Source organism: Hyalella azteca, unplaced genomic scaffold, assembly GCF_000764305.2.
Source record: "Hyalella azteca isolate HAZT.00-mixed unplaced genomic scaffold, Hazt_2.0.2 contig5386, whole genome shotgun sequence".
Lineage (NCBI taxonomy): Eukaryota > Metazoa > Arthropoda > Malacostraca > Amphipoda > Hyalellidae > Hyalella > Hyalella azteca.
This window is the reverse complement of record NW_025935579.1, coordinates 1,389,183-1,533,361: the sequence shown is the minus strand read 5'-3', so window position 1 is coordinate 1,533,361 and position 144,179 is coordinate 1,389,183. Positions and strand designations below refer to the sequence as shown.

Here is a 144,179-nt window from a genome sequence, read left to right as displayed (position 1 = left end):
CAGTCATGATCAGCTAGCACTCGTCCCTCACTCACGACACCGGAGCCGTGGCTCTACAAGAGAATCTCATTGAGTTAATGAGCTGGACGCGTTTTTGGGACAGTTTGTCGTCCATCAGTACCCGCCAGCCGCTGCTAATTATGACGCGCTTAATGCAATATAGATGTAATCCAAGCTTCAGAAACTCTAGAGCTTCCACGTGCTCGTCGTTATTCTTGTTCAGCGTCCATTCGCCTACCATCCAACAACGATAAAGTGACAACAGCAAAATTTTCCATCGTGATAATAGACTGACTATTAATGAAACTAGAAACAAACCGTAACGAATGAGTTTCAATTGAATGTAACTCGAACAATAAACATCAATTACGTCAATAGCACCCAAGAAACAGGTGTGAAAATTTAAATCTTCGTAGGAGAGAGAGAGAGGAAACCAACTAATAATGACTTTTAAAAGTAAAATGACTTTCGAAAAACTTTTGAGCTCACTTTTCGTGTCTAAGAATGATTTCTTCGGAAACAATGCTCGTTGCCAATCTTCAGAAGCCACTTGATAAACTGAATTCGTCACATGACACCAGCTGACTAACCCATGATAACATGAACACCGTCCAAGCACGGATGTAAGTCTATAATAATAATTGTATTTTCCAAATCTTGCTCAAATGTTTGGTCCCAATCTTGAGGGAAGCACAAGAGATGCTCATGGAAGTAGCAAATCAGTCGCGCTCACTGAAGCGCTGCATGTACCACAGATGTCAGAGGGCCGGATTAGCGAGAGTTTCCCTCAGTTTCATTTTAATGGTCCATTGTTAAGCAATCAACGCCGGACGGTGAGCTGCTTCCGGACCCTGCCAGTCAACAAGGGTGGTCCTGTCAACAATACCTCAAACCATCCATCTATGTGTGTGCCCATTTACTTGCAATGATTATCTTAAATTCCTTGCCCTACAAGTTGAATAATATTTCATATGATAATCACTCTAACAAAATTTTTTAGAAGGATTTTTACTCAGCACAGCAGGATCTAGATTGAGCTGATGCTATGCGCATCATCAGTTAGTACTTGAGCACAGTATCAGCTGAGATTTAGTACTAGTTTTCACTTCAATTACTGGACGGAACGTCCATTTAATATCATAACATTAAAAGATTAATAAAACTTTATTATAAAACTCATTTTAAGCTCTAGTACAAAATGAAATGAAACATTTATCATACGCAGGTTGAGGGACGTGCGTATACGTGGGAGAGAGCGTTAACTTGTATTAGGTGACCTCGCTTATTAGAGCTGCTGTTAGTTGACCGGTGCATGGGACACCAAGAGTGTCAGAAAGACGGCTAAATTACGAGCTCTCGGGACATGCCATTTCACAGTCATGGTGGCGTTACAAGCCGCGACGCTTCAATTGCCCTGGGCAGTTTATGAGACCCTAAATATTGCTGAAAATTAGAATTAGACTAATTCTTCATAGATTCACTTCAATTATCTTACTGATGTTTGTGTATTGTGCGTATAAGTACAATTTGATATATTTCTCCAAGAACACGGTGATATGGGTCTTAAAGAATATTATAGGCATATGATGAGAAAAAGAAAATTTCTAACAGCAAACAGACAAAGAAATTCCCGAGAATTATGAATGACTTTTAAATTCGGGCAAAATTTTACTCCCCTTTTCTTAAAGCAAGAACTTCAAAGTTATCACTGCATATTAAAAAATAACTTAAAATTAGAAGATTTGCGATCAAGTAAACCGGCTCAGTAGCTTCCGTTATTTAATAGGCCGGCAAAGTAATTAACCTCCTGGGCGGATTTCGGTGATTTCAGACGCTAGCATCCGAGACAAGTTTACCCTCACAGCATCACTTTACTGGCTAAAAAATTGGTGCTTCATTAGAAGGATCAAATTTACTCTTTTCTGTGGAGTAATGCATTACAAATTGTTGAAATAGACGGTTCCCTTGGACATGTACTGTTAAAACAAGTGTACAAGTGTTGTAATGATATATTTTTACAGTCATTAGGAATTTACTTCAATACATATCGAATTACTTTTTGTTTTGCTGATGCGTTCAACGAAAAAAGAAATTCATGTGCACATTGAAGAAAAAATAAACAGCATTTGCTTATAAAAGGTACGCGCGAGTATAACAAAATTGCCTTAATGTGACTCTTCGTCAGTGATCAAAGAATCATCAGCCTTCTTGCTTTGAGTCCATCAAAGGCGGAGTATTCTAGCTTAGCGCACCAATAATTCAGACAGCAATGATTCAATAAACAGAAGTTTTTACTTGTCAAACAGATGATGCTGCGGAGTTGCGTGATCAATGGTAGTTTGAGGACTCAGCGCCTGCGGCAAGAAGTGCTTGTTTGGATGTGAGCAGTTCGTCCTCGACACTTGAAAGCAGCGGCGCCCGCAGCAGCTTCTGATGCGCTGTATGCAAACGAGGTAGTGAACGCGCCGTATACAGTCATTCATTCAGTCTTGTTTACGTAAACTGTCATCAGTGAGACCATCAACAGAACGTCCTTATTTCAAAGGCAGAAAATTTCCTACGAGAATTTCGTTATAAGAAAATGACTAAGGATAACTTTAATGGGAACACACATTACATACACACTCGTTTCTTCTACACGATTTGAACATTACCGCAGGAAGCAACTGGAAGCTCGCGCTGAATATCAGACAGACACTTGGTCCCTCTCGTATGTGTTGTCAATGACCACAAGTCGACGCTTTTGTGTCTGCTCGACCAAAGGGAAACTCAAATAACTTGTTAACACGCAAGGCTCTCGCCGCTAACCCGAGAACAAATGTTTCTGGTCTTTAGAGAAATTTAGGCAGGAGTTGCGGCAGCTCTCTTCATTAGCGAGTATTGTTGGCGCAGACGTTAGAAGTGGCGTCTTTCGCAGGCAAATGCTACGACTTAGGTTGAAGTTCACATCAAAGAGTTAGCTCCTAACAATTCATATAACATTTTGATTCTGAACAACCATCGGAAATCTTCTTCGAAATTATGGATGGAAATGAGTATCATTGCATTCACAAAAATAAAAATTCATCAACGACGTTTTTTTTATGTTATACGTATGGTCCAAGACGTATTTGTTACGCATCGAAAAGCTTGATTTCGACTTTGGCCCCCTTAGAGCAAAGATTTATTCTATGACATATTAGGCATGGCAGGTGCGGTTGCTTCGCTCACCAATAGCTGCGGTTTCGTCAGAAGAAAAACTGAAAAATGTACGATTGTGACAGACATGGCTGCCGAGGATGACTCATGAACCGAGCAGAAAAAATCAACATAGAGGCTGCATCTTTGTGCAGCGCGTGCTCACAATAAAACTTGCCATTGAAAATTCATTGTTTGATATTGCGCCCACCCACGGCCGTGACAGAATCTTACTTCCCAAGTGATTGTCAAATACTTCCGGCAATTTTATAGAGGCACCAACAAGGCTGTTTTATTGCTCTGAAGTTTCATGAAGTGAAATGAGATGCGATAACTTCAGGCGGATGTCGCTGCATGCATAGCAAGAACTGCATTCGCTATTAGAAAAATATAAGAAAAAAATCATAAATTTCTATAAAAAGTGCTAGCAAGGTGTTTAGAGAACGCATTAACCATTTTTTTTATATGATATAACACATTAAGATGATTTAATTTGGAACATTTTCCGTATTGCCAGAAACATGACAAAACTTAACAATTCATCATGACAGCATCGAACAAGTTTACGTCAGTGGGGGTGTGGAAACATCTTGTTTGAAGCTGCTACAAATTCCGAGAAATTAGTTATTGAAACGATCTGAAGGACCAAAGCTATACTCCGCAGAAACAAACAAAATATTCCCGCTCATGTTACCAGAGAAATCTTGTTCGTAAAGTTGTGGCAGATCAAGTTATGGCAGATGGCGAGGTTCTGACCTGTGGAGGTTGTCATGCTGTTGATACGGTCACTTGCAGCCCTAGAATGACAGGAATGAAGGCCGCCGAGGGGAAGGATGGGTCTATAGAATCCCACAGGAACATCCCATGGTGCCGTTTAAATAATGTTATCTTGGTATAATAGATTTTGATCAAGTGCACGGCACTACATTCTCATGCAAATCTGCAGTTCTCAACCATGTTAATCATTCACTTAAGATGCAAAACTGCATCGATCTGACATATTAAAGCTTATACATTGTGAGTTCCACTGTTGATGAACGTTACAATGTACACTGTACATTGTTTGTGAGTTTCACTGCCGCGATTGAATCTTATATTTTGTAGAAGTTATTGGGTTTGCATGAGTGATTCAAATATATACAAATATTAAATAGTGATTCAAGTCAAATAAATAGGCGCTGTTTGGGCACGTCATATTCACGATACTTATCGTGTCGGGATGCTATCTGAAGCGGAAAATTTAGAATTAGTTAAAAAATATTAGGGCATTGAAAAACTGCGAAGAAAAGATTGGACCAATTCCCATTTGTATTATTTTATTTTTAAAATTGGCATTACTAAATCCAAATTGAAGGACTTAAAATTAATATTTCACATTTTGAAATGAGGATCAAATGAGAGTTCCGTGTTTAATGCAGGTTTGAACTGGTCTCTCTCGAATATTCAAACAATTTTTTCTTATTACTGAATTTCCGGAAAACGGGATTCTGAAATTGCAGTGCGTAATGGTAAATCTGCTAGCAATATTTAAAATGTTTGAAAAGAACACTTAAAAATGTCCGACGAAAGGTTTTCATCTAAATATATGACTCACAGGTTAATTGTAAAATATGTGAAAGCAAATATACTGGAATGTGACAGATCTGGCAGCTCAATTTCATCAGTCATCGAGAAAAGCAGTCAAGTTCGACGGAGGGACGGTAAGTTGAGATCGCGTGAAGTAGTTCACGATGTGCTGCTCCAGCGCGCGCTCGGTATCCAGGCTGCAGGATCGAGGGTGAACTCTTCAAGGCGTCTGATAAAAAATGATGGGATGTTTGGGCCATTAATTTTTTGTAAGACAATACCAAACTGAAAGATGGGGTCAAATATATATAGTTCTCGGGAACGAGTCAACAATGAGGATGAACTTGCATACCGCAATGATGTCAAAGAACTCGCTTGCGTGTTGATTTATCGACATGCCACATAATATGCGATCTTTTATTTAAACATGCAATTAAACTAGCTGTCGCGAAAAAAAATTTAAATGAGGACAATGATCGAAAAATAATATCTGACATTGATTTTTGAGACAATAAAAAATTTGATACGATTTTATTTGCCATCAAATTGTAAATGTTCACAAAATTTATTACACCAAAACATTAATTTGATTTATTAATTTGTAAAATTAGCATTCGTTGTCTAACCTCCGTTGCCACTGTTGGCTAACAGTTCATTTAATCAACCAGATTCACTCGGAAATTTCTGATTACAATATTTTAGACAAAGTCTTTATTCGATTTACGCAGACAAAACCAAACTTTAGCTTTTCAATGTCAAGCATACAAAAAATTTAGTCCAGTATCTTTCCGGCGTGGCCTGGGACTACTACGTCCAAAACACACTCTAAAGACACTATATAGAACATCAGGCGATTAGTTGTAAGACGAACAAATAACTGAGAAGTTGTGGCGTTTGCCGTGGTGTGAGAGGGCAGGGCTCGATGACCTCTGACCCTCGCCGTACACAAACAAGAAAAAGGGTCGCATCACTCGACCCGACGCATCGCTTGTTCCACTCCCTCAACATTACCAGTTTTTGGTAAAACATAACTCCATGGGAAGCCTCTTACTAACAATTGTTTGAAAATTTTTAATTACTACATAACGGGCACGTGAGAAGATTGTTGGTGTATTTAAGCAAATTTTGTTTTTTATTGCCGGTTTGTTGAAAACCAGAGAGTAGTTATTGGAAAATTTATTATCATTAAAAACTGAATTTTTCAATTAAATTTTCAATTAAATTTTCAATTAAATTTATTAATTTCAACCATGGTGATGGTGCAGAATCGATACAATAAATTTACACATTTTACATTTTTTGTTTATGAAGTAGCTTTTTTAGAAACTTTCCTCATAGGTTTTAAATTGAAGTCGTTCTGTGAGCCTGGGTTTGAAATGTCAATGCCCTATAGACCTAAATTATGATATTTGAAATCGTGAAAACATTACTATGGGAATCCTGATAAAGCTTCAATCAATTTTTTTTGTTCTGTGAGGAAGATTCGTTCACTAAAAGAGCAAACAAAAACGAAAGAAAAACATATATTATTATTTTTTAAATTTTAAACATTCTTTTCCGGTATTGGATTTTGTATATTGATCCAAATTAAGGCCTCGGAAATCAAAAACAATAACTCATGAGCTCATGTGCCCAGGACCATAAAATCAGAAGATGTACAGAGCATAAATTAATCTATAAAGAAGAAAGCAAAATATTACACAGAAAAAAACGGGCGGTAGGTCTCGTATTCTAATTTGCGTGTAGAGTTGTAAACCAAACGACGGTCTGTTTACATGCAGACACAGCCGTGAAGCAGTGACCCATGACCTGGGGGTGAGGTCACGCCTTTTATGCAGACCTTAAAAGAATAATACACTGAAGCTGGTGCCGGCGGGCCTACCGGACTTCCTGTGACTCGGAAATAGGATGCGAGGAATCTGCTGTGGCTGATAACGCGACACTCGTCCTCCAATTGCCCGCTCGTAAGAAAAATGTTGTCATTTGACCTAGCACAAAAACTGCCTCCTTCTGATATTTTATAATGAGTGCAACGTCAATGAAGCAACTTCACTTTCCGTACACTGCTTGCCAGCCGCTAAATTTTCTTACATATTAAGACAAAAATGTTGAAGGAACTATTCTTTTTGGGAGGAAATTGGTCGCTGCACTCGCAGAGAAAAATCGCATTGCAATGCAGAAATTATCTGAATAGAATGTTGTAAATCGACAATTAAGTTCTATCTGAAATGAAAATTGATCACGGACAAATTTTAGAACATGGTAACTCCAGTTTTGAGTCCGTTGCCTTTTTATTTGAATTGCTAAGGAGATGATTTTATCCATGGAAATGATGCTACGAAACAGGCTATAAAAAATTTAGACCAACGGAGCAGTTGACCAGACTAATATTACCCTTCACATGACGCTTGAAGCTAACCATGTGGTTTGAATAAGGACTAGCGTTAGTGAAGCTTTACTAGAAGAGTTCAGTTCAGCAGGAATATTGGCCAGTACGTGTTAGGCCAGCAACCTGTAGCATAGCTAGCATAGCAGCGACCACCTGGTTTGTTTCAGAGCTGACGCTCTTTGGCTCTATCTATAGACTTCTATGCATTCCGGGGATATGCTTCTCAACCTGTTTAAAAAGTTAATGAAACTAAGTTATTCGGCCAAACACTCATGTAAATTCTGAATTCTACATAGTGAATAATACAAATTAATTACACTCTTTCGTGAGCATAGCCTAATTTATTTGGTTATATCCAAACAGTATTTAAAATTGCTTGAACAACAATGGCTATTACCATATAGCAATATAAACCATGTAATTCCAAGTAAGTTGGCAAAACAATTATTAAATACGGAAAATAAAGAAATAAAGACATGCAAATCACTTTTTAAAATCAAAACCGCATATGAACGCACAATCTGAGGAACCAAATACATAAATAATATCTTTGAAGAAAACGCGACCCCGAGGATTTGAAAGCTCGACAGCACCACGACCACAACTAAAAGAACGAGAATTTAATTAATTTATTGCCGTTAAAAAATTAGGTCCAGCAGAGCACAAAATGGTTCCGGTTCCACTGTGCAGTCGAGAGACAAGCTCGAGTACAGAATTGTCTGGCAAATTATTTAACATTTAATTTAATAATTACTGAGTCTGCAGTGGACATTTGGATTACAAAAACGTGCTCGGAAAAGTCATTCAGATATTGTGATCGTTCTGATGCATTAACAGCTTATGCAGATGTTATTTATTCATTTTAATGTTGTTTGCGGAAATAAATATCGTTTGTGTACATTCGTATGCTATAACTTCAATGGAATCAATACTCACTGCAGAAGCTTCATGAAGTTTTCCTGTGGAGAGAGACGATGTTAAAAATGTTCACAAGGAAATATCTTGAATGAACTTATAATGCATATTTTCTAGTTCAAGAATCGTCCCGGTGTCAGAGAAATAATTCACTTCCATACTGATAATTATGACGAATACAATAGTAAGATAGGACAATAATTTCATTTCAAAAAATACTTCAATTCGGCGATGGAGAATGAATGTGATTGACTATACGTTTTAAATATTGCGCAATAAGATGTCAGTGGAACATTATCATTACGTAGAAATTTGCGCTATCATTCAAAACAAATGAATCTTATTCATTATCAAATCTAGACGCGGTTGCAATGAATAATCACAAACACACGAAAAAATTAAAGCGCAGCGCGTAGTGAAATGTAATGCGTATTTTTAAAGTTGTCGGCGTATTTTATCACCCAATGCTTTACTAAGGTGCAAATACTCGTTATTGCTGCGGCTCTAGCAATTTCTCCTTTTAGATTGTGCAATCATTGACCAAAAGTACTAATCCTATTCGTTTGAATGTATTACTACCAGTTTAGCTGGCGTTGCTCGGAAAGCATCCTGTTATTCCTTACCCCGTCATCCCGAACCCATCACCCCGATGTGATTTAATACTTCTGAAAATATAGAACCGCAATAAAAGAAATGACAGTTCTTACTCGATCATGCTTAGCGCTGGACTCTCATTGAAGTCCTGTTTGGAAATTGAAAGGAAACTTAAACTTTAAATTTTTGAATAAAAATTTCCTTTACCGTTGTAAAAAATCTCATTTTGATTACTAAATGTTGCTCTCCCTTCATTTATCAATGTGACGATTTATATCTCTTAATAAAGGGTTGATGGGCCCCTATGAATTTCCAACGTTGACTTTAAACACACACAAGCAAATAAAAACACTCGCACAAACTTTAACAGATATACAGAATATATGATCCGAGTATCGTGCCTATGCAATATCCTCCAATCAGATCATAATTAATGGAAATTCGATTTATCAGCATGCCAATTGATTTGATATGAAGCAAAAATAAATTAGTCAGTTAGCTAAGAAATGCAAATGTATGTTCTGTATGATAGCCCCGGAGATTATTTCTGAGTTTTATATACTGTATATGTCATATAAGATCAGCATGTAAGGCTGCTTCAAGCATTTTCATCTTCACGCATTGGGGCTTGAATTTTAGTTCGTATCTCGTAACAGCAGAGAAACTATTCTGTACTTGATGAAAAACAATAATATGAATATTTCGTATCTCGCATTTAGGTATTTTATGCGGACCTACGAGCAATAGTAATAAATATAATGACAATACCTTTATATTACAGGTATAATAATATTTATAATGAATAAAACATAATAATGAATAGTGCATAAATAGAATAAACTTCCTTAATAATTGAAAAATAATGCTAGATACTCACTACCGGCAGTGTTCGTAAAAATGGGAAGTCACTGGATCGCAGAATATCTCATTAGCAAATCCTGGGGATTTAAACAAGGAAAACGCAGCCCAAGATCAGCCAGTGACCATCGGAAGTGGACAACAAAAGCGCACACGCTAAAGAAGGAAGTTCGGTTCTATTTTCTTTCTAGAAGCCCACAAATAAATTTGGCTAAGGGATGTTTCATTTTTTACCGTAGCTAGTATAACTAATTTGTGAAGCGCTAGGACAACTAGTTTTTGAATACATTATGTATAAAACTTATTCTATTTACTGTGAATACTGCTTATCATGATGAGGAAAACTGTGAAATAAATGCAATCTAAGTATAAATGAAATATCGTGCATGAAAGGCTTTATTTATAATAATTTAAAATTAATCGCTTCCTCCCATATTGCTTAAATCACGTGGAAGTTATTTGCATGTAAACTAATTTTAATATATAATAGATTTCAAGATTTAACGATAAATTAAATATAGCCTAAAATAGTGAAATTCGCTTTTTCGTATTAGAATAAAAAGTCACTATTTAAGGGGCAATGTCACAACTACTCGTGACTCACCAGCTCGACAAATGTACGTGAAATTTTACTGTTTCAATTGTATATGAATGGCACTAAAATTTACGAAAGATTTCTCATTTATCCAATTAGCCGAGTTTATCGAGTCTCGGCAGGAGAGTCTATTTCACGCCCGCAGCTTTCAGAGGTGACATGCAACACCTCTTCCTCGCTCTCGCTAATTTGCCCGATAGCTTCTTCCTCTGTAACAGTCTACGTCAGCCCGTTTGGCTCAGTTGTCGCAACTTCTTCCATCTCAAGAGCAACTGGAGCGCAGCGCGAGGTGTCCGATCTCGGAAGCTCATCAAGCGCCTGGCAAATAGCCGAGCATATCCCCTACCAGGAATATCCGTTTAATTGCTAACCAGTGCCGAAGGGTCGGCATGAATTTAAACCACATTTAAAGCGGCACGATAATCTTGTTGCTACCACACTGAGCTTAGCTCCCTCTAAACAGATTTGTAGCACATGTTGCTGTCGGGGAGAGATGGGGCTTGCACTGGGGTTTGGGGACTCCCTGCTGAGCTGAGGTGCGAGGGTAAACTACAGGGAGTCCCTGCCCATCCCCAGGGAGTCTCATGATCAGCTGGGGATGAGTTGAGGAACAAGAAGGGTGTGAAACACAGCGGGGAAGGTGTGAGTTTCACGGTGTGGAGACCACTTCTGAGGGACCGCAGCGCGACCGCTGCTGTCTGCCACCGAGCAGCGGCCTGCAGCTAAACGAGGACGCTGTATAGCGGCACAATTCCTTCCATCACTGCAGGCTTATGAGTTTGATTTAGGGGCTTCATAAATTATGACACAGACAAGGAGATCTCCTAGGAGCCTTGGCCATGGAAATTATCGTTATTTGAAGCATGCATTGACCGAATTTGACGACACCAAGAGATATATAATTATGTTATTGGATTGACTAAATAATATCCCCTAATTGGAGCCAAGTAACATTCATAATACAGCCGATCGCGTTAAAATTTTCTTCCCCTTCTTAAAAGGAAATTAAATCCAGATTATATGTATTAAATTCAAATCTTTAAACATTTCATAACATAACAAACAAACATTTCATAACATTAGTTCATAAACTAATGGATCGCAAACAGTTATGTTAGAGTGTTTTTGCTAACCTGTCATTTTTGTGACAATTGTATTCAAATGAACTTTTTTAGCAGTTGCACCTCTGACTTATGGAGTGGAATAATTCTATTATAATGCTTTTCATCTTGCTTTAGGTTTTCTACATATTGTTAGTTGTGTAAATAGGAAAAATATCAAGGAAATTTGTGTTTTAAATTATAATTTAAAAATGATACGCTGAATAAGACAGCCTGCAGCTGCAAATGAATCTAATGACGCCGCTATATTGAAGTCAATGGAATCTTGCACCTTCTCAAGTGGTCAGGGTAAAAGAATGACATTGATCTCCAGCATCCGACGGTGGGTACTAATTGAAATGTATATGAATTTTACCGTCACCATTCAAAAATTTTCAACAAGCTACAATAACATCATATGAAGTGAATAAAGATTGGCAGATCACGAGCTCAAATAATGATTTGAAACAACATGTGAATCACCGCGGATAGTGCTCCAGTTAGGGATAATATCACATGAATATAAGTATCCGGAAAGTACTGCATATTCTTTATGGCCTTAATGTAATTATGAATGAATGCATGTCAAGATTGTTTTTGAGATATTCACATGAACCCTCTGGATCCATATACCCTATGCGAAATCCCGGGTATATTAAACGAAGTGGATGTTTAACTCAGTCAGACCAGCGTCAGCCATAATGAATTAGAATGAATTTTAAGTGCTCCTATTAGTACGGCCTAGGAAGAGTGATATGTATTTAAAACTGTCATATTAACTGAGCTGTATTATTTAGATTACTTTTGCAGTTCAATTAAAAACACGTTTTTTATGGAAATTCAGCAATTCATCGTTAATCGATTGCGACGATCTTCGAATACCTAATAACAGAAAATGGTCATAATAAACCACGACTTCGTGAAATAGTTTGTGTTAGGGACCAATATAGTTCCGCATACGCTGCGTAGCTGCAGCAACGAACTGAACACACGCTGCTCGTGAAGTGTCGGTTTACCAAACGGGCATCTCTGTGAAGTCCTTGAGTGATAGCGGAGCACGTGAAGCCTTCTATAAAGCCAAGCTCAGAGTCCGATTGTCCTTCACCCAAGAGTGTGTTTAAAGAGGATGCACGGCATCGATTACAGCGATGTTGTTTGTCTCGTCGACCCAAAGCAGAGACCGGATCATGTGCTACGAGAGGCTAGGTCACGTTATTCTTGTCTTCATAGGGCGCTGTAGTCAACATATCTTCGGAGTAAACAACAGATACTCGAGCGCCATCGATGGAGATCATTACGCTTCAACTTGAAAGTTTTATATTTAATAATTAAAAATTGTCAAGGCAGTTTATTTCTTTAAAAAATTTGAAATTTAAGCGAAACATTTATAGTTGAACGAAATGTAACATAAAACTTGAGAAATATTGTGCGAATCAGCTCAAGTGAAGTAGATTTATTATTGAATGTAGGCTTCAAACTGAATAAACGATATTTAGAAATATAAAGAGGGTGATATTTAAGTAAAAAATTATCCGTCCACATTCTTGAGTCAAATGAGATAACAATAAACCCATGGCGACGATACGCGTATACAGCGGATATGGCGCCGACAATCCCCACTCTAAAGCCTTTCTGTGATGCGACAAATTTATTATCAAGGAGAAACGTCAAAATTACCTAAAAGGGAGTCGCGCAGGTGGAAATTTACCGACGTTTGAGCTCAGAGTCTACGGGAACTCTGTGTCAAGTTTAATAACGTCCTTGTAAATATCAATCTTACTCTAGACATCTACAAAAGACTGTGCGCAGGTTTCAGGATACATTAGAAACATTTTTTCAGGAAGCTTAAACCAAGTATTCCAGTTTTCAGTTGACAAGTGTCTTGAGAGGAATATATTCAACATTCCGTATTTGTCATAACGACATTTGATGCGTCGCTTGCAGAAACGTCGACGCAGAAATTAAGCTAACCATTAAATCATTATTGTTGATCTTTCCTAAGGTCATGCACATTTATCTTAAGGACCAGTTAAATTTCGGTTTCAAGCACTGATACAATAATTTATTGATCAAGTAGTTAACTGGAGCAGACAGTCGGAGAGTGTATATGTATCCCATTTCTTTCAAACGAGCGAATATATTGACTGTGATTGAATGTTGACATATAAAAGGTTTCGAATATCTGTAATACACGCTTAATATTTCATGCATTTCTCAGGTAATTTGGTCTTAGTAAATTTAATGTTTTATCTCAGATTTTTTTTGCAACATAGTAAATTTGTTGTGACGTAACCGTTTTCAATTATTCCTCAACTTCACATTTCTAAATGAAAACTCTGCGGATAACATTTGCCATACTCCATTTACAAGCGTTTTGGTATAATCTTTCCATTATTCCATAAATTTTTTACGATTTTTAAAAATTATGTACAATTTTTCAATTGTTATAATAGACAACATAAACTGAGATAAAAATACTACATATGCAATTACTCTTCGAAGCATTAGAGATCAACTATACACAGGCATCAAAGCTAGCTGCTAAATAAATATAATAACATTCTTGAAATTAAAGCCTCATAATCAAGACTGAGAGGATAATTTTCCCATACCTCACATAGACCAAGCAGAAAAAGTAATATATTACGGTCGCAAATCCGAATAGAATATATTCAATTAACTATCTTGAGAAGTTATTCATCGCATTTGCACAATTTAAAATTTTCATATAATAAGTTTCTGTTACAAAGTAAAGAACTTGATAATTGATTAAGACTTCAGAGTGTGCTTGAAAACAAATTACGCACTAAATGCGAGTTTTTTTTATCAATTTATTATGATTCAAGCTATAAACAATGATAAGCATATTGTATCTCCTACGCCCGGACGACTGTAGTGTCTCTATTTATTATTTATATTATCAGTTTGAAGCAAGAGCGGATGGCATAGGCTCGACTACCCACAATATTAGCTAGTGACGTAGCTTATATTGCATCACTGTCGGGCCTAGTAACTTATGTGTTGTACCAAAGCATATATGACATCGGACTCCTCAGAGGCGTGTTTGGCAAAGCCAGTCGCAAGTGTTAGACCAGAAAAGTATGAGCAAGATTCCGTGGAGTTGAGCGTCTCTGCCCGCAGGCATGGCCTGTTATATTGAACAAGTTGCTCTTTGATCAGCCACCCTGATCGCTCCTAATGTTGACAACAGAGTGAGCTAAGGTGGTGACAACTGCAACCTATTGAAATCCTGACAATATTGACTTGCTCGAGGTACATACACGACACCATATATTGGAGATGAGGCGTTGAGATTTTCCGTCAAACGGCGCATGTTAACTTGCACGTATTATTGCTAGAAACTATGAATCATAATGCATCACAAAGAAATGACATTAAGCTAAAGACAAGTCTTTTAGCCAGCTAACGTCTCAAAGTAATCAAATGAAAAAATTTGCACAGCCACTTAGCAGGAATAAAACGTGACGAGTTTTGCGTCCATTGATGATATAGATCGTCTGTAGTATCGAAGTTGTGTAAAATAATTTTAAGCCCAATAAAATTAATTGGTATGAAACAGCGTTGTAAAGGCACAACATATGCACAAGGGCTCATTTAAACTGAACAAGTCAAAAAATTCACGGAACGCAATCTCGTAGTCTTAGAGACCCTGGAAATGTGGAACATTGCACACATCGCTTATTAAATATGTTGTTGCAAACTATTGCGGTCAAACTTTGTACACTTGGCGCGAGAAAGTCGTCGCTAATTGGGGTATTTTTGAGTGGGACGCTCGCAATTAGCAGCTCTTATGAGATAAGTTGCAAGAGCTTCTTAAGAGTTTCGCGAACAAACATAGATGACGGCACGCTATGAAAAACCTGATCATTTTTCGGGCACGAATCTCCCCATACACAGTCTTAGTCTAATAATCCTGTACTTTAAATATATGTATTTGCACATTTTGTATAACCTTATTATAAGATTAATTAATATGGCTGAACTCATGCAGGTCTGAAAAAAATCGTACGAGAAAAAAAAAAACTTGCCACGCTTACTGGAAACTGAAGGTAATTATTGTTATGTGTCCGTCCGTCTGTCTGTCCGTGACTTCACGGACGGACGAGAAAATGCGCTCTCTGCCACTCACTGCAGTGAGTACTGATCTAATTTTTTTCTACTGGCATGCTTCTGGCTATGAACCAAATAAAGGGAGTAAAGAACTGATGAGAGTATCCACAAACTTGTTTGAATGTTTTTATAGTTGGCCGTACGGGTCTCTTCTAGGCTTAGGTCACCATCTTGAACGCTTATTTTTTCATTCAAGAGCCATATGCAAAATGTTTCTAATAAAAATACAATAACTAAGTAGTATAAATGGAATCACTAGCCAAACTTTACTGAATGCACTTGTGACACTTCAAACATCAGGAAAAGTACAAGTCACATCGTCACGACTTATTAGCGCATTTTCTCATTTATGGAAAAAATGCACTATTGTGCTCGCCATGTCCATCTGTCTGTCTGCCTGTCTGTCCGTCTGTCTGTCTTTCTGTCTGTCTGTCCGTCAGTCCGTGACCTCAAGTTTTCGTCGACGAGAAAATGCGCTCTCTGTCACTCGCTGCAGTGAGTACTGAGTTATATTTTTCCTTAAATTTTCCTTGACTTCCTTGACAAATAACGCACATTTTTATGTTGTCTGCACCGCGCGAGTGGACCTGAATTTAATCCCTGTAGCGTTTCCTGTCCCACACCAGCATCTGAGAGCGCTCCATCACGCGCGATTGAGGGCCGCTGTACGTACGTCTCATCTTGAGCACCGTGCTGGTCTGCTCCAATCTGCTCTACACTGCTCCAAACTCCCCCAACCTGCTCCACAACGCTTTGAACTGCTCCAAATTCCTCTAATTTACTCAACATTGCTCTAATCTGCTCCACATTTACTCAAAATCCTGTCTGCTCCACAATCTTCCTGCTCCAATCTACTCAACACAGCTCCACTCTGCTCCACTCTGCTTCACACTGCTGCATGTTGCTAAACAATGCTTAACACTAGACTGGAAAGATTGCTGCTGATCGACAATAATTAATGGTGACAATAATGATGGTGATCGACAATAATTCATAAAAAATCTATCACGATCATTTTAGAATTTATCAATACTGAATGGAGAGATAATATAGATTTCATCACAGGCTCGACACTGAGCATTTTAACCTATTTAAAAAAATTTGTTCTGAAGAATAAAATTTTTTAATTAATTCTAAATGTTTGTTCCTTTTTTGCAGACTTAATTAACTTCATACATTTACAATAACCTCTATACGACAACAAGCACACTTTTGAAAGAAGGATTTTCCCTTTTCACTGTAGTTGTTACTTACGAGGCTGATACCTATATTCATTCCAATTCTGACTATCATCAATATTAAGACGTTTTATCTTTTAACATCGAACGATTTATATTAGGGGCGAGCCTACCAAACTTTTGGCCTACCAAACTTAGGGGCGAGCCTACCAAACCAACATTTTAGTTGAATATAAGTAATGTAGAAGCAAGATAGGTTGCGCAGGCAAGATATCTTATATATTTTAGGTCGGCAGGCCATGTGGAGTGCACGCGCCACGCATATGGTGCGGGCAACAGCCGTGCAACATTTCGGGTCTGGGGTAACCCTTGATAAATAACGCTACCTTGCCCCTCGTACCCTATATGCATACCTATACTACGGCATGTTGAGGCTCTGTGAATGACTAAAATTATACAAATTTAAGTTTTCTCGTATACAGATTTTCATTGGATTTGTTGGATTTGTTTAGTATTAATTCACTCACGTTTACCTTAAGAATTTTCGAGAATTGATCCCCTGTCGTTGCGCACCAGTGCATGTAGGCAGGCTCATTGCCTGCTGAGGTACTTTGTGCGACGTGAGAACCGTGTTGGGTCGTTAACAACTTGTGGAGTGTGCACACATCCTATATACTAAAGGCAACATGTGTGCACACATCCTATATACCTACTAAAGGCAACATGTGTGCACACATCCTATATACTAAAGGCAACATGTGTGCACACATCCTATATACTAGTGGCAACATGTGTGCACACATCCTATAAAATAGAGGCAACATGTGTGCACACATCCTATATACTAGAGGCAACATGTGTGCACACATCCTATATACTAGAGGCAACATGTGTGCACACATCCTATATACTAGAGGCAACATGTGTGCACACATCCTATATAATAGAGGCAACATGTGTGCACACAGCGTATATACTAGTGGCAACATGTGTGCACACATCCTATATACTAGAGGCAACATGCGTGCACAAATCCTATATACTATAGGCAAAATGTGTGAACCCTTCCTATATACACGAGGCAATTTGTTGCTCCCGGCCGTCGTACAATAATAATTAAGAACCAGTATGTGATTAAAATTGTGCAAAAACTGTCTAATGCCAGCGTGATGTTCGTGCAGTTCAACTCTAAATATTATTCTACTACAGGTATATACACATATGCTCTTAGAGTCAGGAAACAAGAAAGAAATCAAAGTTAAGTAGTTCACAATATGATTTTTAACGCAACATAATCCTGAACAAATGAGTGGTAGTGATGGGGTTAAGGGCGTCAGAAGGACGTGAGTAACGACTCGGAGACACGCTGGGGTCACGGGCTGTCATCAGCACACAATTGAGGCGGCGCTGTGATGAGGTGTTTTAGGGCACGCAGGCCTGGCGACCAGGAATGCGGCACAACACTTCATTCCTGCCAGTCAACTTACCCTGTAAAACACTCAAAAGGATTCCGTACTCGTCGTTGCCGGCTTTTTTATGATTTTTTAAATTCATGTAATATTTTTTATTCGTTATTCGTGATGTTTCAATATAAAAATGTTAATGCAAATCGGAGCCATGTAGAAGAGGATTTCCAGTTTCTCTGCATCGCTAGCCAGAGATTAAGCCAACCAAAAATTACAACTATGACGGCACTGATGAAAACAGAAACAATCTCGGAAATGACTGGAGCTTTTAAAAAAAATTTAATAAGAATTTTGATCAGTATCCATGCTATATGATAAAAGGTTCATCTTAACGTATGCCCTATAACTGCAAGCGAATATAACTTAAATTGAATGACAATATATATAACATAAACTGAATGGTAATATATATAACATAAATTGAATGGCAATATATATAACTTAAATTTAATGGCAATATATATAACTTAAATTGAATGGCAATATATATAAGTTAAATTGAATGGCAATATATATAAGTTAAATTGAATGACAATATAAATAACTTAAATTGAATGGCAATATATATAACTTAAATTGAATGACAATGTATATAACTTAAATTAAATGACAATATATATAACTTAATTTGAATGGCAATATATATAATTTTAAATTGAATGGCAATATATATAACTTAAATTGAATGGCAATATTTATAACTTAAATTGAATGGCAATATATATAACTTAAATTAAATGTCAATATATATAATTGAAATTGAATGGCAGTAAAGTCAACAGTCGAACGCACTATTTTCTAATCCAATTAGAGACAAACAATAAGTACACTAAGTAAAAAGCGTTCAGGATATCGTTCTCAGATCTCCCCTCACCGCTTCGTCCCTCATTCTCACACCAGCCCGTCAACAGCGAGCGTTTTTACAGCAGAAAAAACTGCATTCATTTTTAGAACTTGACATGGAGATCTGCTCTGGGTAACTTCGGGGATCGTCTTACACAGAGCTCTAATAAATGTCGTTTTCTGATTACTATTGGGATAATTTATTCGTTTATATAGAATATTTTAGTCTTTTTACGATACATTCTATATTTTAGTATGAGAATGATTTAAAATTAGGTTTGACTTTGAAGAAACACTATATATCTGAAATGCAATATTATTTTATGAAAATATTTCTTCAAACACTTTTTCGTATGTATTTAACAAATGATGCCTTGGTTTGGCTTATTGGTGGATGATTTCAAGAATCACAGTCATCATTCAACTAAGAAAAGTTTGCACTAATATCTCCGTTGCCATGTTACACACACCTTCTGCAAGACATCGTGTCATGTAAGTCTGCGGTAAACGCTCGACACATCTCATTGCCATGCCCAGCCTATAGAACTGCAAACATGCACGCATCTCCTCTGATCATCAGATGTGCTTGAGACGGTTTGCCTCCTAATATTATTTATTGAATTTCTCGTGCCTTAAATTTCAGTTGATTAGCTGCCAACTTGAATACTACAACTTGGATAGCTATTCGACAGCGCATTGCTTTCATTCAGATAAAAAACAGATTCACATTACTGATGAGATAAATTTTGTAATAGAATCATTTGGGTATTGTTTTCCATAAATATATCGTGATGATTGACCAAATATCTTTATGCAGTTTTAATAAGATAATTTTAATGGCCAAGAAAGTTTACCCTATTATTTTCCTAATGAAATTTTGACTTTTCCCCCTAACGAATTGATTCCTTTTATTGAAATAATCAAGAGGAGAAATAGCACTGCCGGACCACACGCATTGCACATTTCAGAGCGTCGTTCGCAGACCTGCTTGGCCAACGTATGTGCGTTTGCTTCCTGGTGCCGCAGTGTCAATGAAGGGAAAAGAAATAAGTAAATGATCAATAGCTGCTACTCCGAAAAATTCTTAATCCCTGTAATAAAGTGCAGAAACTTTTGAAGAAACCGTACATGTCTCTGGTTCAATTACCTTAACACACAAAATCCTCCCATTAAAGTTTTAATCTCGGATTTCTACATACATATTAACACGTTTCAAGTAAAAACTGAATCATACATGAACGTTAAATAACCCAATTTCTGACCTGACTGTGATAATGACAGAATATTTCTTAGCAATATATTAGCAGCCTTATTTCTTGTGCTTTGTTATTTTCTCGTAAGCAGCGGTTTAGCTGAATTTTGGTTAGGACCGGATTCCTGGCGCTGATTTTCAATTTTCCGGTTGATGCCGTGAGCGTGCGTGTCGCAAGCGACATCGTCACGCGCGTCAAAGGCTTATAACTGTCAAACTGCGCCTCTGAGGTCCTGGCAAGCACATCTTTTCACTGCCACGAGCCCCAGACTTTCCTGTGCGCCAATTTGTGTCGCTGCGTGATATTACTTGCGTCTTTTTGCTGTATGTTTCACAAGCCGTGCTTTTTCATATACATCCAACCTTTAACACTTAACCACTAAGCAACTACGTATAGCAATGAATTTCTACTTGTTATGATAATTATTGTTAGGTCTCTTCAAGTGTTCACACATAGGTCGGACCTTTGAGTCAACTCAGCCTTCTTAATTATCATGCACAAACTTTAGTTGAACTCGCTTGCAAAATTACTTTCCACTCACTTTCAAGCGAGTAGAAATATTGAGGTTATAACGCATATATTATATAATAATGAAGACTATGAACAACGAGACTTGCACTAACGTTGGGATAAAGTATTAATAAGAGTGTTGAAATCCAAAAGGAGGCCATAAGACAAGATTACAACAAAACGCAAATAAGTAAAATGCGAGCTGTTTATCGGTTCTTAATAGCTTCTAGAGGGTTTCAGCAGAGTATTTAAATTTGCAAGCTGTATTAGCGAGCAACATAACGGCTTAAAGTCGCTTCTCGCAAACGGTAGCGAATTCAAGGAGTGATTCCCCAGCTCATGAGGATTAGCTTGAGACACGGGGACGATCAGAGGTGTTTGGGTTGGCACAAGCCCCAGGTTACACCCAATGAGGGAGGCGGCCAAACATGCCCCCGCAGTATCTCTCAATGTCACCATAATTGATGAACGGTCTCCCCGCTTCTGCCATGCGTGCGGTGTACGGTCCCTCGGATAGGCATCTTATTGCTATATGTTACGGCTTATCATTCCAATAAAATGCTCTTGGAATAGAGCGGCATACAACTAAAATTATATGAAATTTAGATTTTGCTTATTTCAAGACCCGTTTTATGAACCGATGCAAAACGATCATATAAGCTAAAATAGCCAGTTGTAAGTAACGTGTAATTTATTTCGTATTAGCTTGCGATCCACTTTATTTTGACTATGTACACTATCTTGAAGTTGGCCCATAACATCATTTCTAATTATTTGACACCTCTTAATTAAATCTCTCATCACACATTGAACTAGTTTCCTCTCCCGACACAGAATTCAAGAAAAAACGTATTCAAACAATTTTCTGTATTTCAGGGTAGGATTTAATTTGAATTTCTTGTCTGAGAAAAGAAAAGACTGGGATTTCTTCAGCCGATGTGTATTGATACCTAAAACTTGAGGCCTATCAAACAGTTCATTATGTTCACCAGGACGTCTTGACGAGGAAGGTTGGTATCCCCGCCGGATGCCGGGATGAACGTGTACCTAAAAGGCGGAACTCGGCTGACGCTTAGCAAAATATTACACTCTGAACGGCCACGCAGGAAACACTTTCTAAAACATCTTGATGGAATTGACAGTTGACGAGTATCGGAAGAGGTTGTTTCATAATATTACTTGTACAGTTTACAATTCTGAAAACGGACATTTTTGCTTCATTCCCTTTTTTGGGAATGAATGACACAACAGAGCTTTTAGTTTTGAAGCCTGGTTATTATTCCTAATATAATGTCCATTAGTTTATTTTACTGAAAGCAAATTGTGAATGATTTTCGGTGATTTAATGGTAATTAATGAAGGAACTACGAGCTTTGACGAGCAATTCCGCAAGCTTTTCGCCGTTGTACAGTGTAATCGAAGATCTCGCACTTGAAAAAATAAAACCCGTGCTTATTTTCGTACGTGCAAGTCAATCTCATCTTAAAATATGACCAGATCTCTGAACCTGCAGCAGCTCGACACACATGTTCAGCCAAGACTCATACAGTTGTGTTACGTGTAAGTGAAACTCAGGCCGCTCGAGGCGTGCAGCTGAGTAATCGTTCGTAAGACGAGCATGCGCCGGCTGCGTATATCTCAACATCTCGAGGCTCTGTAGCAGCATTAACAGCTATCCTATATTAGATTGTAATTAGTTTTCATCTCGCACGATCACTGTCAGCAATATCATAATTTATCCGGGAGCTTCACTTTTATATCATATAATATTTTATTTTGTGATAAATAGCTCACTAGACAAATAAAAATTTATATCAAGATGATTCGAGACGATACGTATTTCACTAGTGAATAACCGCAAATAAATTAAAATTGACTCATAGAATGCTTAAATTGTTTATTCGCTCCATACTTTGGATGAAATTTGAGGGATCCTGATATTCTTATTATTATAATTTCCGACTAATTCCTGTCTCGATAAAAATAACAATAATCCATTGAATACACACAGAAATTAATTATTATATTTCTGTCCTCAATCAAGGCAAATTTAATTAAGTGAAACTTCAAACATTTTGCAATGCATATAAATAAATTTTAAACATGGAAATACTGGCAAGTTTCCATATCATGAGAAGTGTAATAGTATGAGAGTATGAGTGTAATAGTATGAGAGTAGTAGTAATAGCTAAATATACCATATGCATCTCAGACCAGACGCCGTTCATCTTGATCTTTTAGCTATTGGTCAGACCGCTGTTGCCGCCACATACAATATTGTTTGGGAGCAATGTTGTTTACTTTAATATAATAAGCGTCAGCATCTCGGATTTGGTCGTGTTTTGCCTGTTGCAAATTCTTGATATTGCAGAATTTTCACAGCTAATGGCGATGTCACCACAGCAGATATGTTGCCAGTCATCAATAGAAACGATCTATTTTATAATTCAGTTCAGTATGTAATATGAAACAACATTTAAGATAACAGCCAACAGTCGGCGTGTAAATGGCCGTTGAGCTCAAGGATCGAGCACAATCATAACCCTGCGAGACGCCACCAGGAAATGATATCGCTCATATTGTCATTGGATCCCTTTTTCTTTAATTTTGCCCTGGCGTAATAGCGGCAGACGTAATAATATTGCACTTGTGATAAGAAAAAGAAGATCACGAGGGCACTAAAGCTGCTAATATGAGACACAAACCGTCATTTTCGCTAGCCCAGGAAAGGCCTCGCTATCAAAAAAGCTCCTCCAATATTGCCTCGCCAAGCACGTGCCAAAAGGGTTGTTTTGGAACGAGCTTCGTCTCTATGCTGGAGAACAGCTCAGATCATCCGCGGTCTTGGTTCGCAGAGTTACATGTCTCGTTATTGGAGCTGCGCACGATGCCAGCGCAACACCGCTTATTGGATTGCGTGCTGATGCGCATATTATTGTATCGGCTGAGACGTGTTTAGTGTTTACAGCCCAGGGTTAAATGCCGTCGGCGACTTGTCCGGACTTGGAGGCTCTGAAGTCTTCCTGTAAACACCAGTTTCGTACCAGAGATGATGCAAATGCTTGATCGAATGACGCAATTTGCGGCTTCAATCACCTGCAATATCAAGTACAAAATTATACGTTTTTGCCTTGATTCAACACTGACATCATGAAATCCACGAGTGTTCCTTGTTCATTAGAGTCCCGACGAGAACCGTTCTAAATCCTGAGTGACGCTGAGTTCTTTTTATGCTGACTCTCATAAGATTTGCAGCACAGAGACTAGCTTGTTCTCGTGTCTGAGCGTTCGTCTGCCTCTCGCGCAGCTCATTTTAGCCGCCAGTGAGAACGTTGGGTGAGCTCCTGCGAGTTCTCTGGCAATATTTATGCTCATAATATTCCCACTAGCTTGAAGGCAAGTGACCGCATACATGATCGATTGGCTGCCTTAGCTAAGCAGATGAGATGATTTGGCACTTAATCTAGGGGATGTCATGAATCACAGGATCAACGTCAACTCTTCATTGAGGTAAAGTCAGAACCGAGAGCTCAATAAACTAAATGGGAAGGGATAGAGTAACCTAAGTAATTTCTTTCAATTAACTTACAAAAACAAGAGCTACTCGCCGTGTGCATTCGTTGCGATCATATCATTAAATATAGTTTGAAAAAGGATAAGATCTGAAATTAAGTTATTATGTATCACGCTTACAAAGGCAACAAGATTATTTTGGACAAATGAATATTCTTGGTTTTCGAGGTTGTTGTTTCATCGTTTCTCACTGCTCCTGCAGGCACGCGTCGATCTTCGTCTGAGTGGGTCACTGCGACCATTAATTTACATAATCCCTACTCGTCTACGTCATGGGTCCATTAGAATAAAATTTTTAGGACAAAAGCGCTGTTATTTTAGGCGTAATTTCAAATATTTGGCATTGGATTATAATTAAAACTGGAATTTATAAGCAGGCGTGCTGAGATCGAGCTCGAGTAGCAACTCCCGGCGACTGTGTGTTTGTTGACGATCTCTGTCAGAGTGAAGCGTCAAACAAACAAGGCAATGGTCACGCTTCTGTGCAAACATAAAAAATCACCTCCAGAAGTACACAATCTCGCGGCCCCACCAACACACTCATCACTGACCGGCCGTGGAGATGTGACGGATGCTGGGCACAACAACAGGTATACATTGGACAATTGTTTTTCACTCGATTCTGATATTTTTTGTTACAAAATTATCTTTATCATTGCGAGGATATTTGACGGTATTTCCTTCTACATTTTGCTTCGACTAGAATTGTTTATTATGATTATAAATCTCCCGCTAAACCCTATTAGTGTTAGTGTACATCTTAACAAGATAATGACAAACGTGCATTAAAACCTCCTGAGCAAATTTCATTCAAGGCTCACTGTAGAAATTACCTTTAATGATTATTATTGTCCTGTAATTTGTTCAAGTTCTTCCCTCAACGAACTACTGAGTTTTGACCATCATATATTTTCATACGTAGAGCATCTATTTAACGCACCAAGAGTTTACGACGGAGCTTCTGCAGTCAGAACTGCGGACAGGGAGCATTCAAATATCGCGACAACTCGTCCGCAAAGAAGCGTTGTCGAGGCGTAAATGTTGCTCAAGCGAGAGCGCGGTCGTCACATGAACGACTTATCCCTTCCAACTACATCATAAATTACAGCGCTGAATAGAGCTTAGAAGAGCCAAGACTGAAGTGCCTTAGGAACTCTCAACAAGAGAGCTGTAGCGGCTAATAATACTCGTAAGTACGTAAGGAAACACTACTCAATTGAGTCTAATTAAAAGCTAATGGCTAATGCCGGTGCAATGAAATCTACTATATTCAATCTTTCGCAATTAAATGTTATAGTAAAATTCCGTGCACGCCCATAATCTAATCAAATTTGTTGATAAATAAATTATATTATAATGAAAATTAACATTGTTTATGAAGGTAAATAAAATTGGGGTATTCAGTTGACTTGTGTATGTAAATTTAAATTTCTAACCCATTTCGACAATTAATAAGATTTTGGTTCCATCTGATTACATTTGGCGTCATTTAAGACATAGGTTGTTATGAAACTTATATTATTTGGTTTTAAATCATGCAAATATCTTTTAATTTCAAGGTTGTTTCTTGACAAGATTGCACTCTGCTTCCACTGCACGCATTGCAGCTCTGACACAGTTCAATGATTTGTTATTTTTTTAAATTATTTTTATCAACCATTCATTTTACACGCTCGTGCATACCAGTAAATTTTTATTTTCGCCCCAAACTTTTTCTAATTACTTATGGGATATTTTTGATTTGATTGCTAAACTTTCTTCTGATTTGTAATACATAAATTTACAGATAGTTTCGTCTAGAAATTTATGAGATTATAAATAGTATATTGCACCAACAAATAAAGATAAAAAAGTTGCTCACATTCATAATATGTCTGTTCTTAATTCCTTGAATTTGTTTTGCTCATTTACCAATGCAAATAAAAGATAACGAGTTACACTACCATGAGCAATGGGAAAATTTTCGATGCCCTGGGAGAATTAAAGTTTATCTGTCTGATTTTTCAAAGCTACGTGAATATTTCTTCGTTAATAATTTTGAGGCCAGCTTGAAACGGTAAAAAATATACAAGTGGTCGATAATTAAATTTGTGTAAAGAAGACAGGAATTATATAACTTTATAACAAACGGATTTACGTGCCAAGCTTGTTCTAGTAAAACGTTGATCGTCAGAAGTTCCTTTATAACCGTGTTTGATACCTCGACAATAATTCACTAATTCAAGACAATGCAGACGATATGATGCATGATGACAAATTTAATATATAAAGTGGAGTGAAGCTGATGCTGCATCTCTGAAGACCGGTGTGTATCGTTGCAGAGGCTCTTGATCAAAGCTCACGCCGAAGAGCCACTGTCTCTCACTGTCAGTCATTCCTGTTTATTCAGTTTTAATCTGATAGACTCACACAACTCAACGCAACCAGATTAGATTGCAAAGATTTTCCTGTTCTTCCATTACTCTAAACTATCTCACTGCGCAAAAATTCACCAAATTCACGGAGATACAGCCGCGTCATATTTCGATGAATAAACTAGATGAATGTGGAGCTGAGAGTTTGGACACGACGCTGTGGGTACTTGCGCAGTGAGCTGTGTCCTCTTACTAGACAAACTTAAGAAATCAACAATGCAATAAATCAACAATAGTTTAAATAGAAATTTGTTTTCTATTATTTCCAATCTTCATGGCATACGATAAGTTTCTTGTAGGCATTGAGTCGCTATATCGTTGGCGCGTACCCTCATTACACTAATATAAAAAAGCGGAGCATCCGGCGGAGTATTGCCGAAAACAGCGAGTAAAATCTGCGATATTGAGCGGGGCGCGTTGGTGGTCCTTCGCAACATTCGCCCATCAGTTCGTAACTCTGTAGTAAGCACCGCAAGCTAAAGCGCAACATCAACTCAAAATTAATGGCACCGAGACAACACCTATAATCACTTTTTACTGCAATAGTTCATACTTCAAAGTCAGTTTAAGCGCACTCTGAAAACAGAGGCAGAGCACCAACAGGGGATGTTTTTGTTGCAGCCACGACTCTGAGCTTCTGTTTTGCGAAGCCTATTGCTTATGACGCGTCTTGTTTAACGATGATGGACTTTAGTAAAAAGAACGAGCGGTTGTTCTTGGCAATTTTATGACGCGGCAATAAGCCGTGCAACTTACGCAGCGACGTTCACGAACTCTTCAGACAAATCGTATACGTACGTTGAGTGCACATCATTCGAGACAGCAGCTCCAGAGTGCGCTAAGCAGAGGCACAAGAGAACGAGGGCCTTTAAGAGAGAGCGTCAAGGAGGATTTGCCTTTATTATTGAAGGCCCTAGTCGAGCCAACAGCTGACGAGGGTATTGATGTTAGGAGCCTTCATGACGTGTGTACTCAGAAAACTGAACTCTTCTGTGGAAGGCGTTACGAAAATACTTTACTCGTTCGCTAATGTGTACCCAAACGTAGCCGCTCATCTATAAATTCAAGCCTATATACATGCCATCATGAAGAAGTAACTTAACGTATTGTATATATTAAGTAGACCACAATTTCACTTGGAATTTCCTCCTGAATAATAACATTGTTTCTAAATAGCTTCACAAGTTTGAATTAAATGGTGTCTCAGTCAATCGACATAGGCTGCTAATATTTATTACGTCGCAGCTCAAAGACAGAACGTTCATGCACAAGCGTTTTACAGAAAACGAGTTTGGCATACGGGCCAATATGAATGCTCAATCAGTGTTACAAATTGTGTAATTCCACGACGTTCTTACGAAGCGAAACTAAATCCTGCAATGCGTTTTGTATATCGTCGAACTGATTAAAGCCAAAAGAGTATTACTTAGAGTCCAATAGCTGTGTGAAATGTATTGTACAGTAGCGTCAGCGTTGAAGATTCGGTAATGTATATGCAGGCTTGTCGCCGATTCTCGAAATGTTTGTGGCTTATTTTCTAGAGGTTCAACTGTTTTTTTTTCTTTGTAGCAAGTTCGATCGTTCATGATATTTGTAGCAAAAGTTTTAATGCTGTTTCTTACTAAAATGCATGTTTTTTGCTAACGTTCAGTCTGAAATTCTGCTTACCGCATTGTGACAAGTGTCAGAGAATATTTTTTTTATTGTCGTGTACTCTCATCATTTGACGAATTATTTCAATTGATGACGAATACGAAATTTTCCCAGTTGATCTAATTATGGCTTTGTAAGTAAAATATTTATTATGTGGCCTATAAGGCCGCATTGATGCAAGTCCACTTTGGTCTTGTCTATTTATCCTAAGAAGTAAACTCCTCGATTGATCGTCGTCGTGAAGCGACGGTTACTTGAATAGTATATGCACAGAGGAAGACTCACCACACACACGGTCCGGGCATCGCTGTAACGCCGTCGGTCTAAGCAAACAATCCTTTACGTGAGTCTTATTTACTTCTTGGTTAGCATAATACGTAGAGCAGCGCACACTGAGATGCTTTGTTCTTGCTTCTGACTTGAACTAACGCCCCTGAAACACCTAATTCTGCTGCTGGCGGCTTCCGGTGACTGAATGTTTGTGAGTCGGTGACCAGCACCTCAAGATTTCGTTATGTATACGCATATAATGTATCTTTCCATACAAACGATAAAGCGAATATAATACTCATTAGTGCATAAGGGTTTAATGTCAATAGACAAATTGCAATTGAGTTTTCTCGTACATCCGGAAGAGACAACACTACAAAAGACAAAGTTCTGGAAAATGTAACTAATTGATTTTTATGGTTAACTTTAGTATTTGATATAAAGTCTAACCATCAAAACCTCCATCATATTATTCGGCATTTTACTGCATTTCACACGTCAAGTTTGAAGTCATCACACGCGTCCGCAAGCCGGACTGGCGTGCCATGCACGAGCAAAGCTTAGATTCCAATTGAAAAATGGTCCAAGTGGTAAGTGACGGTAAACGTTTGAAAAATGTCAGTTTTAATTGGTGATATCTGTTGATGGAAGCAAGGATAACAGGAGCCGAAATAGAACTCAGTTTACACACAACCAACATTGTGTGTAAACTGCAGCCAAGAGTTGACGGGTCTAAGCTAAATGATATCTTAATGTGTCTGGTTTTAACGAAGTTCCACAGGTTAAACCAGATTCCTTATTAATCTTTCTAATTTTCTCTATAAACAACTTAAATTTTAGATAATAATATTCTAACTAACTGTGAAATTTTCAATTATTTGACGGGTTAGCGCCTACTAAATCGTCTACAATTGGACGCGTTGTTTTATTCATTTCTTGTAAGACATGCGTTGTCGAAATGAGCCATAATCGCATTTTGGATTCCGATGGTCGAACATATAAGTCTAGCCTAAGTTATTCGTACGAGTAATCAATTATAATGAAATATTAATGAAGTTTAAGCAACACAAATCACTTGAATTGATCTCATCTCTGTATAACATTCCGTCCAGAAGAAAGAACAATGCATTTTTTCGAAATATCTACCAAAACTGTTTAAAGAATGCCAATAAAATGTTTACGATATTGATTATCAATTTCTGAATTATGCTGTTGTACCCACAGCAATCTATATATGTACATGACATCATGATAAAGCCAAACAACTTCATAACTACAATCATGTACAATAATTCGTACGTTTGCTAGGATGATATTACTATACGCACTCCTCACAGGTTGGTACTTTTATACTAACAAGTTTCGTGAGACGTACTGTAAATATGCTCAAAAGTTTTTCGAGGTGAGGTGCTCGATGATATTTTTTCTAAATCTAAAGGCGTTTAGGTATCGAGAAGGGAAGGGATTGCGAAGAGAGTGGGCACTCTGTGTCGTACGTCTGGTGTGAGTGACGTTGCTGCTGATAAAACATTGTCAGAGTAAAGCTACTCGGAAGCAAGAAGCCCGAGCACCGTCGCTGTAATGAGCCCCAGACTGCATGCACGCGACCACCAGCAGCGTCCGTTTTTTCTGCTCTTATATGATTATTGACTCGACACGACCAAATGTTGAAGTTTTTATGGCGTAATTGAAACAGTGTTATGTCGGTCACGGCTCGTACAAGCGAGACTGCTCAGGCTTTCACGTCAAATGCTTGTGGGCGATGCAAGACTCGCTGGTACTTCGAAACGTGAATGTAGCTTAACCATTCGAGAAGATTAGGAGAATTTAATTAGAATTGTGTAAAATATCATGTGCTGAGTATAATATTATATAGTTTTTAAAAATGTGTGTTTTGAGTAGGCTTTTAGATATGATATATTTAAGAAATTATCCGATTAATAAAACCTAAATTTCACGGTGACGGTGAAAATAACACTCGCTGCAGTCACTAATCGACGTTAAATGAAACTGATGAATAGGGAGAGCTGGAGCGGCGTGGTGTAGTCCGTGACTGGTGTGTTATTGTAGTAGGCTTCTGTGATGTTGCCTTAGTGAAGTTCCTGTGTTGGTTACGAGCAACAGATACGTTTGCTCTGCTAGCAAAACACAGCTCGAGCTAGCGACCAGGTCCTGCCCTGAACATCTGTTTCTCTACTGAAGCCTTACGCCACCCCGCTGCGAACCTCTAACTTCACGCTAGCCCAGAACTTCTGCGCCAGTATTTCTTTTGCACGGAAAATTACTGCTTCAATGGGGGCTGAAAAATAGTAATATGCCTCGCACTAATATTTGAAAGATTATTTTTCACAATAATTGTTTAGGTCAAAGCAGTTTAATACAGTGGAGCACATGTGTACAATTTGCTTACACGTCTTAATTGATATAAATTGAACGGACGTGCTAATACATTGAAAATTTATTTAAGTCGAAATAAACATTCAACTAAAATGATTTGCTTTCCTCTTAAAAATATTTAATTATTAATATACGCAGTATGAAACGTAAGTTTAATAACAACATAATTTGCAACTGATGAAAAACAGCCTTACAATTGAATTTCGTGGCCCATATTTCAGTTTTAGCTCACAGAATGTTTGTTGAAAGCTCAAAATTGAAATTCAGGGCTGCTTCGATTGCTTGCTCCTACGGTGTTATAGCACTCCATGCAGTGCCTCATGCATCAAACACCTCATTTATCCCTCAATTAAATCGTGTATTTGATTCATTTATACGTAGACTTTCCAGGGATGTGATTCTAGTGTTACTAATATCCCCTTAGACAAATCAGAGACGATATTTCATTAATTAATCTTTCCAATTGACAATCAAAAGAGACAGTAACATCAATAACTCTTATCTGCTCGACACTGATTCAGACAAATTAATATCAATTTCGCGAAGCTCAATAAAATCAGCACACCTCAACAAGACAACAAATGAACTGAAACATGTCAACAATTCGTTGATAAACCTCGCACCTTGTATTCTTGGCCTAATTTTGCTGGCGAGCGTTTAGCTCACTCGCTGAAGATGCTGTGAGCCTTGCACTTGCATATGTTTATTAGCAAGAGCGCTGCTGCGAGGCTCGCACGGCCATCGTCAACAAAGATGCACTTTTAAGAGGTAGCAACGCGTCCTGTGGTGGACTTGGTCTCTGTATTTCGTCAGGCCATCGCTCCTAACCAAATAAGCCGTCCTTTCACCGCTAAAAAAAAGAAGCCCTGAGCATAACACTCACGTCATGAGTTGCTTAGTTTGAAGCTATATTATGGCCCTTAATGATAATATTGCGAGGTTCGAGAGAGACTTTGGTGCGTTTAAGGTCAGAGATGAGGAAGCTGGTCGAGGATCGGCTTACAGGTGTTTGCTGAATGTTAACAACGTGCACTTGTTGCGGCGGTGGAGTCTTCCTTTACTTTATGCACATCATAACTGAACACAGAGCCTTTACAAAGAACCTTCCATTGTAGTTCCTATAATCAAACTTTTATAATCAATCTGCACAGAAATTCGAGATCTATACAAACAATAACTTTTGTTTTGAAGGTTCAAATTATATAATAGGATTAATTTGACAAATTCTTCAAACTTCACATGACAAATTGAGCACTTTCAACGGACTTTCAAAGAAATTTGAGCTGGAGCTTAATAAAAATTTAGCTGGGCTCGTTTGAGATAAACGTTGCAGAAAGTCATATGAAACTCTAATCTTCACTAGCACACATTTTTGCGATACCGATAATAAAATTCACCCTCATCCATATTTACGCCGTACAAAATGTTTCCACATAACTAAATCTCGTCTGATTGTACGTTCCTCTATTTTGTATGGATTTGATAATTATTTGCAAGCGGGTTTTTGTAATTAAAGTTATTGGTTTCTTTTTGGTCCAAATGTGAGCCATGGCAGTGCAAGGAAGTTTTCTCTCACCTCAGCCAGAGTCCGGCCACGAAGTCTTTGTTTACAAGAGCTTGGCGGTGGCCCATAACGTAGCCCGGTCCGGACCAATAATTTCCCTAAACAAATAAATGGAAGAAGCGATGCATAAGCCATCCTCGTCTGAAGCGGCAACCTGATACCCGAATAATTGTGCACGGACGAGTTGACTCAGGGCTCTACCAACGCACAACAACTCGAAGAAATATTTGATCAAGAGCTATCGAGGAATATTACAGCCTACTTTAACAGTTAAATCCGATATGCTTCCCCCTTTTATCTCCAACGATTCAATCTAGGAATTTTTTCTTTTCTAGCAGGATTTAGTTTTTATTGTACAGTTCGGCATTCTCATAACGATGATTTGTGTTGGTTATAAATAACATGTAAGTGTGGATTGATTAATTTTTTATTACAATTGTCTCGGAATAAGTAGGTCCATTTTGTTAATCTCTGGAACAAATTTTATTTCTCATTATTTAAGTTCTATAAAATCTGTACTAGTATCAACATCAACCGATATTGTAAGATTTTTAAAACTTGTGAACTTTTGTCGGGTGTTGAATTCCACATGACGAATTCCAGAAAGAGCTCTTCACATTCGCAGAGATCCACCTGACCCATATATTTGGGGTGGGTTGTCTGTTGCGGGGCGCGGCCGTTGTGCTAAGCCCGCTTTACTACTTAGACGTGACCGAAGATGCACTGATGAACCCAGCCCTTGTCACACATAACACCGTGAGAAACAATCTTAAGCCTCCTCCTTCAGAAGGGCATTGATTACATACCTGTTAGTAATCGTTATATGATGTCTGGTATAATGTTGAAAGTTAAGAAATGTTATCGCTAGGTCGATTAAAAATAACTTGAATCGCGGAAGATGACGAATATCACGCCAAATGCAATTTTTTTTTTAAATTGAGTCTGTAAAAAATCAATTTATTACACTAGTTTTCTTGTGTTTTCAGTTTGACTCACCAACTGAACTGTAATTTAATCGACAATCCTAGGGAAAGTTACGAGTAAGCCCAGATTCCGCTCTTGTTAACCCATCACGATTGACGTGGGATTGTCGTTACGAAAATGTCACGAGAAAACAAAGTCAAGCTCGAAATATTCGTGTCAGCGTAGACGAGATCGATGTCCCGAGATCATCGGGAGTTTGAGCTCAGCTTGCGATATGAGCGAGCGTAGAGAAAACTCACCGAGCTCCTCAGTTAAACTCCGGCCGAGTTATCAAACAGCGAAGTTTTGCTAATGAGTTTAAGGGAGGGGGCTCAGTTGGGCGGAAAATGTAATGCTATCCTCATTAGGGTGGAGCTGCCGAACGTGATGCGGGCGATCGTTGGTGCACAGCGCATTCGTCCGATAGCGAATGTGCTGGATCTGCAGCAAGGCTGGATAAAAAATATATAAATAATACTGCGAATTCTACAGAAAGGTTCTCAATACAAGTTTAAGTAACTATCGTTTTTCAAAATTGAGATTGTCTTTCAGCTTGAACGTGTCAGAAGATAAAGAAGTGTCAGAATGAAATCACAGAGGCATAAACTGGGTGTTTTCCATGAACTACTTTTCAAAAGAACTTCTCTGTTCTTTTAAGTTAGCCCTGTTGGCACATACATTAAATCAGTGTAATTGAGTTAACAACATGATATTTCTACGATATTTGCTTTACATTTTTCGGCTGAACTTTAAAAAATGTTGGAATTAAACTCCTATAATAAGCAACTTTTCGAAAAAATAGAGAGTGATTTAATCCCAATTAACTTGCTAGATACTTAAAGAAGGAGTCCTTAAAAAATAAGAAGTCCTTAAAAATAAAAAGCCTTTAAAAATAAGGAGTCCTTAAAAATAAGGTGCCTTTAAAAAATAAGGAGTCCTTAAAAATAAGGAGTCCTTAAAAAGGAGTCCTTAAAAAAGGGGTTCTTTAAAATATAAGGAGTCCTTAAAAATAAAGAGTCCTTAAACATAAGGAGTCATTAAAAATAAGGCGTCCTTAAAAAATAAGGAGTCCTTACAAATAAGGAGTCTTTAAAAAATAAGGATTCCTTGAAGACATTTCTTCCAGCCGTATGTCTCACATTAAATAATTCGTTGCCCATCAAGAATTACCAATAAACGCCGCGAATTCTAGAGCACAACTAGGATGCTTAAATCAAGCGTCCTGTGCGCATCAGCAACCATCCCACAGTCCATGAAATTTTCGAATTATTTGCCCACAATCACGGCGTCTTCCAGTCAGGCTGGCACAAACACGTGATTAAATTGCGAAGAGTTTCTTGCTTACTTGTGCCTTAAAATCAGTGCCACGATTAAATAAATCAGAATCAATCAATTTGACGAAACCCCCATTACATTTCTCAAGTGTTATAACGGGCTTCAATCTGTGGTCGACAGAAATGCATCAGTACATGATAATAAAGCACGGAATGCCATATTTTGTGTTTTGCAAGTACTGACAGGGATATGTTACTGCCAATTGAATGCAATGAACGCTCATATAACTGTGCAACAAAGTGAAATACGGAAACATGATATTGATTTAAGTAATTTATTTCGTAATTTTTGTAATTACAATATTTTATTACCTGCTTAAATATTTGAATCGAATTAAAATGACCGATAAAATTAAGGATGTCTTAGGGATCAACTTCACTTTGCTTACTCCAAAGCTGCTTTGCTCCAATGTAAAGCACGCATTTTGTCAAAGTTAACACTTGTCAAAAAATGTAATATTTTTAATTTGATACTGGAATTTTTAAATATGTTTCTCTTTTTTCGTTCAGTATGTTCATTGTTTCGAAAAATTTTTAAGAAACAGTGGCTCATTAGATTTTAAATTTTTTAGTTACAGCTGAAAACAATGTAAAAGACACTGCAGCCTGCCTTTGATGGCTCGAAGTAGACTGCAGTTTTAGAGGTAGCAGGTGGTCTACGGCAAAGCTTCACAACTCCAGCTATTTAACTTCTTTTCTTGAGCGACTGCGCCTCAGTAGCGAATGCGTTACTCAAAACTCCACCAAAACAACTCTTTGATCTCAACCTCCGCACAAAGACTCTCATGGGCTTTGGCAACAATGCAAATCATTCACAGTGAGAGTAACTCAACCAATAATGTGGACAATAGCACCACGTCTCGAAAACTCATTCTTTGCAACACATATTTCAAAAAAAGCTTTCTTCAAAAGAAATTTTAATCTTGTTTTTCGCCCTTGCGCCATAGCTGAATAAAAATATTGTTTGCTGTAAGATTTTGACGTCAGTGGACGTGAATTCCGTAGTGAATGTTCAGTAACTGCTTTAGAAGTTATTTGGACGCGGAAAGAATTGGGATTTTTCTTCCAATCATCTGATGAATTATTAGTGCTCCGTTATACGTATTCAAATTTCAAGGCCATTATTTTATGTTTGTAGAGTAAATTGGTCGCAACGCGCGGTGATGGAGGCAATTTTGTCTAAATTTTCTTTGCTGATATTTCTGTAATACTAACCTTTCATAAACTATTGCAGTAGAAAAAATCTGCGTCAAGTAGTTTAGAAATGTCATCTGAAATACATCACAAGACTAAGAAATTCTGAAGCATTTGTTTTGTCTTATAGAGCTATTTAAAAATCCTCCATGATCTATTAATACAAAAAGTAAATATCTTAAACTTATAATAAAGCGTGGGATGCCTGTTAGTGTTATTTTGGTTAAACGTAGGTGAAATACTTTTAACTTTAGTGGTAACTTTAGTTAGCGTACTGGCAATTATGCCCACAAATGTGTGAAAATTACACTTTCGTCTTAATAGATATGTGTTTCACACATATTTACAGTGAAGTCATTACGATACACTCGTTGAATTTTTTTAAATAAAACTAGAAGATACTCATTTTGAATATGATAAACGATAAAGTATCCCGAGCAAAGTTGAAACTTCATGCAACTATAAAAAATACTCTATAATCTATTATAATGCTTTGTATTCTGAAAATTTCTATCCCAGATGAAATAAAGCAACGTATTTCATTAAAGTTAATCAGGTGCTCGAACATTATTAAAGTGGATGAGTGCCGCGTGAATGCGTGCGGGACCACAACAGTTGTGTGTGTAGGACCACAAGAGACCTGATACATCAAGTGAGAGTAGCGCACATGATCGAGAGTCGCTGCATTCTGCAGTGGAGGGCTATGTGCGACCGAGTGTTATGGAGAGCGCTGCTGAGGTACTGATGATTTACCAGCACGCCGCATGATCCAGCCACTCGGTAATGCCTCTTTACAACTGCTGCCGCCGGATGTTGAGCTCTTCAACTCAAGTTCATCAAGGATCAGAAAATACGATCCACGGTCGATATGCCTTCAATGTAATCGATCCAGGAATTACAGATAATTATCTATCGCATATTTTCGTTACAAATAAAATTTTCGCGTTGAGCTTCATTGCCCTTAACTGATGAACACAATTGATTATTCAGGATTAAATATCAGTTATAATCCCTTCACAATCATGAAACAGAATTAAAAGTCTTTGGATATATACGAGAAAAGAATAAATCATGCAGCACCCATCACCTTCAGGGTATATTTTAAACCGTTTTGGAAACGGATTTAGTTTCAGCTACTCGATGACGATGAAGAAATCAGAGTTAATATGCTTTAAGCATTAACGTCGATCAAGTCTAGAAGTTATCATCGAGTACATGTTACAGAGATCCTTTTATTGCTTACCGTTGGCTTCGGCTACAGTAATAGAGTGAGGTCACAACAGGCGCTGTGCAGGGCCGAGAGCTCTCCAAGAGTTTACCAGCGATTGAAACTGACGCTTGATTGGAGACCGAACATGAGGGGCCATCGCTCGGGAGCCTCTTTACTTTTATTACATTTGCCTGAGCCCATCAAGAGACCGCGACCAAATTTTTAGACGACCTCAAACCCAAAGGAGATTGACTCTCTTGCGTCCAGATTATTCAACGAGGGCTGGAAATTTAGAAAGAGTAGTCAGATGTCATGAATATGATCCAATAGAGAAAAAAATTTCCGTTCTGAAGTATACAACCCAGAAAATATTAAATAAATAAGACTTGCCAATAGATCTACTTGAAAGCAGCCTGATTAAAGGCAGAATCAACCAAATACCAGGATTCAGCCGAGCAATTTTGCAATCGTTTTTCAAAATTAGTTCTAGCTTTTTCGAAGTCTTAAAATTATTGGAACCCAAGGCCAGTGTAAGTTATTTTTCTTCTAGCGCATGAGTCACTATTTTCATTAATGTTGAGCCTGCGAAATCATAGAAATGGAAGTAAAAAGCACCTAAAACATAGAACCGCTTCAAGTACGCACTGTATTCAGGTTCAGCGTTCGCCAGTCAAATTATGAAGAGTCGAGTGCCGCCGTAATGGGATGCGCCCCAAGCTGCCGCAGTTAATCGGCGCTCAGTTGTCCTCTCGCCAGCGCCATATCTGTCACTTGCCGCTAATCCATTTGTACTCCAACTGCAAGAGCTCACAGCCAGCCTGAATACATTACAATTCAATTATGACGCTCGCTCTGTGTGCCAGGCTTGAACTTCCATCAATCGGCGATCGACGCATCTTTTTGACCAAGAAACGTGCATTCATTTAGACATTTTCATTCGATGGGCGACATTAGGAAAAATATCATTCGATTGAAATACAGATGAGCTTATCGATTATCAAATGAGATTTTGAGCTGGGATCTTCCTTGTTCCTGGCGTTAAAGTGATCCAGGCTGTGCGGCGTAGTTTGAAGTGGCGTGGGCCCTCGACACCAGGTGGCGTCGATGTCGACAAGTGGCGGACTCCCTCATGGAGCCATCATTGAAGGCACTTCACACGCAAATAATGTTATGGCAAATACCGCCTGCACAAAGCCTAGCCCCGGGATACACTCTTTTCTTCGACGTCGGAAGTGTGCCCGTAATAATACGATCTTAATGACCGATTTAAAGCTGCAATTCAGGCTCAACCACTTGTAGACTTTCAATTAAGATTACTTGCCATAAAATTTACGAGTTCTCAGCAAAATTTAAGTTGCTAAATAAGCAGAAGATATTACGTTTTGTAGATTGCCGTCATCACGAGTAATCTTGATTTGTTTAAAAAATATCTAACCACAATGAGGGATAGTTACACGAACTTGGTTTCAGTCATGAAGTTCAACCGTGTCTTATTTTCAAACCAAATTTGTAGCTTTTTCGAATAAGTTGCCGGTGCAGCGAATCTTCTGCGAGCAACAGACGAGTTGAACATGCGGGTTCATTGGTATTCAACAGCCGCTGATGATTACCATCTCATAAAACTCAACAACAAGGACAAAGTGATGAATAAAATTGGCAAGTGGCTCAAATTTTAGCTTTTTCAGACTTGTGTGAAATTTAAATAAGCATTCGGCATTGACAAAGGATTTGGAATAGCTTAACAGAACTTCATTTTAATTAACAAAACAAAACAAATAATTTTAACAAAATTTGATAGAAAAGAATGAAATTCACCACATTTTTTCGCCATATAGAGAGACATCTACACTCTCTGGCCTTATTTTCATGCAACTTTTCAATTAGTTTGCAGGGATGAGAGCGGCGCGTGTCTTTTCATGCAAGATTGCATTGCGTGTTGGCAACAAACCAATATTACATCGCCCGGCCAACAGCCCTTTGTAGCGAGCGCTGTACCCGGTCCGCCTATACGCTTGAACAAGCAAAATAGTTTGACAATTTAAAAGAACAGTGTTTGTCAGTCGCCAAAATACACGCACTACTCGATCGAAAATAGATGAAACTCGCAGCAGCAAGCTCAGAACAAATGTTCGTTAATGAATAGCATCGTGTTGACAAACCCAGCCAGCCTCATTGCCAGCGTTGCAAATAAAGTAAATATCGGAGAGAAAATACCCGCTCTTTTAATGGAATTTCTTCGTGCGGGGACACTATATTAGTTTCCGATTATATTATTATTGGTCTCCATTACTCATTTTGTGCAAGAAGTGCTTGAATTTACTCGGAATGATTTACCGTTAGAATGAAATTATTCTATTAGAATTGGAAAGCTAAAAGTATTCCGAGTAATTTCTGCATAATTGGAAACGAGCTCGATCAGATTTGGAAACCAGTTCCATCATTTGCTCAGAACTCACGAAAATATTTTCTCGACAGCGTTTATAATTCTTATCCTCCTGAAATTGTTGATTTGGCCCGTTTTCGTAGCTATTCCAGACTTAATCTCTCTCGTGTCAATTCTGTCGGTCAAATGATTTCGCTTCTTTATGTTTTGAACAGATGGGGCTTTTCATTGCCTTTATATTTATATTTATGGTTTATTTTCGATTTGAAAAATCTAATTACTATAATTAATAACTTATTATTGTCTTTATATGAAATTCGCTATCTCATGATGAGAAGTAATGTAAAAGCCGTTCAAAGGGGTTTGAAATAAGTCCCGTTAAGAACCCATGAGTTCACGTAATTGGTGAAAACCTTCCAATGGTACACGGCAACGGTTTTAGTTTGTAAGCCGAGGTAATATTAATATTGCAGCAATTCCGTGATGAACTGCAAGCTGAGGACAGGGCAATGACAGCCGGCATATGTAGTGGCATTCATTGGCGTGCAGCACGGCAGTGACATCATAGCGGCAATCACCAGCTATTATAGGATAATGGCAGCCTGCAGCCGTAGTGGCAGTCAAAAGTGTGTGGCAAGACAGTGGCATCGTAGCGGCAATCTCCAGCTAGTATAGGATAATGGCAGCCTGCAGCCCTAGTGGTAGTTATAATATAGACGCGTGGCAAGACAGTGGCATCATAGCGGCAATCTCGAGCTGAGGACAGGGTAATGGCAGCCAGCAGCTGTAGTGGCAGTCAGAGGTATGTGGCAAGACGGTGGCATCATAGCGGCAGTCGCCAGCTGAGGACAGGATACTGGCAGCCAGCAGCTGTAGTGGCAGTCAGAGGTGTGTGGCAAGACAGTGGCATCATGGCGGCAGTCGCCAGCTGAGGACAGGATAATGGCAGTCGCGACTATTGGGTTAGGCGGCAGCGCAGTCTCGTAAACTGATTTCTCCAGAACGACAAGCGCTAAATTGAGCAGGGAACGCCTGTGATAGCGAGTGCGCGAGCCCCAAGTGAAATTTGCAGTAAAGAGCTACGACTAGAATAAACCAGAAGATAGCTGGAGGCTCACAATAAATGAAGGAAATATCGTTAGAACTTCATTTTGAAATTGAAATTTGCAGTGAACGTACGCTTTTTGGACTAGACTGTGGTGTTTACTTTGTTGGTTGAGACGAGGATGGGGAAATGGTACAATTAAATTAGGATTAATTGAGTATTAACATAAAAATATTTAGTATTATTCGTTATTCCTGTACTTAGAACAAGGGAAATTTAACTTAAGGCTATGATTTGCGCATGCAGAAAAAAAATTTTTAAAACGCTATTGCAAGGGTTGACATGAAATTAATCTCACTCAAATTAAAATATTTTTTGAACCTTACAATTACTTTCAAACGGGTTTTATGAAAAAACAATGTAACATTCATGGAAATTATCTGATAGTTTAATCGTTTGAAAATCCATAATATTACTGAATAATAATGCTGCAATTCGACTCGTGACCTCATGACGCTTGCGAGTGAAATTTCATCAATCTAAATCTCATTCATTTCTATGCATCTACTAACACTTAGCGTGAATCATTAGCTGATTGAGAACGTGTAACTTGCATTAAAATATGAAAGCCCTGCATGTTTAAATACAAAAATTTCTTCTCAAGCTTCGCAGCACAGAATTCTCTCAAATTCGATTCATTCCGCAGCGACTCGATCCATGGACCTGGTGATCAAAGCTGCTGCATACAAGCAAGTAATAAAACAGCATACATTGACAAGACCAAAAGTTAAGCCTTTCAAAATTAATGTATTTGTCAGATGTCGGCAGCAACCGAGTGGAATAAAAGTGGCAGACAAAGCGCGCACTTAAACGGCGCCGTCACTTTGCTTCGTATTCGGCATAGCAAGTGCGCCTGGGTAAGAAACTTCTCATCGCCTCGGCAGCGTCTGACAACGATTGATTTGCAGATATTGGGAGGCTTTTTTGACGGCTTCTCTGATGTCTTGACGCATTCATTTCAATACATGAATAAGCGGCTTCTGTTGAGCGACGTAACAAGACTTCGTTTGTATGTCACACAATCGTGTGACACGCATCCTATGAATTTTGTTGATCAAAATTGTTTCGAGTGAAGTTCATGGGAACGATCAGGATCAATATAGGTCCCGCAGATTTGGGTACTAATTAAATAACTTATTTTCTGGTGCTCGATTTGTCTTGAGCCTATTGCAATATTATCAGCACCGCAACCTGTAACGACCACAACGTTGAATAATAACCAGCGCCAGTTTAAAACATGGGAAGATGTAAATGAAATTTGATGTCACCTTCTTCTTCCGTTTTTTACACTGTACACTGTTTTTTACACTCATTTTAAAATACAAAATTGTTGCTGCTATAGTCAAAATTGCATTTTCATTGTACGTAGAACAAAGAATTTCCATTGGCGTCGCACTACTGTTATGGTGCACACACACACTGCAGTATTCCGCCGTCTCCACACAGCTCAATCCGGTCCCTGGTCTGCAGTGAAGTTCTTTGTTCCAGCGCCGGTCGCTCTGCGCAGTCGAACGTCAACGCGAATCTATCTTCAGTGCCTTGAATGTCCTCTTGGCCTTTACTGCATACTCAATAAAATAAGCACATTTAATAATATTGGTGCTAAGACGACAGGTTATGTCCAGTATTGACTCAAGGCTTTCACGTGTGAAGGGAAGAGGTCGAATCTCTGTTCGCTGCTGGTCCGGCAAGTGCCCTTTTAGCCGAGCTCGCTTGGCCTAACTCAAACCCGACATTTTGTGCAGTTTTTTGAAGGGAAACCGTTTGAATTTCAGGAACAAACCTGGAAAGAGAAGTAAAATATTTTGAACCGGCGAATCTAGCAGAGGACTTTTTGATGATTTTACTGGCGTGAATTTGTCGAAGTGAAGCCCACTTGAACGGAACTCAGAAAGCGTAGCTAAAGCGAGAGGATATTTTTTCTTCCCGATTGACTCCGATTCAGTTTATTTTTTCATGGGAAAGAATTTCCCATAGAAGTCATTAAGGAAATATGTTGGCTGATATATTCCTCTCACTCGGCGTCAATCATCCGCGAGGCATAATTTAATAGAAAATATAATTTTGTCGTGCATGTATTCTTGCCCGTATGATATATTAGATGCCTCAAAGGTTGTTAACTATCCGTTTCATCGAAAGATTTTAATATTTCGCTGACAACGCGAGCTTTTTATTATACTTTAACGTACCAAATGAAAAAAATTCGAGATTTCTCGAATAACGCGTCAGTGAAAAGCTCCCATTTCTGTCAGCTAGGTAACATAGTCCTCTGCTGAATGTTTCTTTGAGCTCACAATCCCATTCCTGAAACTGAGTCACTCGATTTAGAACAAATTGTCGGTGATTATGCAGCGGTTCAAATTGAAGGTCTCAGTTGCTTGAGGAAGCCGGTGCAGAAGTCGAGTCTTGCTGCATTCCTCGGTTCCAGCGACGCAGGAGCTTCATGAACAGCCCAAATGTGCTATAGGCACGAGCAGTGCTTCAACTCACCGAGGGCAGTCCGGACAATTCTCGTGCCGACTCTAGATTGCTTCGTTGCTCTAAAACGTAGGAGATTTTCATCTAAATTCCTCATTACGACAGCAAGCATTGTTGTATATTTCTCCAGGAATATCGTTTGTCTATGACAGCCGAATAAAAGGATTAAAATTAGTAATTTGTTGCCATAATAATTGTCTTCATATGAAATTCACTTTCTCATGATGTGTAGTAAGGTAGAGGACGTTCGATGGGGTTTAAAATAATTAGTATTTAGTAATTAAGTTGCCCGCTCAACCAGCTAATGACTGAACCAACTGAATGTGAAAATTCTATGGAAACATAAAAAAGCTTCTCTGGACTGAAAGACTTTGAAAGTATTATTTTAAAGAGAATTGATTTTCATTTATAATGTAGATTAGTGAACATTAGAAGAAGAAGCCAATTCCGCGAATAATTCAGGGTAATTATGAAAAAAAAAGAATGCAATGACGCGCCATCACAGAAGCAATGTGCATGGATGTAAACGCAATTATGATGAAAATAAAAGTCAATGCTGACGCAGCGAAGGTTTGAACTGTGGACAAATACTTGATAAAACTGGTTTCAAAAATTCCATTGGAAGTGAAAATTATTTTATTGCGTATGAAGTAAAAGAATGGCAGTAAATATGGCTGGGATTCCAGCATCTGGAACATGACGCAGATGTGACTATAGATCGGCTTGCAAGCGGCAGGGCTCAGAGTCAGCCATGGATGTATGCAGGCGAGCTCCAATATTGACTCAGCGACACAAATGTTGTGTCCTGACAGATAGTCGAGCCCCGTCAGGACATTCTCACAGTACGTTACATCTTGTCAACATCAACTATATATCAACATCAACTGCCTTAGTGGCGTGTTAAAATAAGGTTTCGAAGCTATGTTGCTGTAGTGTTATGCGTCTCAAATCTGATTTACAGTGCAAAAGAATGAAGGAAATTGAACACAGTTTAAGTTATTATATATAGGAAATTGTATAATTATAATATTATATTATATTAAATTATAAATTATAATTATAGGAAAGAATTTAATTACTAAAATTAGGAAAATGCATTCAATTTCTCGAGAAAATTGAGCTCTACATTGAACTACTTAAATAAGCTTGAATTTTGATATCATAAATCAGCTTTTCTTGAAACTTCAGTGTACGCAATTGAGCAACTGAAATAAAGTTCAAATTTATCACGAATATTCTTTATTACGAATATTCAACTTCTCACAACTCAGTCTCCGTGGCAGGTAGTGTATCACTTCGTTTGTTATCACGCGAAAGTCATCACGTCCTTGTTGGATTATCAATTTCAAGTGGCTCATAGTACAATATTTCTCTTAAATTAATAAATTATGTAATGTAGTTATTAGCTCACTTATTATGATACGATTTTGCCAAAACAATTGCATAGATTTTTGGTGCCTCCTATCTTATAGATTATGCATCATATCCTTTAATATGAGCCCCGAGTTCTCTCTATCTCCCTCTCCCAGGTCCTGATTTGCTCTCACTGCTGCGTCTTCAACTCTCCCTCTTCTGCGTCTCCTCTGCCACGTCCCCGTCTCTCCCACGTCCCCGTCTCTCCCACGTCCCCTCTCCCATGTCCCCTCTTCCACGCCTCCCTCTCTCCCACGCCCCCTCTCTCCCACGCCCTCTCTCTCGTTTTCACGCTCTGACGCCTCTCACCCTCTCTCACGCGAACCCCTCAGCTAGTGAGTGGGTTGCTTCCCTCACTGCTGAAGCGAAGGCCTCGCCTACCACGCAATTCATTGCTTCGTCACTGAAACTCGTACAGAGCAAGCCTCCGTCTTCACGGCTATAAATCACAACCGTATATATATACTCCTTTAAACTTGTATCTCAAAATGAAATACCATGTGTACTGCACGCCGCTCATGCTAACTATAGTCAGAGAAACAATAAACACAATTTTAAGAATAAATATAATATTTTTAAGAGAAATGGATGCCGTCGCATTTAAGTGCCTTACAATTTCATGGTGCTGACAAGATCTAATCAAGACCGCTGCGTAATTAACTCCACAAAAATTGAAACAAATAACTGCGTCTCATGTGTTTGGTACAAATCACAATGTATTCAGACTTTTCAAAACATGCGATTTACGTCCCCTTCGAATCTATACGTTCACCGCTGGTGCGCCAATTGAGTGCGCCTAACCAGGCGTTGCGTGATCCCCTGTAATGCCTATAGCTCGGCCTAATTTAATACGCGTTTAGCCTCGAGGAATATTCATGCACATTTGTACGGCTATTAACCAGCAGACTGGAAAGTATCAAATGAGGAGTCAGTGTAAACATGTGTTCGGAGTCTTGTATTATGTATTGTACACGTGTATTGGCAAGAAGTAGGTCCTGTGTTAAATATATTAGATACAAATCACTGTAGAGCATTTGCCATATGAGCTTGAGATCATGTCTTACATAAATAAAATATAAATGCCGTAAGGATGATCGCGGTCATGATATACATATCACATGTGGCTTGCGAGTGAACCTGGCAATGATATGAACACATATCTTGATGGATGATATGTATTGTCATATATAAAAACGAGTATCAGGTTTGATCTTAATTTTATAAAAAATCGAGGCATAAATTCATTTGCTATGTGTGCCAGAGTCCGGCAATCTTTGAGATTCAGTCGATATATTGATCGTAGAAGACTCCCTCAGATTAAATAACACAATAAACCCAAGAGAGTAATTCATTTGGCGTTTTTGGTCAAATTTTAACCTTTTCAGTTCAAGTTAACCAGTCTACAATACGCCAGCAAAAACGTATACATCTCGTGTTTTATCAAAAGAAGGTGTGGATATCAGTGATCAATAAATCTGCGTGGCTGCGACGGCGTGTCTGTGCCTGTGGCTCTCAGTTTACACAGCGCAGGTGGATCGCAGGGCTTCAGAAGCCTTCCAAGACAGACTCTGCTGCTTAGATAGTCCAACACTCTTCAGTAATCCTACTTGAATAGTCTTACAGGGAACTGTACTCTGACTCTACACTGATTGATATGTTCACTCTTTCCAGTTACCAGCTGGCTCTGAGCTCCTCAACTCCTGCTATAGCTGAGGGTTTATTACTGCAACGTGGATTGTGTAGGAGAATTTCTAAGTCATTCATATCCTATGATATCGACATTCTTTTATATACATTATAAAAACTTTTCATTATATTTAATTTTTTCAAAAGCTGCATTCGTACGTAAAAGAGACTTCTGTACTGTACAACTAAGGTGACATTTTGTGGACTTGGCGAAACATGTTTAGGGGCGACGCTGCGCTGCAGATGAACATGTGCAGGAGTTGCACATGAGGCATGGAGCCCCGTCATGTCATGGTGCGATGTATGCACAAATACACTCGATGTTGTTGCTCCACAGGCACACAATCTACACTGTGCCAGTGATGTGTTGTGCAAAGGGGGCCATCTTTTGTGGCTCTGGCAACCCAAGCCATGCTGGCTGACTAAACACGTCTTCCAATGCGTCTTTGTTTTCTCACGTAACGTCTCAGGCACCGTGAGCACCATGCCTCACTTAGGTCCGCAAAAGCATGATAATAATTGAGCAATTTCTCTTGAAATATGAAAAAATAGGCTGCGATAAATCTGGCCGATTACCGGGCTTATGAAGACCTTTATTCCAAGAAGGAATTCTCTCAAAATTTATTTTATTTTGATCCGAGAAATGCAATAATAACTATCATGTCTCAAGGTATATTATATAATGAGTCTTATGCCATCAATATTTCAAAGTCATGGAAGTCGCGACTTTGATGCTCGTGAACATTTTTGCACCGGACACTAATAGAGCCGCGCGACTATTTGTGCCGTGACGAATACCGACGGTGCTGGAGCACTGAAACTCGTCACCAATGATCCTCATTACTCGAGCAGGCTCGTACACCGGCACTCGTCAGTCGTCAAGGCTCGACGTAAGGCATGAAATAAGAACAAGTTAAAAATTAATGGGCCACCCAGAGTAGCTTCTTTGGAAATGATCATGAGGATAATGGTGCCTCGAGCGCCACGTCATCCGAGTGCGACGTCTCGTGTGCTATGCCAGGCGGGCAACCAACGATGCATCTTTCCGCTCATGAGGAAGCGGGAACAAATTTCTGGACATGAGCTGCTTTAAAAGAGCAGCGGAATATGAGCAGCTGCATTCTTTGGTAAAGGAATTTTGTTTGCTGGCAGCTGCTATTAGTACAGTCGGAATGATCACAACACCAAGCAAAAAGAAACAACGCTTCGATATTTGTACCATAAAAATATTGAGATCACATAATCATCAATTTTTTAGTTGTACAATTAGCAGAATTTCATTTCAAAATATATCAATTGACTGCACCAAAAAGACAGTTATATTAGCTTTGAAACTATCGGGAAGATCGGTTATAAATGCAGGTGTCGTGTTTTCCTAACTTGAAATCTGATAAGACATATCAAATTGCATTTGCGCCGGTCATGCGCGGCATGTTGAGCCCTGTAACGGTTCGCTGCGAGCGATTTAAGGCGATGTTGACAGCGATTTGCGTATCACGTGCGCGATCAGACAGCAATGATCGAGGGTCTGGCTTTGGAGTGATGGTGTTAGCGGCGGCCGACTCACGCCTCGAGGAGCTACGCGCTGTTATGAGGTGTTCGTGAGGGAGCGCGCACGTGTCGTTCTGAGGGAGGAGTGTTCGCACCAACACGCCTCTGTATACATCTATAGGCATCGTCTGCTGCTGCGTATATACGCACAACTTTAATGAATTTCCTCAGTACAAAGGATATCACGAGACATGAATGGAAGCACTAATAAATTTCAACCCAAAACTGGAGACGAAAGATGTGCGCTCAAATTTGTTGGAGAACGCGATTGGAAATTCGCAATAAAGGATTTGCTTATTGGGCTTCACATTGCGAGATTAGAGCAAATTTATGACTGTCGTCTTCCACAGAAACGATAAACAATTATATATACCAGAATTTTAATTCATTACCGGAGATTCAAGCTCTCGCAAAAATTACTAAACAAGACAAAATATAATAAACGCTATATAAAGTCACAATTAATTATCCTTCATACATATTTAAGTTACATATATGTAAATAAATTCATCCTTAGTCTATTTTATCATCATTAATATTCGTTCTATTATAATGCGCTACGAGGATGTAAAGACGTCAAACTTCATAGTTGCTTTCCCTTTTAACCACAAGTTTCCTGCACTTTAAATCACTTGATCGTGAACATAAAATTAACATTACTAAGTCCATTCTCTAGCTCGTGCCATCTTCATAGCGACTGAACTTCAACTACACCAAAGTTTCTCATAAAATATTCGCTATAAATTATTCTCAACACATGAACCAGCAACTCTTCAGATCGTATAATGGATGTGTATACAAGAAGCATAAATATTCTGTATGGTGAAAACAACGCTTCATTTGCTGACTTACGGCCAGTATGGTATTGTTTGTATTCTGAACATTTAGGGAAATCTTTTGATGGATTTCCCATTACTGCAGTAGGACGAGAATGGCATTATACGCAGCCGCTCTAAACACGGCAGCCAAGCTCACGACCATTTGTCAGAGGCTATCATGTCATATATAGCGCTGCAGGGTAAATGTCATTTACGCGGTCATTATACAGCATTGGAGCTTCAGTGAATGGTCATACTGCGCCTCCTATTGTCATTATTAATTGTGCTTAGAGTCATCATTTTTCCTTGTGCTGGGGTAGACCGTAGTGGACCGTTCATTCGTGTGCTTCATTGGATCGTAAGCCTTTTGCAGTGACCGCACAAATTAATGAGGCTCTGGCCAAAGCTCTGCTACGTTACATTTTGCTCGATATCTCTGACACGAGTCCAACATGATTCAAACTCGCTTCTAATGCGCGATACACATACGTGACTTGCACCCGTTATAAACTTTTGTAGAAGTTTGTTTGAGTCTCCTTATGCAAGTAATTATTTTTAATTTAAATGCATCTACCAGTGCTTACAAATATAATGATACGAATATAATATTATAGATACAAATATAATGATTTTTTTAAGTGAATGTAAAATAAGAGCACAAGATTGTTTTTTTCAGAAATTTGTTCTTTATTTAAAAATTCCTGGGTCTCTGAATATTAACAATGAATAATAGACAAGAAACTTTTGCGGAAATCAAATAAAAATTAAGATTTTGAGTACTATTCATAAAAAGTTGTGAACAAGTTTCAAACACTATTTGAATTAGTTTGTAATAGCTACTCCTAATACTAACTGCGAAATTACCGACAACAAGCTTTGCAGCTGGGCGCTGTCAACGTCACTCATGCAGTATCCCTTAAATGATCGCTGTCTCAATTTTAAACCAATTTGTCGGCCGTATATTGTTACGAGATCTGCTTCTTTCAATGGATACGAACGATAATCTGAGCGAATTTAAATGTAAATTGAAATGTGCCTGTGAGTGCAGGTGCAGGGTGGCCCTGCTTGTGCATCTTAACCAGCGATTATCTCACATCGCAGTTTCATTTTAAAAGGATTATAGTGCGGGGACCTCCCCCAGTTATACAGCTAAACTTCATTCATTGCGAGCACTTATGTGGTTCTCGGCTTCGAATTGAAAGCCATTTAAAGATCTGTGCATGGATATACTGGTTGAGCTTACAGCCTACAAAATTGAGATAATTTATCAATTGTAGGTGCATATCATAATTGCATATAAGAAAAACAGGTATCGTTCGTAAACGCTCTATCAAGAGTTTCGTGGTAAATATACAAATAACGTAAAGAGGAATCATGATATGAATCCACCATCAAAAATTCTCTATGAATACCACTGCAACATACTTTTGAACAGATTGATTGAAAAATTAGAGTTCCAGCAAAAGTTTTATAGGCACTAGTAATAATTCCATAAATTCGTAATGGTGTCTTTGATGTAGCAAGTTTAACCAAAAGAACGCTTCCTACTAAAGTATGATCAGCATATATGGGAGAGATTTTCGTAGAAATGAGGAAATCTTTACAGATCCTTTTAGGGAGCCCTAAATAAAATAGAAACGAGACAACGTCTGGCAGGATTGGCTCGGCTTTATCGCGGGGATGAGCGGCATCAGGACAATCATCGCGACAATCGCTTCTATCTGGCGTCATGAGCTGCACTAGATCAGTGGCTCGCAGTGTCCCTCAGATGGCCGCAACAGCTGGCCTGGTCACTCGCCAAAAACTTTATCACCGGCCACATCAGTTCTTCTTTATGGCTGCACGCAGCTATATATAGTGTCACCCGCTAAAATGGCATGCCTAGAAAATCTGTCGGAAGAGGTCGCTCTTTTCGCTAACTTTTTTAGCACGCAAAAATAGATTTACAGCTGCATCGACATGAAGAAAAGAAAGATAAAATTCTTAGTTCAAAATAGCTGAAATGTAGCGTAATAAACTTTCATGAATCAAAGTGCATCCCTACTAACATTGTCAAAGTTCCTATGCTGAGCTACATGAGAACTGATCTCATATAAGAGAACATTGGTTAGCTTCCTGTACCAAGTGTCAAAAAGCTCACAGGCCCAACGCTCATCCTCAAGGTCGACCTGCAGAGGATTAAAGTCCACTCTGAATGGACACCCCGAAAAGAGAAGAAGAAAAAAATAGCCCAGTACTCACTGCAGTGAGTGACTGAGAGCGCATTTTCTAGTCGACAAAAACGTGAAGTCACAGGCGGACGGACATGACGAGCACAATAGTGCCTTTTTTCCATAAATGAGAAAATGGCTAAAAAATGGTTGACGAAGTTATAATAAATGTTGTAAGAGAGAAAGATGAAGTAGCACTGCTAACAATAGCTGGGAATAATTCAGCTGAGGCCGTGGTTTCTCCCTTTGTGTTAATACAGGTGGGCCCGTCTTGTCTTCCCTAAAATGTTCTCAGGGCGCTTCAAAAACCGATAGCAAAACACATTAAGGTGGTTACGAGTAGAACTTTGGTGAAACAACGCCACTACCGAGTCAGTTCACTCGAGAAAAAAAAACATCAATACCATGTCATATAATAAAATCAGTACAATCTTATGTTAGCTAGAACAATATATTCTTGTATAGAGTTGTAGCTGGCCACTGATTTGAAAAATACGGATCAGGTTAGAAGAATGAAACTTAATTCAGAGGAATGAGTGAGACGTTGTCCAAATTGCAATGCACTTTTTACCCTTGCGGGTGCCATCCATACCCAGTTTCACCCCGCAACTGAGCGTATCAATGAAACGCCTGCGCTCTGCTGGTGCTATCGGCAAGAAAGGTTGCCACAATTTGGATCATATGATTCATTCATTATCCTGAGTGTCGTCAAATTTAGCAAGGTTGTTCAGACCAACAAAAGTTTATGCAATTTGTTGAAATGGAGGGTCGTCTCATGCATTCTTGATGCGATGTAATAAACTTGTAGACGTACATCGGGGTAGTGAGGTGGCGTCCTCAAAAGGTTATATAGTTTGTTTTTTAATTGTAAATAATCATGATAAATGAAACTCTTGATTCCTATTCATAAATTGGTTATCATAACAAACATTAATGACTCCTCATATCACAAGAAATTGAAACTTAATAAAAATTCTGTCCCTTTATGAAAATACAATTGGTTTGCCTCAAATATGAGGCGTCCCTAACAAGATATGTTTCTTACAAATCTCAAAAATGGCTGCTATATTTTCGATTTTCCGTGTGAAATTTCATTCGACATATGAGCTTTTCAGAAGTGACATGACACAATTACTGTAAAGAGTCTCCCTCGCGGCTCACGACAAAGCTCTAACTTTTGTTTTTACGACAAAGTGTTCACGTAAAACACAAGACCGTGCGTGCCATCGGTAATCCAGCGGCGCAACGCGGCGTATCTTGGGTACCGAGGCGTCACGCCTGCTGCCACGTCACCGAATGTTACATTTTTCGTAGTCTTATAGAGCGCACATTTATTTATATTGCCTCTATAAAACTAAAACTTTATTATTCGAAATTTTCAAGTATTCAATTCGACTTTCAGAGCAGTGCTTTATCTTAATCTAAAAAGTTTAAATTTTTGTGATTCCTAAGGAAAAGTAGGCTTCAAAAATTTAACTCATGAAAACGAATTTTAGCAAAGATTAAGAACAGGATTCCGGGACTCAACTGAAATAATTGTTCAATGTACATGGCAAGAGATTATCGGAATAATAATTCAATTTAGAGCATTTAACAGCCTCAATTGTACTTGGTCATGAATAATGAGAATGAATAAACGTCGTAAGATTAGAAAAAAATGTCTTTTCACACCTCATATTAGAACTTTCAATTTCACAAAAAGTTTATTTCTTATTTTTTAAGTTTAATTTCCTAATCCACCCTCACTCATTTATTGTCTTCAAAAGTTATCTAGTTGCTATTATGGGTAGCACAAAGCTACAAAATCCACATATTTTATAAATGATAAATTCTGTATAACTACGCATACTAAATTTTATGATAATATTAGATTGGCTTGCATGGCTGTATAAAAGAAATGCAGCACCGTAAGCGTAATGCGGAGGTTGGGAGGCGCGTTGTGCGTGCCGGGTGTTGTTTGTGAGCGCTGTGCCCTTAGTAGCGCATGGGAAATTTCCAAGGAAGTCGTTCAGTTTTATTGTTCCAACTCACAAACGCTGACGACATTTTGAGCTCGGGAAAAATGCAGAATTCTCAGTAGATTTGTAACAATATGCCAGCAAAACAGTTTGGTCCACAACAGCTGCACGTAACTACAGGAACATAACAATAACCGTTATTAACCCGTGACTTTCGTTCCTTGCGGAGTCATCATTAAAAGACTTTAAAGTACAGCAAGCTCCTGTGTAATTCATCTCCCATAATTACTTATATTGTATATATATATGTGTATTTATGTGTTGAGCAAAGTGCAGCATATGATGTGCCAGCAATCAAATCCCATCAGCTAAAGGTTAAATTAAATTATAATCGTTTCGATCTCTCATAAATTTATATTTAATCTTCATCGAAACCGTTGACACTGAATCTCAGAAAGAATTATTTCATAAATGAACTAATTTGCGTCAGTAAATTTGTTAACATAAATGGACTAATGTTTCACTCTTGCCTTCTTCGACATTGACAATTTGTAATACTAGTTACACTTCTTTCCAGCGGTAATTGGATTTCATGATCGTTTTGCTCAGTAATTTTGACTCAATTTCAGAATTTTTACTGGAAATTCCAAAATTCTTTGTTCATTTAACTTCAATAAACCAATAAATAAATAAAATTCTCATCTTATAATCCAATTCCCATTTTTGGATGCCTCCCGATTTAACCAAGTAAACCATATTTCCTATCTTGGCCATATTTATCCTTTTTGGTGTTGCGGATAAGCGTTTTAGTAGTTCTTTCACGCATTTTATTGCAGGCTCTCAGCAGATACACATAAAAAAGATCACACAAACAGTAAAACGTATAATTGACCGCAATCGTTTTACAAGGTTTGGATTTTGTCATCGGAGTAATCATTAAATGAGAAAAGGAGTAAATGAAATTTTCGATGTAGTCACCGTGGACTTCGTTCCCAGGGTTTGTTGCAGGCCGATAGAATACATTTACAATTTAATTTAACATTTATTTGCAGAATTGTTAGGAAATAATCTAAGTTTTAATAAATTTATTTTCCAATAATTTCATTTCACGAGGAATAATTTTATTTCATGAAATATATACCAGGAAACTTTAGGAAATTTGATTTTTCTAAAAAAAAAAAACAGAAAAAATTGAATAGCCCAAGTGTTATTACAATTTTGGGGCAAAAACAAATCCTTAACTGCAGTCTAGAATAATTTACTAATACAAATCTTAGCTTCAATAATGATATCAAACACAAGTAGAGAAATATCGCTCCAGTGAAATCTATCTTTATCAGGTATCCACTTAAATAGAATGAATAATTTCTACGGTCTTTCTACCATTCTAAATGATCAAATAACATTTATGATAACATTTGATTTTAGTGACACGTAATATCAATGTCTGTAATTTATTCTTAAGAAAGTAATCAGAATGAAAGTGAAATAAATTTAATTATTTTGCTATTTTAAGTCTCATTTGAAGAGGGGAGCTTAATTTAAACTCTTGTTCCAAACTCCAACAGTATCAGCTAAAATTAGTATGTAACTGATGCTTACATTTAATGAACCTCGTCATCCCAATTGTATCGTTACCCAAATGATGAGGAGCTTTATTTACTTAGGAGGAAATGTTCATTAAATATATTGCATCCACGACCAAATCACAGTGGCTTATCACCATTTCATTTCTATTAACGGAAAACTATTGCAATAACAATGAAAAGCAGGAGACATGCACTGCTATCTAAAAGGGTATATATCAACTGAGGGTACAATTGTAAATGAATAATTATTAATATAGACACAATTTCCATGCCAAGGATTTAACGGCTCTATAAAAAAGAGGAAGCGGTATCCATTAAATGTATTGAATTATATCGATCAATAAACGGATAAATATGACGTTTAATTTAATGTTAAGACTTAATGTTTTGTCCTAGCATGTCGGTTCCGAAATATTCATGGAATAAGAAGCAAAAGATTGAAGAATTACGGAACAATTGTTGCTATAGACGTTGAATTAGACGAAGCAGGATCTGAGGACCTCACAGGCCTGCGCTTTGTAAACTCACAATAGCGCCTCAACAGGAGCCGGAAGCGCTCGAATCATCTCTGAAATCTTCTTTGAATCTTTAGGCTTGCATGAGCGAGCGCTCGAGTGAGCGTGTAGCACAAGCAGTACACTAGCTGCTGTTCGCAAATGAACGCAGCCTCTTGCTTCATCCTCTTCCTATAGGCAACCTCAACCAAAACTCACACCCAACCAAACAGTTGTGATGTTGTGGGATGTGCTGTTGTGTTCTACAATACAGATACAGATAAAAGTTACGTTCGCTATCATTTGATGCCTGAATCCAATGACTAAATTGATATCTTCATCATAATTCATTTTTGTGGCAATGATAATGAATGAATAAAGTATTCACTTGTCATTAAAAACCTCTGGTTTCTAGGTTGGCCAATACAGTCCCGTGACTGAAAAAATTTTACAATAAAAACAGTCCGTTTGACACACATGGTTGCAGCTAGTCCTGTTTCTCTAGCGGTATTTTCTAAGGGTTGTTCCAGTTGTAGCCCGAGATTGTAATTTGAGTTCAAGCAGTTCAACATAGTAGTTCCAATCATTGTTCAAAGACATTAACTCCCCATAGTCCCATACCGCACTGGTCCGAATTGGAGCTGGGACTAAGTTAGTCCCAACATCCCTTCCTCGAGAGACCTACTGTGGCTGCGCCAGTCCCCTAATTTATTTTCAAGCGAACCTTAAAGCGATCATGCGCTTCGCTAAACCACCATTCTTGGTTGCCTTCTTCGCTTCTCAATTCCAAGTTTGGCTCGAAAATTTTTATCCTCATTCAAACGACGTCTAAACTCAACAAGCCACCGCCCGCCTTCTCTTGTGGTCTCGTATAATAACCCCAACTCTAGATCATATAGAAGATCTTAACTGGAGAAACTCATCACTGAGCGAATAAACTATTTTTACAAATGTTGCAAAAGCTTTTCTTTTATTTACTATTTTCCTTGATTGAAGTTTACCATTATTTCGATCGCTAAATTTAATATTTCAGTTACAATTTATCAGTGTACAGACAACACTGAAAGTAAATACCAAAAAAAAGGAAGCCTGACAATCCCAGTGAATCGGCATCAGTACAGTCTTTGCTCAATCAACTCTGATTCTGTTCTATATTAATTCGCCAATAGCTTTTTTTCGGGAAATAGCAAATTATAATTATAGAATTACAAAAAAACTGCTTATCACCCTACTATTGAGTGCACTAGGCCAGTACAAACCTCTATTTATTAGAGTTGAGAGGAGCGTCGCTTGCTGAACGTTTGCAGTAAATCGAAATGCACGCAGAGGTTCGCGCAGATTCAGCGCCCGCCTCTTCAAGTACCAGGCAATTTAGTTGCGTCGGTCGATAACTCGGCGTCCAATGATGGATCTTTCCGCGCCGAAGGAGCGTTTGAATAGCAGTAACCGATACTGCGAGTGGAGATACACAGAAGTGCAGGAGCTTTAACATGGTCTCTTTGTTAGGCCAGTTGTGAGCTTAGTCACGATCTTCTGTGAACCAACGAGTATGTTAGGAGAAAAGCAGCCAAGCCATGCATGGGTACAGCCATCGGGAGAGCTGGAAGTAGTGAAGCGTGAGGCCGCTACTTCACACTGAAGCAATCAGCCATTGAACTGCGTCTGTAACGCCTACTCTATTAGACGCGCCTTCAAAGGAGACGTAGAGGCTTTGACTTTAGTAACCACAAAGACGCCTCGAGAGGAGCCAAGTGTTTCCTTTGTCCCCTTCAAATACACTGACTAAAATGAACCAAGTCTGCCTTGACTTTATTGAGGTTTTGTCAGGAAGCTGTCTTAAGAGTCGTTACTTCCCACAATCGACTGTTTACAGAAAGCACTCCGTGTTTTTCCATTCTAAATTTATGCTCAATTATGATTCGGCCCATAATTTATTTATGTTTGCCGGCCACTTATTGTTCATTAAACAGAATTTCAAAATTATAGGAAAGGCAGAGTAGAGGTTTTATAGATCCTCCTGGCGCTTGTTATTGCAACGTTGCATCTTGAGTATCACAAATATCTGCATGGTTGTCTCGGTATCTCACGAGCAATTATCCCGTTTTATAAGTTCACGAACAGTATTTTTATATTATAAGATATCCTTCTGTGTGCTTGAGTGTCTGCAATCTCCCTGATGCATGAATGACTGTGACTATTGTGTGACTGTGACTTTAATTTACTCACGAAGATCTTCAAACAACCTACACGTACGAGTATAATAAATTCAGTAGCACAGCCCTGCAATATTGCAAACCCTTCCGTTGATCACCAGGTCGACGATAATTGCATATTCAATTATTTGCATTCCCAATGAATTGGATCATATTGAAAAGTAAATTAACATACGCATAATATGTATTTTGTACGATCGAAATTAGCTTCAATACTCCACCCCAGGTCTGTCTGGCATGGAGAGTTTTCTGATCGGCATGATACGTACGCGGGTGTCTGCTGATAGAGTTGCCGGGCCCCTCTCCCCCGGGGCGTAAGCCAAAGGCTCGCGCTCCAGCGGCCGCGGTTTGATCCAACAACTGCCTGCACAAAATGGCCGCTCCGATAAACACTCGTTCGCTTCATATAACATCGCAGTGCAAGTCCGAGCTGGTAATCACGCGGAAAAGTACCCGCCTAACTTGATGACAGTCAAATGTTAACTTAATCATTATGATTTATGCGTAGTGTCAATGGGACTTGGGACTAGGTACAATTTTCGAATTGCTTCTACTACAACGAAAATAATCGATAATTACAAAGTAGAACTGGTATAAATAAAAATTTTCATTTGGATGGGCTGCAAAAATGACGCATGATCTGACGAAATGAACTCTTTTAGGCAAAGTACTTCTGATGGCCCCATATAGCCTACATATCTCAAGAAGGATATTTTTAATCGAATCTAACGTAGTTTCAATGATATTATCTTCTTCCTTTAAACTTAGTAATGATGAAATTTTCCAAAAGTTTTAAGAAAGAATTTACAAAGATATGCCAACAATTCCTTTCAGTGATCGGCAAAGATCGTGTTTGAATACATAACATCAGAGTAAAAAATACTTTACAGAAAATAATAATAATAATAATAGTTGTTTTGTACAGATAACTCAGTATAGTCTAAGCCTTAGGATTATTATCATACACAATATGTATAATAATGTTCGCAGCGTTAACTTTCATTCGATGATTTTCCTAAAGACTAACAATGATGAGGAAAATCCAAAGGTTTCGAATCCAGCCTGGTCATGCACGGCGCTCGAGTGGCTTTCTTCAAAAGAGGATTCGCCTTTTCCGCCTGCTTAACAGATAAAGAAGCTCCTAAACCAGAAATAAAACGATTACCGTCCGTGATTGCCATTGAATAATCGAAAATTTCTCGTGGAAATTCACTTGGAAATTATCGTGGCTGTGAAAGGAGTCGGTAAAAAACCGAGGAATGCGCCCGTGCGAGTTCAATTCTTTGCTCATAACAACCAGATTACGGTGCATGAATCTTATATGAATTACAGCAAACAGATTTTTTACATGCCGATTTTCACAGAATAGAAATCAACATATGAAATTCTCCATTTCATCATTTTATATTTTATTGTTCTCTCTACGTTACATAATTGCGTGTGTCTATGTCAGAAAAAACGTCAACGGACTTTATCCTTGTAATACCAGGATGCCGGGATTGTCGAAAAATATTCTATTTAAATTCATCAGCAAGATTGCACTAATTGATCTCAAAAAGAATCCTGGAGTTGGGAATCCTAAAAGTATCCTCAAAATTGAGAGGGGATAAACAACGGAGATATGTATATATAGGCATGTCGTTGTTGAGCATTTTGGTAACGTAGAAGAACAAACGGAGACTCGAGAATAAATTATAAACTATACCACAACGTAATACGGAGAGAATATGCAAATGATTCTCCGTAATTATTCTCAATTAATCATTGAGTACGTAATTAAGACCATGCATGAGTCCACCTCACGCAAGTGAAATCTCAACTTGTATGAGTCGCGCTCTGCAGACAGTACTGAGCAAACCGTGTACATCCTATTTTCATTGCGGCTTGGGAAAGCCAAAATTTAAAACATTAAATTATAAAAACTTAAGGATTTTTAGTTTCGAAGAAAGCCCCTCAAGAAGAATAAATCAAGCGGAGGGAAATGATCTAAGACCCACAGCGGCAGACGAGGCAGCAGCGTAACGAGATGAGGCAAGTTTTGCCTTCTCTGCAGTTCGCCTCTAAACTTTCTCTGTTCCTAAGAGTAAGGGCTTTTTAAATAACCAATAACCAGCAAATTGCATTAGAGCGCTCATTACTGACACAGGCCCCCCTGGGGCCATCGTCTCCTCCCCGCCGGCGAGCCTTCGTTCTGTGCACAATCATAAAAATGCACGAGTCATATTGTCCAAATAGTGGCACACTTTCCGTACGTATAGCAGCGATACGCAGTTTGCTTGTCATACCAAACTGGGTCAAAATGACCTTTATAAAAGCAAGTAGTGCGTCGCTATATTTGGACAAATCTCAATACTTTCTCCGAGTGTGGATGGAGCTAGGCAGCTAACCACTCAGCTGCTCCTCCGCGGTCGAGCTGCGATTCAATATTTAGGCATAATTTATAAATAAATGAAGAACACCTGTGAAAAAGCATTCACGGTGTAAGCAATATATTCTTAATCGTCCCATTGTTAGGAATGATTGATCTTAACAGTTATCTCGTGTGTGTTATTTTTGTCAGCATGAAGCCGATCTGGGGCTAAAAATACATTATACGGTTGATCAGGCGCGCATCCACGATACTTAATTGATGTGTTGGGATAATAATTAGTAAATAGATATCGATGTTTTTAATGTTTGGCGAGGCTTGGCAGATGTAACATGTAAATGTAAAAACATTCACTGATCTGCTGCCGCGTGTAGCCACTCACTGATCTGCCGTGTGTTGCCACTCACTGATCTGCCGTGTGTTGCCACTCACTGATCTGTCTCGTGTTGCCACTCACTGAGCTGCCGCATGTTGCCACTCATTGATCTGCCTCGTGTTGCCACTCACTGAGCTGCCGCATGTTGCCACTCATTGATCTACCGCGTGTTGCCACTATCACTGAGCTGCCGCGTGTTGCCACTCACTGAGCTACCGCGTGTTGCCACTCACTGAGCTGCCGTGTGTTGCCACTCACTGAGCTGCCGTGTGTTGCCACTCACTGAGCTGCCGCATGTTGCCACTCACTGACGCAGCATCGATCGTCACAGATGCCCCGATGTCCCCCCAGTTTCCCATGCCCAACAATGGCTGCGATGAGTCTTAGTGATACCTTCCCTCACTAATGCCCCTCGAGCAAACATCCTCTAACAACCCCTGCTGAAAATAAATAAAAAGCCCGCCCTACATAATAGAGTCCAGCAGAAATGGGGCTCCGGGTCGGCAGCGCTGCCGGCTACATTATATAGCTTCAGCCATTGAGCGACCTCGGCATTGGGGCGTTTGTTGTAGAATAATGCATTTGTTTAATGAATAACAACCATTATGCAGGAATGTAACAGAATTAACACTTATTTATACAGTTTAACGCACACACAAATGACAAATTTGGCCGCGGAATATCAATATATTGTAAAATATGCAAAATTGTACATTTATTCAGAGTTAATTTGAATATCATTCACAACCTGCAGTGCGATCGTGAACCATTGATGAAAAAAGTACATCCAGATGCATGGCTAAAAGCGCCGAATAAAACTTGAAATCGCTAATTCAAAATTGTGCGCGAATGAACAAGGATCGATCATCGAGATGAGTAATTACATATACGTTGGTAGTTGGCAACAATAGTACGACCTCGACTTGGGCTTAACAGATGGAAATTGCACAGTTCTCATCGCTCATGCAGTTTTTTTTATCTCTGTGTTTTCTAGAAAAAATTTCTATCTTTTTAACCGGTATAGGCCAACAACCTCACTTTTAACTTTTAATTGAATAGCAAAATAGACGCAAAATGTTTCGTACTTGCCTTGAGTTGTTTGTAGTAATCATAATAAAAGTGCTGTTCTGGTATTTGTAGAGCTACACAAACACAAAACAACGTATCAACCCAAACTGACGAAAGTGTAAGTTGGAGCGGGAAACATTTTCACAGCAATAACGGAGGCAAACATTACTCCCATGGATGGCTTACGCAAGGCATGTATTTTCAGGATAGTTTTTAAATAGGGTTAATATATCGTAATAAAAATAAATGAAAAAAATTTGCTTGTACCATTTTACCAGATTAAAACGCTTTATTATCACCCGAATTCAAAACATTTAATTGCTCAAAAATATTACGATATTTTTCTTTGATGGCGTCGAGTATGTTGATTATAGTGGATTAATGAGACAACTTTAGTGCATGCCATCAGAAGTAGAAATTCCGCTTGCTGCTATTATCTTAATTTTCGACAAGAATGGCATTAATAATTCACAACAATAGAGTTGTTGACAAATCATTTAATTCGTGTAGTGTATGTGTGGCGTTGTACGACTGTATAACAAAAAAAACTTTCAATAGTGTTGTGATAGTCGCCCGCTCAGTGTCAATTCAGTCTTGCTAGTACATGCAGTTTGTGTATGATACATAAAGATGAGCGCTTCCGACCTATTATTGCAATAACTCTGGCTGTCTATATCTCAAGAAATAATCTGACAAGTCGTTTTCCTCATATACGGAACAAGAGTCATTGCGTGGCGAGACTAGGAAGCTCCGTGAAGAAGAGCGCCGTCTGGCGGGAGCCGCGCAAAGCACACAATGACTGAGAGTCCTTCAGCTCTCCCTCTGTTTGGATGCGCAGCTCAACAAGCCATCGCAATGTTGACTTTTCTAAGTTCTGGACCATTTTCCATCTTAATATCCTTGCTCCATAATCGTCTTAGGACTAGGGCAACTGTTTGCTGAGTCTCAGCAAACTCTGCGACTCCCGTGATGAAGACTTAAAAGAGAAATTGCTCCACATGGACAACTTCTGCGTCTCGCTTGTTGAACAATGACTGATTAATACTTGAGAAATATTCGCTATTTTGCGGCAGACAATTATTTCATGTTCATAGCGTGCCACTTACCCTACGAAAATTCTGAATATTAAACAACTTTAAAAAACTATGTACAGAGTCTAAGTCATTCTAAAACAATTTTTCATGTAGACTTTATTGTTTCTATTACTTCACATACTTTGTACAAAACCCGCGATGAATGTTTGAATAACTAATTATAAAGGTTTTTGAGTTTACTTAAATGGTTAAAAAGTAATATTTTAAATAATATTATTTACAAATTATAAAGGCTTTTTTCACGCATAAAGGGGTTTGAGTGAAAACGTAGAAGAATCGATGCAACGGCGTTTGGAACACGGCTGGGTACAGGGAAGTAGTTCCAGTGCAAGCAAATCAATAAAATTGTGAGGAGTTTTGACTTGAAGAAGTGAAGTGAGGTGCGTGTTTGCCAGGGGCACAGGATGGTTTGCTCAGGAGATTATTGGACTCGAACACAAGAGCAAGGCTTTTCCAGGAAAGCCCTTACGCCTCTTAGGGCTGAACAGGCCGCCCTCACGCTCTGCTGGCAGCGCCAGGCTTGTCGTTCAGGAACGACGAATTGAGCCAAACAAATTAAGGTCTGCATGGGCTTGCGTATGTCCAATACGTTCTACATTGTGTTGACGAGGAAGCGCTTGGAAAATTGGGCATGTTAGCTCGCACCGACATCCGCATTAAAAGTCGAGCATCAAGTTGAGAATTACGATAGCGATGACCGCCTTTCTTTTGCCTGTTGCACGAACTATATTTTCAGTTCCGGGTGTGGAATCTTGGCACTTAGAAAGAGGACGAATTCAAATGGACAAATAAATAAATTTACCACGCCATAATATAAGAAAGTTTCCTGCTCTAATGCACGAATGATGTATGAACATATAATTTAATTGTGTTTTCAGGCTAAAGCATCATTTCAGAAAATTATTAGTAAATAGATACAAGTTTTTCAATTATTTGGAGAATTCTCATTTCATATGAGTAAATTGAACTGATCATTATCACTGATACTGGAGCAATATCGATATAAGAGGATGAATATACAACACAACTTATATCAGACTTTTATTAGAAGACATTTAAATAATTAGCACCAGCACATCGTGTACATATTATAGATATTTACAATATCCATAACTCAAGTATCGCCCATCTAAATGCTGCACTTAGATTTCACCCAATATATACAAAACACAAGCTCCTTACGGGAAATATTATGCAGAGTTTAACCCACGCATATTTTCATCTATTTATACACAATTACGGGCGGCGAGGAAATTAACAGCTGGTATGCACATTTCTATACATTCATTCATTGTACACGGGAAAACCTAAAGTATAGTTCCACATTGAAAATGTACGAGCTGTTTATGTAACAGCGTATAATTTTAATTACAAAATGTACAAATAAACACAATGTGAATTTCCCCAAAAATGTGATATAATTTTTACAATGCCGTAGTTTTTGATTATATACTGTTTGTGACGTCGATTATTCCAACTACGTTTCTCATCTTAATAGATAATCACCCTATACATTAAAGTAGAAACTAATTCTTATATAGGCTTGATGAGAAGCATTCATTATGTAGATCAAACTAAAATTTGGTGACCGGGCATTGAGTCGTGACTGTGAAATCAGCGTCAAATCAAACCGTAACATAAATTGACGATATAATCATGTATTATCACTTATACCACTATCTTATATCACTTCGACAAATAATCTGAGTTGAATTATTCCTATCGACAATAATTTAGACATGTAGTTTACGTTTTTATTTTAAAACTTCATCTTCTTCCACGCACACACTCACACACATTGAAAAATCGGAGTTAACTTCTATAGCAAAGCTCTGAAATGAGTCGTGGTGTTATTGTGAAATAACAGAATTTTCCCGACACGCCTTCATATTGTATATTATGATACAGAATTCTCAGTTTGGACTTAAACGATGAATATCAATTCATATATGTGCAGCAGGCATTATTATGTACAGCCTAATCAATATCTTTGGTATGGATTTTTTCGATTTAAAAATAATATTTTGGGGTCTAATGTTTGCGCTATCATAAAACTAATAAAAGGTGTGAAGACTTGGGCCAAACGAGTAATTTATTATAGGCCAACAACTACTCTTTTATTAGACCGGGACTGCCAACATAAAAAATGAATAACGTTGAGTTAAATTAAACAAATCTTATGTTGGGAATTGCGTAAAAATCATCGGCTAATAGAGTCAATAATTTGTGGTAGTTGCAATTAAGCTAGAGTAGTTCCAAGACTGCGTGACAACATTTGTAATGCAAGTTCCATTATACCAGATTTGGGATCTTTCAAATAAAAACATTAATTCCGTTCAACAACAACGGTTACTTCGACCATATACCCCAATAATCAACACCAAAATTTACTCATGCATTTTGTAAGATTCACCGAGGAAAAAACTCTGAATCATAGAGGTCCTATACCAAGGAACTAGAAACTGCAGTAGAAAAAAGGGTGAAGCTGATCATTTATAATTGTAAATGTTTCATTATTTTGGTTGCAATTTTTTGCATTAATGAATATAGCTCTAACTCAAAATATATTTGCCTAACTTTCAAGAAGAAACTTCGAGTCTGGGTTTTAACATTTTTTTTAACGCATATTGAGTAATTTTTCCTTATTTTATACAAAACTTAAATTTAATGATTTATATTCAAAGCATTCGTCAACCGGGCTACAACGCAAAAAGCCAACAAAATGTTATGGTCACCAAATATTTTTTAGAAATTTTACAGACAAACCCGCGACGATCTAAAATGTCCTGGAAATAGTTTGGATCAAGGACGATACGACACTTCAATTAACATTTTTTCAAAACGATGCGACACTTTCCCTCAATGGCATTCTATTTATCGATTAGACGGTCATCAGCTGAATTTTTTGAATTTATGTAAATTTACCAAAATAATTGGAAAATGCTTACTTTGAGCTCGAAAAACAACCGTTAGATGACGTAATAACTTTAAATCAGTTATAAATTTTGTTTTCAAGTAGGGTTTCCGAATTATTTAAAAATTTGAATAGTGCAAACATTTTTAAATTGATTGTATCTTAAATAGAAACCACGAAACTATGTAAAACGAAAATCAGTGCATTGAGGAGTTAACAACAAATTATTTTGCGAAAAAAATGCACAACAGAGAAGAGCTATCTCACCAAGTTTTCATCTTCACGACTTGCACGATTACGAATGATTTTCTCCCAATTTACTAGAAAATTATAAAATAAATATTTTAAACTTTTCTTAAAAATAGTGACAAATGATTACTGGGCCATTGAGTGCAAGAGTGACGCGTGTAAGAAGGGACGCTTGTCAAGCGCCATGGTCGTGGCGGAGAGGTTGGCCGCAGACACCGGAGGTGAGAGCCGCCCGACCGAACCCTGAAGGCCGGAGAGATTAATTGAAGATGGAGTTGTAACCTCCAGCGATGGAGGGGAAGAAGAAGGAATAGCTGTGTACAACAAAGAAGCACTTGAAAAAGACGAAGATGCTGAATAAGGAACGTGACAATCTTGACTGGAGGTTGGTGTGAGGGGGATGCTCAATTTAGAAGACGACGGTGATATTGGAGACGGACTGGAGCATGTTGGAGAGACGGACGTGTCTCCGTTTTCTTCTTCTGTTCGATCACCGACGTCGTTTCCAATCAGTGAGGCGATCGTGAAGGGATGATAAGGCCTGGCCTGAGTGACTCCTTGAGGCGGGGAAGCAGGTGAGGACGGATACACAGCCCTTAGTTTGTCAAGACCAAGACTTTGTTGCGTCATGCCTGGTGCTGGTAAGGGTAAGGGCTTCACAGGAGTTGGGTGGAGAAGGGGACCTCCTGCGGCACTTGCAGTTCCCTGCAGTGGCATTAGAGGTCTAGTGTGTCGACTGATGTCAAATGGTGGTAATCCAAAGGGAAGTCCACCGAGCTGAGACAAGTATATCGGGTGAGGGACGATGCTCTGATGCATGGGAGGCCTGACGAGCATCGGGTGAGGAGGGCGTAGCAGGGCTGCAGCCTGCTGAAGCTGCTGCTGCTGGAAGGGATCCATCATACCGGATGCAAACAACGAAAACACGTGAGGGTCGTTGAAAAAATCCAACGAGGGTTGTCGCTTGTAACGCTTGCGCCTCCGCAGAAATGAACCGTTGTCGAACATGTCGATTGCTCCAGGATCTAACGTCCAGTAATTGCCTTTTCCGGGATTTCCTGGTTCTCGAGGAACCTTAACGAAACAATCGTTAAGAGAAAGATTGTGTCTGATTGAGTTTTGCCATGCTGGGAACTTGGCTTTATAGTACGGAAATCTGGTCATTATGAACTCACAAATTTCACTGAGCGTCACTCGTTTTTTAGGTGCCTGGAGAATTGACATTGTAATTAAAGCTATGTACGAGTATGGAGGCTTCACTAAACCATTCTTCTTATCTGCGTTTTCCGAGTCATCATTATCACCTCCGTCTCTTTTCTCGGACTCAGTGGCTTTATGTTCATCGTTCTCAGGAACTTTATCCTCAGTTGGCTGTCCCTCTATAACAACTCCTGAAGTGTGACAGCTGGGTTCTGCAGAATAATTTTCATCTGGTTCTCGTTTGGCCGGGAATTCAGTCGGCTGATTTTCATGTGCCTCTATCTCACCTACTGGACATTCTTCGAAATTCATCGGCGATTCCAGAGAGTCGATAGATTTTCCTGCTTCGTTTGTATCAGATCGGTCAATTTCTTCACTCTTGGGTAGCATATTTAACTGGTAGTTAGATAAATTGATATTATCGATGACTGGCTTGGATTCTATTTCTTCAATAACGCTATTGGTGGAGTGCGAACGCATCAAATCTTCAGTGGAGCTAGGATTTAATTGAGGAAAGCCCGGATGTTGTTGAGGAAAGAAAAAGAAAGGATATTGCTGAGCTATTCTAGCATTATTCGCTTTGTCGACGTTGAAAGTGTTATTGCGCTCCTGAACTTGCTTCTCCAGAATTGATTGTTCAATGAGTGATCTTTCAAGGACAGAACGATCAATAAGACGAATTCCAGACCGGTTCTCTGTCCAACGATCAGCAGATAAACGTTCTAACAATCCTCGATCTACTATGGACTGTCGTTCGACAGGATATGGACGATTTTGAATGTGCCGATCAAGAAACGTTCGATCGACTAATGACTCTGATTCTTGAAGCGGAGAGTCGTAAAAATTGTTATCGACAGAATGAATTCCGTCCGCATTCTCCATTGTCCTGTGCACCAACCCGCCAACACTAAAGAAATTCGCCTGTGAAGCTGCAAGAAATCTTGAGTCCCGAAGCAGAGACACGCCGCCGTCCATGGACTTGGGCGACAGCAGTTGCGCCTGATCACCGGGCGACCCCATAGACTGGGGCCACAGGGCCTCACTGCTACAGACGGCAGGCGCATTCATAGTTTAAATGGCACTCGGGCACACACCAAAATTTACGAGTGAAAATAACGTCCATTAAATGAAAAAAACACGTGGAATTTCGTCACGTTTTATAATAATAGCCACTTCTACAATATTAATGATTGAATCACATTAAGTACACATTGGCTTGCTTATAGCTGCAGCAACGACATGTAGAAGCGGCAGCCACGTGAGGTAAACGAGAGGATGCCCGTGACACCGAGATGAGAGCGCCCTCTAGACTGGCACGCGCCTCGCTATCTTAATGGTTTTATCACACTTTGTCTGGTAGCTGCGAGCGAACACACCACCACATACAACACATATATTATCATTCCTGTCGTGCTAGTTGAGGCCTCTGCGCAGCTGAGGCGACTGTACTGAGAGTGACGTCTGACGGCCGTCGGCCAATGCGCGACTGGCGTAAGCTCTTCGAGTCCCTCAGGAGGAGGAGCTGCAGAGCACAACGAATGGCCCACACGAACCTCAGAATGAGGTGGAACCAATGGGCTCGTGAAGGAGGTGCTGAGGGAGGAGGAAGCAATGCTAATTTTATCCGAGTCACAGCACGTTTCTTTCAACTCATCCGTAACACGCAGTAGATGTAAGATGCAAACACGATTATGGAATCACTAATTTGTAAAACTGGCCTATAATTAAGCGATATTAGTGTCCGAATGGGTGTTTGGGAGCGTAGTGAAGCAATAAGCAAAGCAAGTAAAAACGGGAAGGAATGCTCGACACCGAGCAGTCGTCTGTATATACGGAGCGCCCCCTTCACATTGAGTGTAAAACTTATCCGTCGCGCTCTAAGTGAAACATTTCTCGCTTGATTGCAACAGCTCAGAAAGGCTTTTGGGGATCTCGGAAAATTGGTGTGGTCGAAACGCTGCCCAAAGCAATTGCTTCTGTTGGCAAGAGCGCAGCAAATATACACTCGTAGACAACATCACAGTTGTCGTAAAATAATACGGAGTGTGTTAGCTCTGATCAGGCGCAGCGTATTATCGCAATATCTGTTTGCTAGAAATTTTACGGGAGACATCAAAGTATGTGCCATTCTAGAGTTTTTTTGAAAAGAGAGTAAAATTGTTATTTTCTTCATAAGATAATATCAGGATAATAAACTTTTGATTACAATTTGACTTGGAACTTTTGATGCACATCATTTTTTTTTATCTACATCCGCCTAAGTTAGCTTGTTGCTGATTTCAACCTTTAGCTGAAAAGATATCGTCAACGTATTTAGTATTGTGATCGAATACTTTTGAAAAGATCTCCGGCAAGTATATATAGTGTGAACTTCGAAGCCATGGCAATTGGAACATTACAAAAATTCAAATCAACTTGCAATATATTAATGCATAGCACCCAACTCCATGTCTTCTCATTACGAGATCTTTCAGACAGAGTTGATACAACAGGGAGATCGATAATTTAGTGCTATGCGGTGTATATTAAATACGCGCAAGATATAGCAATTATTACGGCGCAGGCAAAATTTTACACAGTCTCAACTAGATAGCGAAATATCTGCTCTCGGGAGGAACTGTCGGTAACATTTTTGTATTAAAAGTAACTCCTAAATGTCCTGCTTACAGTATAATTTTTTTTCAAATTCGTATCTTAATTATTTTGTCATGATCGCATACAGGCAGGCAGAAATACATATCCGCAAACCGTCCAGCTTGAAGCAGAGCTGCCTTAAACTTTACAAAGCAACCAAGGGAACAAATAAAGTAACGTCGGACATGCAGAAATATGCACAACTGAATCGCTGCAAAGAAGTGAGCTCTAAAGCCAGGTTAAAATAAAGCTTGGAGCTCGCATGGGTTTAGAGAAACCTGTGAAGTGACGTGGCTGAGCTCTCTAGCACCGCTACAGAAACCCTGCATGGCCGGCAAGTGATTAGCTAGAAACCAGATTTGTTCACTCAGCTACTTGACACTCTTCTTTTTTCACGCGTGTAAAGGGCAATGTAATCACACACTTTGCATATTGCTACATTATTTGATGGATGCGTTGTTGGGATGAATACGAACATATTTGTGCTGCACATCCCGAAAGCTTTTATCATATATATTCGCCACCCACAAGGAAGGTTTTGAATCATTTATACGAAGAAAAGCTCATACTGTTTATTTACGTGAAACATCCAGCCAATACCAGAATACAATAGTAATTCTCACACGGATATCGATATTTGTGAAAATTCATAACAAGAATTATGGTTGTACAAACAATCCACATATGCAGAAGTAACGTTTTTGGAGTTTGATTTTTGTCACTTCATTGGGATTAAGAAGAAATAAATTTGATGCGGCAGGATTCGATAATCAGTTTTTTGCCAAATGCTTGATCGGGGTAACAAGTTATTTTCATTTATTTCTCCTTTCATTTAGTAACAAGTTATTAACCCTTCTTTTCATTTGATAACAAGCTACGAAGCCCTCTTTTTCATTTGATAACAAGTTATGAACCCCTACTTTAATTAGGTAACAAGTTGTCATGAACCCCCCCCTTTTCATTTGATAACAAGTTATGAACCCCTCCTTTAATTAGGTAACAAGATGTCATGAACCCCTCTTTTCATTAGATAACAAGTTATGAACCCCTCCTTTCATTTGGTAACAGTTGTCATGAACCCATCTTTTCATTAGATAACAAGTTATGAACCCCTCCTTTCATTTGGTGACAAGTGACGAACCCTTCTTTTCATTTGATAACAATTTACGAACCCATCCTTTCATTGGGTAACAAGTTATGAACGCCCCTTTTCATTTGATAACAAGTTACGAACCACCCTTTTCATTTCATAATAAGCTATATACGAACCCCTCTTTTCATTTGGTAACAAGTTACGAACCATGTCTCTTCATTTGGTAACAGGTTACGAACCCTTCCTTTCAATTGATAACAAGTTGCGCATCCCTCTTTTATTTGGTGACAAGCAATGAACCCCACTTTTCATTCGATAACAAGTTACGAACCCTTCCTTTCATTTGATAACAAGTTGCGAACTCCTCTTTTCATTTGGTGACATGTTATGAACCCGACTTATCATTTGATAACAAGTTACGAACCCTTCCTTGCATTTGATAACAAGTTTCAAACCGCCCCTTTTCATTTCATAATAAGCTACGAACCTCTCTTTTCATTTAGTAATAAATTATGAACCCTTCTTTTCATTTGATAACAAGTAATTAAGGAAACTGACTATGTCAGGGATTTATTCAAATGATTAACGAACGCTTTTTCATCACACTGCGTCTTTTCGACATTTATTTAAAACAAAATTAACAATACCGACTGCTTGGGACATTTGTTACAATTATTTATCTTATAAGCCTCTTGTAAACTTTCATATCATTTGTAAACTTTCATATCATAATCATTGCAATATATTTTTTAATTAACATTTATACGCGTTCAACAATCTCAACGTCAGTCTCTGCAGAAAAATTAGTTGACCGCTTCGCCACTCGCAGGGCGATTCCTTAACTCGTTTCATCACCACAACTTTCCAACGAGCCGCCTATCCAATCGGGTCCTTGGATGCCAGAAATGGTCTTGTGCTAATGAAAAAGAGAGAATTTCTCTTGAAGCCAATGGATTGGTTACATCTGTCGACAGCATAAACTCTACGGAGCCTTTACTTATTAGAGCGTCTGTATAAATCTCATCCTAACTTATCCATCGCAAATAATATCGATGAATAACAACAACTGCAGAGCTTTAAAATAATCCAATATCTTATAAGAATGGAAATTAGCTTTATTGTAATTTATTAGATTTAGAGCTGGAAAACAGGAACATTGTGTCCCTACCGCCAAGAAGCAATCAGCCCAGGCTGTCAGGCCGCCCCACATCCAATCCCGTCGACCAATTCGCGGTGAGAAGACACACGAGGGAAGATACCGAGCGCTGCAGCACCATGAATACTGCGGCAATTCCGCTTATATTCCTTAGAATTAAGCCAAATATTATGTTGCTTATATGGCTTAGACAGTAAACGAACCGCGGCTATAATTCTTATTTGGCTTAAAGCCAACGGTGAGCCAACTTACTGGAAAGGATCCAAATCCAGAGAAAGGGATTGATGATAGGAATAGACGCGTTAAACGTCGGTACATTTATTTTTTAAATTATCAAGCTTATCGAATACTTCACTATGAAATAACTCTGCTATTCAAACTAGAACCGATCTTACGTAGAAGAATGAGGCAATAAAATTCAGTCCAAAGGCAGTTTTCACACTGTTTTAAAACAAAAAATCACACACATCAGATTATCAAAATGTGTATCTGAGCAATAGAAATGAGTCGTCGAGCGCATTTGCTGAAACTGGGGTTTACTGCGCACTCTAGGCGAAAACTTGCTGAATTATTGAAAAAGTAATGATTGCCTCGATTATTTCCTTCATAGCAAAGTAAAAAATAACAGGCAAGAGTATAGATGAAATGTCTTACGACTTCCTACAGTTTCAGAACGAAATTCTACAATTTTAAGTTTGGGTCTAAATTCCATGTGCATAATGAGGCTGCTTTAGACGGAAACGTACAATCTTGAACCTCAAGTTATAACAATCACCAATATTACATACTCAACATGGATATATCATGAAAAAGAAGCAGTTAGCAGTTTCAGCCAAATTTACTCGGAAAGTCAAAAACACAGTACCATGACATACTAGCAGGGGCTACTTCATCATAGAACAGTTAGAAAAAAAAATGCAGAGTATTAACGAATTTTAGACTAATATCACCTAGCAACAGAAAATGACGCCAGTAAAAAAAATTCATTAGGCATCAAAAGCTTAATGGAAAGCCGATTTAAAAAAAGAGTGGTTTTGGATGTAGTCGAGTAATTCTTAACGAGTCAGAACTAAAATTTTAGATCTATGAAGACGCTATGAAATAGCAAAAAATTATCTGGCTTGAATGAAAATAACATAAAAAAACGCATAGCGTAATCAACGAAACTTTGCAGTGACACGTGAACCAGATTATAAGTAAAGAAAATAAACCTAAATTATAGTTAATGATGGCGCTGGTCACGACGCATCCATGGGTAGACCTTGAACTTCTTCTTGTATATAAGTAGCGAGGAATCTTTCTAGGGCTGTTTTCTCCAAGTTCTCACCTGCCAACATAAATACTACTGAATTTGTATTCAATTTATAAAACTTTTGATTATCCGATAACGGTTAAGCTCAGTTTTGCATACGATGGATTACATCTTTCAACCTTGTAACGCGCGGTAATCAGAAGGCCATATTTAGAAACTTAAATATACCTAATAGCTCACACAGGACAGTTTCATTAAAGAATCTAGCCTCACACAATCTCCACGTAGGTCAAATTCACCAGAATTTAATATTCGTTACACAATTTTTCTTTACCAGGAAAGAGTTGCACGGACAGAGACTCATTAGGTGATCAGGTTTAACGCCGCTTAGAAATTTTTAGACGCATTGAATAAAAGTTGAGGGGAAATCATTCATCACGATACTAACGATAATAATTGTGCAGGTCGCGGAACAATTATGGAACGTATAAACCAGCATGAAGGCACCAACATTTTCAGTGGTCATCGCTTTGTACAGTTTAATTACCTTGCCTTCATGACAAGTTGATCAACAACTTGTTCATTGCTTATTCGTTTCCCTCAACCCGGAACAAATACTCGCCCTTGTATCATGGAACTGTGATGCTGCTTTACTGCAGTTCTCAGGAACTTGTTCCTCAATAAATCGCTCCCTTCAGTCCGTAACAAAGTATTTATCAATAGGCATTAAAACCATGATGATAAACTAATGCAGTTCTCAGGAACTTGTTCCTCAATAAATCGTTCCCTTCAGCCCGTAACAAAGTATTTATCAGTAGGCATTAAAAACAATGATAATAAATAACCGCATAACTGCAGTTCTCACCTATAAGTATGAGCCTGCAGTACCTGACGTCGCCCTCCCGCCATGCGCTGCCCAGGTCCGTCTCGTAGAGCTCCTGCACGGCCTGCACCAGCACCTGGCACGCCTCCTCCCGTACCGACATTACGCCCTGCGGCATAAGCTCAAAATTAAAGCTTCTTAATATAGATTAAGCGAGGTGACATTTCCAGCACGTTGGAAGGTCTAACAAACTGTGGATGATAATCTGTCAATGCCCATTCAACCGATAGCGACAAGCTGCTTCCACAGTTAAGCACTCAAAACGTCTGAAAACAAAACAAAAATTATCGAATTCTTCGTGCCCTGCGTTTCTAAACGAAACACATATACCATCCAACAATTTCAATAAAATCAAAATTGTTAAAAGCTTACAGCTCCTAACACCAGTTGAGTCTATAGGTTATAAACAAAACAGGATTTTTTACAAAAATTTTAAATATCACCACTTTGAACACACATCCCCATTGGACACTCTGAACCAAGGTACCATTGCATAGACTCCGGGCCAGCCGAGTTTGGAGGTTGTAAACTAACTAGACTAGCCCACAAAGAACACACTTGAGAAGCCCCTGCCCCCACCTTCATCCTGTATATGTTGGCAGGTCGTCCCGAGGCGTCGGTGAGGGAGCGCTCCCACAGCAGCGCTGCCAGCAGGGAGTCTAGCCCAGCCTGCGTCACGCTGCCCGGGCACTCCAGGCTCACAGTCCCAACTTTCTGGTGGATCATTATTAAGTCATGATTAAGTTATTATTAGGTTATTATTGGGTTATTATTAAGTTATTATTAAGTTATTATTAGGTTATTATTAAGTTATTATCAAGTTATTGTTGAGTTATTATTATGTTATTATCAAGTTATTTTAATGGCATTAAAGAAACACGAGAGGAGGATGTGTTAAGTTTTTAAAAAATATTTGTCTTTATATCCACGGCAAATGAAACTCTAGAAACTGCTTGAGCAAGACTTACTGGAGGCTGAAGCAGCATTTATATAGACAATATACAGACTATATTGTATACAGCATATAGTCTACATCGAGTAACCGAGTAGAGCGTCGGAAAATATCATGCAAATTGAGTAACAGGAATAAACTAGAGTGAATGCTAAGCAATACTAGGAACAGCTGAAGCAACATCAATGAAGACGAGTTAATTCATCAATAGGAGTGCCACTTGCATTGCCATAAGAACTAAAGACAAAGCTCCACACATAATTTGCAGGATTGCTACTCCTTGCCTTTAAAAACTTCAACAGAAAAAACTTTTAATAAAAAAATGCTTGCTGAATTTTTTTACATCGAAAACAATTATTGGTACGTATAATTAACCCATAAATAAAACATTGTATACATAGAAAAATTCATCTTTTAACATTCTACTGTGATTAAATTTCTACGTTAAAAGTTTTCTGAGGAGAAATGATCCAAGACAAAGTTTACCGTCAATACCGCTTACGTTGCCACAGCATTTTAGTCGCCGCCTTTAATAGAAACTATCGACTATGCAAGCAAAACTATTCCGAAACTTTCTAGCGAGATCGAAGCAGCTTTGGGATTATTATGTGGTAGTTTTAGTGGCCAAATGTTTACTAGCGCTTCAGCTATTAAGCTATCTCGCACCGAAAGTCAAGATGAACATCACCATAGAGGTGGAAGGTCTCAATTATTCATCACCCACAAGGGGCGGAAGGTCTCAGATGTCCAGCCCGCTGATGTAAGGAATCCTACCTACATAATAACTTAACCCCACAACTGAGACCTGCAGTCAGACACCGCGAGCTCAGCGGTGGGGCGCTCAGGAACAATCCCCCTAGGAGCGCGAAATCCCATAGGACTTCTGACGGGTACAGACACCCGTCAGAAGTCCCCCCTGAGGGGTTATTATGTGGTAATCGAACACTCCAAATCGTGGTTCTGACCAGCATTATACGGTTCTTAGGGTCGAGTGGTGAGATAAATGCAAGGGTAATTATAGTGCGTCAGAAAATATAAGTAGCCAGAAAATAGTGCGTCAGTAAATATAAGTAGACTCTATAAATATACCGTCATTGACGGTATACTTATAACGATAAACTTCAAAGCTGAAAAGAACCATGACAACGTAAGAGCAGGCTAACAGTGAGCTTATATTTGGTGACGGTGGTGACATACGAGGTCCATATGAGGGGCAGGCGCTGTGAAGCGCGCGACGCGGTCGCTCTGGCAGCTCTCCTCCAGACTCTCGTAGGCCTTCATGTCCAGCAGCTCACTCACATCTACTCTGCACAACACGAACTATTCAAAACTACACAACCGACAACACAATTCTCATAACGGTGTCTCAAGTCTCATAATCTACTCTGCACAACACGAATTATTCTAAATTACACAACCGACAACACAATTCTCATAACGGGGAATTTCTTTAGCAAACACATTTTCCCTTACAACAAAATTTTGGTTTTTGGTAAATTTATTATACCATTGAGAAGTTTCCCTCTCCCAAAAAATGAAATTCTTTAATACTATTATATTATACATCAAGTTATTATAAATACATTATTACATGGCCTACAGTCATTCAGGGCAATGGCAATGAAACCAAAAAATTGCCCACCAGAAATCTCCTTCCTGTCAAAATTAATCCAGAGATTTTTCCAATTTTATCTAAATTCCTGGGCGCCGTTTCAGCAATACTTGTCATCATTGCTAAAGGATTAAACTTAACACATTTTTTTGTAATTATTTTATGTTAGTCCCACTTAAACTTTATGTTTATCATTAATTTCAATTTTAACATTAATTTAACATGTTAACTCAACATGTTGGTTTTTTTAATTTTGCATAATTTAGCTTCTTAACCAAAAAACTAGTGGCGTTACAAGGCTGGCAACTTTTGAGTTTATACAATACTTTGAAAATTCATGAGTTTTGGCATAAATTTTGGCATAAGTACAATTCTTCAAAAGATATGGGGAAGAAACTGAGAAATGTTTCTTTTAGAGGCTGGTACCATACACACTAGACTGGTACTATACACACTTTAACGATTCTCGAGACGACTAATTAATGATAACGATAATTAACTCCGTATCGAAACGAAGTTCGATACGAAAGTACCGTATGGTGAAAAATGACTCCAGTACGGCAAGCCGGTTAGAATTTCCATCTAAAAATGTTATTCAAATCACTTTCTGCTGTCTGTAACTCGAGTTACTAGGGCCGTACTATCAAAATTCACGTAAGTACATGTATAGCGGCTAAAGTACACGCAGCAGCCCAAGTACACTTCGCGGCAATTCCCTCGTCAGCGATTGGTAGGTTGAGTTTGAGAAGCCGTCACTGATTGTCTGACTGAGTTACGAAATCTTAATTATTTTCGATTGTACTCCACAGGTTTTAAGCTACGCATAGTATTAGAGAGTTGCAAGGCCGGACGAAATAGTTAAAAAGGTTTGTAGTTTGAAAATTTTTGATTGTATGGCTCCAGGCACTCAGATACGAATAACATTATTGACGTTAAATACATGTGTGGACCAAATTTTCTATAGCATTAATAACAGTAAATACGTGTAAAGACACACGATTAACAACAGGAATTACAAGTGCCGACAAAGGGATTAATATATGGTTGGTCTGACCGGCACCGCGACGTGGTTATGAGACGAGCCGTCGAGTTGATAGAGACGACGACGCGCGCGAGACGCTCGGCCTCGTCAGCCGTGACGAGGTCCCGTTTGTTCAGCAGCAGCACGTCTGCCAGGGCAACCTGCCTGTCATAACATTATGTACAACATGGATGGCAAACCTCATTTTAAATGCATTCGAGTTATTGTTAACTTTTGCTACATAAATATAGAAATGAGAATTATTAAAAACGAAAATAAATTAGATGGAACTCTTACTAGATTTTTTTGCATTTAAGAAGCTTAGCATAAAATTAAGCAAAAATGTACCTATAATGACAATTTTCTCGATCTTGTTGAAGCTTTCTTGCTATATTAGAGCTTATTGATCCCGATGGATGAAGAGAACACAAATCAAAGAAAGGTAAAGTAACTTCGTGTGAAATTTCTAGTGCGTACAAATAACTCCAAAATCAACGCAACCTCGCTGTATAAAATAACTAGATGACCACACAAAGCAGAGTGGAATCTATGATAAAATGACTGTGCATTAGTCATCAACGAACTAATCAACTGCAATGCAACACAAAGGACAGCGCTCTCACCTCAGCGCCTCGTTGATGACGCCGTCGGGTTTCTTCTCTTCGAGGTTCTGAGGGAAGACGGTGAGCAAACGTCAGAATAGTTAGTTCATTTACCTTCAAGTTAGTTCATTCACGTTCAAGTTAGTTCATTCACGTTCAAGTTAGTTCATTTACGTTCAAGTTAGTTAATTTACGTTCAAGTTAGTAAATTTACGTTCAAGTTAGTTAATTTACGTTCAAGTTAGTTAATTTACGTAATTTACGTTCAAGTTTGTTAATTTACGTAAAAGTTAGTTAATTTACGTTCAAGTTTGTTAATTTACGTTCAATTTAGTCAATTTACGTTTATGTCAGTTAATTTACGTTCAAGTTAGTTCATTTACGTAAAAGTTGGTTAATTCTCGTTCAAGTTAGTTAATTTAAGTTCCAGTTAGTTGATTTACGTTCAAGTTAATTAATTTGATGAGCTTTGTCAATTATTTCAAGTATATTTATACGGCAGTCCACAGCTTATTAGTGAAGGAGAATATATTCAATCAAAAAACTATTTCATTTGGTGCCTTTCTCTTTAATAAATTATACAGCTCTTTTGCATGTATAGAATGAATACTTAAAAAAATTACCATCAGGAATATATATTTATGTGAAATATTGCAACGAAAAATTTTCATACGACTCCCTTAATTTGAAGCACACTTTTAGGTTTAACTTCGTGGAAAATTATTGGTTATCAAAATATGCCCCTGAGAAAGTATGCATTTACGCTCCGTTAAGGGCGTATCAGCGCTACGTGCACAAATGGGTGACTATTCGGACAATATGACCAATTTATTAGCGCATTTTCTCATTTATGGAAAAAATGCACTATTGTGCTCGCCATATCCGTCTGTCTGTCTGTCCGTCCGTGACCTCATGTTTTCGTCGACGAGAAAATGCGCTCTCTGTCACTCACTGCAGTGAGTACTGAGTTATATTTTTATATTTATTGAGTGTGCCCACTACTCATTGCTGGAAAAATACCTGCAATGCGTGCTTGCAGTCCAGGACCGTGATGATCCCTGCACACAGACGCGCGTCAATAAAATAACAAACTGTGAAATACGGAAATTCAGGCTTTCATTTCAAAATAATCAAACATATGCACATACAAAACGGTACGTTAATACCGATTGTATAAGAGTACCTAACGTAAACAGAGACAAAATCGAATCTACAAGAAGATCAATGCAAAACGGCTGAAAATCTTTTCCCAATGACGTAGGAAAGGACGATGAATTCGCAAGTTCTCATCAAGAAGATATTAGAGAAATACCGCGACACCAGATAAAAGGGGATCGAACCTCGTACCGACTCTAATCTTTCACTATATATCAACTAGAGCTTCTTTTTAAGCACCTACAGTTACTGAGCGCAATAAGTATAGTAATGCTTCACTGATGGCTCCTTGTAATGGTATCAAAAATGTGAATAAATTTCAAAATATGGATTCATATATTATTTTGAAGAAAAAAATACCACAAAATGCCAAAATATGAGAATATGAAGCACTAGTAAGCATGAGAGGCTGTATTCCGACCAGCTCAAACGCGTCTAATTTTGTAGGGCATTCACATCGCACAAATCGATTATTCAAAATGATGCTCACCATCTTCAAATCCCTAAAAACACAACAAAAACATATTACAACATATTTATTGAACGATAGCTAAACAATAAAAAATTTCACAATAAGTAAACAATATTAAATGATACAGAAGTCTTGCCAAGAGAAAAACTATTGGGTTGAACGCAGCATGCGAACAATGTCATTATTAAACAATAAAGAAGTCCTTATAATCGGCCAATGCTAAATTCGATGTTCTCAAGTCTCGCTAGGATCCGCCTGGCACATTCAAACTTGCGCAGCAGGATTAGATTGAGGCTCCTAAGTGGCAGCGAGAGCTTTAACTAAGTATAAGGCTGGCAGCGGGAAGTCGGGACCCAGTCTATAACTAACTCGTTGCATTCCAATAGAGAAGCTCACTAGACGATAACCTAATATATTCACTAACAATCCAATTGAAGGAGCCACTTAAAATCATCCGGGTACAAAATTCAGCGGATGTACTGCAACGATTCGACAGATTTCATTCAATTTGACAGCAGAAAGGTAACAAATTTTATCACAATAAATAGATAAAAGAATACAATGCTTAAAAAAACTTCAGTCGTGTTAGAGTTATTATATAATAGATGGAGACGGCGATGAGTGCAATACGCGAGCTCAATAGCTCAATAAGATATCTGGACGAAACCGAAATAAGCGATGACCAAATATGATTTTCTACATTGGTAAAGTGTGTAAAATAGAGAGTTACGAAACCTCGTAACGCGACATGAAAGGCATGTTATGAGGAGACCTCACACCACAACATGACAGGCATGTTATGAGGAGACCTCACATCGCAACATGACAGGCATGTTATGAGGAGACCTCACACCACAACATGACAGGCATGTTATGAGGAGACCTCACACCACAACATGACAGGCATGTTATGAGGAGACCTCACACCACAACATGACAGGCATGTTATGAGGAGACCTCACACCACAACATGACAGGCATGTTNCTGTCTCTTATACACATCTAGATGTGTATAAGAGACAGGTTATGAGGAGACCTCACATCGCGGCATGACGGACATGTTATGAGGAGACCTCACATCGCAACATGACAGACATGTTATGAGGAGACCTCACATTGCAGCATGACCGACCAATAATAGGTAATATCAAAACGATTCTAACTTATATCAATGATAAAATCTTAAAGCAAACCAGTAGGAACTAAAAAATGTCCAGAGGTATAATACTAAAGAACGGATGAGAAATAACTCTTAACCTACTGAAATAACTCAGAGAGGATGCACTCACCGTCCAGCTTGAGGTCACACTCGAGTTGCTTGTCCACCCAGAAAAGTTGTGCTATGGGACCTGAACACGGAAATGAAAACTCACTAACAACAAAATTCTTGTTATCATGATTGGCACATTTAAATTTGTTACAGAACAAGCATTTTATTTTTTGATTATCAAAGAATGCAGAGAATTACGTCGTGTTGTCAAGAAGGTAGCAAGCTTCTGGTCACTCTTGGCATGGCATACCGCATACCTATACAACCGCAAATAACGTTTAAAAATAATACTAAACACACAAAATAGGTTTATTTCTGTATATACATTTGCGATTAAGGTTCTACAGACATTGTTTATTTGAGGCGGCTAAATAAGGATTCATGTGAAATTGTACATTTCTCTATGTGATCCTCGATATCAAACATTTCACTTGTGTTATAGGTAGCTTGTGTAAGTCTACGGTAGGTCGGCCCGTGTTTGAACTAAGTAGTTGCAGTTGAAGGTTTACTGGCATTTGAGATTAATATACCTACTACTTCGCGCCGGATGTACGGTTTACCGTTTAGGTTACGTCCGAAGCATTGGTATTACGAGTTCAACCATAGGTTGGCCGGCGCTAAGATTTTTAGATCTTCTGTGAACAAGGCACGAAAAGGAAAAGAATCAGCAACAGGCCACATCAGGCCTACACTGCAGCGCCGACATCACTATGTTATGTTAAGATGGTGGCTGCCAGACCTCAGCACGCAGTCAATGAGGCAGCTCTAGACAATCGCATGGTAATTCAATGTAGGGCATTACGACGTAACTACGAAACGCTGGCGAGTCATGCCGGGCTTATAACATCAAAGTTGCTAAAAGTAGACAAAGACTTGTCCAAAGTAGTGGTTTTAACTTGAATGATGTGAACATTTCAATTAATTTCAATCCTCTATTAATTGAATAATACGAATTACTATAAATTCTTCACAAAAATGTTGAGCACTAGAACAAGGGAATAGTTAAAATTCTGGTTGCTGAGTCAATTAATAGCATCATCTTAAAGCCGAAATTTCTTGAATAATTGATTCAACATCCTCATGACATGAGAGTTTCACTCAGTCTAAAGTAATTAATAGACCTTACAATATACCCAACTCATTAGGATTGCGACTTGAGATATCTTACGCATGCAAACTCATTTTAAATTATTATGTTGAAATTCTCACCAGGGTCAGCCAAGCCAGTGGTCTCAAGCAAGATGTAGTCGAACTTGCCTCTCTTCTTCATCAGATTCTCGATGGCTTTGACGCCATTATCTCTATACACATCAAAGTATGAGAACGTTTGCGTTTTAGAATGTGGGTGTTTACTCATTCAACCATTGACAGCCATAAAAAAAATCTACACTTAAAAGATATATAATTTTATTGCAATTTAATTCCAACTAGCCACAATTCCAAATAAAATTAGTATGAATAAAATGAAAATAATTTCGATAGTTTAACTTTCAATTGAATTCCCTACTACATAGAATTCTTGAATTCTCAACTTTGCAGTGACGCAACAGTGAGTGGGAACTTACACATAACATAAAACATATAAATTACAGAACATGACCTAAGGAAGACATTCCATGCTTATAAAAATAATAGCTGCTCTATTCTAAACTATTTTGTGGCAGCAATCAAGGATGTGTTAAATCACCACATACACAATTGCTATATTAGTCCAGTCACAAGAAACAAACAAAAAAATCTTTGTTTATTTGTATAACCTTTTGATAGCAACCTGGAATGCCATTATATTTCTGCAGCTATCATTTTAAATAATGAATATTAATTTAATCCCAAGACTTATTGTAATACAATTTGTAAGTATATACGGTAGGTAAATTCTCAGTTATTACATACTGACTTGACTGAGCAGCATAGGCAGCCGTTGCGTAGTTCCAGCCACTCCTCACACAAGTCGCCATCCTGACCAACACTCAGAGACTTTTCTAGGGCGCTGCCTGACACCAAACAAGAGCATTACATTTTAGCAACATTTATTATCATAGGAATAATCAGACACATGGTCATCTGAATTATAAGCAAAGAAATAATGAGACACACAGGGCATTGGAATTAGTGTCTCAGGAATAATGCATCATATAGGATGATATTTATGTAGATGAATTTTCAGTAGATCAGGGTGAAAAAAATGCAACATGGAATCGTACTAGTCCTCTTACTTAAACGTAATATCGAATGACCCAGAAACCATTTACTTGTCATTATTAAATTAGCTCAGTGATATGAAGAAGAAGTGTTCATAATACAATACAAGTGTTTATAATACAATAATGTGTGATATCACTAATGCAATTGTCACATAGATAATGTCCTAGAATGACCCACATTACCTGTAATACCATTAATGACTTACCTTCACCAAACTCATTAAGGATGACAGCAATCCTCTTGTCATGCCTGGCGCTGAGGATGTAGTTGAGCAGCGTGGTCTTACCAGCGCCCAGGTACCCCGTGAGCAGCGTCACCGGCACGCGCTCGTCTCGGCTCACAGACGGACTTGCGGACATGTTTGCTGCTCCGTCGATGGATCCTTAAGCAATGTGGAAATGCTCACTTGCAGAAATTAATGGCTTTACGATCCAAATCATGACACACTTTTTTACATGCAGCAAAACCAGAGGGCAGAAGTAGCATTTATAGGCCTTTATGCCAGGCCAAACAAAGTCAGGATCACCCACTCAAGGTCAAAATGGGCATCAATATTTGTACATTGAAGTCTTACTTATTTCATATTTGTAATCTTATGAGTGCATTGTGATGACAATAGAGCACAGACAAATCTAATGTCACAAACCAAAAAAAAAATTAGGTCATCAGGGTGACTCTTCAAATGTAGTTTCCATATAATAATTTGAAAATACCTAAAGAGCATTTATTAAATGAAATCATCAACATATACCTACACACTAGACCAACAGGACAGTTTAATGCTTACCTCTCACATTCAAGGACTGCAGCTCAGGGTCCACCAGCACCAGCTGTGGAGGTTCATCCTCTTCACTCTCACTCATGGTAATACAAAAATCTCACTCTAACTTCTACTGAAAACAAATAAATACATCAATAAATAAAGAAGCTAATAGCAGCATCACTGTCTCAGCTAGCATGCTAAGAAAATATAGATTCACCCAATTAGATGAATAACTGGATTTTTCAATTTGATGGTCTAGAAAAGCTCTATTAATTGTTTCTAGGAGCAACTGATCATCTCTGATGGGATGATAAACTATTAAAAAATAGATACCAATCTATAAATAGACATTGCCTATACGGTATTTACTTTAAATACATGGAAAGTTTAAACATTTTCTACAAATTATGTTATTAACTAGAGAGAACATATATATACCATATATATATATATATTTAAAATGAATTTTTTCAAAGTTTGTTGATGATGAGAATGCAGATTCCACTGTAAAATTATACAGTTTGTACATAATTTGAATCACATCACACTGCATTGCTGTGCAGCTAACTTGCAGCTCTTGTTATTTCTTGGCTTGAAGATTGCCTTATATTTTGGGAATTTCAGTTGAGGTTCAAATATATATTTTTATTTTACAGAGGACAAAGTGTCAACTCAGCTTTATCCTTCATAAGTGAAAAAATATTTTGGGATCATGCAAGGCACCTTGGGACTGGTAGTTGAAGCTAGATTGATGGACACTAAATATAACTTATAAAAGAACCAGCATTTGTAACAGGCTAAAATTCCACCCTATTTAGTATGTCTATATAAATGAAAAAAATTATTACTTTGAATTTTATATAATTTAAATTGGTAAAAAAGGTGTTGAGAGGTTTTTTAAATTATCAAAAATGGAAGGAAGTATAATTCTCACTTTACCACAGATATTTATGAAATAGGATGCAGGTTTTGCAAGGAAATTGTCAAAACAGATTTAGCTTATTGGTTCCAATTTCATATATTTAATACAAGAATCTATTCAGAAATTTCCATTTACATTGGTGAATGGTGATTGACTGATTGGTCATCTCAAGTAGTATTTCTCAACCAGTCAAACTTAGGCTTGCTTAGCCATCTTAAAAACCGTATATACCCATTCACAGATTCAGATAAGTCTCCACTCTCCAACTGGCAACTCAGGATAGTGAATACCGGTACATAGAAATTGAATTTCCAAACTTAAATATTCTTATATAATTACATTTACAACATTTTTCAAGAATGGCCGGAGCAGACTCCTGAAAATGGCTGTGGCAGACTCTTCCAGGGGTAACCACTGCCATGATGGACAGTGGTAAGCATTTTTTGGAGTGTGCATGGAGAATGAGGGAGAGGAGGAGGCTGGAGAGAATGGAGGCAAAGAAGGTACTATAAAGGAACAAGCAATAAAAAGTAAAATAATGGTATTTTACAATAAAGTATAATTGGAAAGAAAGTATTATCTAGTGTTTTGGGAGCTAACAATATTTGTGTGACAAATGCCCAAAAATACCATCATACCATGCAATAAGTGGGACCTAGCAATAACCAACAAAACAACATATTTATATTGAAAGAATTCTCCCTCTCCTCTATCATCCCCAGTTTCATTTATTTCATTAACCTATTACTTTCATCTTATACTTTACACAAACCATCTCTGAACTCTAAATCTTGTCCCAATATCTTGAATTCAGTACCTGGCTGAGGCTGGCTCTTCTTTTCCCCCTGCTTATGACAAAAATTAATTTTAAAATGAATGCATGATGCATGGCAGCTAGCCAATACATACAAAGGCATGACGTCTGGAGATCTTTTCAGTGTCACCAATCACTCACCATGCTCCAAAATCCAAATCTAAATGCAGATAAACCAACAAGTAGAAACATGCTTTTAATTGGCAGTTTCTATGCTTTGTCAGCAAAAAATACAGGTTGAACTTTGAAACTTTGTAGGCAGGTCCAGGTAAAAAAATTATTGTGAGTTGAGAGTTTTGACATCAGTTTACACCCAGATGCAGTTACCATTATTTATGTATATGGGTGAGGAGCCTGATGATGAGGTGAGGGAGGCCATGGCCCATGACATACGAGTTGTGACCACAAGACGGTTGCAGTCACGCAGACTGCGCAGTGGTAATGCGGCATTACTGGCATAGTGGCATGGTTATTTCTTGATCATAAACTAGATTGCATAGCACTCAATTTATCAGCATGTAAAACAGCAAAGTTAAGCTATTTTCATGTTTTTGTAAATAAGTATAAACAGATTAGTTTAATAACATTCCATTTTTCCACCAGGCAACCACAGTGTCATGCCATGATGCCTAGTGAAAAAATGTCAGAACTGAGAATTACACCAGGCTGAGTAGGTTACTGTAGGTACTACTAGTAAGAACTGGGAATTACAATTTATAGAATTTGATTGATAGGCCTGAGTCCTGACTCTTAAATGTCTTTTTTCTCAGAGTCACCACGCCCCAAATCCAATTCCACAAATTTCTCACATAATTTGAATGCTTTATGCTCTTAGGTGGGTAGATTTAGAAAGTTGTGGCTCAGTTTTGTTATAAAAAAATAGATTGATTTTTTAGAAGCTCAGAGAGGCAACACAATTGCTGTGGCAAAGTTAGTGTAATTAAAGGTAGGCTGCCAGGCCGCCGGCCCCTGTACATGCCAGCCCGCATCATGCATACCATCAACCGGGGCTTCTCAGGACGATTTCGAACTTTTTTCATTCATAACTTCTTACCATGAAACATTTCGTAAATAAGTTTAGGAACATTTCAAAGCTCTTTGCAAGGGCTATCACATGGCTTCTCCAAAAAAATTCCATATGATATTCGTAAGGTGCCAGAAGCAAAAAAAGAGTGTTCCGAGTAGCCCCATCAAACAGGGCTACTTGGGACACTTGGAATAAAACTTCATTTTAAAACATTTGAAGCATGCAGAGTGTGCTCATATATTACTAACAGTACTCTGAAGTCCTCCTCTTTCATTGTAGATGATGTAGAGGTAGAATAAATGACATTTTCTGTGATTTTTACTTGTTTTTCCTTTATTGATATATTACCATATACATTAATTACCATATTATTGATGCGATATTACCGTATTATTGATGCAATATTACCGTATCCATGAACATGACATTGAGCATTAACAACAACCTTGTCCACTGCAAGCTTCATATCAGCAGCCCTATAGCATTTTTTCTGTATCTGTAAGCTTACAGGATGGCTAGTAATTTGACACCATTTTAATTGGGTTAAGTGATTTTACTATGAAAAAAAGATCATGAAAAACATACCTGAAACAGAAAAAAATGTCTTAGTGACAACCATCATATGTTTTGGAGAAATAAATCATAGTTTAGGTCAATTACTTTTCATTCTATGATGCCTGGTGCACAATTCTAAAAATGACATTCTATGCACAATTTTGTGATGACCGATGATGCACTAATTTTTCGATAAGTGAAATTTTTTGCTGAGCGAGGTTAATGTAATCAATATTCTTTGTTTTTAATCAATTTTTTCGTAACTGGAGCCTCTACTAACTGAGGTTCTACTTTAAATGCATTTTTGGGGGTGTCCCGAGTAGCCTCGCAGTGCGGAAATGGCCACCCTTTTTTTGGATTAAGGTATGTAAATTCCGTAAATAAAGTTTTCATGCTGACACTTGTCTGCCACTTTTTTCGAAGCGAAATCTTTTAATACGGCAAATCCATCACGCTCGCTGGGGGGGAGGCTCTGGTGGTGGGCGGAGCCGGGGGGAGGCTCTGGTGGTGGGCGGGAGGCCAGCACCGAAAGAGAGGGGAGATGGGCAAAGGCAGGGAGGGTGGCCAGGAAAGCTGCTGCGGGCGCTGCCTCCACGGGGTTGTCCCACCGTGAGGAGACGCTGAGACGTGGGGAAGGCAAGACAGACGAAGAGATGCTGGACCCCTGATTGACAGTAGGGGCAAAGCAGAGAGTTTTTTAGACTCTCCCTCAAGTTCATTTTTGATTCCCATAACTATAAGTAGACCAGTAAAGTATCATGGATACCATCATCCATAGTGGCAAACCAGGGATTTTTTAGAATCAGTTCACTTTTAATTTCCTCATTTATTCAAGATTTGAACCAATCTCTTATGTATGATAATGCTGGTATCCATGATACTTTGCTTGTCTACTTATAGGGCTCAAAAATGAACTTGAGGGAGAGTCTAAAAAACTCTCTGCTTTGCCACTATGCCATCATCATAGTCATACTAGCTAACCAGCATTATGATACATAAGAAATTGGTTTTAGTCTTGAGTAAACGAGGAAATTAAAAATGAAATGATTCTAAAAAGTCCCTGGTTTGTCACTAAGCTTATGCCCGAATGCCCCACAGGGCGCAGGGGGGGGGGGCAACTGGCCAACCCTGCGGCGGCCCCTCAGGGCCTCAGCCTCAAATTCAGTTTTGAGTCCTATAAGTATAAGTAGACCAATAAAGTATCATGGATATCAAAATTATCATGCATAATATATTAGCTAAGCCTAGTTTAAATCTTGGGTAATTAAAACTAAAAATGAACCGATTCTAAAAAATCTCTGGTTTGTCAGTAAAATTGTCACTATGCCCGCCACAGGCTAAACGCTAAGGAAGCCAGACAATTAAAAAAAAATTTTAATATACATTTCTGTGCTATAATAACAATTTAACAACTAAATATCAAAGAACATCGATAGTTTTAACTTTCAAATTTATTTTTAAGGCTACTGCCGAGTGCCGTAGCTTCGCAGTGCAATGCGCCTTGTGCCGTCTGGCGTCTGCCAGTGCCCAGTTCACCGAGTTCAGACTTCAGTAGGTACTGTCGTACTGGTATACAGTAGATTGAGTAGAACCATATTTCTCCTTAGTCATTGCTATTGACATATTCATGATATTTGTCTGACTCATCGGCTCACGTCACTTTGAATTTACACTCTGCATCCTGCAATGCAATTTGTTTGATTTCATAATTCAAGGCAACACTTCGCCACTTCGGGGCTCGGGCGTGTTGAAGACTCACAGTCTCACACAATACACATTTGACATTACAACGCAGTGAATTCGTTGACCGGAATTTCGAAATCAGCTGCGATGGTGCGATCTCCTATTCTCTGCCAAATCTGGTGACTCAGTCCTGCTAGTAGTCCCAACACTCCCATGTGGTGTGGATGATGTTGTTGCTGTACCTACGATTCTTCTTCCGCGGTGTTGTTTTCATAATATTAGATGGAAATTTCGCTCACGTTGTGTAAAACTCACTTTTTTGTCTTTTAGGGCATAAAGTAGTAGCTAGCTAGCTACTACTTATTCCGTTACGGGTTCTGCTGTCGGACGGACGTGTGTCTATAGCTGTTCGGTTGTTGGGGTACTCGACGCCAATCGTTCGTTTTCCCTGATAATTTGAAGAGACTTGACATCCGATAATTGTTTTTTGTGGGCCTTATTTGTAGCAAATCATATATTCATACGTTCTATTTAGTTTTATTTTTTTTGCTACTTGTTTTTTTCTATTATTTTCTTTTTTTTTTCGTTTGCCGCCCCTGAGCGTGTGCTGCCATGGCTGCATGGCAGACGCGATAGGGTTGGCTTCTCCTGTCATAGTGGCGGCTAATTTTGAAGAAGATCACGACGGGATCAACCAGGTGAGAGCTCCTACTTTTGATCTTTTAGAGGAGAACATAGCTGTGATGGAGGATGCAACTGCAAGTGCTACTTTGGGTTCGGTTATCTCTGCAGGCAAGAAACGGGAACGCAATCCCGGCGCAGTAGCTAGCAGTGATGAGGACATTGAAGTCTTTCGACATCCTAAGAGAGTTGCCAAACGTGTTTCTAACCCCCATGTGATGGAGCTGGAGAGTTCTCCTGGTTTGGACACCAGTCACACCAGTGGGGTAGGTGACACTTGTCGTGTAAGTGATGAAGTGCCTGTAAACAAAAATCATGCTCGCATTTCCACAAATGCTACACTAGCACTCTTCATGAGTGCAGTGATTGCTCTGGGGCTTCCTTGGGGGCTGCAGGCAGCCCTAGGAGCAGGCGTCACCAACCAACAGCGTCATCAGATATTCTCATACCTGCAGCAATATTTGCAGCAATGTGGAGTGGTTGCCCTGATTTAACCTGTGTTAAAGAAATTAATTAAGTGGATGCTCTCCCTGTTGATCCTTTTTTTTTTCTTCTGAATTATTTATTTATTTTTTTTTCTTGATGCAATGCATGTTCCAACTTTGCATGTTTCTCTTGTTCTTGCTGATAAGGGTAATTAGTATGCATGCTGCACTTTAATGTCTTGATGAAACTCTGCACGCCTTCTCCAGGCAGCATTGTGACTCATTTTGCATGGGCTCGCATGTTCTTGGAAATTTGCATGACAAACTTACTCTCTGAGGTTCACACCTCTGAAGCATGAAAAGAGTCTCCTGACCTTGGGTGCCTGCTGCATCCACATTCTTACCCAGAGCTCTCTAGCTTGGGCTTGGCCCAAGTCTCTTCCTTTTATCCCCAACTAATGACTGAGATCAGGCTGGGCAGTGCAAAAGCACTCGAAGCCTTTAAACCTAATTATAAAAAAAAATATAGCTACTACTTGCAACAGAATTGGCAGCCAAAGGCCTAAAGCGTATAGGATAACAAACTAGTAAACAAAGAATTTAAGAGGAATAACTAATAACTGAATAAGGATTATAAATTTCGTATAACAGACTTTATCAATTCACATGAAATTTAATTTATCCCTACCAATATAGAATGTTTTGATACATTTTAACAATTGTGGTATACCTATAAATTTTTTATGCATTCTGGTACTGTGGTAGTGTAGTGCATAGTGGCTAGTGCCTATATCTAACTACATTTAGTACTGGTAGGTGGTAGCGGTAGGTTAGTACACAGTGACAGACCCAGGGCCAGTGACCCCACTAAGCTGCTAAGTACAGTACAATGAGTACATAATGATAATACATAGTAGTAGAGACTGTAGAGTACACACTGGCTGACACTGCTTAATCAGGAATCAGAATTGGAATTTGCCAACTTCTGAAAAAATTCGTGCTTTCTCTTGCAGCTCCAAAGTTAAAAATTTTCAAAATATTTTGAAACTGATAGAACAGACTAGGCTACTGAGACTAGATGAAGCTATGCAGGAGGCCAGGGCCCAGGAGCATATGTTCAGTCTTAGAATGCCTAGCAAATTAAGGACCAGGCAATAAGTCCAGCTACTCCAGCAGCTATCTCAAGTTCTCAACCAATCATCAGTTATGGAAATTGGAAAGATTGGGTTCCAAAGGCCGGATCCCTTGTCACCTTGTGAATCAACTTCAATCAAGTCATGAGAAGTACAAGAATCAGCAACAGCCATAGGCCTATTTCTTCAGTGCCAACACCTCTATTCTATTCTAATTATGCAGTTTTATTAACAATTGGGTATGAGATTATTCATCAGCTCATCTGATGAATAATGTTTAGCAAATTATAATAGCTGGAGCCTGGAAACTTGCGCCTCCAAGCAGGGCTGAAAAAGTCCCACCTTTTTATGAATTATGTAATATTGTGGCTCTAATATCATAGGGTAAACACACCATATTCTGACCTAAGTGACCTTAAAGACATAGCAAGAAATAAATCATTAAATGGCTATAATCTATAAATAGATCACCATATGCACAACCCGAGTTCTGATTGGTTTCCGTCACTCTCAATTTCTGAAAACACCATACTATGCGCCAGCAATGATGAAACGTTACAAACTGTTGCCATATTTATTTAGAAGCCTTTAGAATTCAAATCTACAAGATTGCTGAATTCCGACTGTGTGTGACTAAATGCGGCATATTGTGAGACTAATCCCGACAGTGCTCCAATTTCAAAATCGTAATTCATAATTCCGACACCATGTGTTGGAATTCCAAAACCCTGTGTAAGCTGTGTCGGAATACGGCAGTAAACGACAGTACGACACTCTGTTTGTCGTAATTCTGACACCCTGTGTTGGAATTAGTTTTTGTGTGCCTAAAACTGTCTCTTAAATCAATCATCTATTAATTTATTAACCACTTAAAATCTGCAAATACAAGTATACTTGAAGGATTCCTAATATATTCATAGACTTATTTAAAAGTCTCAAACCATAGTGTTCTTTCTACTCAAACAGTTTATCACTATATAGTAAAGCAAGGTCAACTATCAACTTTCATACGTGTTTCGGTGTTCTCGCTAGTTGACTTGGACTTTCGCTCTGCGGATCTTAATATTATCCCGCTAGACATAGTGTGTTGCGGAAATCTGGGGTGCAATAGTATGACGTCACTATTTCAACCATCTACGCATGCGTGGAACTAAGACCAAGCTTAATATAAATGAAAAAGTTGAGGAGTGTCTGAATTACCCACAGTGTTGGAAAGTCGTGCATTTACCCTACTTGAAATTTAAGCAAATATCTTGTGTATGATAATGCTGGTATCCATGATACTTTACAGGTCTACTTATAGGACTCAAAAATGAACTTGAACACATGTCTACAAAATATAACTCGGTACTCACTGCACTGACTGCAGTGAGTGACAAAGAGTGCATTTTCTTGTCGACAAAAATGTGAAGTCACGGGCGGATGGACAGATGGACATGGCAAGCACAATTGTGCATTTTTTCCATAAATGAGAAAATGTGCTAAAAAGTCTATCCTTGACACTATGATGTGTTATACAAATATATCACACTTAAAGCTCATTTATGACACAGTTGTTGCTGCTATTTCTATTTTATATGTCATCCCAGATTTAGCTAATGCAATTTCCTTTCTTTGATTTGAACTTCACACATATTTAGTTTTGTTTACCAGAGTGTTCTGCAGATGCAAAGTTAAATTTTAATTCATTTATTATATGTAACTCACGTTGAATGGTGGAATTAGTGGCAATATATACTGCCTAACCCACCTGTGGAGTTCATTAACAGATAAACAAAACTGTTAAATGTTGCATTTTTTCCATTTAGGGCTTGCACTTGACTTCACTTGTTTTTATAGCCGTAGCCTCATTTCTTTATTAAAAATGAGAATAATGCCACATTTTTTCCACAATTTTCAAATATATTTTTGAAAATTTAATTTTTGGGAAATTCTGCCCAATATACCTGATTAGTTTTTAATCTAGTGTGAAAAAGATCTACTTTCAGGGCCTTTACTGAATATTTGGAGCAACAAGATTTTTGTTCACTTAGAGGCAACTAAGCACATGATAACTCAATTTTTAAATTTTGCTTAAAGAAATGAGTTATAATGCAGTCAGACACAACCCACTGCATCTTTTGAGCCTCAACACATCCATTCCACCATTTTTGAAACTGATATATTCCTGCTGAATGAATTGCCTCCTATTTTATTTAATTTTTTATAAAAGTACTCAATCAGGCTGCAAGATTCCAAATGTATTTGAAATTTGGCACTTTGTTGCTGCAATATTGTATCAATAAGTAGGAAAATTCCTATCCTGACTGCAACTGTGCAATCAATAAAAATTACATATTCATGATTTGTGATATTTTCAATTGAACCATAATACATGACTTAGAAGCCACATGATTTCATACCTTACAAAATCAATAGTTGTCATTATAATTTGGTACATAGGTTTAATAAAAATGGCTTGGTTTCTATCACTTTAAATTATGTTTTAAATTTCAGTAATGCCTTGGTGATGTATATACATTTGTGAATATTAGCCTCTTCTATTAAGTATTCTGTAACAGTTGAAATGAGTGAGAAAAAATATGTTGGCCTCAGTGGAGAATACAAGCGCTTTCATAAATTGTTGAAGCCATTGAAGAAAATTCATAAAGACACCTTACATGCCATCCACAATCTATTTGAGTCTGATGACCTTTATCCAGGTTTGTCTTTTTATTATAGCATGAAATGACCTAATATTCTCATGTTTTTGCCTAAGTTATTTTGGAATATGAGAATATGTTCATATATACTACATCTGAATAATATTCATCTGTATCAGCTAATTACATCATAGATGATAAAAAATTGGTAATTAAATCATTTGCACACATTACACAATATGCACACACTTTACACAATATGAAAGTATGAAAATAAAGTAAAACAATTTGGTTACTCATCATTTCAATGGCCATTTGATAGGTTTGTTCCATGTATCTGTTGATAGATAATATATGTATGCATTTATTTATCATTTATTTCAGAACAAGTGGAAAGCATCAAGCCAACTGAAGGAGAACTGCATGCATTGCAGAAGCTCTTGAATTCACCACTGTCCATCATCATAGCAGGCCAGGACAATTATGGGAAAGTTGTTGTGCTCACAAAGCTCCTAGGTACTCGGCTGCTGCCTTTTGCTGGCCAACAGCACACATGTAACACAGTTGACAGCAGCAGCTTCATCCACAACAGTAGTTTGGATCAGGTCAGTTGTTCTGCCCTAAGTGATGCAACTCATGACTATGGAGCCAGAGACAGCACTGCATTTCCTCTTTACCTTCCAGCTTGTGAGGACACAAAGCTTTTTAATTGTGATATGCAAGCACAGCAAAGAATTGAGTCCTCTAGTAATGGAAAACAGGAGCGTCCATGGAGAGGGATTCGCATTTCATACTCTTCCAGTCAAGTAACTTACTCGGTTGTACGACCTGAGAATGTTGGTTCTTCTTGCCCCTGTGAAGATGATGAGAATCCTATTACTGCTGCACAAAAAATTCCAACTCCTTCAAATACACCAACTGCCATCCTTTTTAATTCGCCAAGTGAGTTTTCAGAAGCATCAACTCAGCCGGTGGTTAGTACAACCTCTGTGCAGACGACTGCAAGAATAAGTCCATTCTCAGGACGCCTGCAGGGAGCAGTTGTAACTGGCCAGACCAGCAACCATCCTGCTTCATCACTGCCACTAAATGAAGACATCACCATTGCTCAGCTGGAGGACTTGTTGGAAAATAAACTTAGAACACATCTTGAGCAAAAACAGAAGATGGAAGAGGTTGATGCCAATCTGATCAGACCTGAAAATGCCATCAAGGAAGTACCTTTGTCTGAGATAGAGCTATCAAATGAACATCTGCAGGTAATTTTTGAAGATTCTTCTTACTTATGTCTTTCTATAATGAAAGTAGGATGCTTCTTTTGCTAAATTATTTACTTTCATGTGTTTGCTGTATCTACCTTCTGTTGTTTCCTAACATCGTATCAAGCTTTTCAATATATGATGGATGTAATGTTGATATTATGATCAACACTGAAAATGACATAACATTGCTAATAATCTAACATATAACTTGCCACGTATAAAAATTTTTGATTACTTTACAGCCAAAAGCTTTTGAGATAGGTAACTGATTCAGTCTTGCATGCCTTGTTAAAAGTTGTTTCCAAAACCCCACAGGACCCAATCTTGCGAGACGCTCTACTGGACATTTGTTTGAATCATTGTCTCCTGAAAGAGCAAGTACAAATCATCGTAACACCCACCATAAATAAATATAAGTGTTCAAATGTTGCTCGGAACAAGGCTCCAGGTGAGAGTTCGTTAACTGCTTCTTCTAGCAACAAGGAAAATGAGGCTGTGTGCACGACTGAGAGGGTACACAGTGAAAGAACCCCAAAAGATTCTCCACTACGAAGTGTTCCTCTAGATATTCCATGTACAAACATTATCCCTCCATCACCAAAAATCGAAATCCCGAAGCCAATGAAGTTTTTGCATCAGAACAAATATTGCAGCGACTTAGTAGAGGCCTTGATTGACACACAATCTTCTGTGCTGGCGTTCGGCACTCCTTTCTCATCGTTGCATCCACCTCAGTTCGGGAGGTCGACGCCATCGTTGCTCTCGTCTCATTCCTCTCACGAGTCTCTTAATTCTTTCAAATCTCTTCCCATAGAGACTTCCATGTATCAGACACCTGTTGCTTCTTACGTTGTTCCGTTACCTAAACTCGTTCGTTCTTCATCCCATCCAACTGCTTTGGATCCACCTGGACTCGTTCCACCAACTGTCCTCAACGGCCAGCCATTTCCCTCAAGTTGTAACCCAGCTGAGATTGCAACCTCCCGAGAGTTTGAAACTAAAACAAAATCGTCGTACAAGTTTTCTGCGGCTGGGATGCAACTTCCGTCTCCTATAAGCGGGGCCGTTGGGACGATCGGATTGCCTGAACCCTCAATTCCAAATTGCATTTCACCATCTACAGGCTTTTCTGGTACTGACGAACCTACTACTGGCGGATTAACTGCCACCTGTAGTTCTGCGAGCGTCGACAGTTCTGTGGAGGATTGTAAGGGCTTCATGGGAACACTTTTGCCTAACGTCAATGCTGTCATTCTCTATGCCGTCACCAAAGACCACTTCACCCCTCAGGTGTGTTAAGACATTTTTTTTTCTTATAAAACGCGAGTTAATTCTGATTCTGTGAATTGTTCCTATTGGTAGTTATTTAAATTTCTGCAACTTCGGCCTTCTCTTTTGCCCTTATTTGCAATCCTTTTCCATGCTTCCTGATATATTTGAATGTGAGATTTGTCACTCAGCATATTGCATTTTACGTATTTTACCTTCAGAATATCGACGAGCTGCAGGAGATCAGGAGCCATACGCCGCCTTGCCCAGTGATTTTCGTGCGCGTACCTCCCATCCTGGGCGCGCTCAGCGAGCTACCGCACGACCAGCAACGACGTCTCCTGATAGACACGGGAATCCTCCGTCCCTTCTCTGATATACCCGCCGATGTAGATCAGGAGCCTTCCGAAAAGAGAAACTCTTGTGAAAAACCTCTAACTGGCATTAAAGTTAATGATGAAAATACTAAAGGCTTCCGCGATGAAAGCACTGAAGCTGAAAATGCGTTTAGTGTTGGTGAACGAGAAGCTGCAGATTGTGCTGCGACAATAGTGCCTGTCGACACACCTGAACCTATGACGATGGATAAGGACGTGCACGAAACTAAGGTCTTTGTCGACGACGTTCATGTTTTGGAGGCGCCCAAAATAAATGAAGATGAAGTATCGTGTAATGAATGTCTTACCCCTGCAGGAAATGAAGCAGATGCTCATCCTATGGTGTTTATGATGGACAATACGCCAGTGATGGGGGCAGGTCCTACGAACGACGTGACCAAACCTCTTAAGGGAAAAACAGTCAAATTTTCCGATAATGCCCGCGATAACGAGAATCGAATCAAGGCTGGAATATCTTCTAAAGCGAACGACCTGCGCTTTGGAAAACGGGATAAAAATTGTATTACAGCCGGCAACTGTTGTGAATCGTATACGGGAGAGGAAGCTAAGAAAATTCGGAAGCTGACAAGTGATATCTACGAGTTAGCTGAGCGACAACGTGATGACGCTCTATCCCGCCCTAACGTCGAAACAAGTTGCAGTCAACCTTCTGATGCGAGGGTGGGCCAGTCGAGCTGTACCGTCCAACGCCCCATTATCAAGAAACGCTCCGAGAAAAACTGGTGCAAGATGCCTGCGGAGATCTTGCGCGTTTTAAATTATGATCTTAACTTTTTGAGCGAAGACGAGAACACGGCTAGCCCACACGTCGTGCATTGTCATCTGATGTGGGAAGATCTGAACATTTCTGAGATCTCCAGAAACCCATTTATCCAGTCATACAGCAGGAAACCTCACTCTGCTGTCGAAGCCAACTTGGTTGCGAATTTAGGCTCATTTTCAGATATCTTGAATGACTCTGAAGAGACCGAAACTTGCGAGGAAAACCGAGAAATTGCGTGTACTGAACTGTGCGTCGCGTGTGGCGTCATTGAAAGCTTCGCTGATTTTGATAAACTACATGCGTGGATCAAACTGGTCTTACGCAGCCACGTCGCCTACACATCAGAACTGCTCAACAAGGTGAATTTTATGATCGACGCTCATTTATTAAATTTTTTCTGCATGGGCAGAGTCTTTCTCACATGTTCTTTTACAAGTTTATTCTCGTTGTGCAATTCACGCTTCGCCAGCGAATATATAAATTACACGATGTTTGTGACAAGTGAACGTGCACATTTTGAGAACAAAATCTTGGAAATCAACGAAAGCTAAAACAAACTAATGTGGGAAATCTTGAAAATCGTTAGCAGCTATTGGGTTTCCTGAATGTTGCATATAAAAATAACAATGAAGGTAATCCGATGCCATAAATGTAACAGCTTTGAACTCCGGAGCCGAATTGTTATAGAATTCATTTCACATCTTTTTACTTCGTTTTTCATATAATTTTGTACGTCCCCACTTGAATTTTAAATAGGTTTGACAAACTTAATACATTGTTCAACCGGTACTTTTCAAATTACCACCCATCGGCGAAAATTAAACTTCACACTCATTCTTGCATCAATACCAGCAAATACCTGAGCAGACACAGCTTCTCGTCTCCTTTTTTCCTGCAGATACAAGGCCGCTGTCTCTCCAGCTTCGTGGTGTTCGCGTTCATCCCTTATTTCCCCACAGATTCAAGGCCGCTGTCTCTCCAGCTTCGTGGTGATCGCGTTCACCCCTTATTTCCACACAGATACAAGGCCGCTGTCTCTCCAGCTTCGTGGTGTTCGCGTTCGAGTTCACCCGGCAGATGCAGGTTGCTCCACGGCGTCTTGAGTACGCACGGCAGCAGGAGGAGCAGCTGTACGACGAACTGCTCGCCGTCGCGCGCAACAAGGAAGAGAACATTAGGCTCCTCATCGCCAAGACGCTCGACCAGGACAGAGATCTCCTACTGCGTCGGGTTCAGCAAATGCCGCTTGAAGGTTCCTCATATTATGTTTATAATAATTAGTGCATATAGAATTGAGTCTCTAGTTACTGATTCAATAACGTATTGCATCATATTCTTTAATTGCTCTATTTAACGAAACTTCCATCTAATATTCAGTTACCTGTTGATTATAAAAATAAACAATAAATAAGAATCTCGAGTCACCCCATAAGGCGGCGACTCAGTAAGATTGCTTGTTTTCAATGTGGATTGCCAATTGTTAAAAAATGAACTCTTAAATTATAATTTATTTGGGTTGATATTTCTTGTTAGATTCATGTCAGATATCTGCACTGTAAATTGATACTTCTTTATTAAACAAATTTCACTTGAATTTTTCACTTCAAGAAGTTGTTCCATGGTTGATTTCGTTTTGTAGTTCAATTATTATATTTTATTCTTATTTACACTTTTATTCAAGTGTATATTATTATAACTTCCCTAAGTACACGTAGCGGGGGTTAGGTGGGTTAGCTTGAAAAGCCGCCAATGTTTGGCTGCTGGATTTACGATTTCGTAACTATTAGTGATAGTACGACTCTTGATTGTTCAACGATTTAACTTAATTTGCAGGCGGGAGCGAGACGTGGGAGGCGGCGGTGCAGGAGTGCGTGTTGCGTGAGGTGAACAAGCGCGTGGGGCAGCAGTTGGTGTGTGGGGTGCAGGGGCTGCGTGAGAATTGTTTGGGCACGCTCAGGCGCTGCCTGGCGCAGCTCGAGGAACACTGCAGCAAAGAGCGTGATCAGGCCAGCGTCTCTTTCGCCCTAAAAAAAGTGAGATATTTTTTTTAGCGCATTTTCTCATTTATGGAAAAAAGGCGCTATTGTGCTCGCCATGTCCGTCTATCCGTCCGTGACTTCACGTTTTCGTCGACGAGATAATGCGCTCTCTGTCACTCACTGCAGTGAGTACTGAGTTATATTTTTTAATGTATAAGGAATGTCAAATGTGTAGCTCAACTGCACTGTTAATGGGTAGTCACGTGTTAGTGAGGACGCGAAATTTGTGTTGCTCTCTATTGCTCTAAAACATAGGACGATTCTTAGTTACATATGTCTCAAATTGTTCGATGTATAATGATGTGTGAGGTGTTCCGGCCTTTTATTGAGCTAATTTCGACGAATTAACTCTCAAAATCCGCTTTGAACTGACGAATGTTACTAAATCTTATATTACTTTTTTTTTTAAATTAGAGTATCGTGTGAAGCATTAATTCTGCAGCATGCCCCCTGCTTCGCAGCTCGTCAACGCCGCGTATCAGGTCGAGGTTCGCCCCACGTCCTCGTGGGGTCTGCTGCGCAGCATGTGGGAGCGTATCAAGGAGCTGCTCACCGGGGGTGCGTCCGCTCCTCTCGACGAAGGTGCCTCCCTCAGGCGCAGGACCGCCCCAGGGTCGCGGGAATGGAAAAGACAAATCGCCGCCGACATGATCAGGGGCCTCAGTGAGAAGAGACTGGCACGCACCATAGCTGCCCAGGTACGTTGTCTTACTTTGGTAGTGGAAAGAATCAGGTATCTCCCCACCTGTTTCTAGCAAGTATTGGTCTTGAAGTGCTAAAAAACGTTTATTTTTCTCCTATCTGTGGTTTTACTTCATTTCAAGTACAACGAAATTTATTTTTAATTCAGTTAATTTAACCGCAATGGAAATTGTCAATTAAATTAAAGACACATCTGCAAAACATTCAAAACTAAAAAATGCTGTTCCCAGTTAACCTACATAATGTTCAAATGTTGGACCTTATTTGCTTCACCATGCATGTAAAGCAGGCACACTGTACTCAATTCATTAATGCTTATGTGATGTTGAGAAACAGATAAGTGGCGAAATAAAGGCTGCACACAGCATGTTCCTGAGCTACATGGAGCTGCTGGAGACACAACTCAACGAAATGAACAACAGCATTGAGCGCAGGAAGGATCAACTGAAGGGTGTTCATGCCCCAAAGCTTGCCAAACTTGCCCTTCACACAGACGCTATCAACAACAGAGTCAAATATGGTGAGTTTATATCATTTCACTTTAATTACGGTTAAGATCAGCGATACACAGTATTTAGTATTATGACTGAATGCAGGTCTGTTGTGTGGAAATTATTAATATAAACGTTGACGACACGACGTAGCTCTAAGGATCGTCTCCAGCAGCAGCGGCTGTATTACTGCGCACATTGACCGCAGGCTTGCCGGTGCTGGGAGGAGAGCTCGGTCGTGGTCACTTCGGCGTTGTTTATTCGTGCAAAAGTTGGGCGAAATATTCACCGTGCGCCGTCAAGACGCTCCTGCCCAGAGACAGCGCTCAGTGGCGGGATATCGCCCTCCAGTATCACTATACAAGGTTATTACACGCCCAACATCGCTATCGCAGAATTATAATCCATCTGATGATTTAATAATACGCTATATTTTTCTGCCTCTTCTGAAGTTGTCTTAGTATTCTATTTGTGTTGCATTTCTTGCACCACCATTTCGTTGTCATTATTATATTCTTTCATATTCAAGCTTATAGGTTGGATCCTCATTATGAATATAGGCTAATCTCTGTAAATGATAGGGTGGAATTTTCATGTTGTTTTCGTCGGTAAAAAAGTAGTCGTAAGTAGCAGGAGTTCCTATTTGACTCCTGGTATTAATGCGATTTTCTTGAAACTTGGCGCTCACAGAGTGGCGGCCATTGTTCAAAATCATTCTGACGCACAACTGTTGTGACTGGTAGAGCGTAAGTGGTATCTGAGCGTACGACCGATTGATGCCCATAAGCAACTTCTGAACTGACTACCTCCAATGAGATTTTTGGGCCTATGTAACATAATTAAAAGAGATCTAGCCCAATATCCTTGCGATATTATCTTGTGCCAAGAGGTCAGCCACGTGTTGCATGTCAACCTCACGACTCGAGAAAATCATGACACGTAACCGCGAGCTGCGAACGCTAATGTAACCAGAGGAAGAGACGATATGGACCTCCGCGATGAGAACTGGGAAAATTAAGCCTGACAACCAACGTTTACTTGGATCATAGTTGCATCAGAGACCGTTCAAGGAACCTAACGATGTCTTGACGGAATTGGAAGTTGCGTCTTTGGCACAGCAATTAGACCCTGAGCGTTAGAGATCTCATGTTGCTAGAACTTTCGTTTAGATCAAATTGGGATTGAACATTTGTGTGTAGTCTGTGACTTTAACCCGTTAATAACAGCTACAATTATTAGAGCTTGAAGCTTACTGGCCACCTACTTTAACATTTGTCCAGGTTGATGGGCTACCACCCCCGTATCGTTGGTATCCACGCTTGTCTCATCGACAAGTACTACGGCGAGGGCAACAAGCCCGTTCCGGGGCGCGCTGGGGGCGGGCGCGAGCGCTGGGGCAGCGGCTCACGGAGTGGAGCTAAGGCTCATGGCAGCAAGAGCGGTGCGCTCAGCAACCAATGCGTGCTACTTATTATGGACATGCACGAGTGCGACCTCGACACCGCCATCAGGAGGGGACTACTGTGGTACCAGAGGCTACGGGTGAGCTGAGTTTATTTCTGCTGGATGGTTCGTAGTGCTCTGGGATTTTGAGAACTTAAGGACTACGTATTTAAAATAATTGGTTTCATGTTTATTTTGCCGTTCTTGCTCAAAATGGGAAAACTATAACTTTTATAGATAAAAAATTTCAAACATGAGCAGATTCATCCATTTTGCTTTGAATTTTGCGAATACACATGGTTTGAGTACGAATTGGCTAAATATTCGTACTAAAATTTGATTCGCTGAAATGTACCCCACAGATTGCACTTGACGTGGTACTTGGCATTCGTTTCCTGCATTCACAAGGCCTCATCCATCGTGACATTAAACCAAAAAACGTTCTTGTAAGTGCAATACTATGATAGATGTTTTATTAATACGTTTCTTTAGGATTCTTAATGTTCTTTAATGCACATTTCGCCGAAGGCCAGAGAGTATTTCTTAATAACAAATTTCCTATTCTTTTTCTCAGTTCGCCCAATTAAGCTTTTGAAGGTAAAATTTGATAATTTGACAATAAGGCTACCAGGAGATGTTATAATTTTACGAAGTCTCAAATACACTCTCAGTTTTAAGTAAAATGAAGGTTTTACAACGCTTAAAATTTAGACTTGGTACAAAAACTTGGTATTAAGGATATAGCTCGAAAGTTAAAGCTCAAAATTTCTCCGCAAATAATTTCGACGTCCTGATAAACCAAGATTCTAAATGTATGCATTTATACAAAATACTGTGGCGGAAAATAAATTATTTACAGTTAGAAATTTAGGTTTCGGTAAATATCTATTTTTCTAGATGTTATTATGTATCTTTTGTACTGTAGATCGACGTTAAAGGTCGCGCTAAAGTCACCGACTTGGACTTCTGCAAGCCTGAAGCCATGATGACGGGCAGCATCGTGGGCACCCCCATCCACATGGCGCCCGAGCTCTTCTCGGGCAACTACGACAGCAGTGTCGACGTTTATGCGTTCGGTGTTCTTTTCTGGTACCTGTGCTCCGGAAAAACGAACATGCCACGCAACTTTTGTCTCCAGAAAAGCAAGGAAGATCTCAAAGTAGCGGTCTTCAAAGGTAAAGAAACCTGTGTCTTATGCTCCTTACATTTTTATTCCATTTTCGCATAATATATTTCTACTATATTATTACGCATCAAAGTCGACTTGGAAATGACAATCGCGAAGTTGACCGACCAGATTCTAGCATTAATTCTTTTCATTTATATTAGATTGAAAAAACGTTGAAACCATCGAATTACATTTACGATTAGATTGAAAAAAATTTTCTCGATTAAACCTATCGTGCTATAGAAATGTATAGTCTCACACACTAAATTCTTTATCTTAATTGCAGTTGCGAAAATATAGATTCGTCTTTGTATGTTTCTGAACTTTAAATTATCCGATACGCATTGATGATTCCTGATCGGTTTTGTAAGAAATTTGCATTAAAATGTCTTTCGATGTAGGAAGTTTTGAAACTTACTCCCTGCCCTCCTGAAGTATACGTATTGGTATTTGAACTCAGGTCTGTTTTGGTCGCGTCTAAAAATTTTCAAGAGCAGTTGTTCGCTAGTCAAAGAAGCACTCGCATCTTGTATCTTATAGTCTAAATTTTGTATGCAGGAATGCGGCTATCCCATTTTGAGTCTTATTCTTGCGTGCAAGCAAGAATCTGGTTAAAATACATTTATTCTTATTCCTTCATGCAGGAGTGCGCCTATTTTATAGTCTTGACATTGCATGCTGGAGAGCGGCTATCATATAGTTAGATTTATACTTGCGTGCAGGAGTGCGGCCGGAGTGCCTCTCGACGTTCAGCCCGGAGTGTTGGGCCATCATGGAGCAGTGCTGGGCCTCGGACCCCAGGGACCGTATTTTGCTGGGTTTTGTTGAGGACCGTCTATCCGAAATGCTCAAAAAGAGCTTGGATGACATGAAAGAAGAAGATGTGAGTCTTACAGACGCTACTTGAACTCGTTTCAGAAAAGTTTGTGCCCGAGATGAAACAGTTGATCTTATTTTCGGCATACTCAAGTATAAAAATGAATAGATTTATTATTTATAATACTAATGTCTGCCGAATAAATGGTTGAATTTTGATGAAAGCTCGTCTGAGGTAAAATCTAATTATAATTATTAGATCGATTTGTGACGTCACTCAAACGGTTCCCTAAACGAATTATTAATATCATGAACTTCAATTCCATGAGAAGTTCGTCGTTTACCTCGTGTTGGTCCTCGGATTGTCTAAACATATTGATAATAAAACCAACCTTTGCAGCCCCAGAAATTGTGCCGGATCGTATCTTTCGAGAATCTTGATGATGCTGCTCTGAATACGTTTAGGCGTGCTCTAGGATGTCTTTATCCTGCATATCTCGATGTCAATTTACGTTTTTTTTGCAGGGAAACAGCACTTTTCTCAACACGACCGGCGGAAGTGAAAACTCTGATAACGACTCTTATTCTAGCGTGTCGGATGACTCAGAATGACCGCTACATCGTAAGGAATGACGAAGAAGTATTAGATGTTTAGCGAGTCGAGGATCTTGGCAGGAGCTAAACTAAGTAGTTAAAAAAATATACAAGTAATTGTTGACTTGCAAACAATGGTGTTCATATTCTCAGGGAAGTTGGTTCTCATCATGCACAGATTCTACACGTATCATTTATTTGCTCGTCAATTACCATTTAACATAAATGTGTCCTCAACAATCATTGCAATTATTGTACGTGTTTTCTTTTGAATGAAACGGGCTCTCACGCCGAACTCAAATAAACATATTGGTTTTTTAGATGAATAATAATTCATCTTATTGCTTTTTACTATCTCTATTTTTAGAGATAATATATTTCGATTAGGCCGCGTAAAAATTGAGATTAGAAGTTCTAAACTCTATTTCAAATGCCTTGAATTTCGCCGTTTTAGTTTATTGTCACTTATGTACATGATTTAGCTGACTTACAGCACGTATTTAGTCGGTTTTCGAACTATTGATCAATATTAATCATGTATAGAGCGAGATATATCTGCTCTCTTGTATCCAATTAATCTGCGGCATATCAAATTTACCCGGTAGTCTCAAGTGAGTCTTTATTGCAGAAGCTTTTCGTGAAATAATTTCCCAGCGATCCTTTAACGATCTAAAAACGGTGTTTTGATTATAGAAAAAGTTGTTAATTTTTAATAGATGTGCCTGTCAATGGTGACACGTCTGTCCCTGTCGCAGACTCGTAGGTACAGTATCTCAGTTCCTGTAAGGCGACATCTGTTACACTTTCTCACGTGTCAGTGGCTCTGATTTCGTCCAACTGTCGATTTCAGAGCATCTTGTCAGAAGTAATGTAATCTTAGCTATTATATTGTACAACTGAAGCGCTGTCGCAATCTCCCGTGTAGTGCCGCTGTGACTATGACGGCGATGAACTCGCTGCATAAGGGGTGGGTTAGAATATGACGATAGCAGTTCATAACTTTCACAGGTGAATGTTTGTGATATTTGTCATAAGAGATCTTTCAAATTTCCTATTGCAGAAAGATATAAAGCATATATATTATTTTAAATTTATATTATTCAAGTGTTATTTCCTTATCCTTGCCCATTGACTGAAGATGAGGGTGCTTCTGCTTTCTGATAAACTTTCTTTGCACAAGAGCTAATCCTAAATGTACTTCTTGATAATTTCAAACGCTTAACAAATTGATCGACACATGACGTTCGTTCTAAGTTTTCCATGCCAGATAATGACAATCATCAGTCTCGTGAAGTAGTCCAATTTAACTGGGTGGCTAACCGAGCATATTTGATTCATACTCGAATGTAAACACCAAACACTTTCAAATTAGGTAGTCTGAAAGTACATAGATTTGCAGTAGATTTTTACTGTTATATAATTGTTAATGTAAGCGTGTTAGAATAGCCAGGAATATCAAGTCCTAGAATTGGTCGCATTTCACTCCGTCATATTGAATTGTATATTACTTTATCTAGTTTCAGTTCGGTGATGTCATCATCAGTCATCATCAGCTTCCAAGTTAATATTGTTCCCAAACTTAGCATAAAGATCAGCTTTGAGCTGGGACATTGATGCCTCCAAATCTGTAGCTTTTGATTTAAGCTGAGCTATTTCTTCATTGATGGACTCCTTCTCTTTGCCAATACTTTCTGCAGCAGATTCCTGGAAGAATTAAAATATAATGAAGTTGATATGAAGCAGAACAGTTTTTAGCTAAACTGTTTTTCAGTTGATCATTACAATTTAAATATCTAATCTCATTCATTGCAACAATATACAGCCTTCAAAAACGTTTATCTAGACAAAAAATTCAGACTTACTTTCATCAGTGCAGAAAAGCAATAGATAGGAAGTGTTGAAGTAAGGAGATAAGTATCAGCATCATTGCAAAAAAAAAAGGAATGTTACTACAATCAAGCTAATTGCTTTCCTCACCTGAGTCTTCAAAAGGAATACTTCTCCAAGAAGATAAGGTACTTTTTCATCAGCATCTAGAGCTATCATCATTTCATCTTCAGCATCTCCCAAGTTGTGCAGGTCAGTCTGTAAAATGTAATAATCTTTCATTTTTTTCCAACAAATTACTTAAAATTTTACATCAGAAAATTTATTTATAGCAAATAAAGTTCTCCAACACTTAAAAAATTAATTTATTTTGCTTCTATTGATGCTGGATTTGGATATCTTTTAAAAAATAGCAATAACTGGAAAAATACCTATGCAGAACTTGAGATTTTTCAAAGATTACATTTAACATTAATTCAAATTTCCAACAATAAGAAGAATGTGATAGCTGCTTCATATTACAAGAACTCACTTCTTTAGTCTTCAGTTCTTCCTTTACTTCCTCTAATCTGGTGTTACACCTTGCAAATTGGTTTATTTTCTGCTGGTCCTCATATGTAAGATGCACATCTTCCTCCTGAAGAGCCAAAGTATAAATTAATCAATAGAAATAAAACTTCTTGTTGAACATGTACTATATGTAAGAAAAAAATTATAGTATGAAAGTGGATTGATTATGAAAATTCAATACATTTTCATGCTGCTCACAGCCTCACACGAGTCTTATGATGAGACTGAGAGAAAGGCTCTTTTGGTTTTCATTCCATTCATTAAAGTCAAGGAAAATGTGCAGACCATTGATGACTGCACTAGTTAAAAATATCTAAAAATGAACAGGTCCAATATTTGTTATAAAAGGAATCTCCTTTTTTGGATTTTCCAATCCAGTTTAATATGCAAGCCTGTTTTATCATTATTTAGTCCAGCAATATAGATCAACAACCATTCCTTAAACTGAAAGTACACTTCACATTACACGAGGACAGAAATTACAGGAAATAATGATGGAATTTAATGATAATAGCGCTCAGAAAATTTCAAAATTGACAAAGAAAAAGTTGCATGAAATTTGGCATTGTTTCTATATAAATTTATGGTAAAAAAACTCAAATTAAGAAAGAGTAGAAATCTGGACTCTGGAGGTAGAGTACCAGTATATCATAAGTTGGTACATGTTATCCAGACTCCAGGGGCAGCCCTGGAGCCAAGTCAGCCAACCATTTAATACATAGGAACTTTTCACATAGGAACTATACTATCATGAAGTGCATATTGTTAATTGTTGTAAAATAATCTCTGAAGTGTGAAGACTATTAATATTTTAATTCTATTCCTCAAATGATAAACATCTATTTTATGGCAAATTTTACAGTATAAATAATTATATATTAATTATTAGATAGTTTTTAGGCATTTTCATTTTAATCATCTGGTAAAAATGGATAAAAAGTTAGACTGCTAAGTGCTACACTGAGACTGACTACTGAGTGAGTGCTAAGACCTTAGACAGACTGCCTGCTAGTGCTACAATCACTTGCCAGTTGCCAATGAATGATTATTATCCCTGAAAATGCTATTTCAATCTCATATTTCATGCTCACCCCTGATATATTATCCAATCCAGCCATTTTTTTCAAAGTTTGGTGTCCTAAAATGAACTATATTTATCCTTCCGCACTCCGCAGTTCTGCTCAACCCAATACAAACTGGACTTGGCCGATTTACGATGATGTAAAGGGCCGGAGTGAAAAAGAAAAATGTGTCTAACATGGTGCGATTAAATTTCTGGAACACACGGTCTCGTACATGCTGTGTGTTATCAATTTATCTCGAAATTATTCTACCTAGAATCAATCATAAGTACGCGGCCGCGCTCCAGATTCAGTGAACATCGAATATCTCCCAAAGTACTGAACGTAGCTCGACGAAACTTACGTCTCGGACAAATTTACGGCCGGACCCGCGGCCGGTCTCGCGGCCGCCGGACTCCAAACAATCGAAAAAACCTAGCCAATCAACAAAAATCTCGCAGGTTAAGTCCAGTTAGGAACAGGTTCCATTAAAAACACAAAAAAAACTAGAAAAACCCATAAAAACACCAAGAAAACCTTCCGACCGCGAGACCTGCCGCGGGTCCGGCCGTAAATTTGTCCGAGACCTCGTTATTCTCACCTCTCTCATTCAGAATCACCTTCATCATAGACTGACGCTCTCTCTCATACGCCCCACATTCCATCAACAAGTGCTCCACCGTTTCCTTCTCATGACAAGTGTTATAGGTCCGCTGATAAGAGCTGGTAAGGGTGGAAAGACTTGGCTCGTGGTAGCTGGAACAGCCACAATCGTCACTCTTACGTCACTGCTGCGCTGACTGACCAATACCCCACTGTTCCTTTTGATTGGCCCGACTCTTCCTAGCATAAACTGGATAGGTTTATGCTCCAGTGAAGAGACAGTGAATGTGCCGACTGTTCCTCACATAACTTTTTGGATTTATGTGTCAGTGAATAGATGGTTTGTCAAGTGTTCCCATAGAAGGAAGAGTGTTCCATTTATCTTTCTGCACAAGTAGTACCTGAAACGTAGTAAAGCAGGATGGCTGGTGGAAGGTCCAAAAAAGCATCAGAAAAAACGAAGTTGCCCCCTTCACATCCGTCTCAAGAAGACGGGAAAGGTCGAGGCGAGGCACAACCGGTTATGAATGCGGTTGATACGTGTAATTTCTGCTTGAAAGATTTCACCGATGCAGGTGACCAAATGGTTATTTGTGAAAGATGTAGTTCACCATCAAATTTCCGAAATTCGTGTGTTGGGTACTTTTCGCTTTAATCATAAATCAGCCCGACACACGTTTTTTGGGGCGAGCCATAATTTATTTTCTACTTTTTAGTCCACAAGAAAAACGTGTTTTTTTTAAAAAGTTTTTTTTTTAAGTATTTTATTTTCTACTTTTTAGTCCACAAGAAAAACGTGTTTTTTTTAAGTTTTTTTTAAGTATTTTATTTATTTATCTTTTCCACTCTTTTTCATCCCTCTCTATCCCAATCGCACACCGTACTGTCACCACCCATTCGTCCTTTGGCTCAGCAGGCCTTTGGCGCACCCATGCTTCATGCATACCACACTTACGCACCACTTCCCGACATCTACGTGCCCATTTGCTCACCTTCATGTCCCACATATACATCTTTCGTGCACAGCGTTCATCGTCCATTCGCTCCAGTCTCACTTTAATACCCCAAAACTGCTCTCATTCTTCTTTCCTTAAAGGTACTCCAACCCATGCCTCCTTTCAGGGCCTCTACTGCAGTCCACCTGGGGGCTCCTAGTGCCAATCTCGCCACTCTATTCTGTACCAATTCCAATTTATCCAGCTTACCATCACTATGTGCTATCATATCCAATCTATACATAATACTAGGTACTTCCACACTCTTCCACACTTCCCTCAGTACTTCATACTTAGTCGCTCTCACTTTTGCTGCACTTCCAAGTATACCCAACCATTGCTTCGCCTTACTTAGATTCGCGGCCTTTGTTTTCTGACATTCTTCATGGTCCACACACATCCCTAAGTACTTATATTCATTTGTCCTAACAATCTCATTTCCTCCCAACATCCACACTCTGCTTATATCCTCAACCGATCCATTCGTAGTAGCGACTGTAGTGTTGCCTGTTGACTGTGTTGTCCTGTAGGCGGCTGGCGCTGCCGCGCTGGCGTGGGCAACTAATATTTTTTATTTGATTGCTTGAAGAAGTTGACGATCTTCTAGGTTTTATGACCTTCATCTAAGATTATAAATATTTGTCTAAAGCAAGCTTACCTCACAGGCTCACCGACCGTCAATGCCGATAACGTTGCAACTTGCAACAGCACTTAGGTACATCGGTTACACCGTTACATGAGTTACGTCACGGCAATTCAAAAGAAACGATCTATTTTATTACTAAACTGAACCACATCTTTCTAGCATCATCAAAACAGATTTGTACCTAGATTTATATTCATCAGGTCATGTGGAGTTGTGGAATGTTCAATGTGGTCTACCTACTAGTACTAGATACTAGTGTGATTACTGATTAGGGATTGAACCCTAACAATAGTAGCTCTGACCTCTGAGCCTGACCAGTATTTTATATTTTACATTTAGTGACCAGCAGTGACTAGTGAGCCTGAGTGAGGTAGGCTAAGTGCATTAGTGCAGTGTGCGTGCAGCCATGCACAGTGCAGTTATTGTTTCATGTTGATAAGAAGTAATAACAGTTGATTGGCTTCTCCTGTTGTTCTGTGTTATTGACATTTGACAGTAGGTAGTACTAGTGCTTACTAGTTTTCACTCAGTTAGCAAAAAATCAATTGTCAAATCAAATTATCATATTATTATTATCAGTCAAATTATCAGTAAGCAGTTAGCACTTGGCATTTTGGCAATAAGTTATGGATGAAAGTTTAGCAAAAATTCAGAAGCAAGTAAGCCTAGAAAGTAGAATTATAAATTGCAAAGTAAATTTGAAACATATCTAATAAAAAATAAATGAATAATGCACTCAAATCCAAAAAATAAAGTATTGCAACAGTGCAACTGTGCAACTTTCATGTCATATTTTGCAGGTAGGCTAGCTAAAATAAATTGTTTTACAGGTGATTTTTGAAAATTGCTGCCAAAAATGTGCCTTTTATCTTATTTACTTAATTACTAAAGATATTAGTAAAAGCCATGGCCAATTTTGAATATTTGGCAGGATTTTCCTAAAACTGCAGGCAAAAACAAATGTTTCACTGATGATTTTTAAAAATTGCTGGGGATAAGGGATAGTTTTTCTCATTATTTACTGAAGAAATTAAGAAAGGCTGTAGAAACATGTAAAATTGCAAGCAGGTTTTCTTGTTTTACTGAAGAAATTAAAAAAGGGCCATAAGAATATGTGAAATTGCCCAGATTCATAGTTCTTTTCAGTTTTCACCACTGTGCAGAATTGGGCAATTGTGTAATCGCAAGCATGGAAAACTTCTAACCTTAGGGCCATGACTAGAGCTTTCCAACCATTTCTGGAGCCGTGAAATTTCTGCCAGAAGCCAGATGAATTACCTCATATAATTGTTAACAAAAACGCACGATCGGGCCGCAAGATTCCAAATGTATAAAAAATTCCTCACATTGAAGCCGCGAGATTTCAGAAACAAGTAGGAAAATTCTAATCCTGTGTCACAGTGTGGAATTCTAGAGGGATATTAAATTAACCAGTACACATAGCATATTGGAAAGCAGGACCTGAAAGCTTGGAAAGTCCAGGAACTTCCCACTTCCAGTCAATTTTATTATATACATTTACATATCCTATCACTTTTCAACTGTGATTGGTTGTGCCCATAAGCCCCGCCCCCAAATATGGTATATGTACTACAGTACTGGTTAACTAAATACTTAACTGAAACTTGATCATTACAAAGAAAAAGCCTGTACAAATATAAAAAAGTCCATTGAATAAAAGAAAAATAGATAATATCTATCAAACAAGAGATATTCAAACAATTTTGTAACAAATCTGAGGTACTATACAATTGAAACAGTTTGTCCACTTTTGATCCTCCTTTTCATTTATAGTCAGTCACCTGGCAGAGCACTGTATCTAAGGAAAGCATTCCACCTTTGGTGGAAAGCTTTTTTATAAGTGAACCTCCATTTCTAGAATTCCACCCTGCTGTGTCATCCCAGATTTCATAGTGGGGCATAAGACTGAAAAGAATCATTGTTATCCCCTATCCAGTATCAGTCACTAGTTGTTAAATTGTTAAATATGCTAGTAGCTAGCATATGCTAGTAGCTAGTTGTTAGTTACTAAGTTAGGATGAAGAGGGTGCAAGTAGCATTGCCAAGATTTTTTTTATTTTTAAATTTTTAGCCCAAAGCATCACCAGCTATTTTCAAGATGCGTCTCTAGGTAATTTTTAATAAAAAAATGCTGCCAACAACTTTGATAGGATATCCCTTACTGTCCACACACTGCAACACTTACACTCATTTCAACTGACTTCTGGACAAGTTTCACTGCATCCTGAATTCCTGAATCCTGATCCATCCAAAGTACTGGAAACCTTACTGTGTGTGCTTGCAGTCTTTAAGATTTGCATTAATTGCAAAAACTTCAAAGTAATTTCTAAAATGCAATAATTTCAATCCAAATGTGTCAGCAAGATCTTTTTAAGGCATAAATTTTGCTGCTGATGCATTGCCAAAGAACTTTCAAGATTCAGCCACTTTCTGCACCCTGGGTTGTTCGTTGGTAGTTTTTCTACTTGATAACTTTGAAAGTGCTAGTCATTAGGCCATTCCTATCATACTGTGAAAATTTTAAAAAATTTATTCATGTTATCAAATGGATTGCTTATACAATGTATAAGTGATAAGTCATTGGATTAGTCCTATAATGTAAAAAATCTTCCAATCTACTGTTGTCTTATGACTTACCTCTGCGCATCTGTGCTCAAAAGCCATAACATTTTCTGTGCATGTTATTTTGGCATGTGTCATGCTTGGGCAACTGCCCACAATTTCTATAACCAGGATTACAAGGCTTTTTCCCCAACAGATTGGCCATTAGTCCAAGATATAAGAAAAAAATTAGAACCTTAAATATTATTAAGCATTTTATTTATTCCCATTTTATTTATTCTGCATTATTTATAATTCCTATCAGCTGTCAGCAGGACTTGAATTTTTCTACTTATGAAAGAAATCTCACTGCTCCAAGTGACTAATTTTCTATACATCTGGAATCTTTTGCCAAATTTGGCACTTTAGTTAACAAATTGATAGGAGGTAATTCATCTAGCAGGAATCTTACAGCTCCAAAAATGGCAGGAAAGCTCTGGTCTAGGCCGCAATGGTAGATAGTTTTCACACCAGGCTGTCAGCATGTGGTGGTGTGGAATACATCTACTTTTTTAGCCACAACCATAGCTTTCTGTCCAGATTCCTTCTTGATAAATCACCTCTTATCTTGTTGTTAACAAAAGTGCAAGATTGGACTGCAAGATTCCAGATGTATTAAGAATTCCTCACTTTGAAGTTGCAATATTTCAGTAATAGGTAGGAAAATTCCAATTCTGATTTCTGACCATGTGAGTGAAAATACGTAATCTCTTGAAACTGTGTTTTTAAAGATCATGAAGCATTGTATGTCAATGCTGTTTTTTTAGCTCATTCATTAAGGTATATACTTGTAGTTATTCTGTGAATTTAGTATCATTTAACATTTTTTATACATATTTCAGAAATAAAACTTTGAGGCTCAAATTGTGGATAAGTTGCAGGAACTCTTTTTACCAGTTGGGTGAGCTCTCAAATCTTCTACCACCATCATGGCTGCCTTTGAAGGTTAGTTATCTGTTTCCATGTACATTTTTGGATTATTCGATTGTTATTTTTTATCTTAATAATATAATATATTTTTATCTTTATCTTAATAACAGTTATCTTAGTTTAACTAGCATGTAATGATTGCAATGTGTACACTTTGATGTTTTGTGACTGCAAAACATTCCAGTCAGTTAATAATTGCATTTCTTGTCTAGATATTGGCATAGTTTTTATTTTCGATTCTCACCATTGATTTGCTACGTTGGCTGTTGTTGAATGTATTTATATGTTGGTTGTGCTTCGTGACTGAGGTTGCAGTTGATAATAAGACTGACATTGGTTTGTAGAGAAGTCCTGGATTGTAGGAAGTAATTAGGTATGTTCCACTTGAGGTGGCAACCACGATCATTGGAATTGATTGTACGTCCATCCACTCTTTAGAGTTTTGGAATGGTTTCCTTGACTGATATTGTGCCACTCTATAAAAGCTAGGATTTACATAGACACAAATTGAAATGTCCTAATTAAATTTGGGTGAATGCTATAAATGGGTACATTTTTTGTGAAATTGACAATGCAGTTCTTTTCTAGTCAAGGATGCAATTGTACTTGAAAAAATTACCTAAACAGTACCGTAGGTATATTTTGAAGATACTCTCTAATATTAAAAGGTACAAGATTCATGTAGAATTGGCATTAAATGTTATTGACTGTATTCTTCATCACCAGAGATGGGGGTCCTCCCTGAAATTGCAAAAGCTGTTGAAGACATGGATTGGACGTAAGTTATAACCTAGGATTGTTATTTTTAGGCCAGTGTTTTGTTTTTATAACTTTTAGTTATATATATTTCATCAATTTTCTTTCAAAAAATTATCATTTATTTACTGTAGTACATTTATTTTTTTGAATATTGATTTTTTTATCAATTTTTGAATACCTATCATGGATTGAATGTATATCAACTGAAAATATTGGAATGTTCTGATGTAAGTTTGGTTTTAGCAATAATTTTAATGTTTATTTATAATCCTGAAACTGATTTATCACACAATTTATTGCAGGCTACCTACAGATGTCCAGAATGAAGCAATTCCCATGATCCTGGGTGGAGGTGATGTTCTGATGGCTGCTGAAACAGGCAGTGGTAAAACTGGAGCCTTCTGCTTACCCATTCTACAGACTGTGTGGGAGACTCTTAAGGACATCCAGCTCGGCAAGACTTCTAAGATCAACAAAGAGACTCGTGAGGAAATATGGAATGACTTATAGGAATAGGAATGACTTGTTTTGTAATATGGTTTAGCAATCACTGAAGAGATGTGTTCAGTGTATCAAACAATGTTGTTTGATACAATCTTGTTGTATCAAACAATGCCTTAATGAAATTGTATCTAGTTTGTCCTTTGTTGTAGGTCTTTTTCGTATTTTAGGTTATATTTCAGAATAAAATGTTTGTGTTACAAATAAAGTCCCGTTTTTCTTATTTTCTCAGCAACTAAATGGCAATTGAGCTTCTCGGATCGGGATACTGGACTTGCGGTGACACCCGATGGGCTGAGATGCCAGTCCCGAGAGCAGAAAATGTGGCAGGGCGGACGGGCTAACAAAGGCGTGACAGCACCTGGAAAGTTCTACTATGAAGCAACGGTCTCTGACGAGGGTCTATGCAGAGTGGGATTTTCTACTGCTAATGTGAGAACTATTAGTATAAGCTTGGACATAAGTTAATTGCCTTGTCAATTTTGATCAGTGCGCAATGATACAGTATTTTGATATTAACCATCTATGGAAAAACTTTATCTATTAATTAGAATTTATGTTGTAAAAAAGTTAAATGCCTCTCGCTTTGTTAGTTAATGAAATTTAAAGTCTCTCTTGCTTAGATTGGGTTTCGATAGGTATAATATCTTGATATGGAGAAGTTGTGGCTTTTTAGAATAATGAAAAACTATGAATCATCCTATGTGAGAATGTTGATTGTGGCTTTCTGAATCTCAGCATCTACCTTCTTCACACAGGCTGCTCTTGACTTAGGAACATGTAAGAATGGCTTTGGTTTCGGAGGAACTGGTAAAAAGTCCAACAACCGCCAGTTTGACGACTATGGTGAAAGCTTCGGTCTGCACGATGTGATTGGCTGCTACCTTGACCTGGACAACATGTCCATTAGCTTCAGTAAAGGTGGCCAACCCCTTGGACAAGCCTTCACCCTCAAGAGCGAGTTTAAAAATGTTGCATTGTTCCCGGCCGTTGTTCTCAAGGTAACAAGTTTACTATGTCAATGGAGTGAATCTAATTACTTTTTCACTTGTATATTTTCATGTTGATTTTTGTGCTCAGGTTATTTTGAGATGAATTTTCAACATTGAAATGGCTTCATAGTTGTACACATTCTCAATATATCACTCTCGCTGGATATCATGTTACAGAATGCAGAGATGGCTTTCAACTTTGGAGAGACGCCTTTCAAGTTCCCTCCAACGGGAGGCTATAAGGCCATCTGCGAGGCCAGCAGCGAGTTGACTGCTACAGGCGTCACCAAGGCATCTTCGTTCAAGCCCAAAAATAACGCTCCTCAAGCAATTATTATTGAGGTAGCTTATTATTGTATTGTAGTTTTATAGTTTCTTCCTTCTTAACTCTTAGTTTTGCTATTAAACTTCAATTTTAGCATAAGATTATTATTTCTCTACTTGATGAATTAATTAAAAGCATTCTTCTTATTGAATAAATCAATTGATGACCTCTAATTGTGACTATAACTTACTTTAATGTTGGGAATTATTCGTTATCCCGTTATCCTATGGTAGTCAATTATTTCCACTTTTATGAAAAGTTTATGGATTGATTGTTTTTTCTGTATATCACTTTTACCTGTTTTTAATGAATTTTCCAGAAGTGAATTTTCCGTCATCTATAATCTGCTGCCCTGATATAACCTGCCATTTGCAATATTCTCAAAACTCATATATTGCATCACAAATCTAAATAATATGCATTTAAAAATTACTTTTTAAAGACAACACTTCTAAAGAATACAGTGTCTCCTATGTTACACATCTACAATAAATTTCTAATTTTATTTCCATATATTAATAAAAATTAATTTTTAATTTTTTTATAATATTAATATATGAAAAAATATATTTTTAAAATTATTTATTCTGTCAATTGATTCATGCCTTGTCTTCAACTTTGCACAAGTGTGCAAAATTTCAGATTGATTGGACAGGCAGAAATGTGTTAAATATCGATTAGGTATAAGATTTGTAGAAGAAAAAATTATTTTCTCAGTTTTTCAAATTACAAAATTTTTTTCAATTTTAAAATTATATATTCTGTTAATTGATTCATGCATTGTCTTCAACTTTACGCAAGTGTGCCAAATTTTAGATCAATTGGACAGGTAGAAGTGTGTTAAATATTGATTATAAGATTTGTAGCAGACAGACAAACAAAAAAAACAAACAGACAAGAAGTGAAGTTAAAGAGAAGTGTTGTAAAAAGAGTTGTAACCTCAATTGTTAATTCAATTGAATATGTTGTAACCTCAATTGTTAATTCAATTGAATATGTAGTCAATGTAACCTCAATTGTTAATTTCTAAATAAGCAAATTTTCCTTTTAGCCATCGCGCGAGCTCGCAGAACAGACGTACAAGCAGCTGGAGCTGTTCAGTGGGTACGTAGACAACCCTAAAGTGCGGTCACTACTCGTGGTCGGGGGCGTTCCTGTGAGGGAGCAGATGAACGCGCTCAGTGCTGGCGTGGACATCGTGTGTGGCACACCAGGTCGTCTTGAGGAGCTCATCAACACAGGCCAGCTTGCGCTCCAGAACTGCCGCTTCTTCGTCCTCGATGAGGCCGATGGGCTGCTAAAAGCTGTGAGAAATAATATTCCGATGATTTAGTCCCCAGAATAATTTTGTATGTGTATTTTCGGTTGTGTGAAAAACTATTAGAGCAATATAAGGCATAAGTTGCAAATAAATATATTACAACGAAAATATGTTCAATTGTTATATCAGTCCTATTGCCGGATGAAAGGAGGGAGTTTCATTTTTATTTAAGGTTGCGTTCATATAATTTAAAGTTAAGCACGTTCTACAGTAAAGTAGTAAGAATTTTCATGACGCTACAATTGAAGAATAGATAATTTAATTTATCCCCAGTGTGGGTAGATTTCTTGTTTACATTTTTTGCGGCATGGCATTTCTTCATAGTTTCCGTACTTTTGCTTTGCGTGGCCAATAATTGCTGATAAAATTTCATGAAATGACACCAGGGTTCTATACAGAATTTGTAGCAATTCCGTGAAATGTCGCAGGGTCACGAGAAACTCATCAACAGCATCCACGGAAGCATCCCAAAGTTGACGCCGGATGGGAAGCGCCTGCAAATGGTGGTGTGCAGCGCCACGCTGCATTCCTTTGAAGTCAAGAGGATGGCGGTGAGATCTCGCTCAAGTGTAGCGATTTAGTGGCGTAATAACAATAGTTTTTAGTTTATTTTTAACACGTAGACTCCGATTGCTTCACCTTGTACTATTATTTCATATTTTGTACTGTTTTTAAACAGACGGTCATTTTTTCCGGATAAATTCCGCGATTTAGTTTTCTCAATTTTCGTTGGCAGGCTAAAATTTATGAGAGTGGTACTTCCTAATTAAATTTTAAATGATGCAAAAAGAAAATAAATGGAATTTTTATAGCGAAAACTACAAATAAACTAGTATATATTGAGTTATCGGCCTTTTTTTCTCGGATTTGGCCGATTTTAGGCAACCTGAATTCTGTACCACTACGTCCTGGAGAAATACATTTCGTGGTACGCATATGTACCTCTTTAGAGTCAACGTGTTAAAATAAGTGTTTTAATTAATGGAAATTTGTATCTATTTATAAGCAAGTTACTATAAAATAGCTAAGAATTGTATGGACGTTCTCCTTAGGAGTTTTTAAATACATTCGGAAGGCTCAGCATAAATATTGTTAGATATTAGAGATTTGGTATCATGTAACTAGGTTGTAGCTTTTCCCTTTTCACTATTCTCTGTAAGAACGCATAGAGCCTACGACGCTATTTTGTACCGAAATTTATGTCGCAGATATTGAATCGCACAGTCGTTCATATTCTCAGATCCTGTTTAGCAAGTGACATGGGATTGACTGACACGTTTTGCACGTGCAGGAGCGCCTGATGCACTTCCCTACCTGGATCGATCTGAAGGGCGAAGACGCGGTGCCTGAAACAGTGCACCACGTAGTGTTACATATTGACCCGCGCGTCGACGTCTCGTGGGGCAGCTTGCGCACTCACGTCCAGACTGACGGCGTGCATGCCAATGACAACGTCAGGAAAGGCAATAACACGCCCGGTAAGTTTTTGCTCTTCATCTACGAGTAAACTTCTAAAGGCCCGTTCACACTAGTGGCAACGACATGCGCTTTGAGTCGTTTGCTGCAGTGCCTCACCGCGCACAACCGTTCACACTACGTATGTAAGCGATAGCTCGAGACCGCGCGCTTTGAACAGTAGTTGCCACCTAGACCTAAATAAAAAGTTACAATATTCGTACCAATATTATATCATTCTTTCAAATCAGCTCGAGACCGCGCGCTTTGAACTGTAGTTGCCACCTAGACCTAAATAAAATGTTACAATATTCTTACCAATATTATATCATTCTTTCAAATCGCTAAACGGTAATGCATAAATTGACAGGAGTAGATAAAATCACAGAAACTAAACCCGTCGTGTAAAAATAACTTACATCATTTGCATTTCGATTTTTGTACTCCTTTGACCGAACACTCCATAGGCATTCATTCTCTCTATAAAGATCAATTAGGCTCTCTACTAGAGAGTGACTCCAAACGAGAATGGTGTTAGTCGACATTTGGTGTGCCGGACCAGCGTACACAATCAACCTTACTAGACCGCAGACAGGTATCTAATAACTAAGAATTTAAAAGCAAAGAATAGTCCACTAAAATTCATATCTTTATAGAAAACGTTTCGCAGACCAGCTCCTTCGTCAGTTCGTAGAATCTAGAATCACAGATCAGAAGTCACTAATTAATCAATTGAAAGCACAGAACGAATTGAATTTCTTTAATAAATTAATTAACATTTTTAATTTAATTTAAATTCTTAGCTAATTTTCGATTTAAGTAAACAAGTGATATCAATTCTTTAATAGCTATCTACTAAGTGCCGCGCTTGTGTTTCATGAAGCATGGCCCCTGTCAATCGGTCAAGAAGCGCATGCAGAGGCTGCAAAGCGCCTCTGCATGCGCTTTGAGTCACTTGATTCTCGTGTGTTGCCCCTAGTGTGAACGGGCCTTTACATATCCAGACGATTACACGCGCAGTAATATATTTTCCATTATTAGGCTAAAGTGTTAATTACTCAAGCTTTTTTTCATAGTATCAGATTTCACAGAAAAAATTTGCATGGTTGGCATAACCTTGGTGCTACATTAGTTTTTTAATTGTGCCGAGAATTTCAATATCGAACTTTTTTTATCGATCGACTTCCATCCTAGTAATAAATTAGTGAACTTTTCCTCTTGTGTCATGAAAAAGATGCGATACCAAATTGTAAGGTTAGGTTGAACGCCATCTTGCATCGTTTGCACCGATGACTGGTTGTGCACCGTATTCAAACATCTCCGGACGGCAGTTGTGCTCATGGCACATAACCTATATATCTCTTCTTACCTTTCAATCTTTGAATAACTTTCATAAAGGCGATGGAACTCAATATTTTTACTGAATTTTCCGTTAGCTGATGAGTTCCAATCCTATTTACTTGATACTTTTTGGAAAATCTTTTCCCTCTCAGAGACGCTGAGTGAGGCCGTGAAGATGCTGAAGGGCGAATATTGCATCAAGGCTATCGACACGCACAATATAGATAAAGCTATAATTTTCTGCAGAACCAAAGTGGACTGTGACAACCTTGAACGTTACTTCAATCAACTTGGTGGGTGAATAGAATGACATATTTCGCGGTTATTTAATTTCAATTCCTATTATGCTTTTTTTATGGTTCGAAACATTAGAAACGTCGCTCCACAAATATCTAAAGGCCTTTAAAACCACTTAGGTATTTTTTTTATTTCGACATAATCACATTTTCTTTTGGTGAATTGCTTCCAAATTCTGGTGTTCGCTGTGTTCAAGTCATCCATGTAACCTTGTTGTTGGATGACTCGAAATAATTTCTTTGTTGCTAAGGTGGCGGCGCGCGCAACCCAACCAACCCGTACTCATGCGTGTGCCTCCACGGCGACCGACGCCCGCAGGAACGCAAAGATAACCTCGAGAGTTTCAAGCGCGACGAAGTCAAGTTTCTGATCTGTACGGACGTTGCAGCTCGTGGCCTCGACATTACCGGTCTGCCTTTTGCAATCAACGTGACGTTACCGGACGAGAAGAGCAATTATGTGCACAGGATCGGGCGTGTTGGTCGCGCTGAAAGAATGGGTCTGGCAATCTCGCTGGTATCGGACGTACCAGAGAAGGTCTGGTATCACGGCGAGTGGTGCAAGAGTAGAGGAAAGAACTGTTACAACACCAGGCTCACTACAGAACACGGCTGCTGTATCTGGTACAATGAACCTCAGGTAAATATAATGAAAAACTGTTGTAAAATCAAGACTAGATCATAATTCATTATTTTGCTGCGTTTAGGTTAGAGCCGAAACTTCACTTGACTGGGAAGTTTAAAATTTTGTATATCTTTCGTATATTATTCATCTCTCAATTATATCGTTTGCAGTACCTGGCTGATATCGAGGAGCATCTAGGCGTCACTATCCAGTGCGTGGGCAGCGACCTTAAAGTCCCAGTGAATGAATTTGACGGCAAGGTCGTGTATGGAGAGCGCCGCTCCAATGCTGGTAAGTTGCTCTATCTTTGTGGCATGTGAAATAAATATTCACTTGTATAAGTCTTTCACTATATGTTACGGTTACTTTAATCACCATCTGTTCTGACCATCATTTTGTTTTCAGGATCAAACTATCAGACTCACGTGGAGCAACTCGCCCCGACCGTGCAGGAGCTTGCAGATCTCGAGCGCGAGGCACAGCGCGTGTACATCCGGCGTCAGTACGGAAAATGCTATCCGTGGCAGCGAGGCGGATAGAAACTTTATCCCAGTGGAAGCAGCGTTATTCACTTCACTTATTTCTCTTAGATTATATTCGTTAATAACCTAAATTATCCGCTTGTTATGATACATAACTAACATTGATTTTGCATCATTTTGCGAAGGGTGTTTGCGTTAATTCGAATCATTGCAATGTGAAGAAATGCGAGGAAATAGTCATGCATTAAACTAGAACACTGCAAATGAGTTCTAATCCTTGAAATACGATTAAGCAAATAAAATAGGACTCGTAATTCCTGAGTCTGTATTATAATTCTGGCGAAATTTGGCGATTGCGATTTTAACTTGTCAGATGGATAGGAAGTTAATTGTCATTATATATCAACCATTTACTATTTTTATAACTATAAACTACACAGTTTATTCGCTAGGCATTATAATCTACGGTAATCGAGATTCTGGAGGTTTACAAGCGGCTTGAGCTGGTCAGCCACAATCCTAAGATCTGTGGCGATGGCCTCATCGACGCGAGTTGTTAGGGCGCTCAACTCCACCACGTGGCTTTTGGTGACACCTTCCTGGACTTCTTTCCCTCCAACCTACGAAAAAAGTGGATATCACCTGAAATATCTTGCAGGTCTCAAACAACGTGCACCAGGGGTGAGTAAACTGTGTCTCATGTACTCTTACATGTTGTGATTCTACTAAAATTTTAGTTTTCTTCGTCAGAAATTCTCCCTATTTTAGAATTTTTGCTCGAAAATCATTTTGTTAATAAGGAGCAACCACTTAAATAGGAAGTGTATTTCACAAAATCAAGAACGAAATCTTCAATTTGACTCTTAGCGGGAAAAAGTTGACACCCCGGCCATTCAAAAAAAAAAAGCATGTAGAATAATTCTGGTTTTGAACAGAAATGGTTTATTTCCTATTCAGTTACTATTCTAGTTTATTTAAAGCATTTGTGCGTTTAATGGCACGCGAAGTTCAAGCTATGCATCGATTTTCTATTTAATTTGACCACAGCTCACCTTGAATATTTTGAAGACGGTCACCTTAATCCTGCCTTTTCTCATGATGTAACCTTTTGAAACGTACTCGTGGTCGACCTTCACATGAAAAGACATTGTTAATCGCACTCATGTGGATAGAAATATTAAGAATTGAATTATTACTATTACAGCTATAAAATAATATTCACTCAAAATTACTTGTCTTAACTTGAAAAAAGGTCTCACCTTTGCACCAAGTTCGTGGAGGAAGTCGCAAATGTTTGAACTCACTGGCACATCGAGGCAGTTCCGTAACAAAGCGGGTCTGTTCCCTGCGCAGATCATGCATATATATAGTTCCTATGACTAGTCATAATTCCTACTTGTCAGCTGTTGAGCTTGCCGTATCTAGTCGTTTCAAGCTCCTTGCAATATGGAAAAAAATTTGCAGTATAAAGATGTCAATTTATCTAAATGATATGCAAAAAGCTTAATTGAAGTTAATCAAACTTTAACACACCCACTTCAGGCTGGCCAGTGTATCGCAGCTGCCAAGGCAACTCGGGGTGGTCAAGAGCCTTGCGCACACGAAGCATCACGCCACCCGTGCCTGGCCCTACAGCTCCAGGGTCTGCACATTCAGTTAAAACCTCATATGCTTTACAGATCTCACACTCGGAGAGAGAGAATTATAACCAAACTTACAATCGGATACGGGAGTTATAATCTAGCTTAGACTTGGTGAGGGGGGAGATATAATACCACTTACGCTCACATAGAGAAGTTTTAATCCCACGTGCACTCGGAGAAGTTATAGTCAGCTAATCACTGATGATTAATAGCATAGTCATTCAAACTACACATAGTACAAATTTGAACACACATACATTATGAATGTGCGATGTTTTGTACCGAATGATGATAAGAATCAACTTAAACAATAAACATAGATTCTATGTGTAGATGTCTGTACGGCTTGAATAGAAAGAAATTCTGCATCAAAAAATGAACCATACTGCTCACTTGAGAAATCTTTTAAAATAAAACAAATTTCTTGATCGTGGAATGTTTCAGGCAATGAATCGGCATTGTCACAGAGCCCACGTAGTCGACTGAGGAGTACTGACACAGACAGGTCCATAACACTTCCTGATGGGAGAACAGAATTTCAAGAATCAGCAAAATGTTTTAAAATTTGTACACTCAATGAGCATCATCTGGATATTAATTAACACATTTCAAAGGTTATATTTCAATCACAAACCACAATTTTGCATTATTCCAGACCTTATAGAAAATAAACTTAAATCTGACATAGAATAATTGCACTTCACAAACCTTGCAGCACAAACTCCTGGTCAGGAACAATGTCATTTTTTTGAGCCGATTCAATTGAATCAAGAACACTTTGAACAGATAAATTAATAGACATTATGCAAGTGCGACAGTGAAGTAAGATTGATCACAGTATTTGCAGCTTTACATCAAACAAGCTACTAAGAGAGATCTGAAATTTTATAGGCATTGAGTGAATTAGAAATAGCTCGAAAAAAAAAACAAAAAGAAACAGAAATATGTCAATGGTCAAGTCCAATTTACATACGTAGCTCTTTTTTTTGTACCAATTCTGAATGATGTGGCAGCATTATTCTTAAAGACTTGCCACATGACCCATATCTTTTGAAGTATTGTACTTAACGGTGATAATAAATAATAATAATAGCGGTTTCAGCGTTTATTAGCCATAGGCCTGTCGTCAATTCTTAACATCACAGAACATTCAGAGCATTTTGCGGTTTCGAACTCGCAACACACTGCTACAATTCTGCTCTGCTTAACCGCCCGGCCTCATTGCCGATTTTGATCAGAAACTGGTGCACAGAGCTGGGATCGTATCTGGGCCTCTCATGGTACTCTGAACTTTAACTGCTGGGCCACTCTGCCTGCCCCTCCACTGGGCACTGTGAAATTTGTACCAAACCTCATGAATACTATTACTGTATATATTCAAAAATGGCCAGGCTTACAACTTAACTATTTTTTTAGTTACGAAGCTAAATTATTCTAAATTGAAAAGGAATGCCTCATGTGGCTAAAAACCCAGTGTGTTAGAAAAAAATGATAACAATTTTCTGAGATAAATTTGCCTTTAAAAATAATTTATATCTTGAGGGTTTGATCTTTTTCCTTCATTACCAGCCTTCTTTTGTTAAGTATGTATGCTAAGATTTGAGTTTACTTAAGGAGCTCAAATATCAACTGGTTACATGGCAAACCAGATAAAAGTCTACAGTCTTGGCTCCCCTCATTTCACACACTTGACTGCAGGCTCTTAGTACCTTAATGACTAAAATTTTAATTACTGGTTTTATGGGCTTGAGAGATATTCATGCCAAAAATAATTTAAAACATGAAGTTATAGTCTCAAAAAACATGATATATCCGAATATAATTAACATGCTATGTCTCTTTTTATATTTCACTTTGAAAACCTGCAGTATGCAAATTAAATTAACACAGAAGTTGAAATTGATGTTAAAGTTACAGTTTAGATTGGGATAACATAACATAATTACAAAAAATCTCTTTGATTTATCTAGCAATGATGTGACATAAATGACCAAAAAAGTGTTGAAGAATTTATACTAAAGTGCAAAACACACAAAATGTACTTTGATGTGGGGGAAATATCTGGTGGTCACTTTCTTGATTTCAATGCATCATAATAAGTCTGTATTGACTAGAACCAGTTGGGGGCCTGGTAATAAATAGGTACCTAGATAACATTTTAATGGGTGGATTGTTTCTACCCACTACTGCCAAGGGTTGTTTTTAGAGTCTGGGACAATAATATAAATCATGGTAATGATCTAAATTAGAAGGGAGTTTCTGGTCTTCTTAAGAAAATTTCTGACATTTAAAAAATATAAATGAAGCAGAATGAATCAAAAGGGACGGAGTAATTAAATAAATTGAAAAAGTACAGAAATTGAACTTATTTTTAGTTTCATATCCTATTCCAAATTAATCTGATTCAACTCAATGTATGGTGCCTACAACTCCTAAAAATTTTTAAGATGCATTCAACCTTTTTACAGGCAGACAGAAGAGAAAAAATTCAACTACTGTGCCTAGTCAGAGCAAATAAAAAAATATCTAAGAAATATTAACTAATTTTTCAGACCTCTTATGTATTGAAAGCAGAAATTCCAGTTTATGAATTGTTGCTCGTTGCATAGCAGGACTAGGAACATTGAAAACACAGCCCAGGAGGCGGATGCTGAGGGTCTACCACAAGAGGAGGGAGGTGGGCAAATGACCGTATTGAAGCCAGCAATGCTGCAGTCAGGAGATGGTGAGGTCCGCCAGAAAGGATGGGCAGGAAAAGAGGTGCTCTGTTGAATAGAAAGGGTCCCCAAACACAAGATAAGCTGTGCTTAGAGAGCATCCTCCATTAACATGTAAGATACAAGGTGGCTGCAAACGCCAGACTAAAGCTGAGTGGTTGGAGTGATGGAGCAAAAGGCTTCCTCAGGGGCAATAGAGGGAGGTTGGCACCCAGGACCTTGTCATCTTGGCTGTCGCGGCAATGTGAGAGGTGATTGGCAAAGGGTTTGCCTGGCTTCACCATAAGAGCCTGCTGGATAGCAGCTGTTCCAGTAAGAGGTGACTAATGGCACCATAAGGTGGTCTTCATGAGTCTCTCCCAGGAGGAGCAGAGAGAAGCAAGAAAGAAGGGTGGTGGGTCTGGTGGAGCTTACCCATAACTGCAAGCAATGAATGTCTAAGTGAGCAGCCAAGGAAAGAATCACTATTTTTGTGTGAAGGTTGTCAGACAGTGTCGTCCTTCTTCTTGGCAGTTGGTAGCCAGCCCTCTGCCCTAAGGCAGTTCAGGACAATCTGCAGGCATACAACTGCAGAGCAGGTGGCAAGGGGGCACCATACTAAGGCAGCATATGTAGTTAAGGATTGGTTGGGAGATTGGTGTATTGGTGGCCATGATGTCTTCTTTTGAGAAACCCCACTCCCCAGCCTCCCAGGCCTGTGCCATCTAGGAACTTTAGAATGTGTAGAGTGCTGGTTGCTTTGGAGGCAATTTTCTAAGATTAGATGGATGAAATAATTAATTCATGAATTGTAAAGGAATTAATCCTATATACTCACTAATCACTATATTTAATTAATTGGTATTATATAAAATCAAATATGCCTATGAGAAAAACTACCAAATTCAAAAATATATAATATTTTCAAGTTATTAATATTGCTTCTCAAATGATAGTAAAAAATTTTAAATTTAAATTTGTTAACAATGGGAGTTTTACAAATCCTATCATTTAAAATCTTCAGTAGGATTGGCTCTGATTTGGATGGCATCATTTGCATGATATGATGATAGGCATCAATTTACCCATATCATCTGCATATGCAAACATAGGTGAGTATTATTGAGTAACGAGACAGAATGCTGCTATGAAAATATGCCTTTGCCTAATTTGTTATGCAAGTTGTGTAAAAAAAATGAAAACCACATAATTTATCCATCAATTCTGAACATCATCCATGAAATGATTATTTCTTCCCTTGCATTCATGAAATTTTTAGCCCAATGCTCTGCATTGACTTGGCAGCAATGGCAGCATCAATAATCAAGCAAGTGTGCCATTTCTTTCACTGTTTCAAACCTGGTCTGGAAAATATGTACATAGTTTTTGAGACTAGGAAATGACCAGTGACTGAGTGACAAGAGCATAGAAATTTTCTGCCATTCTGTAAAGATGCAGCATTAAGCAATTCAAAAATTTCTAAAAATGCATATTTGAGCTGCTAGATTTTTCATCCATCAAAAATGTGCAAACTTTGTGTACAAGGTTAGGGCGTTAGGCTCAACATAAAGGTTGGAAATTAATTGATACTTTTGTATTGCTTAAACTAGTAACATTCAAGTTTTAAACTGAATAGTTCAAATTCACAGGACAGGATACATATGCTGATGGGCATAGGAATTGTTTTCAGAATCAGATTTCAGACCAAGAGTCAACTTTAACTTTTAGCAGCAATCTTTTAGTCAATTTTGTTATTTGAATATCATTTTGTAGCAGCACTATTTCCACTACATTTCACACTTCAACATCATTCCAGAATCCAGACTTCTTCACCAGCAACAAAGTGTTTCAGTTGAGAGTCCGTTAGGTTTTCAGTTTCTGCTTGGGAGCTTCCTGGAGGGCCAGGGTCTTGGAAGCTATCCTTATTAGGTTTGGTCATTTCTTTCACTTTTTAGTGTAAAGACTATTTGTGATTTCAGTAATTAGTTTTCACAGTTAAGTGTACACCACACGTCTTTACAGGCTACAGCACAAGTGACCAATCGAAACTCCTGGCATATCTTCCTCTTTTCAAGGTGTCCATGTTGGGTGGACTGAAAGCCACATGACAACCACAAGGATGACCGTCGGGCCTGAGAGCTTGTGTTATGTTGGACTTTTTGTCTTCTTGGTAAGGAAAGCTGGCCTCTTTGTCCTTGTTTGTACAAGGTCAATAGAGGTGATGGATGAGCTTGACAGCAGTAAGAGAAAATTTTCACACAACATGCCACATGGCTAAGTTACATGTACACAGAACACAAATGACTGTATGCAGTTACTCGGAAAAGTTACACATGACATGACCATTGCTCCTCAGAACTGAGCACTAGATTTAAGTTTTAACAGTTGAGTTAGATGGATTTATATACCGTAAAATAGGGTAACTTTGACCACTTTTTTTTTAAATGATGCCATTTTTGTACTAGATAAGTTAAACTTAAATTGAAACATGCAAAATACAGATCTATACTCTAGCTTTACTCACCATGAATTGCCGGCTCCTGCCTCTCATAGTTTTGATGTAAGTTCAAAAAAAGTGATGGTCTTTGTTACCCCAGCTCTTGGGGTTTCTATGACCGGGTGGTAAAATCAATTTCATTTTTTGGTAAAATAACTCCAAATAACTCCAGGTTGTGGTGCATTGTAGTAGAACTCTTCTAGTTACATATGCAAAAGACAAATTTTAGGAAAGTGTCATAGTTTGCAAATGGGAAGCGCCGCCCCCCAATGGGCGAAATGTGACCACCTAATGGCAGCTGTGACGGGGTAACATTGACTGTTTTGGAAATTAAGCTAAAATTACCATATATAAGACTCTGTAGAGTCTAAAACATAAAGAAAAAAACATTAATAGGTGTATCAAACATAAAATATGTTATATAGGTACCTATGGTAATTTTAACTTAATTTACAAGCCGGTCAATGTTACCCCATCACGGCTGCCATTAGGTGGTCAAAGTCCCCCCATTGGGGGGTGGCGCCTCCCATTTGCAAACTATGACACTTTCCTAAAATTTCTCTTTTGCATATGTAACTAGAAGAGTTCTACTACAATGCATCAAAACCTGGAGTTATTTTACCAAAAAATACAAAAATTGGAGGGGGTACTCCGACAGGCTTTAAATAATAGCTCTTTTTCGTGGGTCACATTATTAATTTTTTAACCTATTAGATATGCAAACTTTTTAAATCTTTCTATTGTGTTACATAGCCTCAGTATTAGGCCTTTGATGGCCATTGACAAAATTTTTCTATGTCAAATCTTTTTGAGTTTTGGGGGTTTTTGTTAAAAAAAGGAAAAGAAGTCAAAGTTACCCACCGGTCAAAGTAACCCCATTTTACGGTACATAGGATGACATAGATTATGCACGTACACAAACATATATAATATACATAGATACACTTGTACATATATAAGCTGCATCTTGATATTTTAGCACCTATCTAAAGTTTGCTGAGCCTCCCTGATTTCAAACTCTAAACAGTCAAAAATTATAAGATTTTCCTTTGCACATCATCATTAAAGTTCCCTACCCCCAAAAGTTCACACAGGGAAAATTGTACATTTATACTTCTTAAATTAGTTTCCAGGTCTTGTCTGGGCTGTACGTGTCGCTGACAATGTAGCAGATGGTGCTCAATTGTGTCCGTCCACTGAGTTGCAAGTAGTACATTGGTCAGAATCGCTCATGTTGAATCTGTGCAAGTGACTTCTGACTCCAGCATGTCCAATCCTGAGTCAGGCAGCAGCACACTCCAGTCTGCGTGACTTCAGGCAGAGCCAGGGTCGCAGCCTGGGTTCCTCCATGTTGTTGCTCAGAAAAGTTCCCTTCTGAGTGCAGGCGACAGAGGCCTTCCATATTCTGGTCCAGTGCTTGTGTAGTTTGCCTCTGAGGTCAGTGAGGGACTCTTCCAAGCTCAGTGTACTCAAGGCTGAGTGGGCATTGTTATGACCCATGCTGGCAGCTCTGCCTGCCACTTCATTGCCCCTGACCCCAGAGTGCCCTCGAACCCATTGCAGAATGATGGGGGCCTGCCTTCTATAGATGATATCTTGTATTTTGTAAACATACTCCTTGTATGAAGGGTTGATGGTATTGCTGACTGCCTGCAAAGCTGACTGAGAATCAGTCAACAGAAGGATGCTTTGCGCACTGAGCCTTGGATCTAAACAGGAGAACCACAGAGCCATGAGAATGGCGAAAAGCTCTGAGCCAAGGACAGTATGAGCAGGGTTCAGCCTCCAGGTAGTAGCACTTTGGATACTTGGTATATACATAGTTGCTACCATGGAGCCATTACTGAGTTTTAACCCGTCTGCATAGATGTGAACATAAGAAGAAAAATTTTCTAGGCAGTACTAATTGAAAATGCCTCTGCTGGCACCTGTGCGGCTCCAAGTTGAAATGTGGTGGAATAGGCGAAATGTTGGGAGTTGGAATTCTGAGGATGGGCATGGCTAAGGTGGATGAAAGTTTCCTGCCTCTTGCAGAGAAATAACTGGTGCCTTGTGTGACAACACCTGTCTCATGACATATTTCGTTTCCTGCCATGCTCTCAGGACAGAGCAATATTTTTAGATACCACTTCATGAACAGGTAATCAAATCTGACCTCCAGTGGCGGTATATGGGCTTCAATCTCCAAAGATGATATAGGAGAGGTGTTGCGAGCTCCGAGTACAATTCTTAGTGCACTGGACTGAATTACTTTGAGCTTCTTTGAGTGTTTTGATGCAATATCATAAAGTCTGAACAATACACAGCCATACTCAAGCTTGCTGCAAATGATACTTATGTATACCTGCCAGAGTAAGTCTTGATGCACCCCAGCTGCTACCCAAGAGGGCTTGTAGAGGTGCTAGTCTGCGCAGACAATCATTTTTCAGATGTGCAATATGTGCCTGAAAAGTGAGCTTAGGGGCATCAAAGAAGATGCCCAGAACCCTCTGCACAGGCACATGCGTGATGGCATGGTTTGATATGAGGATATTTACAGGTGGCACATTAAGTTTTTTTGTGAAAAGTTGAAGAGAGCTTTTTTAATGGGTTGATAGTAAACTGCCATTTCTTAAGCCAGATGTTGAGTGAATCTAAATGGCATTGCATAATCTGCTGAGCAGATCCCACAGTGTCTGAGACCGCAGCCAATGTGATGTCGTCAGCATATGAGAGGACTCTCACTTGTGGGGATTTAGGAAGATCACTCATCAGTCATCATTATATTGAAAAGTGTTGGGGAAAGAACTGCACCTTGCAGGAGCCCCCTACTTAGTGTTTGCCTCTCAGAAAGGCAGTTACCAATCTGCACAGAAGTACTTCTGTTTGCAAGTAGTGGTGTATCCATCTAATTAGTTGTGGTTCCAACTCCAATTTTATCATCTTGTAGAGCAGACCATGGTGCCATACACAGTCAAAGGCTCCTTGTATTTCCAGGTAAACAACCAAACTATATTTTCCACCTGTTGTTGCCCGTCTGATAATGTGGGTTAGAACAGCAAGTAGGTAATGTTAAATAAGTTGAGAAGCTCTATTTTGATATAGTCTGGGCTCCTTGTTAAAAAAGTATTCGCAATAAGGTCATCACGTGGCGAAGTGTTCCTTGATGATTGGATACCCCTCTGGAGCTCATGGAAACTGATGTCGGGGCATTGCGGTGTACCAGCGTGTGATACTACACTCTCAATGCTGTTGATCACTTCCTCATCTGCTGCCTGATCCTCTGCAGAAACACAGCCATGAGTGTATTGGTCCAGAAAAAGTGCAGCTATTTCCTCACTTGTGTGTTGGTTGGTTCAGAGCCATATGTTTGGCAATCGAGATGCATCTTTTGTAGGAAATCAGGTTTGCAAGAGTAGGATGACTACAAAGTTTGTTTTTAGCTCTTTTCCTGTTTGCAACAGCAGTTCTACACTCTTGGTCCCACCATGATGTGGTTTGGTGACAAGGTCTAGGGCCAGACGTCCTCAGAATGCAGTCTTTAGCTATGTTAATGATTTTGTTGGTGATGCATTGGTTTAGAGTATCAACATCTAGCGGGGCAAGCATCTCTGATAGGGGTTCTTCGTCTTGGGAAAACAATGTGGTCCATTTGGCGCAGTTGGCTTGTTTCATAACCCAGTTTTGTTGAGAATTGATGCTTTGCTTGGCATATCCAAAGCCAAAAGTTATCTCCATGGGGAAGTGGTCACTTCCTATTTGCATCTCTCCAAGGACACCTAAACTATGAGTTGCTATACACAGATCAAGACAGGAAGCTGTTCCAGAGCAGTTGTCGATATATGTTGGGAAGTCTTTGTCATTTAGCAATACAAGGTTATGGATTTCTAGTGGTCTTTCAATGTCCCTACCAGTTGGATTGATCCTGTTGTGGGAGTCCCACAAAGGTGAATATCCATTGAAGTCACCAATGAGAATGTAACTTTTCCAAAGCTGGTTAGTATAATGCTGCAGTTCCTCAAGTGATATATTTTTGCATGGATTATATACATTCAGAATGTTTATACTGTCTGATTTATTAAATATTTCAACCAATTGACATTCTCAGAAACCAGATGGGAATGGAACCACCTGCCTATGTTGAAATCTGATGTCCTCTCTTATTAAAATTCACAGTCCTCCCTTCTCTCCAGGTCTATGCAGCCATGATGTTTTGTATTCAAGAAATTTCGGCACATTTTTCTTTAACCAGGTTTCACACAGACATACTATGTCTGATTTTCTGGTGTATACGTGGATTTTTAGTTCAGAAACCTTGCCCCTGAGATCATTACAGTTTAATTGAAAAATTTCTAATCGGGACTCTAGTACACTGGTTCGCTGAATCGAATTTAGATTTGAGTAGGACATTTAAATTTTCTGCTTTTTTGAGGTTCTGGTCATCTTATTTTGTCTCTTTAGAAGAGGTTGTGTAGTTGTTCTGAATTGCTGGGTTCATTTATTTGATGGTTCAATTTTGGATTGCTATTGTTTTTCTTGCCCCTCTATGCAAATGTTTGAGGGGCCAGAACTGGTAGGTAAACAAACAGCTGATGTATGCAAATGTTTGAGGGGCCAGAACTGGTAGGTAAACAAACAGCTGATGGGTTGCCTCAATTGTAGTTGGTTCTGCAGCAATGGTGGACTCAGCATGAAGTTCCCCGAGCAGAACTACTGCAACATCATTGCCAAAGTATTTCCTGGTTGCATTGATGGTTAGCAGTTTTTTCCCTTTTTTGTTTTCTTTTGATAAATCTGTTAGGACAATTTCTCTCAGAAACTTGCAAATAGAGATGCTGAGTTTCTGGATTTCACTTCTGATTAAGGTTGTAAGGGTGGCTGTTGCCTCTTCCATTGAGGGCGTTTTAGCAACTGTATTGTGGGACCATGAGTTGAGGCTTGTGTTGCACATGCCTTGGTCACTTGGCTATAGGTGTTCTCTACTGGTGATGGTATGGTGCTTGGATAGGGTAAACTGCTTTGATAGGAGCCTTGAGATTTGTGCACTTCTGCTTGAATGGTATTGATCTGGAGAAGGCTTTTCTGAGGCATTGCTAGCTGAGTTGCTTGGCCAATTGGACTGTTTTGGAGGGGTCTTCCTGAATTGAGGCTGTGGTGTACCGAGTTGGTTTGCTTTAGAGCTAAATCATATGGCATTCCACTTCTTGTCAATGAGTCTATGGCCTTGGCTAGCACATTATATCAGCTGTCTTGGTGGCTGGCAATGTGTGGTCCTCCAGTTTGCGCACTTGTATGTTGTTGACTTGCACACGTCCTAGGAGTGATTCCCGGCACAGAGCAGACAACGTTCAGGGGCAGTGCACCCACTTGAATGGTGTCTATGTTGCTGGCACCTGTAGCGTCTGAGAGGTGGTGGGTTGAAATCTCTCACCCTGTACAAAATAAAAACGAAAATGGCTTTTTCTGGTATTTGTTTGCCTTCAAAGTCCAGCTTGAGGACTAAGGAGTCTTCTTTTGATGCTCCAGAAAATTTTGGAAGTCTGGAGATCATGATTATCTTACAAGCTTGTCTTTGCATATTTAAAAGGTCATCGAGATCAACATCATGCCCAACAGGACTGATGACTCTGGAGCAGGTGTTTTCTAAATCAGATGATGGTCTATAGCATTGAACTTGCCATTGTCCAAAATTCATGGTAGATAGTAAGGTTTTTATTGCCTCTTCTTCATTGGGATTGAATCCCACAGCCACAATGTTATGCCTTTTGTTGATCTGCACGTCTTTGACAGAAGAATCTTGAATTATTTTGTTCATTCTTTAGCAACCAAGACTAGGTTTAGGGAAATTTTTTGCATACAAAGATGTTCGCTTGATCAGTACTGTATTTTGATTTCCAGTTGACTGAGAAGTTAAATTTGAGGGAAAGGCTTCAAGGTGCTTATTATTTGTGAATGGTCCAACTGGTTTTGAACTGATTCCTGTTAAGGGGCTGAATGAATTCATTGAATTGTCTAGTTCTTCTTATGATTCCGTGCTCTTCTGTTGTTTGCATCCTTTCAAGTTTAGGGGTTTTGTCACCTGATGTGTTTCTGTGCCAGCTCTAGCAGAAAAGTTGTAACCATTAAGTCCATTTGAAGACTGTTCATTCATTTACATGTCATCTAGCAACAAGCCAGGCAGCGGGATCACATAAGTACTTGAGGTACCTTGTGTTGGCATTTCTGGGATTATGTCCTCTTCGTCATCATCAGGTATGTCGGGATCAGATCCCAGCATGGTGCTGGTATTATGGTGTCAGGTATCTTGATGCAGATGAATTTTTCCCAGATAAACACAGAAGAAACATCAATGGTCATCCAATACTTAGGTCAGATGGTCATGGATATACAGCAAAAAAACAGTAATATTAACAATCAAGTTGAATATGTAGCATAAAACAGACTATAAATTACACTAGAGGTACACAAAATTCTAGTACAGTTGTATGAGTTGATGAATAGCCTACTGCTACTCAGCTACTGTGATACAGATACTATCAATGAAGTACAAAAACACTACAATTAATACAGCACACAAAAATACAATAATGATTGAATCAATAATAATGACAAAACAGAGCCAGTTTTTGCTGCTACCTGTTGATAATTTGATCTAATTTCTAGCTGGCTCCCAAACCTACTCCTACCTACCTACTGCCTCTTCCCGTGACAAGAAGAGGAGGGGGGAGGGGCAAGGGAGCCAGCCGGGTTCTTGAAATTGAACACTTGGCTAATATACTCCTGGTATAGAGAAAAGTGCAATACAAAATAAAGTTAGTGAATGAATAACCGTAATAGTTTACAGTATTATGTTTAAGCGCAAAAGAAATCGTTACGTTGATCACGATTCACAGAGCACAATCTAAAGATGCTTGCCGTATGAATGCGCGGACTCTCTCCAGGCATGTCATTTTCCATTGTAACACTGTAGGTGCAGGCCCTCATTATGGTATTTATCACTTTCTAGTAGTCCAAGTTTAGTTTATAATGAATTGATACTCTTTTTAAGCTTTAGAGCTTTAATAGATAGAATAAACTAGTAGAGTGAACGGTTGTAACCGGGGTTTTAATGCTGCTGGTTCAGCCAATAAAGATTTGTGTAATTCCTTTATTCTTCAGCTAGCCCTATCTCAGTCATAACTTATCAATTTCTTTGCATTTATTTTTTGTATTTTCTTTATGCAATAACCCATGTTTTATCTTTTTCTCCCTGGTGTTTTCACAGTTAGAGAACTTGCAATGTGTTGTTCTAATGGCCAACTAGCATTCTGAAGCTTTGCACAGTGGTTTACCTGGTGAGTTCCCCAGTCGCCACTTGTTTGGGTTAACAATGGTTGGGTTGAGACATGCATTAGTTGGGCTGATGACCAACAAAGCTTTGTCCGTGGTAGTTTTGTTACTTAAATTGTTATGATAATGTTATTTAATCTTGCTTTGCTTTTAAATGCTAGTCAATCAGTCAATTAGTGCTATATTTGCTTATAATGATTGCACTAATGATGTTTTTTTTTCAAGGTTCTTCAATTTACCTTTTTTAAACAAGCTAATTTCTTGCATTATTTCAGGGTTCTTGGTTTGGGCAAGACACTTGGAAGTCTGTCACTTATGCACCCACTTTTCCCTTTTCTTTGTTTATGTTTGTATGCTTCATTCCTTTTGTGTTTATATTTTCTTGTCAATCACGCTCCATGTTTCATTTTCCTTCACCCCATGGCTAAACCAAACCAGAGATGAAATGTTGAGCAGAGTCAGATAAAGTTGAAACCTCTCCACCTGCAACACTAGAAGGACTAGATTCTGTTTCCAGGAAATGCTGTAGCGATGCTGCTGTGACGTAGTAGTGAGAGTGGAGGGCCAGGGCCTTGGAAGCTTTCCTCATTAGGTTTGGTCATTTCTTTCACTTTTCAGTGTAAAGACTATTCGTGATTTCAGAATTAGTTTTCACAGTTAACCTTTTACCGCCAAATCGGACTTTCAAGTCACCTTTAAAAAAATGCCGGTTTTCTAATAATTTTACATTTTCTTTCATTTTTTTTTAAAAATACACACAAACAAAAAAGTCTTAGATTTATTTTTTACATATGTAATGTGTACCAAGTTTCAAAGTTATCTGTCTGTAAATAACCAAAATGAAATTTCCAATTTCCAATGGCAATTTCCAATTTCTTGTTGAAATTTTATTTTGGTTATTTACAGACAGATCACTTTGAAACTTGGTGCAGATATGTAAAAGATAAATCTAAGACTTTTTTGTTTGTGTAAATTTTTCAAAAAAAAAATTAAAGAAAACGTGAAATTCATAGAAAACAGCCAAAAAGGGGGTACTGTAGAAATCTATCTCCTCCTAGGATTTTCAAGCTACAACATCGCGAGAGGCGTATCATTCGATGTGTAAGGACCATATCTATTGATCGGTCCATGCTGTTTTTTTGAAATTCTAAATTTTGTGGGTGGGGTGGGCACTTTTTGAAAAAATTGTGATTTCCCCCACAACCCTTTCAAATTTCCTCCCCTTTTTCGAAATATTTTCAAAACTATAACAAAATTAAAAAAAGCTACGACCAATCTCCAGATCTTTTATTTGCAAATTGCAGAATCGAACTGTACATCTCTCATTGCTGTAGCTTAAAAACTCAAGGAGATAGGTTTGCAGTGACAATAAGTGTGAATGTTCAGTACAGCGCGGCAAAGTCCCGAGCGCCTCAAAATAGGAATTCAAGGTTGCTTCACTTGCATGGAATGGATACAAGACTAGTTTTTACTGGAGCTGAAATTCAGTCAAGGATGGTGGGAACGGCTGCATGAACACCATTCCACACGACAGCAGCCGGTTAACTAAAGATCAGCGTCTTCAGGTCGTCTATTTATGTATCCGGCTGTCTGCCATGGTCAGGAAGATGTGCCAGGTGCTCGGGAATTTATATTGTCATTTCAATGACCTGCGCTGTGCGCCGTACTATGCCGGTAAAAAAATGCGCCGTGCACCGTACTTTTAGAAAGCTAAAATAGTTTAAATATGGATGCATGGCAACGCAAATTACTTAATCACACTGACCGTACACACAAACATGTATCCGCATTGTGTCGTGGTTGGATATGAGTTAACTAGATTGCTAACGCGTCAACTCAGGACTCAGGTTCTAAGAGTCAGCACAGTAATGAATATTCATTCATAAATCACAATTCAATCTGACATGAATTACAGAACTAAAGAAGGCAACATGGCTTCAGATGTGCCATTGGTGCCTTCTAATGAATGACTGGACTGGTTGTGGCAAGTAGGGTATGAACCTGTACGTCAACAGTACGATCCTGCATGCCAATGTTGGGACTACATTCCCAACATCCTCCCGGCTGGCGAAATTGACACAATCAATACCTAATATTAGGCTAATAACAATGCGCGTAAATAGACTGGACTATACAAATTAGGTCAATATGGCATAATTACAGAGCGTAATTATACTATGTGATACAAAATATGAATATATACATTTTTGCAAGATAAGTCAATGGTCTGTCGTTTATTTTTGCTTCATTGGAGCAATTATGGTTTCCAAATCTGGATGCGTTATGATATGTCATGTGTACTTTACTTTGAATGTGCAAAAATTATAACTATCATATGAAAATTGTTACGTAGGTTATCATAGCACGAATCGCAATAGAGTATCAAGATTGCAGTTCTGCCACCACCCTTCATTGAATTATCCTGCCTTTTTTCTAAAATTCAATAATCTCTCTTCCAGCAAAGTTTGCGAAATTCATTGGCTGCATAAAATACTCTCTGCTGCGGTGTTCCAGTTCCGGTTGACATGAAAACTTGTGGTAAACCTTGTGGTTCCAAAAATGGCGGGAAAGCTCTAATCGCGCCACTCTGAAGGCAATCTATATAAATAATAATATAATCCATGCCTATGCTGGAGAAAGTTCAAACTTCAGAGGTGGAACTTAATGCAGTAAATTTGCAGTAAGTCAGAAAATACCAGAAAAATACCAGATTTAGGCATATATACCAGATATAAAATATTCATACCAGACACCTGCTGAAAATATGAGATTTGTGGTATATCTGGTACAGAAATATACCATCTGGCAATGCTGGTTCAGCGTTACTTGAAATCTACAGATGATGTTGCCATAATGCCATTCCATTCAGATGAAAACTGTGTCTAAATCAGAACTGTGTCGGAGGGCTCCGCGGCCCGCGCCGAGTGCTGCGCCTTGTGGAATCGATGACCGTGATTTGTGCTAACGCCTGCACAAAAAAAATATAATTAGATTGCTTTCCGCAAAGTGCACTGACCTAGGGCTTCAAAAAACTATTTATGTGCGGGAAATTTTCCCGTTTATATACATCATAGTGACAAAGCAGAGAGTTTTTTAGACTCTCCCTCAAGTTCATTTTTGAGTCCTATGAGTAGACCAGTAAAGTATCATGGATAGGATACCACTGGTTTCTTATGTATGATAATGCTGGTATGCCATACCAGCATTATCATACATAAGAAATTGATTAAATTCTTGAGTAAATGAGGAAATTATAAATGAACTGATTCTAAAAAATCTGTGGTTTGTCACTATGATATACATCTTCCTGAGTGTGGTGTGTCCGGTTGGTAATTTTCACCTATCTTAAATGTGAAAGAACTCCTTCACCCCTAACCTTTTCGCGAACTGTCGTCAAGGCATAAATCAACCTACAGAGATTATTTTGGTACCATTAGATAGGTCAGAATGTCAGCTTTAAGGTGAGACTAAAAACCAGAAAAGTGAAATTTACAATTTTTGACCCAGATATTTGGGCAATAAAGGGTTAAGTGTACACCACTGCAACACACATCTTTACAGGCTACCCGCTACAGCATAAGTGACCAATCAAAACTCCTGGCATGTCATTTTCCATTGTAACACTAGTACGACTATAGGTATTATGTTTCCAGGAAATTCTGTAGCTGTGCTGCTGTGCAGCTGTGATGTAGTGAGATTTTCTATTGTTGAGTCAGCTCCAGGATCAATCAAGTATGCGGCACTCGCCGTGCCTTCTTTCATTATATTCACTTCATAGTGACAAATCAGAGCTTTTTTAGAATCAGTTCATTTTTAATTTCCTCATTTACCCAAGATTTAGGTATATCAATACAATTCCTTATGTATGATATTACCTACTGGTATCACGTCTCGGACAAAAACGCGGCCTCTCTCACGGCCGGTCTCGCGGCCGTGATTCCAAATTCAGTGAGCGTGGAATATCTCGCGAAATACTGAACGTAGCTCGATGAAACTTGGTACACATAATCATTAGAGCCTAACGGTGATGTTTAGCTCGTGACAATTTTTCGAATTTCGCCTTCATTAAAGTTTCATCGAGCTACGTTCAGTATTTTGCGAGATATTCCACGCTCACTGAATTTGGAATCACGGCCGCGAGACCGGCCGTGAGAGAGGCCGCGTTTTTGTCCGAGACGTCTGGTATCCAGGATACTTCACTGGTCTACTTATAGGAGTCACAAATGAATTTGAGGGAGAGTCTAAAAAACTCTTTGCTTTGCCACTATGATCCACTTTCCTGCCACAAACACAAGGTTAGCCTAAATGAGGTTTTCAAGTGAGATGATTGCACAATCTAATTTGAATGAACAATCTGGATTTTCGTAAATGCCAGTTTCAAAGCAGGAGCTTTTTATGATCATCCACCACTATCACAGTTCAAACGAGACCCCACAATGAATTGATCAAAACAAAGATTAAATCAAGACACTGTGACAAATGATCGATCCTATAGTTTTTAAATAGAAAAATAATAATAAAACTTAAATTTTTCGATGGCGAGCTGGAAAATTTCATAGGTCATTGGCATTGGATAAGGATGTGAAATAAAGGAAGATTTAGTTAAATGGCATAGAATAAAATGCATTAGCATGATTAGGAGTAAGATACCTGTGAGGCTGTGGCCTGTGCACCAAACCTCTCTTCAAAAAATTTCTGACGTAAGGTGATCCTGGTGATGCAACGCAGCGTTCTCTGCCATTGTTCCGCACGCGAATTGCAACATGTGATTTCACGGATACAACTTCCAAGCGATCTTCCGCCGGAGAGTCGGAGAAGTGACTGGATGTCAGTGGGAGCAGGTTATGAACGTCGTCAGGGAAGCAGCATTGCAAGTTTGCAACTCTCTCGGAATTGAGCAATTCGAATTATTTCGAATATGAAACGGGTTTTCATTGCTATTATTAAAGCTATACGTAAATTAAAGAAGGTATTTGCTAGAAAAACTTGATGTTTATGTAATAGTTTTATAAAGAAGTCAACATACTGTTGCAAATTAATGAGGCTGAGACAGGCCCTCAGCCCGCTCACTACGCCAGTGGATCATCATTCATCATGATGAATAATTTGATGATTGATGAGCTGAGCATATAGGTATGCTTAGACTGAGTTAGACAGCCTTAGCCTGCTCAGTGCTCAGGCCGCTCAGCCTAGTACAGTGTTACTCAGTTACTGCAGTTCTGTTTGCTAAAATCCAATTTACTATTCAATTAGGCCTAATTGAATTTAATTTGGAACTGAAATTATTCTTCCTAGCCTAACAATTTTTCAGTTAGCCTACGCCCTACAGTGTGATTGTTCAATGCAATTTTAAAATTGATTGATTTTTAAATTAATTTCATGCTAAACTGATTTTGAATTTTTATTTATTTTATGGTTACATAGTGGCAAAGCAGAGAGTTTTTTAGACTCTTCCTTAAGTTCATTTTTGAGTCCTATAAGTAGACCAGTAAAGTATCTTGGATACCAGAATTATCATACATAAGAAATCTGTTAAAATCTTGAGTAAATGAGGAAATTGAAAATGAACTGATTCTAAAAAATCTCTGGTTTGCCACTATGTATGGTTATACCAAATACCAATAATAGGCTTAGTAGTACCGGTAGTAGGCTAAAATCAACATTAAACATGATGATCAAAGACAGGGTAGCTACTAGCTAGGGTAAACGAGGTATATTCCGACACATTAAGGACGCTGGACGTACCAAAAAATGAATGGCTATAAAAAATCACCGTATTTGCAACTCAAGTTCTGTTTGCTTTACGTCACTCTCTGACTCTCAAAACACTGCACTACGTCACTAACTGAGTAACTGTTGCCAACTTGCCATATTTATTTAAAAGCCCTTAGAATGTAAACCTACCAAATCCATATATTCTGATGCTGTGTGTGACTAAATTTGGCATTTTGTGAGACTAATTCCGGCATAAGAAAGGTTGGAGCGCTACTATTCTTTTGACTTACCATACCAGGCGTAGCCGCGTACCGCACGGTAGCGGCGACCAGCTGCAGCACGCAGCACGCCCGCAGTTGTGGAGTAGAATTCGTGGGGGAAGGTGTAGTGACCTTGACGCTCCAATTATGACAGAGCGCTCCAATTTCCCAAAAGCTCATGTTCTTTTATTTATACTATGGAATGCCACCATGATTGCTGTGTAAGCTGTATTGGAATACGATAGCTCGGAATTAGAACACTATTGAATATTGAACACTACCTAATGAATGAGGCTTTTAAAAGTCTCAAACCATAATATTCTTTCTACCTACACAAACAGTTTATCACTATTTGGTAGAGCAAGGTCAACTATCAACTTTGACACATTTTTTGATGTTCTCACTGGGTGACTTGCACTGTCTCTCTTTGGATCTCAACATTTTCCAGCCAGATGGCCCAGACCTAGTGTTTTGGCAATAGTATGGCGCGCAATAGTATTACGTCACTATTTCAACCATTAATGAATGCGTGGAACTAAGACAAAGCTTAATATAAAGGAAAAAGTTGAGAAGTGTCGGAATAACCCACGATGTTAGAACATACCGCGTTTACCCTATAATAAGAATTAAGAGATGGGTGGGGTAAATCGGGCCAGTCCTCTGTCAACTGTCATGGCATAAAAATATAAAATGTTATAGCAGCAAAAGCAACTGAAATATTGCACAACTAAAAATGGCGGTGTAATATAAAAAAATGGTGGTGTAAAAAATTTTCAAAAAAAAATTTCTTTCTAAAAATGGTGGTGTAAAAAATTTTAGAAAGTGGTACCTATTTTGAAAAAGTACTTATGTTAAGGTCTGTTGAAAAATATTTGCTGCATTAAAAAAATTTGCTTTTAAAACACTGGCAGACAGGTGTTAGCTTTAAAACTCATTTGATGAAATTTGTGTACCACATTCCACAAGGCTCAATCCAAAACAAAATGGTGGACCTTTTAGTGAGAGGGGATATTAAGGGACACCTCCGGCCCAATTGACAATATGGGACACCCTTGGGCCTTAACCCTTTAGTGGGCAAGCATTGAAATATCCAGAAATTAAAATTTCAGTAACCATTTCAAGAAAGTAAGAAGTATTATACAATATATTTATTTCTATGAATTTTTGCAAATGTTGCCTATTGAAGGTTTAATTCGCACTTGAAGAATTCAATAAATGTGATCAGTACAAAAAATTTTTCTTTATAATTAAAATTCAGTTTATGCAAATGAAAAGTTAGAAACATAAAAATTTAATTTAATTAAATTTAATCAAGTTGCCAAAATAAATAAATATATATATTGATAATTCCAAATTTTGAAGAAAATGCGGACAGAGCGTCAATTCCATTGTCCGAATCAAAACCTTCATTTAAATGCTCATATTTCAATTTGTGGACTTTGCAGCTGGTGATGCTATAGATAGAACGAGGGTCAGATAATTAGTGATTGACTGAGGCATTATAAGGATGCCTCAAAAACAAACAGAAAGCCGTGGTGAGGCTTTTTTTGACGCGATTTCAAGTGATCATATATGGTAACTTACCCGTGAAAGGGTTAAAATGCTAAAAACACATCTACAGACTAACCTTGGTTAGCAAAGGCTCCGCTTTGGTTAACACAAAAAAATGGCTAATTATGAAGATGTTTGATTAAATTTACCTATCTCAGTTCACTGAGCTCAGCAAAAAAAAAATTCACTTAACAAAATAGTAATGTATCATCAGCATAGTGGAATTCTAGTGTTGCAGGTACTTTTTGGTCTGGGAGGCATTTCCAGCCAAGAGGGGCATTTTTGGCTTGCACAGGCACCAGGGACCTAGGTGGGGTCAAAGCTCAAAGGATTGGCAGGAGCAAAGAGGGAGCCAGTTTTGTCTTTTTGATGCTGCTGGGGGAATTGTTAACTGTTTGCTGCTGGGGGCACAAGTGTGCAAAGCTCATGTGGATACATCATACAAACAACACATGGCTCAGCCTGATGGCTGCACAACTAAGGGGGAGATTGTCTGGCATCCGACGACAGGGCTTCTGATGGCAAGGTTTTGAGCTGTGCTGGTTGCCGCAGCCGGGCAATCCGGTCTGCAAAATTAAATTATCTGCAATTATTTAGAAGCATTAGTCAAATGCTTAGTCTATTTCCTCAAATATAACTGAAAGGTTTTTTATAGAGGGCAGGTATAAATATATATACATGATATAATATTAACTGTACTCATCAAGGAGACAGTGCTTAGAATATGTGTAGAAAATTCTGGCAGCAAATTATCACTTTACTGCATGCATAATGCATATAAGTATTAGTGTAGTTAGGCAGAAGTTCTTCATTTATACAAGTTTGTTTGAAGACCAGAGCATGCTTTTAATAACAATTTTCATATTTTTTTTTTCAATAAGCCTAACAAAATTTCTTGCTGACACCAGGAGATAAAAAAGCAGGTTAATAAATGGCATTGTACTAGA

The 144,179-nt window shown here is 38.6% G+C and overlaps 6 protein-coding genes across 6 annotated transcripts; 2 read left to right on the top strand and 4 right to left on the bottom strand.

Annotated features, from left to right (window-relative positions):
* Positions 1-65,032: 65,032 nt before the first annotated feature.
* LOC108668910 lies at positions 65,033-67,662 on the bottom strand. Its single transcript, XM_018156168.2, has one exon. It carries the CDS (start codon positions 67,380-67,382, stop codon positions 65,241-65,243), a length of 2,142 nt encoding a protein of 713 aa, XP_018011657.1. The 5' UTR covers positions 67,383-67,662; the 3' UTR covers positions 65,033-65,240.
* Positions 67,663-71,499: 3,837 nt separating this feature from the next.
* LOC108668996 (COBW domain-containing protein 1) lies at positions 71,500-83,702 on the bottom strand. The gene is made up of 12 exons (XM_018156280.2): positions 83,409-83,702; positions 82,827-83,003; positions 82,314-82,410; positions 81,626-81,717; positions 80,436-80,495; positions 78,540-78,577; positions 77,541-77,587; positions 76,951-77,082; positions 75,482-75,590; positions 73,912-74,046; positions 73,315-73,441; positions 71,500-72,524 (listed from the first exon to the last, which is right to left on the bottom strand). Exons 1-12 carry the CDS (start codon positions 83,482-83,484, stop codon positions 72,436-72,438), a joined length of 1,179 nt encoding a protein of 392 aa, XP_018011769.1. The 5' UTR covers positions 83,485-83,702; the 3' UTR covers positions 71,500-72,435.
* A 9,423-nt stretch (positions 83,703-93,125) lies between these two features.
* Positions 93,126-105,315, top strand: LOC108668953. Its single transcript, XM_018156225.2, has 14 exons — positions 93,126-93,326; positions 93,651-94,525; positions 94,844-95,818; positions 96,019-97,317; positions 97,979-98,210; positions 98,792-98,991; positions 99,459-99,695; positions 100,036-100,219; positions 100,399-100,555; positions 101,471-101,732; positions 101,996-102,079; positions 102,559-102,808; positions 103,524-103,684; positions 104,143-105,315. The coding sequence occupies exons 1-14, from the start codon at positions 93,191-93,193 to the stop codon at positions 104,227-104,229; spliced, it is 5,139 nt and encodes a 1,712-aa protein (XP_018011714.1). The 5' UTR covers positions 93,126-93,190; the 3' UTR covers positions 104,230-105,315.
* A 286-nt stretch (positions 105,316-105,601) lies between these two features.
* LOC108668954 (prefoldin subunit 4) lies at positions 105,602-107,837 on the bottom strand. Its single transcript, XM_018156226.2, has 4 exons — positions 107,700-107,837; positions 106,571-106,675; positions 106,189-106,296; positions 105,602-105,915 (listed from the first exon to the last, which is right to left on the bottom strand). Exons 1-4 carry the CDS (start codon positions 107,724-107,726, stop codon positions 105,751-105,753), a joined length of 405 nt encoding a protein of 134 aa, XP_018011715.1. The 5' UTR covers positions 107,727-107,837; the 3' UTR covers positions 105,602-105,750.
* Positions 107,838-113,363: 5,526 nt separating this feature from the next.
* Positions 113,364-121,822, top strand: LOC108668971 (ATP-dependent RNA helicase Ddx1). Its single transcript, XM_018156250.2, has 13 exons — positions 113,364-113,480; positions 114,192-114,243; positions 114,527-114,708; positions 114,958-115,157; positions 115,484-115,726; positions 115,895-116,059; positions 117,094-117,348; positions 117,792-117,914; positions 118,655-118,841; positions 120,312-120,452; positions 120,707-121,095; positions 121,251-121,371; positions 121,486-121,822. The coding sequence occupies exons 1-13, from the start codon at positions 113,465-113,467 to the stop codon at positions 121,617-121,619; spliced, it is 2,208 nt and encodes a 735-aa protein (XP_018011739.1). The 5' UTR covers positions 113,364-113,464; the 3' UTR covers positions 121,620-121,822.
* Positions 121,823-121,957: 135 nt separating this feature from the next.
* Positions 121,958-124,120, bottom strand: LOC108668972 (mediator of RNA polymerase II transcription subunit 18). The gene is made up of 6 exons (XM_018156251.2): positions 123,914-124,120; positions 123,599-123,724; positions 123,096-123,206; positions 122,822-122,907; positions 122,615-122,692; positions 121,958-122,182 (listed from the first exon to the last, which is right to left on the bottom strand). The coding sequence occupies exons 1-6, from the start codon at positions 124,005-124,007 to the stop codon at positions 122,018-122,020; spliced, it is 660 nt and encodes a 219-aa protein (XP_018011740.1). The 5' UTR covers positions 124,008-124,120; the 3' UTR covers positions 121,958-122,017.
* Between the last annotated feature and the right edge of the window lie 20,059 nt (positions 124,121-144,179).

What these genes read in the sequence shown, in the direction of transcription:
- LOC108668910 (XM_018156168.2), bottom strand. Translation starts at nt 67,382, where the DNA reads ATGAATGCGCCTGCCGTCTGTAGCAGTGAGGCCCTGTGGCCCCAGTCT.
- LOC108668996 (XM_018156280.2), bottom strand. Translation starts at nt 83,484, where the DNA reads ATGAGTGAGAGTGAAGAGGATGAACCTCCACAGCTGGTGCTGGTGGAC. An exon ending in TGCCTATGCTGCTCAGTCAA is followed by an intron (nt 81,718 to 82,313) that starts GTCAGTATGTAA and finishes TGATGTGTATAG; the next exon opens with AGATAATGGCGTCAAAGCCA. An exon ending in ACTGCAAGCACGCATTGCAG is followed by an intron (nt 77,588 to 78,539) that starts GTATTTTTCCAG and finishes GTCTTCCCTCAG; the next exon opens with AACCTCGAAGAGAAGAAACC.
- LOC108668953 (XM_018156225.2), top strand. Translation starts at nt 93,191, where the DNA reads ATGAGTGAGAAAAAATATGTTGGCCTCAGTGGAGAATACAAGCGCTTT. An exon ending in TATCAAATGAACATCTGCAG is followed by an intron (nt 94,526 to 94,843) that starts GTAATTTTTGAA and finishes AAAACCCCACAG; the next exon opens with GACCCAATCTTGCGAGACGC. An exon ending in TGTGGTACCAGAGGCTACGG is followed by an intron (nt 101,733 to 101,995) that starts GTGAGCTGAGTT and finishes TGTACCCCACAG; the next exon opens with ATTGCACTTGACGTGGTACT.
- LOC108668954 (XM_018156226.2), bottom strand. Translation starts at nt 107,726, where the DNA reads ATGGCTGGATTGGATAATATATCAGGG. An exon ending in AAGAACTGAAGACTAAAGAA is followed by an intron (nt 106,297 to 106,570) that starts GTGAGTTCTTGT and finishes TACATTTTACAG; the next exon opens with ACTGACCTGCACAACTTGGG. An exon ending in TATTCCTTTTGAAGACTCAG is followed by an intron (nt 105,916 to 106,188) that starts GTGAGGAAAGCA and finishes TAATTCTTCCAG; the next exon opens with GAATCTGCTGCAGAAAGTAT.
- LOC108668971 (XM_018156250.2), top strand. An exon ending in TGGGATTTTCTACTGCTAAT is followed by an intron (nt 115,158 to 115,483) that starts GTGAGAACTATT and finishes TTCTTCACACAG; the next exon opens with GCTGCTCTTGACTTAGGAAC. An exon ending in TCTGGTACAATGAACCTCAG is followed by an intron (nt 121,096 to 121,250) that starts GTAAATATAATG and finishes TATCGTTTGCAG; the next exon opens with TACCTGGCTGATATCGAGGA.
- LOC108668972 (XM_018156251.2), bottom strand. Translation starts at nt 124,007, where the DNA reads ATGTCTATTAATTTATCTGTTCAAAGTGTTCTTGATTCAATTGAATCG. An exon ending in CCAGGAGTTTGTGCTGCAAG is followed by an intron (nt 123,725 to 123,913) that starts GTTTGTGAAGTG and finishes TTCTCCCATCAG; the next exon opens with GAAGTGTTATGGACCTGTCT. An exon ending in CCGTCTTCAAAATATTCAAG is followed by an intron (nt 122,183 to 122,614) that starts GTGAGCTGTGGT and finishes CTTTTTTCGTAG; the next exon opens with GTTGGAGGGAAAGAAGTCCA.